Genomic DNA, 136064 nt, shown 5'->3' on the forward strand with positions numbered 1-136064 from the left:
TAGCTCAGGGCTACAGTCAGCAAGAAGGTATTGACTACGGTGAGACCTTTGCCCCAGTGGCAAGGCTGGAGGCTATTAGAATTTCATGTGCGTCTATATGAACTTTAAACTATTTCAAATGGATGTTAAGAGTGCATTCCTTAATGGAGTTATAAACGAGGAAGTTTATGTTAATCAGCCTCCAGGGTTTGAGGATCCTAAATTCCCAAACCACGTTTATAAGCTCAAAAAGGCTCTATATGGCCTCAAGCAAGCACCACGTGCTTGGTATGAGAGGCTAACCAGTTTCCTGCTGACTAGAAATTATGTTAGAGGTAAAGCTGATACAACCTTATTCATTAAGAGGAAGGGTAAAGATACCCTGCTGGCTCAAATATATGTTGATGACATTATTTTTGGTGCCACTAACGAGTCAATGTGCAAGGAATTTAGTAAGCAAATGCAGACTGAGTTTGAAATGTCAATGATGGGAGAACTCAATTTCTTCCTTGGACTTCAAATCAAACAAGGGAAAAATGGCATCTTCATCAGTCAAACTACGTATGCTAAGGAGATATTGAAGAAGTATGAACTTGAGAATTGTAAGTCAATATCTACCCCAATGGGCACTGACACTGTCCTCTGCGCTGATGAGAATGGTAAGTCAGTAGACATCAGATTGTACCGAGGTATGATTGGTTCTCTACTTTACTTAACTGCTAGTAGGCCGGACATTCAGTTCTCGGTATGTTATTACGCTAGATATCAATCTAACCCTAAGGAATCTCATTACATAGCTGTAAAAAGAATCCTTAGATATTTGCAAGGCTCAGTGAATGCAGGTTTGTGGTATCCCAATACTCATGACTTCACACTCATTGGATACACTGACGCTAACTACGGACGAGACAAGCTTGAACGAAAAAGCACCTCAGGAGGATGCCACTTCCTTGGGAGCTGTCTTGTGTCCTGGTTTAGCAAGAAGCAAGAGTCAGTAGCCCTGTCAACCGCTGAAGCTGAGTACGTTGCTGCTGGAAGCTGTGTTGCTCAAGTCCTATGGATTAAGCAATAGCTAGAAGATTTTGGCGTTCGGACTAAAACAATTGAAGTCAAATGTGACAACAAGAGTGCCATTGACTTATCAAAGAACCCGATCCAGCACAGCAGGATGAAGCATGTCAGCATAAGACATCACTTCATCAGAGATCACGTACTCAAGGGAGAGATCAAGCTGACCTATGTCCCAACGGATGAGCAGCTTGCTGATATATTCACAAAGCCACTGGCTCGTGAGCAATTCAACATACTTAGAGAAGCCATTGGTATGTTTAATCCTCTTCAATAAATTTCAAGTATAGTATGCATGCTGAGTGAATTACTATGCTGAATGATTTATGCTATTGCATGCTGTGTGTTTATCTTAAGCTGAGCAACTAAGCATAAGAATTATTCCTTTGCATAACACTGACTACTCAGAATTTTAAACGCTTGAAATTCTTAACACTGAGTGAAGAGCCGTTGCAAACTTTAATGCAAAGCACGTGAATTAAATAGCCACCTAGGATGACGTATAGGCTATAATTAGAAAATACACGCGCCGTATGTGTCATAAATGCCAGAATCTTTGTCGATTGAGAATCTCGAGGTAAAACGGACAACCCAACGCCTTGGATTAACTCAACATCTCTATAAATAGTGGATGAATTCCCACTTTTATTTCTTTACGCTTAGAAATCTTTGGCATTCATACTCTCTCTTTAAGAATTCCCAAACTTCCCAAAACTTCTCTGAGAATATGATGAACGTGTTGGGGTTTAGTGTCCTATAGACAATTGTTGCAGGATACAAACTTATTGTAAATGAATTGTTCTTTATATCATTTGTTTTAATAAGATATATGTTTTATAACTATATAAAGGCAATCCCTTTTAAAGCACTAAATAAAGTCTAATAAAAGGAAATCCGTAAGTTTGTTTAAAGTGATTATAAAGTGTTCATACAAGCATGAAGTGAGACAAAACTTTATAATAAACTAATAAACTTAAAACCACCCCAAGTCAAGTGATATGTTTAGGATTGATATATCACTGTTGAGACTTGTATGTAACAATGTCTTCTGTCCGACAGAAAGCTGATCTCACAAGCTTCACATATATAGATATCTGGACAGTTACATAGATCCGGTGAAACGTTGTTCATTAGGATTGGGGATCCGACTTGAGATAACAGGATGGGTAGATTCATCCTTGTCACCTGTTCATCTCATTGGTATTAATAGGTATAACTAATCCTCAGACTCAAAGGAATGTTAATTGGTCATCCTGAATTACTGAATGTGAGACTTTGATCGCGTGGTCCCACGATCCTTAACAGAGATGACTCTGGGGTGTGAACTGCAAAGGTTGGGTGTCACAGGAGGTAATGTCAGGGTAGTTATACATTGGATTGAGCATTTATCACTCCTGATGAATGGGAGATACATCCAAAGATCGCTTGTGGAAGACTCGACTCTAAACCCTTGCAAGGTGATAGCTTAAGAGTAGAAATTCGGATTTCAATTAACCTATCTTTTGAGTTGACTCGGCCAATAACAAGTAAAATGAACGTCTCGCTATATGTGACTTGACATTACCCATAGTCATAAGATTCAGTTCAAGGATGTAGTTGATAAAGGATCGTATTATACCGTAACTAATACGGAAGGGTTAACGACAGAATCAACCTGTCTTCTTAACGGACTCTGGGGGAATGATTATGGACTTGCCAATAACATACTCTGTACATCATTCCATTATGCAAGGGATTAAATATAATTCTTGAAGAAATTAATTTAATAGGTTGCATACGGCCAGAAGTAGTAAGGACCTAATGGATCACACATAAGACTTAGAACCAAAAGGAGAGATGGATATGATTAATAGATGGAAGCCCAAAATTAAGCCCAGTAAGGCCCAATTACATGGAGGGGCCGAAATTTATATGTATTTGAGTAAGGAATTAATTTATTCCATTCATCCTAATTTGATTAGGATTGTGAAATTAAATTAATTAAGAGATAATCAAGTTAGGAGTTTTAATTAGATTAAAATACTCCTATTATTGTCTAACTAGGTTATTTATTATTATCCTAATTATATTAGATATATAGTAAGATAATAATTAGAAATCCTATTCCGAATTGGATTCCTATTAAGTATCCTATTCCTATCTAACTAGGGTTTAGATACAAGCAAATATATATACCCCTCCTACATGTGAATTTCGACCTAAGCCTCTACCCTCCCCTAAAGTGATTTTCGAAATCGCTTAGTTAGAGAGAGAAAAGAATTCCCATCCCCAAGTTCGTGGACAAGAATTCATTCGACATTCCATCGATTGATTAATCTAATTCATCCCTCTTTCTCCTTGATCTTGTGTTGGTTAATTAGAGGTAATCTATTTTGGTTACATCTCATAAGGGTTGATTCTAATTTAACCTCACCGTGTTCACGAAAGAAGAAAAACAATCAAAAGGGAGAAATTCGTTTTTCTTCGCCTACATCAGGTCAGTTCACTATTTCGAGGATTCCCGGAGATTGAACCGTCGGATCGTCGCGATTTTTGGACAGTAGCTTCTAGACATATTCTTCCACGTTTTCACCGAAGGGATTGTCGTTCGGAGGTCTGGAAGGTCTGTTTCGAATAGGGGCAGATTGGTAAACAGTTTACCTCTCCTTTGAAGTTGTGGGCACTTCGTTTGCAACGGTAGATTGATCAACGAAAGGTATTTCTTCTTATTCCTCTTTATATGAAATAACGATTAACGGATCCTATGGTTAAAAGGAAGTAGGCTAAAATTTTTATATTTCCGCTGCTATACCTTAGCCCTATTTCCAACGAATTTATGCTATTTATAACTGTTTAGGAAGCTTTTACTCTCGAATATGTTTCTTTCTTGTAATGTACATAAATATTTGGTAAAATCCAAATAGGAGTAAAAAGAGCTCAAAAATAGAAGAAAAGCCCTACAAAAGGAGTCGAAGACGACGAAAATTAATAACGCCAAGTCAAGGACACGAACGAGAGCCGAAGAGGTAAAAAACGATCCGTGCCACGACCGCGACCCCAATATTCATGGTCGCGACACGCGTCCCTCAGCCCTCCTTCCCTTCGTGCGAAGTACAAATTGATGCTCCCCCATTCTCGGTACGAGCAGGAGATTTTAGAAGCTTAGTTACACACTTTCGTTTTCGACGAAACGCGATCGTTCGGGTGGATAAAGACGTCCTTTCGCAACAGATACGATCTTTCGCAGCGGACACGATCCTTCACAACGGACACGACACTTCAATCAAGACTCTTCAACATCTATAAATAAAGAGTTGATGGAGAGTTGATAGATAATGTTATATGTGTAGAAGAAAGAGATTAATGTAGAATTTATGCAGAAATTCCGAGTCAAGTGATTCAGAAGTTAGATTTAGATTCTGTTCAAAGCAATATGATGTACACACATTGTTTACTAAATAATAACAAACTCAGTAACGTTTAGACATTGTTCCAATTTAGTTTTCATTTTGGTAGTAGACCGACCCAGTCTCTATTACGAAGATTCAACAAGAAGATTGAGTAGAGGATTCTCCCCTGAGCCTGACAAACTCTAACGAAACCCAAGGAAAGGATTGACAACCCGTTCACTTGCACGCCGTCGAAGAATTCAATGCTCCATGTTCTCTGTAAACTTGTATCAATTTATATTTGATCTAATAAAGTCCGTTCTATTCGATAGATTTTTATGCAGCACTTATGGTAACCAATCCACTAAAGTGATTGCTGGTGTTTTCATTAAAACGTATTTAATTCAAAATCTTTACAAGGAAACTTTGTTGAACACTTAGGCAAATTATTATCTCGAAAGAGTTTTAATTTGATTAAGGGCAACTATCCCGAAAGGGTTTTGTCGCGTTCAAAGCCAATTAATTAGAGGTTCCGTCATTTATTTCATTTTTATAATTCGTACAAAGTTTAAATTTGTTTTCTTTGCTTAATGCAAACAAATATACTTGTTTACTTTTCTAAAGTACTAAAACGTTCCTGTTTTGCAAATTCATTTTTAATCAGATACTTTCTAACATCTTCATATTCTAATCTAATTCTTATTCTAGCAAATTCAAAACCAAAACCGATTAAACGATTTTCCATATTATAAACCTTAAAGTAAATTTAACCGATTATAAATAAGTTTTGTTCGAAAAACGTTCCATGTGGGATCGATATCTTTTATTACTACAAGCGTATACCGTGCACTTGCGGAAATCGCTCAACATGACCCTACTCCTCCAAAGCTAAAGAGACTGAGGAAGAAGAAGGCCTTTCGAGCACCCGTCATTGACCTCATGGGTGACTCACCGCTAAGGGATGAGATCTCTAACCTTACAGATGTACATCTTCGGTACTTCTCAAACCCTCCTGAGTCTCAACAAGAGCAACAAGAAAATCAAGCCTCTGTTTCTCAGCCAAAGGAACATGCCGACTTAGCCGCTTCTCCAAACCAAAGTAATGCCGAGAAGGTGCTTGAAGATTCCGCTCCTCAACACGTTGAGCAAGCTAAGGAATTACCTGCTCAGGTGAACACTGAACTTCCTCAGCTTCCACAATCTAGTCAGCTTCAGCCTGACCCTAAGCAAGCAACACTTTCTGCCGATCCTCCACTTCCACAACTCAATGTGCAGAATCAAATCCAATCAGTTTCTACTGACAATCCAAATTCCAAGCCAGCCGCTGACAATGTTGGGCCTTCTAATGATGAGCAGAACCAAACACCGCCTTTATTCGGTTCTACTCCTCCTCCGGCATCTGGGTCAACAAATGATGGATCCTTAAGCTATTTGAATGCCTCTGAGTCTGGTCGAAGAATCGTTGACTCAACTCAAGCTCTTATCCAGGACCTCCATCAAACTAGTACCAATACCGCTGGGTCTACTAATGTTGAGACAGCTCCACTTTCGTCTGTCACTCAGCTTCTAACTGAGATCAAAGGTCTGAAGGATCTTCTGAGTGTCATGACTTCATTGCAATCTCAACAGCCCAGGCAGGACTCTATAACAAAGCTGGCCGAACTCCAGCTGACCATGGTAAACCACATGAACTCACTACAAGGGCAGATTCATCACTTATCAGCTGCGAACTCAGCATATGCCACTTCTGCCGAAGTACATCATCTCTTCAGCCAGCTTCATACTGAGCAGGAGAAAACAAATCACCAACTTTCCACCTCCTCCCAATGCTCCATTGAGCAAATTAGCGAGGCTGTGCGTCTGCTGAACTTAAACAAACAAGAGATGGACACTGACCAGCTCAAAACAAACGAGATACTGAAGTACTCTCGCGTAACTTTCAACCATGTGCGCCAAATCAACGCTCAGCGTGAGTATTTTGATTCATCTTTGCTAAAGATGTTTCATCAAGCTTTTGCAATGCTCACTGAAACCATACACTGGGTTGGAAAGTCTCAAGCCTATGTTTTGAGTATGCTGAGTGCTGCATCTATCGGTATTCCTCGAGCTATTGTGGATGAGGGTGTCCCAATCTTTGACGGAATGAATGAAATCACAAAAAGGCTAAAGGCATTTTCTAGACGCCTAACTCAAGCTGCCATTGAAGAAACCTTCATTGCCCAAAACGATGCTGGCAAAACGGGGGAGAAAGAACAAGCCCCAAGAACTCAGCGATCTGAAGAAGCTTCAGTTAGTCAGCAGACAGTCAAGAGTAAAGGCAAAGCTACTACAGAACATGCTGCTCAAATTAGTTACAAGAAGAAATAGCTTCACTCGTAATGACTAGAATAGCTAGCTTTTTGAACCTTCATATCTGTATTCTTTTTGTGAACTTTGTTGTGCTGACTTTAAAATTAAAACAAAGTATATGCATCTCTTTCATACTGTCTACTCTTATGCGATGCCTACTTAAGTGATTGTTATAACTTGTAAAACGCATCTTCATTAAATCAACTGTGCTACACTGTCTATATTGATTAATGATATGTCTGCTGTGTTGATCAAATATGCTGACCACTTCTTATATGTCCACTTATGAAAAACTCATTGAACAAAGCTTACTCAGCGCTCTCTGATATTCAAACCTTCCGCGTAAAACTGAGTTAAATAGAATATGTTCCATGAGCTGAACTATTTCTGAAAACTGACCTTAGACTTACTCGATTAAACCTTAAAATGTTTAGAGTAAAACTAAGTCAGCCGCTCAACCCTTACGGGGGAGTTATTTTATAAAATTAGGTCAACTATCATGGGGGAGCTCAACACTGAGTTCTTCAACTGAATATTTTTGCCAACATCAAAATGGGGGAGTTTGTTGAAACACCTTTCCACATGATTTTGATTTGACAAAATTATTTAAGTGATGATAAAAATATTCTAACACATTAAATTTAAATGCTTTGATTTATTACACTAAAATGTTTGTTCAATGTTGAGTTTAATTGTTTATAAGACATTGAGATTAAAAAGCCCAAAGGCCCATAAAGTGGAAGTCAAGCCCAAATCAACACATCAAGACCATTCGGCCCAAGAGTTCAAAACGAAGCCGTATCAAGCAAAACGACGACTCAGCAAGAGAAGGATCCAGAAGCCTTCCAGGCAAAAGCTTCAAGTGGAAGCTGCTGAGTTGGACGACAATACAGTCTGGACAGCGGTAGACAATGTTCAACTTCTAGACAAAGTATTTCTACTTTAGTAAAAGTTCAGAAGGCGCAGGAAGCTGTCTCGTGGACTTTTCCTTAAATGTCGAAACATTCTGCTGAAGACTGATGAAGACAGAAGATGCAAGAATCATATTGGCCAACGACGCTGAGCACGCCCAGAGTGACAACGACATGAAGCCGTTTCCCTCCAACGGTTATTTCGAAATTCGAAATAACCAGGTGCCTCAAGTGTCACTATATAAAGGCCATCCATTTGCTTCAATCGATGCAGATCTTCAATTAGTCGAAACGCTGACCAAATTCATACTTGAAGTTTCTGTGAGAAAAGCAAAGCAAATACCTTACACCAATTCTTAATCTTTGTGTAAAAGTCTAGAGTGATTTTCAATCATCTAAAGTGTCTTAGCAATCGTTGTTTAGGACAAACACTTTATCATTTCTAGAAGAATAGAAAGGAGAGGCTGAGTACTCGGTTATAGTACTCAGCGTAGATATAGGAGTGAGTAGAGGTATAGAGGAAGGTACTCTTATTATACTCAGCTTCTATCTGTAAAAGGTTTCATGCTCTATCTTTAAAGAGCTCAGTAGAGAATTAAAAAAGCTCGGAACGAGTTCCGGGGACTGGACGTAGGCGGAGAGGCCGAACCAGGATAAGTCTGCTGAGTAACATCTTTCTAACCCTTAAACTCCTTTAATATATATTGCTTGCTATAAAACTGACTAAGTAAAGAACTCACGCTGAGTTAAGTTTACTAAGAAGCTGAGTTCAGGAATAGACTCTAAGTGCTATTTCCTGACTCAAGTAAAGAAGCAGACTTAGTCACAAGTTGACTAAGCTTGTGTCTTGAATCTACTTAGTGACGCTGTGTAAACCTTTTCATAAGAAAAGAAGTCAGCCTCAACGGACAAATTTTTAAATAGTTCCTATCCCCCCCTTGGAACTAACTTGTCACGTTATAAGGGACCAACAATAACTATCTTGAGCTGATCCCGATAAATGGCTGAGAACATCACTCGTTTCCTTCCAGGAAATCAAACAACACAGATACTCCCTGAGGGATTATCAATTAGTCGGCCACCCTTGTTTTTCGGATCAAATTATACATTTTGGAAAAATAGGATGAAGAACTTTATTCAAGCTACAAACATGAGTGCGTGGCTTGCAATAGTTCAAGGCCCATATATGCCTTACAAAACTGTTGACAACGAAAAGGTTGTCAAGAGTGAAACTGAGTGGTCAGAAGACGACCTTAAAAAATTACAAAATAATGCTTCGGCTATCAATATGCTTCACTGTGCGCTAGATGCTGCAGAATACAATAAGATTTCAGGTTGCGAGTCAGCATAGGAAATATGGAAGAAGCTCGAAGTGACCTGTGAAGGCACAAGCAAGGTCAATGAGTCCAAAGTGAACCAACATATGAGATTATACGAACTGTTCGAGATGAATGAAAATGAAGACATCTCGGAGATGAACTCAAGGTTCACCAATATTATAAATGAGCTTAAGAGACTTGGAAAGAACTTCACAAAGGAGGAGCAGGTGAAGAAAATCCTAAGAAGTCTTCCTAAGAGCTGGCAAGCTAAGAAGACAGCCGTGGAGGAAGCTCAGGACTTGACCACGTACAAATATGACGAGCTGATCGGATCTCTGCTGATCCATGAGATCTTTATGAAAAACTTTGAAGCTAAAGAAAAGTCAGAGGACAAGAAGCAGAAATCACTTGTCATGAAAGCTGACTCAACCGAAGCTGACTCATCAGATGATGAGGAGATGGCCATGTTCATAAGAAAGATGAAGAAGCTGTTCAGAAAGAATGACAAGAACAGCAAGAGGCCATACAAAAGAGGTGATAGGTACAAAGCTGAGTCCAGTGACAAATACAAAAAGGACAGCTCCAAGCCTGTCACGTGCTTTGAATGCCACCAAACTGGGCACATTAAATCAAGCTGTCCAAATCTGAAGAAAGAAAAGAAAGGAAGCAGGAAAGCCATGGTGGCCACATGGAGTGATAGTGATGAGTCAACGTCATCTGAAGCTGATGCAAATAAAACAGCAAATATATGCTTCATGGCCGATAACGCTGCTGACCACTGCCGATCTGAGCAAGCTGACCTCTCGGATGATAATGACCAAGAAGATCACTCAAATGAGGTAACATCTTTACTCGTGCTTAGAAATGAAATGGTTAACGCTCTGAGTGGCTTATACACACTGACTAAAAAGTGTAACAAGAAAATAAAGGCACTCATCAGGCGATGTGATGAGATTGAAGAGGTCAAACTGAGTGACCTTCGATATCTTCTCCAAGACAACACCAGGCAAGATGAAAATCTAAAAGTCATGCATGGTTTTGTCTCGGAAGTCCAAACTGAGTCAAAGAAGCTTAGAAAAGACATCACAACCATACAGAACCAGTTGAGAAAATCGGCTAAGAAAAGGTTCTATCCCAATGCTGAGTATCAAGGTACTGGTCAGCATAAATGGTTCACTCAGTGTGACTGTTGTGGGAAAAGAGGACACACCATTGATGTGTGTTGGTATACTCGGCGGAATGTCCAGTGTGACTTATGCGGAAAGAAAGGCCATACCACTAAGGTATGCTGGCATGCTCAGCACAATCGTGCTGACTAGAAACAAAATCACTCTCAAAGGGTGACCTATTGTGACTTCTGTGGTAAAGCTAGACACACAATAAATATATGTCGTCACAAATTAAAACATGATGTAGCACCTCTCTATGCTAACCAACGAGGACCAAAAAAGAAGTGGGTACCTAAAGATGAATGATTCAAAATGCAGGTGAGCCTGAGGTGCGTGGATAATTCAAAGCTTTGGTATATTGACAGCGCATGCTCGAGGCACATGATGGGTGATGAAACTCAATTCATCACACTTGAGCGTAAACGAGGTGGAAGTGTAAGCTTCGAAGACAATAAAAAGGGTAAGATAGTCGGTTCAGGTACTATCGGAGGTAACCCTACTATTGAGTCAGTCTCCTTAGTTAGGGGTCTCAAATATAATCTATTGAGCGTAGCTCAGCTGTGTGACAGCGGTAGAAAGGTTGTATTTGATGCCACTGAGTGTCGGATACTCGAGGAAAAAACTAACAATTTGATTTTAACTGCCCCTCGTGTTGACAACGTATACATGTTGAGTTTAGAAAAGAATTTTTCAAAAAATATATGCTTAGTGTCAAAGGAAGACAACTCCTGGCTATGGCATAGGAGACTTGGTCATGTAAGCATGGACCTCCTTGCCAAACTAGCAAGAAAGCAATTAGTTGAGGGATTTCCCAAACTTAGATTTGAGAAAGATCAGTTATGTAACGCTTGTCAGCAATGTAAACAAACTAAAAAGTCTTTTCAAAGCAAAAATGTTGTCTCAACCAAGCGCCCATTGGAATTACTACATTTGGACCTTTTCGGACCTGTCCAGCCACTCAGCTTGGGCGGTAAGAAATTTTCCTTAGTCATTGTAGACGATTTCTCTAGGTATACTTGGATCATCTTGCTGAGTAGCAAGGATGAAACATTTGAGATGTTTTCCACATTAGTCAAAAGACTTGAAACTGATAAAGACCTAAAAGTAGCTCATATTAGAAGTGATAATGGCGGAGAATTCAAAAACCAACAGTTTGACGAATTCTGTGAAGTTAGTGGCATTGACCATAATTTTTCTGCTCCTAGGACTCCTCAACAAAATGGGGTTGTTAAAAGGAAGAACAGAACAATAGTCGAAATAGCTAGGACAATGCTGAGTGAAAATAGGCTTCCAAAGTATTTCTGGGGTGAAGCTGTCCACACAGCATGCTATATACTAAATAGGGCTTTAGTTAGACCTATACTCAAGAAAACTCCTTATGAACTTTGGAAAGGACGAAAGCCCAACATTGGCTACTTTCGTGCCTTTGGGTGTAAATGTTTTATACTCAATACAAAAGAAAACCATGCTAAATTCGATGCTAAAGCTGACGAAACGATCTTTCTAGGGTACTCAACTAACAGTAAAGGATATAGGGTATATAATAAACGAACTCAGGTTGTAGAAGAGTCTGTACATGTTGAGTTCGATGAAACTGACCCTGCAGGAAAGATAACTCAGTCTGCCGAAGATGACCCAAGCTCAGCTTCCGCTGACCAAAATGGAGCCGCTGAGTCGTCACCACAAGGGCTGACCAAAGGTAAACACGAACCTGAAATTACCTTTGCTGACCAATCTACTCCTGCAGATATTGTAGAAACACCTATTCCAGAGAACTCAACATTACCTAAAGAAGTCAAAATTCTAAGAGGACACTCAGAAAAGTCCATTCTTGATGCTGCTAAAAACAAGCTGATGACGAGAGATCAGCTTAGAAAATATCTCAACAATGTTGCGTTCGTCTCAGTCTATGAACCAAAAAACTTCACCGATGCTGAGCACGAAAAATTCTGGATCAATGCTACGCAAGAAGAGCTTGATCAATTCAAAAGAAATGAGGTATGAGATTTAGTACCAAAAGCTAGGAATCAAAAGACCATAGGAACTAAGTGGGTCTTTAGAAACAAATTAGATGAGCAAGGCAATGTAGTCAGAAACAAAGCCCGACTTGTAGCCCAAGGCTATAGTCAGCAAGAGGGCATTGACTATGGTGAAACCTTTGCTCCCGTTGCTAGGTTAGAGGCTATACGTATATTATGTGCATATGCTAGTTTCATGAACTTCAAACTATATCAAATGGATGTCAAAAGTGCTTTTCTTAATGGATTTATAAACGAAGAGGTATATGTTAGTCAGCCTCCAGGGTTTGAAGATCCGAAATTTCCAAACCACGTTTATAAACTCAAGAAGGCCCTGTACGGCCTAAAACAAGCACCACGTGCTTGGTATGAGAGGTTGACCAATTTCCTGATGACCAGGAACTATGTCAGAGGCAAAGCTGACACAACCTTGTTCATTAAGAAAAAGGGTAAAAATATCCTGCTCGCACAAATTTACGTAGATGATATAATCTTTGGTGCTACTAACGAATCTATGTGCAAAGAATTTAGTAAACAGATGCAAACTGACTTCGAGATGTTAATGATGGGAGAACTCAACTTCTTCCTTGGAGTACAAATAAAGCAAGGGAAGAACGTCATCTTCATCAGTCAGTCCAAGTACGCCAAAGAAATGCTAAAGAAATTCGATATGGAAGAATGCAAGCCCATATCTACCCCAATGAGTACTGACACTGTCCTGTGTGCTGATGAGAAAGGTAAGTCAGTAGATAATAAATTATATCGAGGTATGATTGGCTCTCTACTCTATCTTACTACTAGTAGACCTGATATTCAGTACTCAGTATGTTATTGCGCAAGATATCAAGCTGACCCCAGGGAATCTCACCTTATAGCTGTAAAAAGAATTTTCAGATATTTGCAGAGCTCAGTTAATGCAGGTTTATGGTATCCAAATACAAATGACTTTACACTTATTGGATATACTGATGCTGACTATGGACGAGATAAGCTAGAGCGTAAGAGTACTTCAGGAGGGTATCACTTCCTTGGAAGCTGTCTAGTATCTTGGTTCAGCAAGAAGCAATCATCAGTGGCCTTGTCAACAACTGAAGCTGAGTATATTGCTGTTGGAAGCTGTGTGGCTCAAGTCCTATGGATAAAGCAACAGCTTGAGGATTATGGTGTAAAAACAGAAACAATAGAAGTCAAATGTGACAATAAGAGTGCCATTGACTTATCCAAAAATCCAATCTAACACAGCAGGATGAAGTATGTCAGCATAAGGCATCACTTCATAAGGGATCATGTACTCAAGGGTGAGATCAAGCTGACCTACGTTCCTACAGATGAACAGCTTGCGGATATTTTCACAAAGCCTCTGGCTCGTGAGCAATTTAACATACTAAGGGAAGCTATCGGTATATCTAATCCTCTTCACTAAAATTCTATGTTTAAATTGAATGTTGAGTGATTACCATGCTGAGTGATTTGTGGAAAATTAGTAACCATTGCATGCTGAGCTAAATATGAAGTATATCACCCTATGCTGAATAGATAAACATACTAACATAAGCTACTAAGCATAACGGAATTCTTCTACGTAAAACTGACTACTCAGAATATCAAACGTTTAGAATTCTAGATACTGAGTAAATCCGTTGCACAATTAATGCTAGCACGCGTATTAAATAGCCACCTAGGATGACGTAAGCGCCATAATTAGAAAACACATGCGCAGATTGTGTCATAAATGCCAGAATAATTATCGATTGGTCATCTCGAGGTCCAACCGCCACTTCAACATATCAGATCAACTTGGCATTCTTATAAATAGTGGACGAATTCCCATTCATACCTCTTTACATTCAAAATTTCTGGCATTCAATCTCTCTCTCTCTTATCCCAAAATCTCTCTAAAATCTTTGAGAAAATCATGTCTGATTCTCAAAACATCTCCGGTGGCGATTACGACCAAAATCGCTCCGATGAAAATCCTCCGTTTCCTGCTCAGCAGGAATACGTAGAGACTTCTAGTGAGTCTCAAGGTCATGGTCAGCATAACCAATCTAAAGTCAGCATCTCCGGTAAAGACCCTCAAGCTGACCAAGAAACTCCATATAAGAAACAGAAGAAGGAGAAGGGCAAGAAACCACAGGAAAGGAATTATTCTCCGGTTTACAACAGTGTTAGGGGATACAAGATCGACCATTCCCGCTGGTTCTCTAAGGGATTTGTAGAAGCTGAAAAACCCTTTTGCGAATGGATTTCGAAAAATGGCTGGACCGAGCTATTTTCTATCTGTGAAGCCACCTATCCAGAATTGGTAAGGGAATTCTACGCCAATTTAAGAGCTACTGATGATGACAGTGACTACATGATCACCAAGGTCAAGGGGAAGAAAATCTTCATCAATCCCCCTTATCTCGCCAAACTGCTTAAACTGAAGAATGAAGGAACCGAACTTAGGTGCACAAACGACTCCGGAAAAATCAAATACCCTGTCGAGTTCTGTAAACCCTCTGGTCACAAAGGAGAAATTGCCAGCATGTGTATGGGTCAGAATCAGAAAATGGCTCATTACATACGGACCAACTTTATATTCCCTAAGGTCAACTCCCAATCCTCCGCATCTAACTTTGAACAGTGCTTTATCTGGCACATGCTGACCTACCACCCCCTCAACATGCCCGTCTTTCTTATCGGTGCATTTCAACATATTACCGGCACACTCAGGTTGGGATCCCTTATCACCAAAATTCTCAAAGACTACAGAATGGGCTTGGTAGAGGAAATTAATGTCTGGGGTACGAAAATTTCTGCTGGCATACTATTTGGTTTGGTCTACGATCAACCCATCGTACCCAAGAAAGGAAAGGGGGCCGCTGTTGAAGAAGCACAGGATGTGCCGACCAAGAAGGGGAAGAAAGTGTTGATGAAACCAACTGACCGCACTCTGCAGGACAAAAAGCGGAAAGCTGACCAGTCAGCCAAGGATGTGAACACAGCCCCTAAAAAGCTAAGAATAGTATCACGTGGAAAGAAAGTTGATACTGAGCAAGGTCAGGAGGAACCTAAGTTAGCAGAGAAACGAAACAGGGATGTTGAGCCTGAGGAAGAAAGTGAGGAAACCCCCGAACAACCCTTGCAGAAGAAGAAGAAAACTTTTGGGATAAAACCGATCGATGCACTGCCTCTTGACTGTGTAATTTCTGAAGACTCACACTTTGTGAGAATTCAAGATATCGATCTTGAGAAACCTCCTGCTGACTAAGAAGAAGAACTGGGTAATAATGAAGGTCAGTTTGAAAAGACAGATAATGTTGAGCCCTGTAAGGAAGTTGATGCTGAGCAAAACCAAACAGTTGATACTGAGCAGGTTGACAATCCAACTGTGCCAAGTAAGACAGTTGATGCTGAGTCCATAGAGAAAGACAAAGCTGTGCGAGATCTCAATACTAACCTTGGGCTGAACTCCTCTTTTGTGTCTCTTGACTCTATTCCAACTGATCCCTCACCTCCAAACAAAAAGGACTGCACTGGCAAACGACTTAAGCGAAAGGCTCAAAAAACTCCAGTTATTGATATTCTAGACGATTCTCCGCTAAGGCAACCAATCTCTGACCTTACCACACTCCAGTTCCAGTTCTTCAACACCATCATTGAACCAACCTTGGACCAAATCAAGCAAAAGCAAGCCTCTGTTTCTCACGTTGAGGAACAAGCCGACCCAAATACTCCAAAAGGTCCTGTTTCTGCCGAGCAAGTGCTCGAAGTTCCTACTACTCAAAACAATAAGTTAGCAAAGGAAAATCCTGCTCAGGTCAGCACTACATTCCCTCAATCTTCTGCAACTACTCAGCTTCAAGCTGACTCTGAATAGGTCCATGTCTCTGCCGATCCACCTCTTCCAAATCCTTCAACGCAGAATGAAAACTAGTCAGTTCCTGCTGGTGATCTGAATAAAAGCCCAGCTGCTGATCATGCTGGCACATCCAAGTCCGGACAGCATAATACTCCTCCTCCATCCGGTCCTATTCCATTTCCGGCCTGTGAACCACAACATGATGAATCTTATGCTTACCTGCATGCTACTGAGTCTGGACGAAGAATCATTGACTCAGCTCAAGCATTACTTCAGGAAATTCATCACTCTAATGCCGATGCTTCTAGGTCTATCAATGTTGAGCCAACTCAACTCTCTTCTGTCACTCAGCTCCTAACTGAAATCAAGGGTCTCAAGGACTTGCTAAGTGTCATGACATCTTTTCAATCTCAACAACCCAAGCAAGAATCTATCGTGAAGCTGGCTGAACTCCAGCTGACAATGGTCCATCATATGAATGCTATCCAGGGCCAACTCAACACCTTGTCAGCTGCGAACTCAATCTATGCAACCTCTGCTGAGGTTAATCAGCTTTTCACCCAGCTAAGTTCTGAGCTGACCGGGACTCGTGAATTAGTCTCCTCCTCCTCCCAGTGTTCCATTGAGCAAATCAGCGAAGCTGTTCGCCTACTCAACTTGAGTAAAAAAGAAATGGATACTGACCAAGTAAAAACAAATGAGATTCTGCAGTATTCTCAAGCCACACTTAAACATGTCCGGCATACAAACGCTCAACGTCAGTTCTACGATTCTGTGTTGCTCAAAATGTACCATCAATCATATGCCAAGCTGACAGAATCCATTACTTAGATCGGGAAATCACAGGAGTATCTCTTGAGCATGCTAAGTGCTAACATTAGGATCCCTACTGCCACGCTGGATGATGGCATGGCTGTCTTCGACGGTCTTCGGGAGAGTACGAGTCAACTCCGAGCATACTCCGCAAAACTCACTCATGCTGTTCTTCGCGAGACATTTATTCCCCCTTCATCTGATGCTGGCAAAATGGGGGAGAAGGAAATGCAAGCTGCTAGAACTCAGCAGAAAATGGGAGAAGCATCTGGTTCAGGAACCGCCAAAGGGAAAGGCAAAGTTAATCCTGCTCACCAAGCTCAAGTCAATAGGAAGAAGTAGATTGGCTAGTTTTAGTTCTTGACTTCTTGACTTGTAATTTTATCTAGCGTGTTCTTTTCTGTTTAAGCTGACCATCTATATATTTATGCATCTTTCATTCAAAACTGATAAATCTTATGTGATGCTTACTTACTTGTTGTGCTATATGTTGATCTGTCTTAAATGAACAAACAAACAAAATTAAAATGGAACATACTCAGTACACATTTGCTCTGTACATCCGTCCATAACTCTGATACCTAAAACTGACTATGTATCAAACTGAGTAAATATATGTTTCAAGAATTGAACTCTTCTGAAAGCTGACCTAGGTTCATCTGAATTAGATCTTGGAAGGTCTAGAATTGAACTAAGTCAGTATAGGCATGTCTTAATTTTACTCGATTAAATCTTAGAAGGTTTAGAGTTAATTTAAGTCAATAGATGCAACCCTTACGGGGGAGTAACTTCAGAAGTATAAAAAGAATTTCAATCATGGGGAATCTCAATGCTAAGTTCCATAATTCAATATTTTGCCAACATCAAAATAGGGGAGTTTGTTGAAACACCTTTCCACATGATTTTGATTTGACAAAATGATTTAAATTAAACCATGATTAAGAGGCAATTAAATTTAAGTGCTTTGATTTAATTGTACTAATATGTTTGTTCAATGTTGAGTATAAATATAAATGCAAACAGAAATAAAAAGTAAGATAGGATGAAGTCAGCATAAGAACATAGCACAAGCTGAGTGGAGTGCAACTCAGCATAACAGAAGGAAAGACGTCTTCAGAACAAACGCTTAAAGATAAAGCTAACCAAAGAAGCTGAGTGGAACGCAACTCAGAAAAGTCTTCCTTCAAACTAAAGCTTGCAGACGAAGCTGACCACGGAAGCTGGGTAAGAATATGACTTAGACACAAAGAACAAAAACAACGTCAATAAAGTCAAGCTGAGTATTTGTCAGGACAGCATGATTGATCCGTTTGCTAAAAGACAAGATCCGACATCTGTCTGCACCAATAACAGAAGCCTTGGAATTACGCACAGAGTCAATTTCGAGATGCATGGGTCAACTGTCCGTTAGCTAAAAGACAAACTGGGACTAGAAGACGCACCTGCGGGAATAAGACAAGCCTGTTGCCTACTAATTTCAGACGACAGGATTGGCCTGCAAATCTGAAGCTGACCTGAACAATGACGCAATAGATCCGTTTGAATCCAACGGATAATTCCAGATTCAAATCATTAGAAGCTTCAGACTTCAACTATAAAAGGACAAGTTCATTCTTGGATCCTTGGCCGATTGCTGAAACAAAAAGAGAAAAAGAGAAACATACAAAAGCACATTCAAACAAGAAAAAGATCTTACACCAAATTTCCAATTCTGTGTAAAAGCTAGATTGATTTTTGTAATCATCTAAAGTGTTCTTCATCTAGAAAAGAACAAGTTTGTACCAATTGTAATATTGAGAGAGTGGTGCTGAGTACTCGGTTTTAAGTACTCAGTGGTAGAGAAATCTAGGTGTTTGGTCATAGCACTTAGTAGGAGTTGAGTAGACGAATAGAGGAAGGTACTCTTGCATATTCAACTGCCTTGTAAACGGTTTGTGCTCTACCTTTAAAGAGCTCAGTATTGGATTGAAAAAGCCCGGAGGGACTCTGGGGACTGGACGTAGGCGTAGAGGCCGAACCAGGATAATTCGTGCTGAGTAATTTCTAACTCTCTCTCAATATATCTATTTATGTGTTGCTTGATTAAATTGCTCAGAATATAAATTGTAAAAGCTGACACTGAGTAATCTTGGTGCTGAGTTGGAAGCTGACCTCAAGTGTTAATTCCCAACTCACAAGTAAAACAGTTCTAGTCAGCATCTGACTAAAGTTGTCTTACATCTCTCGGCAGTGCTGACCTGAACCAAATGAAGTAAATTAAGGAATTGATTAAGTCAGCATAATTAAAAAGAAAAAAGTTACATTAGTTCCTAACCCCCCTGGAACTAATCACACGGGACCAACAGAGGCAACTCAGAACTGTCTTGAGCAGGAGTTTCCTTTGCCAGCTCGTTTGGGTGAGCAGCATGGACTTCGAGCACTTGCTCAGTGGATGGTTGAGCAGAAGTGTCGGCAGAAATTGGACCCTTAGGAGCTTGTTCCGCAGTTTGAGAAACAGAGGCTTGTTTTTCCTTGATTTGATTCGGAGTTGGTTCAACGACGTTGGTGAAGAACTGGAACTGAAGTCCGGTCAAGTCTGTGATTGGATCTCTGAGTGGGGAGTCATCCAACAAATCGATGAGGTTGGGTTTTTGAGCTTTGCGTTTGAAACGCTTGTCCGTACTGTCCTTAGGAGTTTTGGTTGGTGGGGAAGGATCAGCATGCATAGACTCAAGAGACTCAGAGGAGGAGTTAAGGTCAGTATCAAGGCCTTCCACAACCTTGTCCTTCACTGGTGACTTAGCGAGGTGCTCAGCTTGCTCAGCATCAACTGGTCTACTTTGCTCAGCATGACCCATCACGTTAGCTTGAGGCTGTCCTTCAGTATCACCCAGTTCTTCCTCTTGACCAGAGGGAATTTTCTCCAGATCAATCTCTTGACTCTGTGCGAAGTGTGATTCCTTTGTAATCACGAAGTCAAGTGGGTCAGCTTCAATTGGCTTCAACCCAGAGGTTTTCTTCCTCTTCAGGGGCTGATCAAGTGTCTCCTCACTTTCTTCCTCTGGCTCAACTTGCCTTTTCTGTTTATCCGCTGACTTAGGTTCCCCTGGAGCTTGCTCAGTAGAAGCTTTCTTCGCACTAGAGATTATCCGAAGCTTCCTCGGAGCTGTGTTAATGTCTTTTGCGGATTGGTCAGCTTTCCGCTTTTTGTCCTGCCTAGTGCGGTCAGCGGGTTCTTTGTCGCCCATCACTTTCTTCCCTTTCTTGGTCAGCGCATTATGTGCTGCTTCAACCATATTATCCCCTTCCAGATCTTCATCAGCAGGTTCTCCTTCAAGCATAGCCCCCTTTCCTTTCTTAGGTTTTATCGGTTGGTTGTATGCTAAGCCGAATAACACTGCGGCGATGATTTCCGTACCCGAAATCTCAATCTCCTCTACCATGCTGACCTTGTGATCTTGCAGTATCTTTATGATGAGAGAACCCATCATGAGTGTCCCGGTATTGCGTTGGAAGGCGCCGATGAGAAATACGGGCATATTGAGCGACTGGTAGGTCAGCATGTGCCAGATGAAGCACTACTCAAAGTTCGACGCTGAGGAGGAGGAGTTGACCTTGGGGAAGAGGAAGTTGGTCAGGATATAGTGAGCCATCTTTTAAGGCTGGCCCATGCAGGTACTGGCTATTTCTCCTTTGTGGTTCTTTAGTTTACAGAACTCAACAAGGTAATCAACGCGCAGATAATCGTTCGTGGTCCTGAGTTCTGATCCCCTAGCTGTCAGCTTTAACAGTTTAGCTAGATAGGACGGAGTGATGGTGATGTCCTTGCTTTTGACCTTGGTCACTAAGTGGTCAATATCATCTTCGGCAACCCTTAGATTTGCGTAAAATTCTCTTACCAACTGCGGGTAAGTGGTACCAGGGAGAGAGAATAGCTCGGTCCAGCCATTCTTAGAAATCCACTCGCAAAAGGGTTTCTCAACTTCTACGAACCCTTTTGAAAACCAACAGGAATGGAAGACTTTACAATTCTTTACGCTTTTGTATACTGGGAGGAATACCTTCTCCTTAGGCTGCTTGTTCTTTTTCTCCTTCTTCTTTCTTGACGGAGTTGCTTGGTCAGCTTGGGGGTTTTTCCTAGGAGTGATGACCTTGGATTGGTCATGCTGACCTTGTCCTTGAGACTCAGTGGAAGTCTCTTTATAGTCCTGCTCAGCAGGAGATGGAGGGTTTATATCAGAGCGATTGTCATCGTATTGCTCGACGGAATGGTTCTGGGAATCGTCAGACATGATGTTCTTGAGGATTCTTGAGAGAGTTTAGAGGATTTGGGATTTAAGAGAGAGAAATCGAATGCCAAAGATTTCAAGTGTAAAGAGAGTTTAGTGGGAAATCATCCACTATTTATAGTCGTTTTGAGTTGATCTGATAGGTCAGAATGGCGGTTTCACCTCGAGTTGATCAATCGACCGTTATCTCTGGCATTTATGACACATTCGGCGCATGTGTTTTCTATTTATTACGCTTACGTCATCCTAGGTGGATACTTAATGCGCGTGCTAGCATTTATTATGCAAGTGGCTTTACTCAGTATCTAGAATACAAAACGTTTTGAGGTTCTGAGTGCTCAGCTTTACGTAGAAGGGATTTTAGCATGCTTAGTAACTCACCTCATAGTAATCACTCAGTATGTATGTCTACTCAGCATAAGGTGATTTTATGTTATTCATATTAGCTCAGCATATAATAATTACTCATTAAGCACTAATCACTCAGCATGTAAAAATCACTCAGCATTCATTTAAGCTCAGAAATCTATTGAAGAGGATTAGATATACCGATAGCTTCCCTTAGTATGTTAAATTGCTCACGAGCCAAGGGCTTTGTAAAGATATCCGCAAGTTGTTCATCTGTTGGAACATAGGTCAGCTTGATCTCACCCTTGAGTACATGGTCTCTGATGAAGTGATGCCTAATGCTGACATGCTTCATCCTGCTGTGTTGGATTGGATTTTTGGATAAGTCAATGGCACTCTTGTCGTCGCATTTGACTTCGATTGTTTCTGTTTGTACTCCGTAATCCTCCAGCTGTTGCTTAATCCATAGGACTTATGCCACACAGCTTCCAGCAACAAAGTACTCAGATTCAGTTGTTGACAGGGCCACTGACGATTGCTTCTTACTGAACCAAGACACTAGACAGCTTCCAAGGAAGTGACATCCTCCTGAGGTGCTCTTACGCTCCAGCTTGTCTCGTCCATGGTCAGCGTCAGTGTATCCAATGAGTGTGAAGTCATTTATGTTTGGATACCATAAACCTGCATTAACTGAGCTCTGCAAATATCTAAAAATTCTTTTGACAGCTATATAGTGAGATTCCCTGGGGTCAGCTTGATATCTCGCACAATAACATATTGAGTACTGAATGTCTGGCCTACTAGCGGTTAGATAAAGTAGAGAGCCAATCATACCTCGATATAACTTACTGTCTACTGACTTACCTTTCTCGTCAGCACAAAGCACAGTGTCAGTACCCATTGGGGTAGATATGGACTTACACTCTTCCATATCAAATTTCTTCAATATTTCTTTGGCATACTTAGACTGACTAATGAAGATGCCATTCTTCCCTTGCTTAATTTGAAGTCTAAGGAAGAAGTTGAGTTCGCCCATCATTGACATCTCGAACTCAGTTTGCATCTATTTACTAAATTCCTTGCACATAGATTCATTAGTAGCACCAAAGATAATATCATCTACGTATATTTGTGCAAGCAGGGTATCTTTACCCTTTTTCTTAATGAATAAGGTTGTGTCAGCTTTACCTCTGACATAGTTCCTGGTCAGCAGGAAACTGGTCAACCTTTCGTACCAAGCACGTGGTGCTTGTTTCAGGCCGTACAAGGCCTTCTTGAGTTTATAAACGTGGTTTGGAAATTTTGGATCTTCAAACCCTGGAGGCTGACTAACATATACCTCTTCATTTATAACTCCATTAAGAAATGCACTCTTGACATCCATTTAGAACAGTTTAAAGTTCATAAAACTAGCATATGCACACAATATTCTTATAGCCTCTAACCTAGCTATGGGTGCAAAGGTCTCACCATAGTCAATGCCTTCTTGCTGACTGTAGCCCTGAGCTACGAGTCTGGCTTTGTTCCTGACTACATTGCCTTGTTCATCTAGCTTATTTCGAAAGACCCATTTAGTTCCTATGGTCTTTTGATTCCTAGGTTTTGGCACTAAATCTCATACCTCATTTCTCTTGAATTGATCAAGCTCTTCTTGCATAGCATTGATCCAGAATTCGTCGTGCTCAGCTTCAGTGAAGTTCTTTGGTTCATGAACTGAGACGAAAGCAACATTACTGAGATATCTCCTGAGCTGATTTCTTGTCATCAGGTTGTTCTCAGCAACATCAAGAATGGACTTCTCCGAGTGTCCTCTTGGAATCTTGATCTCTTTGGGTAATGTTGAGTTTTCAAGAGCAGGTGTTTCAACAATTTCTGCAGTTTTGGATTTGTCAGCAAAGGTAATTTCAGGTTCGTTTTTACCTTTGGTCAGCCCATGTGGTAATGACTCAACGGCTCCAGTTTGGTCAGCGCAAGCTGAGCATGGGTCATCTTCGGCAGACTGACTTAACTTTCCTGCAGGGTCAGTTTCATCGAACTCAACATGTACAAACTCTTCTACGACCTGAGTTCATTTATTGAACACCCTATATGCTTTACTGTTAGTTGAGTACCCTAGAAAGATCGCTTCGTCAGCTTTAGAGTCAAACTTGGCAAGGTTGTCTTTCGTATTGAGTATAAAACATTTACAACCAAAGGCACGAAAATATCCAATGTTGGGTTTTCGTCCTTTCCAAAGTTCGTAGGGGGTTTTCTTAAGTATAGGTCTAACTAAGGCCCTATTGAGTATATAGCATGCTGTGTTGACAGCTTCACCCCAGAAATATTTTGGAAGCCTATTCTCACTCAGCATTGTCCTAGCTATTTCAACTAAGGTTCTGTTCTTCCTCTCAACTACCCCATTTTGTTGAGGAGTTCTAGGAGCAGAAAAATTATGGTCAATGCCGCTGACTTCACAGAATTCATCAAACTGTTGGTTTTTGAATTCTCCGCCATTATCACTTCGGATGTGAGCTAATTTTAAGTCTTTGTCATTTTCAAGTTTTCTTATCAGTGTTGAAAAAATCTCAAAGGCTTCATCCTTGCTACTCAGCAAGATGACCCAAGTATACCGAGAGAAATCATCCACAATGACCAAGGAAAATCTCTTACCGCCCAAGCTGAGTGGCTGGACAGGTCCGAAAAGATCCAAGTGTAGTAATTCCAATGGACGCTTGGTTGAGACAATATTTTTACTTTGAAAAGACTTTTTGGTTTGTTTACCTTGCTGACAAGCATTGCATAATTGATCTTTCTCAATTCTAAGTTTGGGCAAACCCTCAACTAATTGCTTTCTTGCTAATTTGGCAAGGAGGTCCATGCTTACATGACCAAGTCTCCTATGCCATAGCCAGGAATTATCTTCCTTTGACACTAAGCATATATTTTTTGAAAAATTCTTTTCTAAACTCAACATGTATACGTTGTCAACACGAGGGGCAGTTAAAATTAAATCATTTGTTTTTCCCTCGAGTATCCGACACTCAGCGGCATCAAATACAACCTTTCTACCGCTATTACACAGCTGAGCCACGCTCAATAGGTTATATTTGAGACCCCTGACTAAGGAGACTGACTCAATAGTAGGATTTCCTCCGATAGTACCTGATCCTACTATCTTACCCTTTTTATTGTCTCCAAAGCTTACATTTCCACCTTGTTTATGCACAAGTGTGATGAACTGAGTTTCATCACCAGTCATATGCCTCGAGCATGCGCTGTCAATGTACCATAGCTTTGACTTCTCCGCGCACCTCAGGCTCACCTGCAATTTAAACTATTCATCTTTAGGTACCCAATTCTTTTTAGGTCCTCATTGGTTAGCATAAACAGGTGAAGCATCATATTTTATTTTGTGACGGAATACATTTATGGTGCGGCCATATTTACCACAATAGTAAAAAAAGATTACCCTTTGAGGGTATTTCCTCTTTTGGTCAGCACGATGGTGCTGAGCATACCAACACACATTTATAGTGTGTCCTCTTTTTCCACAACAGTCACACTGACTGTTCTGCTGAGTGTACTGTCTATGCTGACCAGTACCTTGATACTCAGCATTTGGATAGAACCTTTTCTTAGCCGATGTACTCAGCTGGTTCTGTATAGATGTGATGTCCTTTCTCAGCTTCTTAGAGTCTGATTGGACTTCCGAGACAAACCGATGCATCATTTTTAGATTTTCATCTTGCCTGGTGTTGTCTTGGAGTAGATGTCGGAGGTCACTCAGTTTAACCTCTTCAATCTCATCACATCGCCTGCTGAGTGCTCTTATTTTCTTATTACACTTTTTGGTCAGTGTATAGAGATCACTCAGGGCATTAACCATTTCATTTCTGAGCAGAAGAAGGATGTTACCTCATTGGAGTGTTCCTCTTGGTCAGATCCATCTGAGAGGTCAGCTTGCTCAGAGTTGCAGTGGTCAGCAGATTTGTCAGCCATGAAACATATGTTTGCTGACTCAGTGGCATCAGCTTTTGATGAGGTTGACTCATCACTGTCACTCCATGTTGCCACCATTGCTTTTCTGCTGCCTTTCTTTTCTTTCTTCAGAGTGGGACAACTTGATTTAATGTGCCCAATTTGATGGCATTCAAAGCAAGTGATAGGCTTCGAGATGTCCTTCTTGTATCTGCTGTCGCTGGACTCATCTTTGTATTTATCACTTCTTCTGAATGGCCTTTTGCTATTCTTGTCATTCTTTCTGAACAGCTTCTTCATCTTTCTGGTGAACATGGCCATCTCCTCATCATCTGATGAGTCAACTTCTGTTGAGTCAGCTTTCATGAGAAGAGATTTTTGCTTCTTGTCCTCTAACTTTTCTTTAGCTTCAAAGTTTTTCATGGAGATCTCGTGGGTCAGCAGAGATCCTATGAGCTCATCGTACTTGTATATGGTCAGGTCCTGAGCTTCTTCCACATCTGTCTTCTTAGCTTGCCAGCTCTTGGGAAGACTCCTTAAGATTTTCTTCACATGTTCTTCTTCTGTGAAGTTCTTGCCGAGTCTCTTAAGCTCATTTATGATATTAGTGAACCTTGAGTTCATCTCTGAGATGTCTTTATTTTCGTTCATCTCAAACAGCTCGTATAGTCTCATGTGTTGATTCACCTTAGACTCATTGACCTTGCTTGTACCTTCATAGGTTACCTCCAGCTTCTTCCAGATTTCATGTGCTGACTCACAACCTGAAATTTTGTTGTACTCTGCAGCATCTAAAGCACAGTGAAGCATATTGATAGCTGAAGCGTTATTCTGTAATTTCTTAAGGTCATCTTCTGAGCACTCAGTTTCACTTTTAACAACTTTCTCGTTGTTTACAATTTTGTAAGGAACAAACGGGCCTTGGACTATTGCAAGCCATGCACTCATGTTTGTTGCCTGAATAAAATTTTTCATTCTGTCCTTCCAAAATGTATAATTTGACTCGAAGAACAAGGGAGGCCGACTAATAGATAATCCCTCAGGGAGTATCTGTGTTGTTTGATTTCCTGGAAGGAAACGAGTGTTGTTCTCAGCCATTTACAGGGATCAGCTCAAGATAGTTTTATCTTTGAGTAGTGAGCTACTGAGCTCTGATACCACTTGTTGGTCCCGTGTAATGTAATAGGATTAGTTCCAAGGTGGGGTTAGGAACTAATGTAACTTTTTCGCTTAATTATGCTGACTTAATTTAATTTTTTAAATAACTTCACTCAGTTTTGGTCAGCAAGGCTGAGCGTGATGTAAGACAGCTTTAGTCAGAGGCTAACTAGAATTGTTTTACTTGTTGGTTAGGAAATAACACTTAAGGTCAGATTCCAACTCAACACTCTGATTACTCAGCGTCGGCTTATACAAATTATATACTGAGTAATTTAAGCAAGCAACACATACATATATATATCAAGAGAAAGGTTAGAGATTACTCAGCAGTCTTATCCTGGTTCGGCCTCACCGCCTACGTCTAGTCCCCAGAATCCTTCCGGGCTTTTTCAATCAACTACTGAGCTCTTTAAAGGTAGAGCACAAACCGTTTACAAAGCAATTGAGTATGCAAGAGTACCGTCCTCTATTCGTCTACTCAATCCTACTGAGCGCTATGACCGAATACTCAGATTTTCTCTACCGCTGAGTACTAAAACCGAGTACTCAGCACCACTCTCTCAATCTTTACAATTAATACAAATTTGTTCTTTCTAGATGAAGAACACTTTAGATGAATACAAATTCACTCTAGACTTTTACACAGAGATTGGATTTGGGTGTAAGAACTTGCTTTTCCTAATTGGACAACTTCTTTTTTGGATTTTCACTCTTGTGGAGATTTTGCTTGTCTCTTTCTTTTTGTAATTCGGCAAAGGATCCAAGTGATGAACTTGTCCTTTTATAGCAAACTCTGAAGCTTCAATGATTTGAATTTGGACATATCCGTTGAATTCAAACGGTCTTCTTGCATCATTCATTTGGTCAGCATTCAGATTTGCAGCCCAATCCTGTCGTCTGAATTTAGCAGGCGTCAGGCTTGCCAGTTTTGTCTTCTAGCGTCAGGATTCGTCTTCTAGCGCCAGGTTTGTCTTCTTGCAAAACGCCAGTTGATCCATGCATCTCGAAAAGGTCTCTTGGCGTAATTCCAAGGCTTCTGAATTGGAGCAGACCTTTGTCGGGCTTTGTCTTCTAGTTAACGGATCATTGGTGCTGTCCTGACGAACACTCAGCTTGACTTAATTGATGTTGCCTTTAAGATCTCTTTTGACGAGGCTGAGTTATGTTCTACTCAGCTTCTTTGGTCAGCTTCGTCTTCAAGCGTTTGTTCTGAAGAAGACTTTTCTTCTATGATGCTGAGTTGTGTTCCACTCAGCTTCTGTGGCTCATGCTGACTTCATTCTGTCTTATTTTTTATTTCTGTTCTCATTTATTAATATTACTCAACATTGAACAAACACATTAGTACAATTAAATCAAAACACTTAAATTTAATTGTCTTAATCATGGGATTAACTTAAATAATTTTGTCAAATCAAAATCATGTGGAAAGGTGTTTCAACAAGAGATGTGCCTCAAAACTTGTCCCTTTAAAGAATCCCAGAGATCCTTTGTTTTCTCTTTAGTTCGATACTCCTTTGAGAGATCATCATCCACCGCACTGAGCAAGATGAGTCTGGCTTGAGAGTTTTTCTTCTTTCAAGCCACATAAAGATCTATGTCCCTCCTATGCTGAGCAGTAGTTCCTTCCTCAGGTTCGGCCATAATCGTCACTAAGGTACTGAGAACATAATTGTCCTCCAGCAAATACTCATTTTTTATGCTCCACGCATCATAGTTCTCTCCATTAAGTTTGAAGTTTTTGCACAGTTCAGCCACTATTGATTTGGTAGCTGAAGTCATTGTGATACAGTCTAAATAAAGTGAAAAGTCTTACAAAGTGTAAAGTTTATCGCCTAATATATGAAATATTTAGTTCTAACGTTTTAAAGTAATATCAATTTTATTCTTATCTAATATTTTTTTTGAATAGATTGATTTAACCGTTTTTTTACCCCCGAATTAGATTTTCCAAATGATTAAAATTGTTTTGTACATTTTAACACATTATATTATTGTGATAATAAAATTATAAATATTTTAGGTAGTTACTTGGGATTTACATATATGTGGAAAAACATTTTAAGATACGTCTTAATAACACAATAAATATTTTAGATATAATTAATGTTTGGAACATCTAATGTAATAGTTAAATAACAAATCAAAATACCACTAAACCAATTTTTTTTTTCTAATTAGTAGAGATAAAATTAATCTTACAGGAAAATATTTGAAATTTCTTTAACTATTTCATATGGTTAAAACTAAATTTGTACTTTCCACAAAAATGATAGTATAAATTTAATCCCATAAAATTTTATTTGATTATGATTTTTTTTTAAAATTTGCGCACAATGCGTTTACATTATTAAAACAAGAAAGAAAAATTCTCGTCCCACCAAATGTGATTCGAACCCATGACCTCCCTAGTCATAGGTAAGCTCTCAACTACTAGGCTAATAGCTTCATCACTTATTTGATTATGATTTAAAACCCAATCGATCCATGTATTTTAAAATTAAATTAATCCAACTAAAAAATTCTTAAAACGTAATCATTTATTAGTAATATTACATGCCGTTTGTTTGTTCTCATTTTTCGAAATTGCTTTTTATCTTTTAAATCTAAAACGAAAACAAAAAATGTGGTAAAAATTTAAAGCAATTACTTTTAACAGAAAATCAATTAATAATAAAAACTGAAAAAACAAACGGATTCGTATTTATTTAATATTTATTTGCTAATAATCCTCAAGCTATATATTTGTTGAATATGATTGGTGCTTTCTATACTTACTTTGTTTTTTACAAAGTAAGTTTTATTTTGTTTTTTCTACAATTGGATAAGATTACTTTGATAAAGTTCATCACCATCCAATGGTAGAAAAAACAAAATAAAGTTTACTTTGTAAAAAATAAAGTAAGCATAACCTAACCCGGATTCTAGATTTATAAATCCGAAAAAATAAAAATGATTTATTATTAGAAATAAAAGCAGAAGATGAAAAACAAAGCACCAGCAAAGGAGGCTGTGGAGTGACAGCTCAACCCTCTAGCCGACTTTCTTAAATAACAAAAGAGCAAATAGTAGTTGAATTTTTGGGGTTAGGTTTTTCTTAAAATTTCAAAAAAGTAAATTTAATATTTAGTGGAGCACCTATTTATTTGGAACATTGTCTCTTCTAAGTTTCACATCATTTTATTCATCATATTTCATGTCTGTATGGATATTTTATTATTATTATTATTATTATTAATATGAGGCTCAATACATCCGACTCTCAATTTTCAAAATATTCCGATATCCTTCAAACTTGTTTAAAATATATCAATAATCGCTTTAATTTATTTAAAATGTAATTAATTAATTTTTCAATTATAAAATAAACTGTATATAAAAAGTACATTGCATGCATTTTGGAAAATTTAAACGAAGTGACACGTAAGTGACACATTTGACTTAAAGTAGCACGTCGCAAAAAAAATAAAGTGGTTGATTTTTTTTCAACCTTGAAATCCAATATCGAACAATTTTTTTCCATTTGAGCATGAATTTTGATGTTCCTTGCTCCAGCTAAAACAACTCTTTCTCTCCCGGTCAGTATAGAGGAGCCAGACCAGGACTCTTGGGCTTCACCCCCTCTACCTTGCCGTTGACTCCACTTTTGAGTAACATAGTGTCGCCTCTTTATAGCCCTCTAATATTTTAGTATGTCAAAATAATTCAATTGGTTCGAGTTGTATGATTTAATACCAGAGGTCGTGAGTTCTAATTCTATAAACCTCATTTTTTTTATACAACTTTTATTTGTTTGTATTGTATTTTTTAATAACTATATTAGCTATTATTAATTACTCAATTAACATGTTATCTTTATAACATTTTTAACTCAATTTTTTAAAACATTTTTTTTATTTTTGAAACTAAAAACACATAATTTTTTAATTAAATTTTAATTTATAAAAATTATAAAATATTTAAAACTTAAAATAAATTTGAGTGATAAGAAAAATTTAACCTGTTTCGTCTTCTTCATCCAGGTTTTGAGTTTTTCTTTCGACTTTTAGCCGGAAGATAAGTCTATTTTTTACTTTCTTTTTCTTTATTGAAATTTGTTATTTGATCTACTATGGTATTGCGAGCACCTGAGCCCTTTTGAAGGCTCGTTTAGTGCAATGGACACCATCACTTAATGTTGTCTTAGGACGCCGCTTAACGGATCCCTTCCGATGCATGTCATATTAGCCTTTTTATCATGTTTTTGGGATAATTTGATATGTCAAAGTCGCCACCAGGATTAGTGTAACATAAAAATTAAATGATATATGGGCTCACATTATGTCATCTCTTCAAAGATAGTTTCGTGAATTATACATTACGAGGATTTGATTAATAAAATCGTAAACTTGACTTCTGTTAGAATACCAAATATTTGTAATCCAATTTACAATTATTCACCACACAGATTGCGGAAAGCGATAAATAAATTCGAAATTATAAATTACATCCAAATTTAATATCAAAATCATATACATTTCATCTAGCCCTAAACAAGTATATTAAACTCATAAAATAAATAAACGTTATTTACGGGACATTGGGACCCGTCTTTCAGATTTATTTTACAATGCCAGACTCGGTCATATAAGTCTTAATCAAACCCTAGAAATATAGCACATTATTGTTCAAAAAAAAAGAAATATAGCACATCATCATAGCAATTCGATCTGTGAATTGCGTCTATTTATTTTAACAAATCAAGTTAATTATTCCAAAAATACCCCTTTGACCCGCAATTAACAGAAGTTTACACGTTGTGCATTTATATGCCTAAATATGCATACTGAATTTTAAATTTACCGAAGATAGAAACTACAGACTGAACCCGGATAAAACAGACCAAAGTAGAGTTTCGAACTTGCTGGAACTGTAGCCGATCGCCTACAGTAGGTGTCCGATCGGCTACATTCATCAGATTCCTGGAATTCCTCTTCCAAAAGTCTGAAAACAGCAGCCACGCATAGGAAATTAAAAGCAATTTAGCATATTAAGAAAGACTTTTAAACCTTTCAGATTGTTACCTTCTGAGTTTTTATCTAGTTTTGCGTAGTGGTAGACTCACAAACATAGACGTACAGGATTACAACCGAAACTCAGAAACAGAGTCTGGAATCGACTGAATTGGACACAAATAGATAGGAATGGTACATATGTGCGTACAACTTTTGAAATGAGAAATATAATAAATTGGATAAATTATATTTATGACCCCTGAACTTTACATTTACTTTTGTTATGATTATAAACTTCAAAATGGAATATTATGGTTCTTGAATTTTTGAACAAGTCAAAATGATTATTGAAATCACTATTTTTATAAATTTCTCTCTAAACAACACGTTCTTTCTTCTAACCAAAGATAATCTAAATGATCTCAAAACCACCCACAGGGGCGTGCTGAGACGGTAAATAGGTGCTTCGCCTATTTGTTTGTTTCCAAGTTCAAACCTGGGGAGGGAGTTGGTGATGATCTCAAAACCGCCCCCAAAGGCGAGCTCAAACGATAAATAGATGCTTTACCTATCTGTTTGTTTCCGAGTTCAAACTTGGAGGAGTGGTGGTTGGTGGTTTTCCTTTGAGAATATTGCCAATGTAATAAATAATAACAAAATGACTTCAGAATTAAAGTTGTGTAGTATATTATTATCATCAAACCTAAAATAGAGTGTTCCATGTTATTGAAATTGGCATCTTGATTAACATTAAAATAGTCGATTATATTAGTAAAGTATAAAATTCAAGATTGAAATTTATTTGGTAATTGCAAAGTTCACTAACCATAAGTGCAATTTATTCATAAGAAATTTGTGGTAGCATCATAGAAACTAAATGTTTATGCGCTTATGTTATTGGACCTATCAATGTTTAATTTAAATGTTTGCTTTTTCATACTTTGTGATATATATTTGGCTTTGTAACTTTTCACAAGGTTACAAAACAACTTAAAGCTTTAATTTTTTTTTTTTGAAAGAACTCAAAGCTTTAATTATTACCATAAAAAAACTTTAATTATAAAGTTTAGAACTACTAAAATTATTATAATTACAAATTAATATTATAAAGATTGATGTGAGACAAGTTACAAATAAGAGGAGGATAACAATTTGTTTTGGGATTTAGAAAGATACTTGTCATCAATAGATTAAGACCTATTACCCCAAAAGTTGATTTTCTTCATCTTTTCCTCATCCAAATTAAATTGAACTTTTGTTTAATTTTAGCTACAATTTAAACACTCAATACCAAATTGGAATTTAAATCATTTTCATTTAATATTTTTTAAATCATTAAAAAAAATTAATACTGAAGTGTCCAAATCAGTGGTTAATTAAACAATTTGTTAACCATATATAAAAATCCAAATGTTCTGATAACCCAAGATTATTATTATTAGTACCTAATCAAAAATTTCTTCTGATATACCAAGATAATATTATTAGTATTATTAGCATACCAAACCAAAGTATCTTAATTAGGCCTTAATTATCCCAAAAACAAATCCCAAGAAATGGAATAAAAAGAAGCAAAAAGTAATGAAATTTGGCAGCTTTATCTGATCTCTCTCTTTCTTCCTCTTCTTCTAACCCTTTTATGTTAATGATTCAATTTTCTCTCTCTAAGTTCTAACCCTTTAAATTTCAATCTTTCTCTCTCCTCTTTTCTTCTGTTTCATGCTTCCTACTGTAATATATCAGCATTGGTACAGATTGTTTTTTTGTGTGTCCCAAATCCCAATAAATTTTCTCTTCTTCTTCTTCCTATCTCTTTCTTTCTTACACAAATAACAGGAAATTACTGTTCTTTCATTCTGAAATAACACAAAGGTCTTTCCTTTGTGGTCCTAAAAGCTTTTCTTTATATACCCTTTTGTTTTTTATACACAATTTAAAATGCAAGAAGCAAACTTGGGGATGATAGGAAGTGGAAGTGGAAGTGGACTTGGTGGATTAAGCAGTGGAGGTGGAGGAGGAGGAGAAGTATCTATGTCGGTGACCGGAGATGGGCAGAGCCGGCAACTCAAGGCGGAGATAGCTACTCATCCATTATATGAACAGCTATTATCAGCCCATGTGTCTTGTCTCCGAGTTGCTACACCAATTGATCAATTACCTCTTATTGATGCGCAGTTATCACAGTCTCACCATATTCTTAGGTCTTATGCTTCTCAACATACCCATTCTCTCTCTCACCATGAGAGACAAGAGCTTGACAACTTTTTGGTGGGTTTTCTATTCTGTGCAAAACCCATAATTTATTTTTCTTAAATTTTCCATTTTTATGGTGAAAATTTGTGGCTTTTTGTGTTTTGCAGTCTCAATATTTGATAGTACTGTGTAGTTTCAAGGACCAACTTCAGCAACATGTTAGAGTTCACGCCGTTGAAGCAGTCATGGGCTGCCGTGATATTGAAAATACCTTACAGGCTCTCACTGGTTTGTCTCTTCTTCCCTAATCTGAAATACATGTTTTTTGTAGGATCTTTTAGGAAATTGGATTTGAAGGCATGATTAGTTGGGTAAGCAGATAGATAAGAAGTGGGTTTGTAAAGTGATATGTGAACAAAAGTGGGTGCAAAATTAAAAAAAAATAGGATTAGGGTAGGGACCTACCAAATAGAAAGATTTTATTAGTAATTTATGGTTGGAGGGTTGTTAGTTAGTTCGGTGGTGGCCATCTCCCTCCACCACCGCCAGTGGTAGCCCCAACAACCTAGATTTGGATTCAAATTATTATTATTATCCCTTAAGAGTTCAAATTAGGGATAAGATTAGATGATAATATTACATTAAATGAGGAATTGAAAGATGCTTAACTTAATATGATATTTGAATATAGGCCTGAGAAACTAGATGGTTTAGGAGATAGCATAGCAGTGTCTGCTGCTGCATTGCAGTAAATAATAAGGCTTGGTGTTTTCTCAAATTCTGAGCAGTTTTGTTTTGTCTCTGTGGTAGTATTAAATTATCATTCCTTGCTGTTGAAGAGAAACTGTATTCTTCTCTAGCCAGTTTTTGTGTTGATGTTGACCAACAAGGTATAATGTGATTGTGATATGGGATACATACATGTCACCTGACTACTATAGGATTGTATGCCATTTCATAAAAAAATATGTTAGTAATACTTAACTTGAAAAAGGAAATGTAAAAAAATACTTAACTGGTTTTTTATTTTTGACAATTAAAAATGAAATACGATATGGGTTTTTTTAGATTGTGTTACGATTGCGACACATGTTGGAAAATCTGATGTGACGACACTTGATTCTTTAAAAAAAATTATATATGTTATGATAAAATAACATTAGTGGTGTTCGATGTTAAAAAAGAAAAAAAAAATTAGTAACATCGTTTAGTAAGGGGAAATGTTAATATCACGTTTGAAGTTGATGATGTGGCGGAGAGATTTTTCTTATCAATATTCTCTCTCTCAAGTAATTCATTAAGAAAAAAAAGATGTAGAGTACAAGGAGAAAAATTTAAAAATAATAATTAAGATAAAATACATTGTAACGGTGACTTGAAATGATTTGGATTATATGTAAAAATAGCAAAAAGAAATATATTGTCTCGCTTAATATAAAACTACATATCTAAACTTGTCATTTTTCCATTTGACGCTTAATTGGAAGTTTGACTTTGAGATGTTATGTGATCTTTAAAATCCGACAATTCAACAAATAAGATGTCAAATACAAAACAAGAGTTTAGGTATATAATTATGTGTTAAACCAAAATGTCTCTTTTTACCAAAAATTTCTTGTTCTAACATAGAAAATTACATATATCATGCAACTGTAATAACATAAAAATGGAATTTTAGGCATGATACATATAACTTTTTTTTTCTTCAGATGCGGCCTAATTAAAATGAATTCTTATGATAATGATACCACTTTTTTTAGAGAACTTATGGTAACACTTAGTCTTATACTTATTGGGTTAAACAATAGCTTTGCAATAATGAATTATTATAATTATTTTTATTATATGTATTAATTTTGGTTGTTATTTGTTAAACATGATTCTGTGTTTTCAGAAAGAAGTTTTGTCCTATTGTGCAAATATTTTAAAAAGGTTGACAACAATATTAATCTGGAGGTAATATATTGAGTATGCCATTCAATTATTAGATTTTTGAGAAAATCTAACAAGGAACATGACTTAATAATAATAATAATAATAATAATAATAATAATAATTGCTTTCATTTCTTTTTATTTTTACCAAGTAGAGTTTAGGTATGTATTCATGCCATATAATACTAGTAACTGCTTTCATTTCTTTATATTTTTTTGCCATGAAGGAGATCATATCAATAATTAATGAGGCTGATTATTTGAATCCTTTATTGAAATCGCAACCCAACAACTATATCTATTTTCCATGTGAATTTGTCCCTTTATATTTTTTGGATTTTTTCGTAGATTTTTTGAGAAATAATCCTCCTTATGTTTGTTTGGGAGTTGTAACCTTATTAGGTGAAAGTTAGAGGAGATAATGGATAGAAGTGATGGAAATAAATGTTAAAATTTAATATTGTTTGGGAGCAGATGGAATGATAAATGAAAGTTAAAAGGTTAGTTTTTATTAAAAAAGTTTATATTATTCTCATTGACCCTCATTTTGGAGGTTAAGATATTGAGTTAACCGGAGTAAAATGGCACCCTCAACCAAAAAAAAAAAAAACTTCCAAACAATGTTAATTTAAAATTTTACATTCCATTATTTTCATTAACCTCCTCCAAAATAAGAGCTAAGTTAGAGCTAATATAAAATTTATGATTGGACCTTAACTATCAGTTTGAGCTTTTAGTTAAAAGGGTTCCATGATATGGTATCAGAGCCTCTAGGGCCAAACGGTTGACTGTTTTGCACATGTGTTTGAAACACGTGTGACATGTGACACTGAATTTGATAATTTTAAATACGGGTTTTATACACTTCAGCGTATTTTAATGCAAATTCTTTTAACTAAACTTTACCTTTGGACAAATCCTAGGAATAAACATGATTATGCAATTATTAGGATTGAAGCAATCATATACATAATAATGCAAAAGAAGTTGTCTGATTCTTTAGCTATATGTTGTTCATACTGGAATCTTTTTGGATGGATATCATTTTGGAGTTCCTACTTGATAAAAGATTGCACCTTTTGGTGGATTAGTCTTCAGTTATTTTATGATTAGCTTTCTTACTACCAATAGGACTCTTTTCTGAATAATAGTACCGAATTACTATAATGAAATTAAAAGTAAAATGGATATAGTAAAAATATTAAAAAAGAAAACAGAATAGTTGGAGTTGAAAATGAGACACATGTATAAAGCTCCTTGATTTCAGGCTCAAACTTAGCCCAATCTATAGTAGACATGATATGACTTCACCTGTCCTCTCTAACTTTTGGGTGAACTGCCCTACATCTCAAATAGTTTTATAAGGAAATCCTAGTACTACTAGACTTGTCTTTTTTCACTATCTGAAACTGACTTTACAATTCCTAAAGTTATTATTTTTGCATAAATTAAATAAAGGGAAAAGTTTAAAAATATGTATAGAGTGATTTTGTGTAATGACAAAAAGAAAAAGTATGATAAAATATGGCATTATTCTACTTGTAGATAAGCAAAATCACATGTATTTGTTTTGTGATTTTCCCTAATAGAAAGTTAGAAATCATTGTAATTTGCAAAACTATATGAGATGAACTGTTTTTACTTTGAGATTTTGAGTTAAGGTGTGAATATTGAAGTTAGTCAATTTTGTTAATTTTGTTCAGGAGTAAGTCTAGGGGAGGGAACAGGTGCAACCATGTCAGATGATGAAGATGAGCTTCAAATGGATTACTCTTTAGATCAATCAAGTGGTGATGGACATGACCTCATGGGATTTGGTCCTCTGCTTCCAACTGAGTCTGAAAGGTCCTTAATGGAAAGAGTTAGACAGGAATTGAAGATTGAATTAAAACAGGTTCTTTTCTGCCTACTTCCTAAACTTTTATCAACATTAGAATTAGACTTTTCTGCCATCCAACCGTTTGAACTAAAAGCTCAAACTGTAGTTAAGGTCCAGTCATAGATTTTATACTAATATCTGACATTTTCCTCGTAATAATGCTTATTCGAACAGAAACCGGTCACTTAATCATCAGGTTGTTTACATTTGAAACTAGTGTTTTAAAATTAGAACCGTGTTAATTTTGCAGGGTTTCAAATCAAGAATTGAAGATGTGAGGGAGGAAATATTAAGAAAAAGAAGGGCTGGAAAACTTCCTGGTGACACTACCACTGTGCTCAAAAATTGGTGGCAGCAACACTCTAAGTGGCCATATCCAACTGTAAGCACCATACTTATAATTACACATCTAAATTTATCTATTCGTTTTGCCATCTAAATTAATTATACTTGAACTTATCACACATCTAAAGCATCAAGTTTGGACCTCCGCGTCCTTATTTCTGATTTAGAAAGACTTCAAAGTTGATTTGGCACCGCCATGTCATACTTTCATCTAAACATAGTCCATGTCATATCATCAATCAAATAAAGGTGTTAGAGTTGTAAAATTGACAAGTTTAGGTCCAAGTATAAGTTTAGGATGCCAAACGGGTAAAAAATGACAAATTTAGATATGTAATTGCGTATTAAACTTAAACTATAGCAACTGCTAACTAAAGTTGAATTGACATGTTGGAATTGAATGTTGTATCAAGAAAAGAACTTTCATGGATAATTGAAGCTAAAAATGACATATAATTATATTTTGTGGATTATGAATTGGTTTTTACAGGAAGATGATAAGGCGAAACTAGTAGAGGAGACAGGATTGCAGCTAAAGCAGATAAACAACTGGTTCATCAATCAAAGGAAGAGAAATTGGCATAGCAATTCTCAATCTGTTACATCTTTGAAATCAAAGCGCAAAAGGTAGAAGCAATGCCAATTGGATGGGGGATACTCAAGAAGAACAAGGAAGAGAACTTAGTTTTTGTTGTTGTGTTGATATAGAAGTCTCTGTCTGTGATTTGATGTTTTGGGGTGGGTATATAGTTCTCTGCTAACACCAGTAATGCAACAGATTGATCATGAACTTTATATAGTTTCATTTTCATACATAATTGTGTAGATTGATTCATGTCCTTAACAGGATGTCACCCAAAAACAAATCTCTATCTAATCTCTCTTTTTATCTATAGAGTCTTCCACCTTACTAATAATACGGCTCATTCCATATACGGGTGGATAAATATTTGATACATATCGAATATTTCCTACATCACTCACTCGTATGTAATGAAACATATACTTAATCTTGTCTCATTTTCATTCGTACTTGCAAATAGTTCGTGCTATTGACATCACTTGAGAACTGTAATGATATACACTTATTGGAGATATATAACGTCTCGATGGACATCTATCGGATCTGGTACTGTACACTCGTTGGAGATACATAACCTTTTGATTTGACATATTCCGTAACAAGTTTTATGCTTTATTCTAAATTCCACATCATATCCACCGTAATTCCATTCATTGCTATAGTTTTCTATTTTTACAATTATGCACATGTGCACAAGTGTACGAGCAGTGAAATAAAAAAAAATTAAGATGCGAAAACATGACAATCTTTCCTTTTTACTATATTTATTCCATCATAATTGTCTAGTTGGTCCTTTACATGGTGAATTATTTGTGACATTTTATAGCATCATTCCAAGGTAGTCCGTCACAATTATAGATAGGGATTATCTAGGTATTATTAGGTGGTTAATTGTTTTTACATTAAGTGGTATTTAGCCTTAATAGATGTTACAGTAAAACCTCAATAAATGCATATCCTTGGGACCGGAAAAAAATATTCATTAAACGAAATTATTTATTTATCGATAAATGAATAAATTATTCATTTATCAATAAATCAATATTTATTATTTTATAGATAATTTTTCATTGTAAAATGTATACATTGTATGTGGTAAGAAAAATCAAAAGACATCAATTAAAGTATTACTTGAATCTCTAGACGTTTATTTTTATTTTTATTTTTTTTTGTGAAACTTAATGCATTTAAAACTAAGTTGTTGTACATAGCAAATGAAAAGGTATGGTATTTAGCTATAAAAGGTAGAAGATATATTCCAAGTACACATTATTTTCTCTTCCAATGACTTCTCATCATTTGAAATGAGTAAAAAAATCAACTTTAAATGGTTCGGGTTTGCTGTGATTATCAGAGATGCCAGCATAGCTGAGATGTCTGTTTTTTGCGCTTTCTCATTAACCAGCCTTTAATAAAAAAAACTGACAAATTGAGAGGTTGTGCATATATTTTGTATGTAATTCAATAATTATTAATTTATATTTTTATTGGACCCTTGAGGATTTAAATATTTTTATTACTTAATGCATTTAGCGAGGTTATTACTTTAGTCCATTAGCCCAAGTCAGGACCGAAAGAATTTATTATATAAACGAGGTTATTACTTTATCGAACATTCATTTATCGAGATTTAATTGTATTTAGGAATGTTTACAGCTGTGGCTGTTATTAGGCCTATTTAGAGTGAATTGCTATATTTCCTATTCTTATTTAAGATAGGTTATGTTTCCTATTATTATTTAAGGTAGGTTAAAATTAATATGGTGATTTAAGGTAGGTTAGAATTAATATATGGTGATTTAAGGTAAGTTAGAATAATTAGGGCCATGAATTTAGGAAGACTAGTATACTTTCCTTTTCCCATTTTTCCTATTTAAGAGAATTGTACTGTACCAATTCATTATGCAATTGATTAATGAAATCTTTATTTCTTTCATCTGAATTCTCTCTCTTTTCTATGTTTATCTCGATCTTTCTCTAACCTTCTAGCTTCTTTCTCTCTTCTTCTCTTATCCTAAAATCTTTTCTGCCCTAATCTTACTGTTAGAAATCCTAATCCTGACATAGTCACATTAGTTTATACTTTCAAAATAAGTTGAGGGTATTAAGGATAAAGAAATTCGAAAACCATAATTTTACGATGTGATCAGTCTCACACTAGAAAAATTTGAGACCTTTTCTTTTCCATCACATGGTCACTAAACACATATAGTATGAAATAATATGTTATGTCGTTCTATTCTTTCCTTTTGAAATAAACGCATGTCTCTCATTAACACCATGCTAAAGTATGGGTTCAGATGTGCCTAAACATCCAAACTTGGTTCACTCCCTTTAGGGACTACCTCTGACTATAAAAGCAGAAGGTTAAAGTTATCCTTAACTTGTCATTTAAATTGCATGAAATCTTTTATATGTATAAGTTGTTTCATGTATATGATCATCTTGCACTTTAACAAAATCATCTTCATAGTTCAGACAAGGTGGCTTCTATTTTATTGAATAAGCTCTCGCTTTGTTAAAAAAAATAGCCTTATACTTATCTTTGTCACCATGTGACAAAATAAAGGTACACTTGTGTGAGTGAGTTACTACAGCAAATGTCAACAAACAACATTCGCATTCATGTATTGGAAAATTTAACAACTTTATTGAATAATCATGTTGAGAAAATACATGAAATAAAATTATGTTTAAACCTGACCCGAAACCTCAAATCTAATATATTTTACATAAACATCTCCCATGATAGGTTTTAGTAAGAGGATGTGCTTCCATGTCATGAATAGATACATACTTTATAATGACTTCTTTGTGTGCAATTAAATATCTAATAAAATGATAATTAATCTCTATGTGTTTTGATTTGCTAAGGCATCTTTGAACTTTAACAAAAACAATAACAAATTGGCTATATGAAATCTTTGATCCTTAGTCAAAACAGTAACAGATTGACTATCACTATTTATTATTTGAGGTTGTAATGTTTAGATGATTCATGAATCTGTTCAGTCAAGCTGCCATTTGAACTGGAAACGAGTATGACACATACTCCATTTCTATAATGGACAATGTTATATAAGTTTATTTGTTTATACTCCATGATATGACACCATTCCATCAGCAAAATAAAACATAGATTGATGTGAATTTTCTCTCATCCAAGTGTTTCCCCTAATCAGAATCTATGTATCTCTTAGTTTGGAGACCTTTGCTTTGATAACATAGAGAATAATCCGCAAGTGCTTTAAGATACCTTGGTATCATTTTCATAATTGTCCAATGTGCTTGTCCATGCTTTGACTAGTATATACTCACCATTCCAATGGCAGATTGATTTCGAGTTTAGTGCATAACAGGGAGTACATTACACTATCAACGATACTAGCATATGGAACATTTTTCAAATGTTCTTTCTATTTCTTTGTTAAGGGTTATATCTTTTGACAGCTCCTATGTCGAGGCAAGGCTGGACGAGAAAGGATTAGTACATGAACTAAGAGTAATTCTCTTAAATGAGAGATAGAGACGGGCAACACATGAGTTAAAGGAGTGGGAGAAATTTTTTGTCCCTCCCTCTATCAGAGTCTTGCTTTTGAATTTGTATATCTGTAAATTGTACAATATAGAAAAATTCAATTTGATCAACAACCAGCATTCAGAGTTATCTCTTTCCAGAGTTATCTCTTTCCAAAGAAGACTTAATACATCAGTTGAGAGGCGGAAGTGGAGCACCGGAGAAAATATGGCCCAAACTTTTTATTTCATTCAACAGAAATTGATATCTGTTAAATGAATCCATATTTTGTTGAATCATTTGTGTTTCAAACCGTGTCTCCATATCCCGCAGGAGTCTCCTAATCTCCACAACCGATATAGGAGCATCAGACATCGCTCCACGGGCCTGTCCCCCCATATGAGGGTGTGGCTCACCGCCTATCTCCTCAGGTCCCCCGTTTACCACAAACTGACCAGTATCACCAGCAAATGGTGCTACACTAGGCACGCCACCTCCCCCAATATCACCTGCAAGCGCTGCTTGAAATCCCATGACTGGTGGCACAGGTGGTGCTACCCCAGGCAGTAGAGGCAAACCAATACCGCCTGGGGTAGCACCACATATGCCACGAGTCATGGGATTTCAAGCAGCACTAGCGGGTGATATTGGGGGAGATGGCGTGCCTAGTGTAGCACCGCTTGCTGGTGATATTGGTCAGTTTGTGGTAAACGGGGGACCTGAGGAGATAGGCGGTGAGCCACACCCTCATATGGGGGGACAGGCCCGTGGAGCGACGTCTGATGCTCCTATATCGGTTGTGGATATTAGGAGACTCCTGCGGGATATGGAGACACGGTTTGAAACACAAATGATTCAACAAAATATGGATTCATTTAACAGATATCAATTTCTGTTGAATGAAATAAAAAGTTTGGGCCATATTTTCTCCGGTGCTCCACCTCCGCCTCCGCCTCTCAACTGATGTATTAATTATTCTTTGGAAAGAGATAACTCTGAAAAGAGATATTTGTGTAAAAGGATCGATTTCTATTAAATACCGTGACTAAACTTCAAATATAATGATCTCCTCTTAAATATTGTGACTAAACTCCAAACATAATTATCTCGATAAATATACACGTGATATAGACAATAAAAAAATGTTAATTTTCTGTGGAAAATTAGCATTGGGTGTTGTTAAACATAGCCTCAATTTCCCACCTCTAGCCCTGTGAAAGGACGAAAATACCCTTTGAGGCTTTGAGGTGAGAAATGGGGGAATATTTTCTCTCCCGGCACGCGGGTGTGAGGTAATCACGCCTCACCACAGGGTGAGGCGTGAGGTAATCACGCCTCACCACAAGGTGAGACGTGAGGCTATCACGTCCGCACCTACGGTGAGGCGTGATAGCCTAACGCCTCACCCTATGGTGAGGCGTGATTCCCTCACGCCCGCGTGAATACCTCCCCGAAAAAATTGGTTGTTCATGATTGTCATTAACTCGAATTAACCTTCTAGAAATAAAAATTACGACATTTTAACTCGGATTACCCTTTAACAAATAAAATATAACAATATAAATATTAAAATAAATTAATAAACATAAAAGAGTACATATATAATATCAAAAGTGTTAAAATGTATAAAGTTCTACTAAAATAATTTAGTTCGCCCGACGCCACGCGTCCATAAACTCATCCATCTCCCTCTTAATGAGTGGAGCATCCTCATCAGATTGGTGGATAGCCGCTAGTTGGGTGACACACCACAACCAACTAACCCACATCAAAAAGAATAAAAAAATATTAAAAAATAAACACATATAAACTAATACTAAATAATAATATTAAATAATAATAAACTTACAAATTCGCTGTTGGCGCGAGCATACTGGACCAGTCCATCCTGTGGTGCATGAAGGAGATGAGGATGCGAATATCGCATATACCAGTCCATGTAAGCAGCATCACAGGCAGTGGGATCGTATCCAACTGGCCGGCATTTTCTCCGATCAATGCACCGAGCCGATGGAAATCTCCACCGAGTATCCTCAACTGTGACAGAGGAATGCGTGAGCCTGCACGATAAAGACCTTTATGGCCGTACTGCTTTATCAGGTCTAATACGCTCAGCTGGGATAGGCTAAGTATATCCGACCTGTCGCAACGCTCGATCCGGCATATATGGCTCGACAATGTCTCTACACCGTATCCAACCGGCGTAGGACACTCGAAGCTGATCATCATCGGCTACAGGATCATAAGGCAACCACGTCACCTGTAATAAAATAATACTCAATAATAAATAATAATATACTATAAAATAAAATATTATAATACTATAATTAATTCTAAAATTTTATAAAATATCTCTGTTGCCGTCATACGGTCCAGCTGCCCACGTATGGTATCTAGTCGGGCAGTCGTCTTGCCTGGTACCCCGACCTCCCATCTGCATGCACGAGGACGGTCAGTTGGGATCTTGTAAGCTTGTCTATGCGGCCGGAACACCGGAAAATACTCGTATATCCACGCCTGTAGTAGGGTCAAACATCCGCATATATCAGAACAGTCTACTCTGCTCGCTATCCCCAGTTGCCGATACGTGGCAAGTGTAGCAGACCCCAATGAAAGTCCAACTGCCCCTTTGACACCGCCGTGAACCTCAGTAAGATGGGCCAGCTTAATCCTATCTCCACTCTTGTCAACAAACAAAGTGGATCCGAGCAAAAGCCACATCCACGATGTGGCCCGAGTAGCGTCATCCCTACCCTCGATGACAAGCTTGTGTATAACATCAACAAATACACCTCCACCACTCTAGTAATGTCGGGTCGGCGACAGAAGCTGCTCCCGATCCACCCCGAACATCATCATGCACACGACATGCAACCGCTAAGTACTGGTAGACTCGGACACCATCGCACCGTCGATCGGGATACGAAGAATCTGCCATACATCATACAGTAGGATAGTCATCTCCCCAAATGGCATATGGAAGGAGTTCGTATCGGGCTGCCACCGCTCCACGAACGCAGTTAACAGCGGAGTGTCGAGGTTCCTAAACATGATAGATGGAAGGTGAGCCAACCCAGTCTTCTCGATCATATCCTTCAGCTGTAAAATGACACATATACAATTACTGAATGTTTTTTAGGTTTATAGTTAAAAATACAAATTAAAATAAATGTTAACAAACTAAATTATTGTTACCTCGGGTGACGCACCAGAAAACCATACCCACAAATTCTGACATGCTGATGCTCTGTTGTAGCATGTCAGAAACGACCGAAGCTCTCCTCCCAGCATCCATGAGGCAACATGTCCTAGAAAACTAGGAATCACGGAACCATCAACGGGGCCACCATCCACCGGTCTACTAACAATCCAGCTCTCGTCCTCGCTAGCTTTGCGACGTTTGCTGGTCCCTGAAATATAAAATTATACTAAAACTATAAAATTATACTAAAATTATAAAATTATACTAAAACTATAAAAGTATACTAAAATTATACTAAAACTATAAAATTATACTAAAACTATAAAACTAAAATTATACTAAAACTTAAAAATACATGTACTCGCAAAGCGACCACCTCTGCGCTAGGTCGGCTGTCTGCCCTGGATCGGCTGCTCATCGACATCATCACCCTCGCCATCACCACCAGCTGCAGACTGTCGGTAGTACCTGGGCTACCACCTCTAAGTAGTCCTCCACAGAATCGCTATCAGGTTCTCGGTCATCAAAATCCGTCGCCCCCTCTGATCCACGAATATCGGGCTGATCCACGATCGGACCCCTCCGCACCTGCTCCGTCGCAGCCCCTCTCTGCCTACGACCAGATATATCAATACCACGCAGTCTCGTATGCCGTGGTGTATCCTCCTCATCATCCATATCTAGACAACGAGCAGATGACGGGATGGATTTCCCCCGATAGTAGGCCGCTTCGTCTACAAAAATTACACTAAATTAATCTAAAAATTTAACATATAAATTATAATCAAATTAATAACAAAATTTCACATATAAATTATACTAAACATTTAACAATTTAATTTAAATGTACTTTTTGAAAAAAAAAAAAAATACCCATCGAGCGTATGAACATCACTTCGGCCAATGGTTCGGGCATTTGAACATCACGCCCGACCTATGGTTCGGGCGTTTGGCTATCACGCCCGCACCACTGGTCGGGCGTGATGTTCATACGCCGGAACCACCGGTCGGGCGTGATGTTCATACGTCCGACTGCGATTCCGGCGTGATTTTAGAAACGCCCACAGATTCGAAAACGGAGCTTAAATCAAAAAAAAAACCCATAAATCTTACCATTTTCTCTTTCCCTTTACGGCCTCTGTCACGATCCATGTTTTGGTTCAAAAACTAGTCCGGATTAGATCGAAGAGTGTATAGGGTTTTTGAGAGGTTTTTTGTTTTTCCAATTTTTGAGTAAAGGGTAGTTCGGTCTATTCCCGAGGCTAGAGGTAGGAATAAGTGGCTAGGTATAGTAATTCACTTAGCATTACATATAAGCTAAAAGAGATCTTGGCTCCCCTGAAAGCGATCATCCTTCAGTATCAGAAACGAAAGATCCGTTTGAGTTTGGATCCACGAAGGGAACATTGAACCCAAATTACAAGCAGAGATTTCCATGTAGTCAAGACTAAAAGGAGGAATCCAATCATGACTTATGTTAACAGCTAAAGACATCCTCAGAGATGACACATCAAAAGTCTTTAACTTTGTTAGCCTAAGAAGTTGAGTTTCAGACAGAACACATTTCCAAGAATTTCTAGAAAGATCTATTAAGACTAAATTTGATAGCTGCCCAATGGTATCAGGAATAGTCCCATCCATTGCATTGGCAGGCAGATAAAATGACTCCAAAAATGATAATTTTCCAATAGATGATGGAATTGAACATGAAATTGAGTTCTCCCCTAACCATAGGATTTTCAAATTCTTAAACCCTCCTATTGACTTGGGTATCTCTCCATTTAGTTGGTTATCCCAGAAATCTAGCTCCTCCAAGCTTGAATTGCTACATTCTGACAAACTTCAAAAAAACTCATCTATTCGACCACTAAGTTCGTTATAAGGCAGATCTAAAGATACCAGGTTGCATAATTTTCCCCAACCATCAGCGGGCAAAGACCCTATAATTTGACAACCCATGAATTGAAGTTTCACAAGGGTGCTAATATTGAACAACCATTGAGGAAATGAAGTGTTGAGGAGATTGTTCTCTAGATTGAGGATTTTAAGGTTGCTAAAATTTGATTGTGGTATATAATCAGGAAAGTTTTGTAATTCGGAACGAGGCAAATGGAGTTGTTCAAGAGATGGAAGCATGTTAACAGAATGCAGCCAAGTGGTTGATGCTAAACTAAGATCCACATCTCCTAGATTTAAATATTGCAAATGAGAGAATCTAGTGATCCAATTCAAATCAGAAACCCACATCTTGTTATTTGCATTGAGATTAAGATAAAGCAAGTTTGATAAGTTTCCGAGATGAGGAGGAACCGATCCGGAAAATGATGAATTAGAGAGATCAAGATAACTCAATTCACTAAAAGAAGCGATGAATTTGGGTATTGGGGCTCCTTCGAAATCGTTTGAACTTAGACTAAGGTTGTTCAAATGCTTCAAGTCAAACAAAGAAGGATTTATCTTACCACTTAAGTTTGACAGTTGAAGCCTGAGTACATTTCCTGTCTGCTTGTTGCACCACACTCCAGACCATTTACAGCAATCTTCACCAACCCAAGTTGAAAGCTAACCTGAAGAATCATTAAGACCCTTCTTGAAGTTAAGAAGTGCTTTCCTCTCTATCTCAATGCAACCCACTTCAGAATTTGTGGAATTGGTAATAGATTTATTAGCTTCAAGAGGAAAAAGTTTCCAGAATAGGAAAAGGGTGAACAAAAGCTGTAAGCAGACTCTCTTAATCGCCATAGAAACACAATTCAGAATTTTCTAACAGTTAAATGTTTTGGAAATAGCCAAATATAAATAAATTTTCAGACAATTATCTTCAAATAATAAATTCACCCCCAGTGGCAGTTTTCAGAAAGCTGGTCAGCACGGCAAATGGAAATTGACAATGAAAACTACCTCTAACAAGTTCCCAAATGTTCAAGTAGCTTTCATTTTCCAATTGAAAATGAAAATATGAACTTTTTATGCATTTCTTGTAGTGAGAAGTCAAAGATAGCAGTAGAATAATTCCACAAAAATCCCATCACAATCTAAGGTTCCAACTTTTCTGGCTTCATAAAATAATGGCTGGACATGACCTACCTAACTAATAAACTGTTTCCACATGTCCTAAAGATGGCACATAAGTTAAACTGCTATGCTTACAGTGTGGATAATTGCCCGAGTTGACACCTGAATCCATCAGCAACAAAATGAAAGTCACGAGCAGGAGTTTATTATTTAAGTACATATTCATTTAAGCCTTTGACAAGGTCTTGATTTAAATTTCCATTCAGAGTTCATATCTCACAAGTTATCTTGTTATTACTGTATACGAGTTTGAGAAGTAATAAAAAACCATCTTTAGTTTAATTTTCTAATTTGTGGTCAAATCAGATCAATATATATCTTATGCAAACATTACTTTCTAGCTTCAACCTCCATAGTTTCAAAGATATTGATAGAGAAATGTTGAATGTTTCAACCATAACCCTAACATGAGACAAAAGCCTTTTTTTATGATGAAATAAAATAAAGTGACAAAAACTGATGGCTATTGAAAAACTCAGATAACTATAACCATAATCATGAAATTGAATTTCAAATAGTCAAAAGTATCATCAATATAACTCATATTCACGCCCGACAATTGTGTTTAAAAAGAAACAGGGAATACAGAGGGCAAAGTCCAAAATAACCCCTAAAATGAGCATCATGAACAAAAAAAAACCAGTTAAGGAGAGTAGGTGTATAAAGAGAAGTGAATTCTACATACTGAAACAAAGCTACCGATCTCTGCTTCATTCTGGAAATCTGCATTCCATCGCTGCATCTGAAGTTCAATACTATGATGTGGAACGGGAGAGTCTAACCCGATAATTTACACCTCTACTCATAATGATTTTGCCCTTGAATTGAACCAAATCTGAGTGAATGGCCTATAATTTTTGGTGCTTGAGCTCAGCTGTAATAATTTTAGGACGAGTTTGGTGAAATCGGAGCAGCAGTTAAGAGAATCAAAGAGTGATACTTATCCCACATCGCTCATATAGGACTGAAGCAGGGACCTGTGAGAATATAAATAGGGTAGCGCCACAGAGTTGAAAAGCATCTTTGCGCTTGGGGCAATGACGCAGCTAGTGAGGTTCTAACCGAGGCGCGTCAATTGCTGGTTGAAAACTATTTCCAAACCCTCTCTGCGGCCTTGGCTTGACCTGGGTCCTAGAGAATTTCTGGAAGGGCTCCCTTCCGGGTAAATCCCTACAATATAAGTTTTAATTTTTTTTATTTTATTTTTATTAATGAAAATGTTTTATACACTCATCAGATGAAAATTTGAAAAAAAGTACGATATGAAAATTCTAAAGAATAAATCCTAATATAAAAGCATATTTACATGCTAAGTCATACAAAATAACGATGAAATAGATTCTAAAGGCATGAAAAAAAGTATAATGAAATCATAAAAGCATGATTTCAGCATGAAATAAAAGCATGATTTTGAAAAATATTTACAAATCTTAAAACGATGAAATAAGATATGAATTGTTGGATTTGGGAGGCTAATTTTAGCAGTATGAAATCATAAAAAATATTTACCAATCAAGATATGTATTGGATTTGATGAAATAAGATATGAATTAGATTTGGAAGGCTAATTTTAGCCGGACGGTTGAGAGTAAATTTTCAAAACCAATCCCGTTAGGGTTTGACAAATTTTTTTAGTCTCCAACACATTAAAACAGACGTTTTTGTGATGTGTTCACTAAAATATTAAAAATGTCCAACGTGAAAAGAGTAAACTTATTTAATTTTTTATTAATTCGATGGTAGTTTCTAAAACATTATAACATTTTTACATTTTTGTTGTTTTAAAATTTTTATATTTTTCATAAATTAAAATTTAATTTAGAAATTAAATTATATGAATCTAAAAAATAAGAAATCATTTTTTTAATGAAAAAGACATAATAAGAATGAGTTCAAAAGTGTTATGAAAAAAAAACTCATTTTAATTAATTAATTAATAATCATAATACATTTTTATAATTATTGAAAAATAATGTTAAAATAAATAAAAACATTCTAAAAATATAATAAGGTTGGTGGGAGTATAACTTAGAACCTCTTAAGAGGGGGCATGCATTTTTAACCATCTTGTCTATCTTTAAACATTTTAATAATATACATAGAGTTTATATACACGAATATTAGGGGAGTACAAGGGACAAAACGATCCGTACTCAATGGTGGAGCTGGTGGCGGAAAATACCATCTTTTACAGAAAAGAAACTATGGAGACACCTTCTTAGCTAAGAGTATTACTCGGCTCTTAGGCAATATGCACCATTTTGAGGACTTCGGTCCGAGTTACGCTAGTATGTTGAATCCTCCATAAACTGTGGTGAACTAAGAGTCAATGATGTTTATATATATTATGTTTCCTTTTTGATTTAGGATTTATATTTTATTAATGAAACATTGCATTTTCTCGGAATTACAAAAACTACAACAGTTGCTTTGATTGTAAAACGACACCGTCTTTTGATGAAACGGCATTACTAAATGAATCTCAATTCACAGAGGCAAGGCAACCACTAGACTAAAAGGATTGAAACGACATAACTTATTGTAACAATTAATCATGATCATGTCAATGGGTTTTTTTTTTTATATAATAGTGCATACATCATTTTATAGATAACAAAACATCAAAGTACAACAAGAAAAGTAAGGAATAAAACCTTACATAAGTACAAGTTATGCCTATTACAAAATCCATAAAGATAAAAAAAAACGACTACAAAGAGCAATATATACTTCATCAAACACCAAATTTGCAGAAAAACACTTGTAATCTCATCTTCAGTATTTAAACTCTTCTGAATCTTCGGATCTAAGTCATTTCTTTTACAATCACGTACCAAATTTGCAGAAAAACTCATGTAATCCCATCTTCAGCATTTAAACTCTTCTGAATCTTCGGATCTAAGTCCTTTCTTTTGCAATCATGTAGATGTAATGACCTACGTATAAGATCTATCATTTCTGCTCTTGCTAAAACAGAAAAAAGTTACCAATGAAAAGATAACAAACAACAGATGCAATTCAAGCGGAATAAGAGATTTGGTGAAATATATGCAATTCAACTATAATTTATTGAATAATTTATAATTATATTATTTATTTATTATTATCATTATTATTATTATTATTATAAGCTTATTTCATGGATAATTGAAGCTAAAAATGACATAGAATTATATTTTGTGGATTATGAATTGCTTTTTCAGGAAGATGATAAGGCGAAACTAGTAGATGAGACAGGATTGCAGCTAAAGCAGATAAACAACTGGTTCATCAATCAAAGGAAGAGAAATTGGCATAGCAATTCTCAATCTGTTACATCTTTGAAATCAAAGCGTAAAAGGTAGAAGCAATGCCAATTGGATGGGGGATACTCAACAAGAAGAAGGAAGAGAACTTTAGTTTTTGTTACTGTGTTGATATAGATGTGTCTGTGATTTGATGTTTTGGGGTGGGTAAATAGTTCTCTGCTAACACCAGTAATGCAACAGATTGATGATGAACTTTATATAGTTTCATTTTCATACATAATTGTGTAGATTGATTCATGTCCTTAACAAGATGTCACCCAAAAACAAATCTCTATCTAATCTCTCTTTTTAGCTATAGAGTCTTCCACCTTACTAATAATACGGCTCATTCCATATACGGGTGGATAAATATTTGATACATATCGAATATTTCCTACATCTCTCACTCGTATGTAATGAAACATATTCTTAATCTTGTCTCATTCTCATTCATACTTGCAAATAGTTCGTGCTATTGACATCACGTGAGAGCTATAATGACTTACACTCGTTGGAGATATATAACGTCTCGATGGACATGTATCAAATCTGGTACTATACACTCGCCGGAGATACATAACCTTTTGATTTGACATGTTTCGTAACAAGTTTCATGCTTTATTCTAAATTCCACATCACATCCACCGTAATTTCATTCATCTCGATAATTTTTTATTTTCACAACTATGCATATGTGTACAAGTGTATGGCCGATGAAATATAAAAACTTTAAGATGTGAACACATAATGATCTTTCCCTTTTACTATATTCATTACATCATAACCTAACCCGCTTGTTTAGTCGGTCCTTTACATGTCGAATTATTCATGGCCCTCCTAAGAATAAAGGAAATTCAAAAAACCACAATCCCTACATCTCTCACTGTAATGAAACATATTCTTAATCTCATTTCATTCTCATTTGTACTTGCAAATAGTTCCTGTTATTGATACCACTCGAGAGCTATAATGATATACACTCGTTGGAGATATATAACGTCTCGATGGACATGTATCATATCTTTCCCTTTTACTATATTAATTCCATCATAATATAACCCGCTTGTCTAGTCGTTCCTTTACATGTTAAATTATTCATGGCACTGACCCTTTAGAGCATCCTTCCAAGATAGTCACATTAGCTTATACTTTCAGAATAAGTTAAGGGTACTAAGGATCATTGTTTTCAAAACCGGACCAAACCGGTCAGTCTGATCGGTTCAACCACAAACCAAACATGTATCCAGTCTGGTTATATGATTTTTGGGTCAATATTATTGACCCCTAATGAACTGAATTTAACCGATAAACCGATATCGAACTGTATAAGACTATAAGTGATAGCATTAGTAACTTTATTATTAACAAAGCGCGCGCATATATATATATATATATATATATATATATACACACACATGTGTAGTAGGGTTTGGTTGAACCCTTAATTTCCAGGAAAGGAGTAATTCTATTCAGACTATATCTCTAATTAGGATAACTATCCTATTTATACTGTAATTCTAATATATTTACAATACAATTTATACTTATCACCCTCCTCAAGCTATACTGGTCGCGCTTGAACAGTCAGCTTGTCATATAAGAACTGAAACCGTCCCCTAGACAAGGGTTTAGTAAAAATGTCCGTAGTTTTTATCAACGTTGGAGATATAGCGTACAACAAGAGCCTTTGATCGCACTCAATCCCTGAAAAAATAAAAATCAATCTCCAAATGCTTGCTTGAATTATGAAAAACTGGATTCTCTGTTAAATAGACAGAACTAAGATTGTCACACCATAACACAAGAGGACAAGGCAACAGAAAACCAATCTCCTTTAGTAATATTTGTAACCAGCCAATTTCTGAGGTAGCAGTGGCAATGGAGCGGTATTCGGCCTCGATGGAGGAACTTGAAACCGTCTTCTATTTCCGAGAGGACCATGAAGACAATGAGGAGCATAAAAAATTACATATCCACTCATGGATTTTCTATCATCCTGACAATCCTCCCACCCCCCCCCCCCCCCGTCAGCATTCGAAAAACAAAACAATCGAGTCACATACCCCTTATGCATACCTAAACTATGGGAATGTGTACCATTTAGATATCGAAGAATTCGTTTAACAACGACCCGATGATCATCTGCAGGAGCATGCATGAACTGAGAGACCTTGTTGATAGCAAATATGATATCAGGACGATTAAAAGCCAAGTATCGCAAACTACCCATGATGCTCTTATACAAAGTTTGATCAAGGAATGACTACCCAACATTAAGTTTCAGATTTTCACTGGGATTCATGGGATTGGCAACAGGTCTAGACTCAAGCATATTGGCTTTAAACAGAACTGGTACACATAATTGGTTTGATGCAAAAGCGAGTCTTATCCGACCAATCCAATTCAATAAAAAGAAAGTAATGCGCACGTCCTAAATTGCGAATAACAAAGTTGTTTTCAAGGAATGTAACAAACTGCTTCATAAGAGATGAATCGTTGTTAGTGATCAATAAATCATCAGCATAGATTAAACAATAGACATGTCCCTCACCCTTGATATATAAGTACAAATAAGTATCAATTTTGGAGCCACGGAACCCACAGAACCCAAACAGAACCAATGTTGATGTGAGTTTCTCATGCCACATCCTTAGAGATTATTTAAGCCCATACAAGAACTTATTTAATTTGCACACATAGTGAAAGCGGTTCGGATCAGAAAAATCTGGTGATTGAACCATATACATATTACTAAAAAATCTGACCGAGTCTCCCTTGCCTTTCTAAGCTTGCAATCTCTCTCTCTTTCTCTTGGGGTCGATCCCCTAGCTATGGTGTTGATGACCCCTTTTAGTGCTCACCCTCCAGCTTTCTTCTCTTTAATGAAACCGCCTCTATACTTCTTGAGGAAGCGGTCCAACTTGCCACTTTCTAACTCTGATATCAACTGCATACAGTCCTCAGTATCGTGACCTTCGCTCTTATAGAAGTCACATAATTTACCATTACTTCTTCCTGAGGTTTTCTTTGAGCTTTGGCGGGTACTGGATGGATAACTTGTTGTCCTCCACCTACTACAACACCTCCTTCTTGGGAGCGTTGAAGAGGACAAAGGACTTGCCCTTTTTCTCCTGATGCTTCTATTGCTCTTTTCCTTTATGCTCTCTCTCCTTCTTCCCTCTTAAAGGCTTTTGGTCATCAGTCGGATCGAGTCGATCCTCCAACATAGGTTCAATTTATGCTCATCCCAACGAGTGTAACTCCTGGCTCTCTTTATTAAGTCGTAGAAGTCTTAAGGTCTTGAGGTGACAATAATTTTCTATAAGGCTCCGCTTTGGTAATCAATTGTCATGGAATCTATTGCACCGTCGATGTTAAATTCCTTAATATGGATGGCAAGAGCTTGGAACCTCTTGATGAATCGAGCCAACATTTCTCCTTCCATTTAGACCATTTGGTAAAGTTCTTGCATCATTTTCCCTCGAGGATAGATGTCACAAAGTGATGAATGAATGAATGAATGAATGAATGAATGAATGAATTAGCCATCATGTTGAAGCTCTGAATGGATATTGGGAGGATATGCTCGTATTAGAAGGCTGCTAAATCCATAAGAGAAGTTGGGAAGAGGCAGCATAGAACGACATTGGTGGCTATTGTGGCTTCCATCGTTTTCCTAAAGTTCTTTACGTGGGTTGTTAGGTCCCCCACACCATTGAATTCTTTTAAAGTATGGATACAGAATCCCCTAGGCATCATTTGACACCTAATCTCTGTAGAGAGTGGAGTGCACATGTTAGTTAACTCCGGAGGTCCCATATTTTCCTCTGTTTGATCTCTAGCCTCCCACAGCTCCCTTGGTATGATCTCACACTTGCTAATAGGTCTCTCATCTTCTTCATCCTTTAGGTCAACGCCTTTGAGGCTCGTTAGTGTCCTCAACAGCTCTTTCTCGAGAATGATGTCTAGGCTCCTACCTTCGCACTCTCTCTAGATCTTCTCTCCGTTGAGGAATATATGGTGACAAGTCCCTATAATGGTCACTTTGGAGCCTGAGTATAGACTCGTTGCGTGCACCATTACCAGTCCTTCAGACTGATGGACTGTGTGTCTTGGACCACTGTCTCTAAGGTGATGGACTCCTTTCATACTACACCGCCGGTGTGAGGGGATGTTGAATTGTGGCACAAGTGTTTTCAAGGTTGGCACGATGTATAGCCTCCTCTGCCACTCTTAGCTTTTCCCTCATCTCCGCCATTTTTCATCGCGTGCTCAGCTCTGAAGCCATCCATTTCTCGATGGACTTGGTTGAGATTTTGGCTAAACTGCATGCTTATCTTATCGAGGAGCCACTGGTGCTGAGGATCCATAAGCTCCTTATGACGTTGGCCGTGAGAGCCTAGTCGAGAATCCGGCTGGGATTTTTCCACGCCTTCTTCTTGAATGATTGGCCCATGAAGTCTGCTAGATGACGATTTTTGAGTTAACTTTGAAGGGAGAAACATTGCTCTTAAAATGGATAAATAAGTCCATGCTCACCGCGCCAATGATATCGTGGTATCTCAATAGTGTCCTTGAACCTTCTTCATTAGCCTAAGATAAGAACAACAGCTAGCCAGAGAGGGGTCGGCGTCTGGCGGACCCGTTCCGATGCCTAAGTTAGCAAATGTTGAAGGTTAAATATAATCAAAGTATTGATAATACCTGTGTTTATATAACTCATATGGGTCATATACCTTTTCTATTTATAGTGGCTACCAAATGTAATCTTTGTGATTCTGAGAATGCGCCTTAATGAGTCATCGAACACATGTCAGCCATTGATTGGCTTTGCCAAGTTCATACTATGACGTTGTTAAGTGGTGCATCTCGTCATCTAGCAAGTGTAATGCCAGGACAAGTGTCCTGGTTTCATTAGGCCCATAGCCTTCGGACTTTTGAAGTGTTAGGCGGAGAGCTCTATATTTTGTCCTTTGTGTATCCGTTTATCTCAATACAACAATTCCTCCTTCCTATCTGTACGGTTACTGCGACGGACGATGGGAATCCCTCCACATGGTGTCTTTCGCATCTTCAGGGAATATTTCTTTCTCCGGATTAGACGGTTCTTGTAAATCTTCAAGATCCGAATAGTAACCTTCATCCACGTATATAAAATGTAAGTCATAATTAGTTGACAAGTAAATCCACAATACGATCCATTTATTTTGTGGATTGCTAGTATTTGATGGAAGCTTCTTTATGCACTCTTATTTTCTTCCTAGCAATTCTCTGTATTTCTCAATTGAAGAAATAAAATTCTAGAAATAGGTATGATTTTCCCTATTGAGAAATTATCAGTTTATATCTCTGCGCTATATATAACTCCATGGCAATACATATCTCAATAAATATATATATGTGATATAGACAACCAAAGGAAATTGTTAATTTTCTGTGGAAAATTAGCATTATATATGAGCTAAATAATTAGATGTATCTTCTTCATTGATTGTGGTCCAGCCCATAAGGCCCATTTTTTGGGTAGCCCAGACTATCATAGGAGCCTGCAGAAGTACCACATCTAATGCTACCATAAATCACAATTTATGACTCCTCAATTTTTTATTCACTTTCTTATGGTTTATGATCATAAACGAACATTAAAGTCATCTAATAGCATTTATTAAGATGATGAAAATTTTTATTGCTTAAAGTTTTTGATTTTAAAATCATCTTAAATGACTATTAAGTCCCTAATCCATAAGAAAAAAGTTTGCATGTGTGTGTTTTCTACTAACCTTTTATTTTGCGAAATTAACCTCCCGAACGTGTAAAAAATTAATCGCATAGTAAATTAATTTTAGTACTGATGTACAAGTTTTTTTTTCGAGCTTTTTCTCACTAAATAATCATTTTCTCTCTTCTAATTAAACAACATTTAAGTTTCTTCAAAATCAAAAATTTCAAGAATTAAATGACTTTTATGTTAGCAAAAACACTTTTTTATTAGAGGAAAAGGTTTAGAAATTTTTATGTTGGGAAAAAGCAAAATGACTTAAGAGCATAGAGATATAAACTGAAGTAGAGAGACAAAGCATGTATAATATACATGCTAGGTAGCTCATTATACTCATAATTTGCTGATCAGCATTATTGAGTCAAAAGGAATGCGTGCATTTGAGATCCTAGTGGTCCAACATGATCGGTATGGTTTAGGGTATTAATCCCAGGAATGAAGAAGGGAAACATAGGAAGAAAATGAAGTTGGTAAGAGCATTTAGTGCAACCTTTCTTCTGCAAAATTAGAAGTAACCAACCATTATGGAGTATGTCACTTAAATTAGTTTGTTATTTTTTTTTACAAACTTTCTCTTTATGAAAAACAAAAGTGTAGAAAGTAGACACGTAGACGCCAGACGTTGTTGCGTGTAAAACATGCGGCAGAACTAGCACGTCTGGCACTTGTCATCTGTCTAAGAAAGTGACATAAGTCACAATTCCAGATGCTCACTTTTTAAACCAAATTTCTTTGGATCAAGGTGTCCGCGGAAGTTTCCCAACGGATTGGGAAGACCCGGATAAGGTTAGGGTGAAAGTCGAAAGGACTAATAGTAGAACAATCAAAAGCAACGACAGTGACAGTTGCAAGGATAAATAAAAAAAAAACCGTGAAAGGGGTCTGCCAAATGAACGCACCCCAAAGGTGCACTACTTAATCTTGAAGACATGCTTAAATCTATCATATGTGGTGAGAGCACCTCTAGTGGTGCTCTTTAAGGACGATCTACAAATATTTTAAGGTGTCTAACCATTATTTAACTTAGAGATTGTTGTATCCGGAAATAGACACCCACTAAATTTGGATACTAACTATTTTGGAAAAGGAAAAGAGAAAGAAGAGTCCATAGCTAGGGAAGAGAAGAGGCGCTCCAAACAAATAGAATAAAAGTTTGACAGTGATATATAATCGTGAGGAATGGCGCGTAGGAAGAGAAAATGGACAAAAAAAACTTATTTTATTGTGGGTCCCAGAAAAAGCTATGCAAAGCCATCTTATTTTTTTTGAATTTATTCCTACATCTTTTATACTAGTTTATCTTTTATACTAATTTTCTATGTAAAATAATTAAAGAAAAACTGATGCACACAATTTGTTTTTTTTTTCATTTGTTTACCTATTTCAAAATATAAATTATTGAAGTGCAACGGTAATAAATAAACGTAAAAAAATTCTATGTATATATAAATGATAGTTTGGTTTAAAATTCTACAAAAACAATTCACAACCTTTAATTATTTTCTATAAAATGTCTTCCGATAATAGTGAAAAAATTTTGGCACAAGGCCAACAGATGGTGGAAATGATAGAAGAGGATGATCTGGAGGATCTCATTATAACTGAACAACATGTCCAGCAATCAGAACCTCGATAAAGGAAATATGTGAGACGTGATCGTGAAGAAGCTGCGGAACGACTTTTCAGTGACTACTTTTCTCCTAATCCAGTTTATTCGGGGGACCGGTTTCGCAGAAGGTTTCGAATGAATAAAAATTTGTTTCTACGTATAGTGACAGACCTGGGAAATCACACAACATATTTCCAACAAAGGGTTGATGCCGCAAAAAGGAAGGGACTTACTCCGCTACAGAAATGCATTGCGGCTCTGCGTATACTTGCATATGGCTCTCCCGTCGATACCCTCGATGAGTATATCAAAACTAGTGAGTGTACGGCTTTAGAATGTATAGAAAATTTTTGTCATGCTATTATCGAAGTGTATGGACATGTGTATATGAGGAGGCCAAATAATGCAGACATTCAGCGTTTGATTCAGATGCACGAGGAACACCATGGATTTGCTGGGATGCTTGGAAGTCTTGATTGCATGCACTAGGAATGGAAAAATTGTCCAGTTGCATGGAAAGGGAAATACACTCGTGGAGATCATGGGTGTCTAACAATCATGCTTGAAGGAGTCGCTTCTGTGGATTTGTGGATATGACATGTATATTTCGGTGTTGCCGGGGCGAATAATGACCTCAATGTTTTGAACAGATCAACTTTGTTCAAGGAGACACTAGCTGGAAGAGCTCCATCAATACAATTCAATGTTAACAATCACACATACAAATTGGGATACTACCTAACAGATGGTATATATCCCGAATGGGCTGCTTTGGTAAAAAGCTTTCCGCATGCCCATGAACCTAAGCGACTATACTATAAAGTAAGACATGAGAGTGCAAGGAAAGATGTTGAACAAGCTTTCGGGGTACTTCAAACCAGTTTTGCAATAGTGCATGGACCAACACGAAGTTGGAGTAAAAGAAAAATTCATGACATTATGGATGCTTGTATCATACTACAAAATATAATTGTTGAAAATGAGCGTGTCAAGTACTCAAGAGATTTTCCTGAAAAAATTTGTCCAGAAATACTTCCTGAAAACATTCAAAGTGGACATATTCAGGATTTCGCGCAATATCTTGCAAGAGATACAGAGATCCGCGATAAAGCAATGCACGGTCAGCTTAAATTGGATTTAGTATAGTACATTTGGCAACGTTTCGGAATCATCGACCTAACTGTTTAATTATCATCTTAATTTAACACATTATGTTTGTTTTTTTATATTTATAATTTTTATTCAACTGTGAATTTAATTTTTTTAAATCAATTAAATAGATTAATCAAATTATTAATATTTATTCAAATAACATTCAATACTATTAAATAAACAAATATTAATAAACATTAATAATATAAAAAAAATTGGATTAAAGTAAAAAAATAATATGTTATGACGCGTAGTGTTGGTCCCTTATAACGTTACAAGTATAGTTCCAAGTGGGGGTTAGGAACTATTTAAACTTTTTATAGTTTAGGGCAGACTTCTTTTCTTAAGAGAAAAGGTTTTAACAGCGGCGCTGAGTAAACAGTAAGATACTGGCTTAGTCAACTGGTGACTAGGTCAGTTTCTTAACTTGAGTCAGGATATAGCACTTAGAGTCTATTCCTGAGCTCAGATGTTCGATGCGCACAACTCAGCTTGACCTCTTTACTTGGTCAGTTTTTGGTTATTTAAGCAAGCAATATATATATAAGGAGTTTAAGGTAAGAAATGCGTTACTCAGCAGATTTATCCAGGTTCGGCTTCTAAGCCTACGTCCTATCCCCGGAACACGTTCCGAGCTTTCGAATCCTCTACTGAGCTCTTTAAAGGTAGAGCCTCAAACCTTTTACAATCTTAGCAACTGAATATAACAAGAGTACCTTCCTCTATACCTCTACTCAATCCTAATCTCTCACTGAGTACTATAACCGAGTACTCAGCCTCTCCTTTCTAATCTCTAGAAATGATAAGTGTTTGTCCTAAAGAATGATTGCTAAGACACCTTAGATGATTGAATAATCACTCTAGACTTTTACACAAAAGATATGAAATTTAGTGTAAGATTGCTTTGCTTTTTGCTTGCAGAACTTGCGTAGAAATTTGGTCAGCGTAATGGCTTGATCAAGTTCTGTTTTGAATGAAGCTTCTGATGGCACTATTTATAGAGACGTCTTGAGGCATCGGTCATTTCGAATTTCGAAATAACCGTTGGAGGGAAACGGCTTCCTGTCGTTGTCATCCTGACTTGCTCAGAGCTCTCGGCCAATCAGATTTGAGTATCTTCTGTCCTCGGTCAGCTTTTGGTCAGCTCGGCAGAATGTCTCTCCTTTTATGGTAAAGTGAACTGGACAGCATACTGTGTCGTCTGAACTTTACCCAAAGTGGAAACACTTTGTCTGAAAGTTTTCCTTAGCCAGCTGTTGTCTTGTACGCTTTGTCGAATCAACTCAGCAGCTTCGTTCCGAAGTTGTTCCCTGAAGGTCTTCTAGATCCTTCTTCCGCTGAGTTACGTTTTGTCCATAACGACAACGTTTTGACATACGCGGGCTGAGTTGCTTTAAACTGTTTGACTTGGGCTTTGACTTCCGTATTGGGCTTGGGCCTTTTAATCCTTGTGTCTTATAAACAATTTAACTCAATATTGAACAAACACATTAGTAGAATAAATCAAAGCATTTAAACTTAGTGTGTTTAGAATATTATACTTAAACAATTTTGTCAAATCAAAATTATGTGGAAAGGTGTTTCAACAAACTCTCCCATTTTGATGTTGGCAAAACTATTCAGCGAAGAACTCAGTGTTGAGCTCCCCCATGATAGTTGACCTAATATAACTTAGTGAACTCCCCCGTCAGGGTTGAGCTACTGACTTAGTTTTACTCTAAACATTTAAATGTTTAATTGAGTAAGTCTAAGGTCAGTCTTCGGATATAGGTCAGCTCATGGAACATATTCTATTTTACTCAGTATTAAGCGGAAGGTTTTAACATTCAGAGAGCGTTGAGTAATTTGTTGTTCAATGAGTTTTATAAGACAATGTTACAAGTCAATGTCAAACATGTTATCAGTATTGGGTTCAATCAATAAATTTTATAAGCATTAAACATGGCTGATTCAATTGAAGATACATAATGACATAATACACAGCATCGTATAAAAATAATTCATAACTCAGGGTTTGAACAGAAGATGCAAGTATTGATATTTAATATAGGTAGTCAGCGTTTACAAACAAAAGTTGAAAGACAGGCATAGAGACTACATACTTAGCCTATACTGAGCTAGCCTATATCTATTTCTTTCTCTTCTGTTTGGACTGACTAGACTCATGCTGTGTTCTCGCTTGTTCTTTCTCCCCCGTTTTGTCAGCATCGGGAGGAGGAATCCTAAAGGCGTCGGTTAAGACGGCTCTGGTCAGTTCTGTGGACAGCGCTTTAAATCTATCGGCGCTTTCATTGACACCATCAAAGATAGCCACTCCATTATCTGAGACCTCGGAGGGTATATTAAGCTCAGCAGCGCTGATCATGCTGACTATGAAAGCTTGAGATTTACCTACCCAAGTAAGTGCATCAGTCAGACCAGCAATGACTTGATGGAATGTTTTGAGTAAGGAGGTGTCATAGTATTGACGCTGAATATTGCTGTGACGTATGTGGTTGAAGGTTTGTCTGGTGATAGACAGCATTTCATTTTGCTTCATAGCGTCAGTATCCATCTCTTGCTTGTTCAGATTCAGCAATCGAACGGCCTCACCAATTTGCTCCACTGAGCACTGAGAATAGGAGACCATTTGCTCGTTGGTTTTGATTTGCTCGGTGTGAAGCTGAGCAAAGAGCATTTTAACTTCATTAGAAGTAGCATAGCGTGTGTTTGTAGCTGACAAAGTCTGAACTTGTTCTTGAAGAGCGTTGAGATGTTGAACTGTTGTCAGCTGGATCTCAGCCAGCTTTGCGATGGAATCCTGCTTAGCTTGCTGTGCTTGAAAGGTAATGATGATACTCAGCAAGTCCTTGAATCCCTTAACTTCATTGAGAAGCTGAGTGACATGGGAGAGCTGAGATGTCTCAACAGAAAAAGACCCAGCAGCAGGAGGAGTAGTTTGTTGAAGGTCTTTGATCAATGTCTGTACTAAGTTGATGATTCGTTTACCAGACTCAGTGGCATTCATGTAGCTTTGAGAGCCTTCATTAAGTTGTCCAGTGACATCAGTATGACCGGTTGGAAGAGGATTAAGTGGGATGACCTGGTCAGTGACTGGAGTTGTGTTTTCAATCTGCACTTGGTTAGATTGGGAAAGAGTTTGATCGGCAGAGATGTTGAGTGGAGAGGAAGTAATCCGTATGCTTTCGGTGCTAACTGAGACAGGAATGTTCTGAGTCAGCACAATGCTTGGATTGACAGCATCGACGGGAATTGATTCCACTTGACTCGTAGAATTTGCGGAAGCATTCAAGTCGGCATGTTCCTTTAGTGAAGAAACAGAGGCTTGCTTTTCTAGAGAAGCCGGTGGAGTAGAGGATGGTTGCTTTCTGAAGAATTTTAGCTTGAGTTTAGAAGGATCTTGGGTCGGCTTTTGAATGACAAAGTCAGGAACAGTTGGTGGATGAACAGGAATGTCAATTACTGACTTCTGACTTGCCTTAACCAATCTTCTTCTGCGAGGAGGAGGGTCAGCTTGAATAGACTCTCCTGAGTGAGATGGAGAAGTTTCTTCTTGATCAGCTTCTTGATCAGCATTAAGCTGGTCAGCTTGTTTTTGTACTTGATCAACATTGTGTTGGTCATGTTCTTGTTCTTCTCCAGCAGCCAACTCAGTATTGGCTTGCTCAGCTTCAATCTCACTAGCTGTCTCCTCGGAGTCAGAATCATCACTGTTTTCTTCTCCCTGTTCCTCATCTTCTTCATCCTCCCCATCCAATTCTTCCTCAACTTGTGCAATGAACTGATCGTCCAGATGCACTTCATCTTTTTGATGCTCAGCTACAGTTCCTAGACACTGTGTGTAGTGAGAATCACCAGGCACAACAACGTCAGTAGGGATAGCATCAATGGGAGTCATTGTAGAAGACTTCTGCTTCTTTTGTGGCTGCACATCAGCATCTGTTCTTTCCTCAGTTTCAGGCTCATCTTGCCTGCTCCTTTTCTCAGCTGACTTAGGTCTCTCCTGACCTGGTTCAGCAGCTGACTTAGGCTTCTTGGCCTGAGGCTCAGCCTTCTTTGAAGGAGTTCCAACAGCTTTCCTCTTACGGGCAGCTGGAGCCTTTGTCCTTTTCCTTTGCTTTGGAGCTGTTTCCTCAGCTTGTTGTTCACCAGCAGCAGCAGCTTTTGCTTTCTTTAGGGGCTGATTGAACTTCAAAGCCCTCAGCGAAGCAGCTGTGATTTCAGATCCTCTAGCTTTAACTTCATCAGTTAGGTCTATTTGATGATCAATGAGGATCCTGGTGATGAGCGAGCCCAGCCTGAGAGTTCCAGTGCTCCTCTGGAACCCAGCAATTAGGAATATTGGCATGTTGATCGGCTTGTATGTCAGCATATGCCATATGAAGCATTGCTCAAAATTTGTTGCTGAGGTGGTGCAGTTGATCTTGGGATAAATGAAGTAGGTCAGCAGATAGTGAGCCATCTTTTGGTGCTGACCCATAGAGGAACTGGAGACTTCTCCTGAGTGGCCTTCAGGTTTACAGAAGGTGACTTCGTACCCAGTACCGTCATGATCTCTAGATCTTCTCAGCTTTGCTCCTTCATTTTTCAACTTCAGCAAATTCGCCAAATAGGTGGGATTGATGAAAATCGTTTTCCCCCTTACTACTGTTGCCAGATAGTCCTGGTTATCATCAGCGACTTGGAGGTTCTTGTAGAATTCCCTTACTAGGTCAGGATAGGTGTGATCCCTAATAGAGAATAGCTCGGTCCATCCATTTTGCGATATCCATTCGCAGAAGGGTTGCTCGGAAGTCACGAAGGACTCAGAGACCCATCGAGAGAAGTCCACTTTACATTCGCTAATATTATCAAAAACCTTGGTATAGGTTCTGATTTTGGTCGGTTTTCCTTTGGAGGAGGTAGCTTGCCCAGTTTTTCCTTTACTCGGCGTAGTGACTTTGGTAGTTTCAGGCACAGAAGTTTGCCTGGAGGGTTCATCGGAGCTGGTCTTAGGGTGACCGGCACCGGAGATGTTGACGGAAACTTTAGTCATAGTTTCAGAACAAGTTTGGGAAGCTTTGAGAGTTTTTAGAGAGAAAGCTTTGCCTTAGAATTCGGTAGGTGTAAAGAAAATAAAGAATGGGGATTTACCCATTATTTATAGCGGTGAAGAGTGGATCTTATCGAATCCATGTGTCAGTTTTGCCTTGGGATTGTCAACCGACAAAGATCCTGGCTTTTATGACACATTCGGCGCATACGTCATCCTAGGTGGCTATACGCGTGCTTTTGCATTTAATGCAACTGATCTAACACTCAGCGTTTAGAATACTAAGCGTTTTGGATTCTGAGTGGTCAGTAGCATATGAAAGGATGATTTCTCAGTTTAAGATTACTACTCGGTGTGCATATTGACTCAGTATTGATGTGTATTTTGTGTTAAGTACTCAGCATAACAATCACTCAGCATGCATTTGCATAAATCATTCAGCATAGTAATTCACTCAGCATAAATTTACATTTTAGAACAGGAATTTACTGAAGAGGATTAAACATACCAATGGCTTCTCTCAGTATGCTGAACTGTTCACGAGCCAGTGGCTTTGTGAAGATATCCGGAAGCTGCTCATCCGTTGGGACGTAGGTCAACTTTATCTCACCTTTGAGTACATGGTCTCTAATGAAGTGATGCCTTATGCTGACATGCTTCATTCTGCTGTGTTGAATGGGGTTCTTTGATGGATCAATTGCACTTTTGTTGTCGCATTTGACCTCAATTGTCTTTGTTTGAACACCATAGTCTTCAAGTTGTTGCTTAATCCATAGGACTTGAGCAACACAATGACCAGCAGCAATGTACTCAGCTTCAGTGGTAGACAAGGCTACTGACGCCTGCTTCTTGCTGAACCAAGATACAAGACAGCTTCCTAAGAAATGACATCCTCTAGAGGTACTTTTTTATTCTAGCTTGTCTCGACCATAGTCAGCGTCAGTGTATCCAACGAGTGTAAAGCCATGAGTGTTGGGATACCATAAACCTGCGTTCACTGAGCTTTGCAAATATCTAAGGATTCTTTTTACAGCTATGTAATGAGATTCCTTAGGGTTAGATTGATATCTAGCACAGTAGCATACTGAGAACTGAATGTCCGGTCTACTGGCTGTTAAGTAAAGTAGAGAGCCTATCATACCTCGATATAATTTTCTGTCTACTGACTTACCATTCTCGTCAGCGCAGAGGACAGTGTCAGTGCCTATAGGAGTGGATATTGGCTTGCAATTTTCCAAGTCATATTTCTTTAATATCTCCTTGGCATATTTAGCTTGACTGATGAAGATGCCATTCTTTCCTTGTTTTATTTGAAGTCCGAGGAAGAAGTTGAGTTCTCCCATCATCGACATTTCAAACTCAGTCTGCATTTGTTTGCTAAATTCCTTGCACATTGATTCGTTAGTTGCACCAAATATTATATCATCAACATAAATTTGAGCCAGCAGAGTATCTTTACCCTTTCTCTTAATGAATAAGGTTGTATCAGCTTTGCCCCTGACATAGTTTCTAGTCAGCAAGAAACTGGTCAGCCTCTCATACCAAGCACGTGGTGCTTGCTTGAGGCCGTACAGAGCCTTTTTGAGCTTATAAACGTGGTTTGGGAATTTAGGATCCTCAAACCCAGGAGGTTGATTAACATAAACTTCCTCGTTTATAACTCTATTTAGAAATGCACTCTTGACATCCATTTGGAATAATTTAAAGTTCATGTAAGACGCATATGCACATAAAATTCTAATTGCCTCTAGCCTTGCCACTAGGGAAAAGGTCTCACCGTAGTCAATACCTTCTCGCTGACTGTAGCCCTGAGCTACAAGTCTTGCTTTGTTTCTGACTACATTTCCTTGCTCATCCAGTTTGTTGCGGAAGACCCATCTTGTTCCAATGGTCTTCTGACTCTTTGGATGTGGCACTAACTCCCATACATCGTTTCTTCTGAATTGATCGAGTTCCTCTTGCATTGCGCTCATCCAGAATTCATCTTCCTCAGCATCAGCGAAGTTCTTAGGTTCCTGAACTGAGATGAAGGCTACATTGCTGAGGTACCTCCTGAGTTGATTCCTTGTCATTAGGGTATTCCCAGCAGAATCAAGGATTGCACTCTCTGAGTGCCCTCTTGGAATCCTTATCTCTTTAGGTAGATTGATGTCTTGTGCTGTCTGTGTTTCAACAATCTCTGCAGAAGTAGACTGGTCAGTGAAAACAATCTTAGGTTCACTCTTACTCTTGGTCAGCCTTTTAGTGAATGACTCAGCAGCTGGTTCTTGGTCAGCGGTTGCTGAGTGTGGATCATCCTCGGTCAGTGGCTGGTATCTACCTGTAGGGTTAGTCTCGTCGAACTCAACATGTACTGACTCTTCTAAAACTTGAGTTCGTTTATTAAAAACTCTGTATGCTTTGCTGTTTGTTGAGTAGCCTAAAAAGATAGCCTCATCAGCTTTTGAGTCAAACTTTGCTAAGCTATCTTTGGTATTCAAAATAAAACATTTACAGCCAAAGGCACGAAAGTATCCAATGTTAGGCTTTCGTCCTTTCCAAAGTTCATAGGGGGTTTTCTTTAATATAGGTCTAACTAGAGCCCTATTAAGAATATAGCACGCTGTGTTAACAGCCTCTCCCCAAAAATACTTTGGAAGCCTATGCTCATCCAGCATTGTCCTGGCTATTTCAACCAGAGTTCTGTTCTTCCTTTCAACAACCCCATTTTGTTGAGGTGTTCTAGGAGTAGAGAAATTGTGGTCAATGCCGCTGGCTTCATAGAATTCAACAAACTTTTGGTTTTTGAATTCTCCACCATTATCACTTCGGATGTGAGCCAATTTTAGGTCTTTATCATTTTCAATTTTTCTAACCAAATTTGAAAATGTCTCAAAGGTCTCATCCTTGCTACTCAGCAAGATGACCCAAGTGTACCGAGAGAAGTCATCTACAATGACCAAGGAAAATCTTCTTCCACCCAGACTCAGCGGCTGGACTGGACCGAAGAGATCCAAATGTAGTAACTCTAACGGACGCTTAGTTGAGACAATGTTTTTGCTGTGAAAAGATTGTTTGGTTTGTTTTCCAGCTTGGCAAGTGTGGCATAATTGATCTTTTTCATTTAAGTTCAGGCAGTCCCTCAACCAATTGCTTTCTTGCTAATTCGGCCAGGAGGTCCATGCTTACATGACCAAGTCTCCTGTGCCATAGCCAGGAATTTTCTTCCTTTGATACCAAGCATACAGTTTTTGAAAACTTTTTCTCTAAGTCTAGCATAAAGACATTATCTATGCGAGGGGCAGTTAAAATTAACTCATTTGATTTACCCTCGTATATTTTACATCCAGTAGCATCAAATATAACTTTTCTCCCATTGTCACATAGCTGAGCTACGCTGAGTAAGTTATATTTGAGTCCGCTGACTAGGGAGACAGATTCAATAGTAGGATTACCTCCAATGGTTCCTAAGCCTACTATCTTACCCTTCTTGTTGTCTCCAAAACTTACGCTTCCTCTTCGTTTACGCTCAAACGTGATGAATTGAGTTTCATCACCAGTCATATGCCTCGAGCATGCGCTGTCAATATACCACATCTTTGACTTCTCAGCACACCTCAGGCTTACCTGCATTGTAACTAGTTGCTTTTAGGTACCCAATTCTTTTTGGGTCATGGCTTGTTAGGTTTAATAGGTAAAACATCATATTTTATTTTATGGCGGCATACTTTGACAGTATGGCCATTCTTTCCACAGAAGTCACAGCTGACCTTCTGTTTAGGTTGTCTCACTGACTGGTCAGCACCCCAGTGCTGAGCATGCCAGCACACCTTTGTGGTGTGACCTTTCTTCCCACAGAAGTCACACTGGACATTCCGCTGGGGATTCCATCTCTGCTGAGTACCTTGGTACTGAGTTCTCAGATGAATGTTTCTTTTATTTGGAACCTTTAATTGGTTCTGGATAGTTGTGACGTCCTTTCTCAGTTTCTTTGAAACTGATTGGACTTCAGAGACAGACTCATGTATGATCTTCATGTTATCATGCAAAGTTGAGTTGTCCTGAAGAAGGTATCTGAGGTCACTCAGCTTGACCTCTTCAACCTCGTCATAGCGCCTGCTGAGTGCTCTAATTTTCTTATTACACTTTTTGACAAGTGTATAGAAATCACTCAGGGCATTACCCATTTCGTTTCTGAGCTGGGAAAGTGATATTACCTCATTTGATTGCTCCTCATCGTCAGATGCAACGGAGGGGTCAGCATGCTCAGAGACGCACGGCTCAGCAAGTTCGTCAGCCATGAAGCATATCTTCACTGACTCGGTGGCCTCAGCTTCTGTTGATGAAGACTCATCACTGTCGCTCCATGTAGCCACCATTGCCTTTTTTCCGTTCTTCTTATCTTTCCTCAGCGTGGGGCAGCTTGACTTTATATGGCCAGTTTGATGACATTCAAAGCATGTAATGGGCTTTGAGTTGTCTTTCTTGTATTTGCTGTCGCTGGACTCAGCTTTATACTTATCAAACTTTCTGTAAGGCTTCTCAGAATATTTGTCATTTTTCCTGAACAGCCTTTTCATCTTCCTTGTGAACATAGCCATCTCTTCATCATCTGTTGAGCTCCCATCAGTGGAGTCAGCTTTCATGACAAGAGATTTCTGCTTCTTGTCTTCAGACTTTTCCTTCACCTCGAAGTTTTTCATTGATATCTCATGGGTCAGCAACGAGCCGATGAGTTCGTCATATTTGTAGGTGGTTAAGTCCTGAGCTTCCTCAACAGCGGTCTTCTTTGCTTGCCAGTCTTTAGGAAGACTCCTGAGTATCTTTTTGACTTGTTCTTCCTCAGTGAAGATCTTCCCAAGTCTCTTGAGCTCATTTATGATGTTGGTAAACCTTGCATTCATGTCAGATATACCCTCATCATTGTTCATTTCGAACAGCTCATACAGTCTCATCTGCCGGTTCACCTTGGACTCCTTTACTTTATTGGTTCCCTCGTAGGTGACCTCCAGCTTCTTCCAGATCTCTTACGCCAACTCACAACCTGAGATTTTATTATATTCTGCAGCATCGAGCGCACAGTGAAGCATATTTATAGCCGAAGCATGATTTTGTAGCTTCTTGAGATCATCCTCTGTCCATTTGGCCTCAGCTTTAACAACTGTTTGGCCAGCCACAACTTCGACAGGTACAAATGGGTCTTGGACTATGGATAGCCAGGCACTCATGTTTGTAGCCTGAATGAAACTTTTCATCCTATTCTTCCAGAAGGTATAGTTAGACCCGAAGAATAGGGGAGGCCGAGTAATGGACAGCCCCTCAGGTAAGATCTGAGTTGTTTGGTTTCCTGGGAGAAACCGAGTGCTGTTTTCGCCCATAGTGGGGATCAGCTCAAGGTGGTTAAACCTTTTACAGTGAGCTTTTAAGCTCTGATACCACTTGTTGGTCCCTTATAACGTTACAAGTATAGTTCCAAAGGGGGGTTAGGAACTATTTAAACTTTTTATAGTTTAGGGCAGACTTCTTTTCTTAAGAGAAAAGGTTTTAACAGCGGCGCTGAGTAAACAGTAAGATACTGGCTTAGTCAACTGGTGACTAGGTCAGTTTCTTAACTTGAGTCAAGATATAGCACTTAGAGTCTATTCCTGAGCTCAGATGTTCGATGCGCACAACTCAGCTTGACCTCTTTACTTGGTCAGTTTTTGGTTATTTAAGCAAGCAATATATATATAAGGAGTTTAAGGTAAGAAATGCGTTACTCAGCAGATTTATCCAGGTTCGGCTTCTAAGCCTACGTCTTATCCTCGGAACACGTTCCGAGCTTTCGAATCCTCTACTGAGCTCTTTAAAGGTAGAGCCTCAAACCTTTTACAATCTTAGCAACTGAGTATAACAAGAGCACCTTCCTCTATACCTCTACTCAATCCTAATCTCTCACTGAGTACTATAACCGAGTACTCAGCCTCTCCTTTCTAATCTCTAGAAATGATAAGTTTTTATCCTAAACAATGATTGCTAAGACACCTTAGATGATTGAATAATCACTCTAGACTTTTACACAAAAGATATGAAATTTAGTGTAAAATTGCTTTGCTTTTTGGTTGCAGAACTTGCGTAGAAATTTGGTCAGCGTAATGGCTTGATCAAGTTCTGTTTTGAATGAAGCTTCTGATGGCACTATTTATAGAGACGTCTTGAGGCATCGGTCATTTCGAATTTCGAAATAACCGTTAGAGGGAAACGGCTTCCTGTCGTTGTCATCCTGACTTGCTCAGAGCTCTCGGCCAATCAGATTTGAGTATCTTCTGTCATCGGTCAGCTTTTGGTCAGCTCGGCAGAATGTCTCTCCTTTTATGGTAAAGTGAACTGGACAGCATACTGTGTCGTCTGAACTTTATCCAAAGTGGAAACACTTTGTCTGGAAGTTTTCCTTAGCCAGCTGCTGTCTTGTACGCTTTGTCGAATCAACTCAGCAGCTTCGTTCCGAAGTTGTTCCCTGAAGGTCTTCTAGATCCTTCTTCCGCTGAGTTGCGTTTTGTCCATAACGACAACGTTTTGACATACGCGGGCCGAGTTGCTTTAAACTGTTTGACTTGGGCTTTGACTTCCGTATTGGGCTTGGGCCTTTTAATCCTTGTGTCTTATAAACAATTTAACTCAACATTGAACAAACACATTAGTAGAATAAATCAAAGCATTTAAACTTAGTGTGTTTAGAATATTATACTTAAACAATTTTGTCAAATCAAAATTATGTGGAAAGGTGTTTCAACACGTAGGACCCATTGAAGTAAGAGAAAATGTCTAACCACTAGAATAGGTTTTGTAAAGAGAGTGTTTTAATATAGAGGGTGTTTTGTAATAGTGTTATTTGATGATGTGGATGGTGTATGAGTACCCAGCTATTAGAGGTGCTCTGATCGTCGTGTTAATTTTAATATTAAATTTCTTGTATGATTTTGATGCTTTCGCTTCAAATTAATGCAATGGAATCTGAATTTGGTTACTTGTGTGACTTATCCAATAATGGGACCGTACATTTAAATCATTAAAGTGGACATATTTAACATTGTTAGCATTGCAAGACATCATATTATTCTTGAAATACAACAGGAACTTGAAAATCAAAGAAGCTACATATTCACTTTAGTTATAATTTTATTCACTTCAGTTATGTTAGCGAGTCGATCAAATGGAACAACTGCATCCACCCTTCTTGAAGCCACCAATACCAAGCAAGCCATTGACAAAATAAAAGGCAGTTCACAACAGCACCCATCTTAAAACTATCAAGGCCAGGCAAGCCCTGACCTTATATATAGCCATAAAAGGAAGCTTAGTCAGGCAATACTAGTGTTGTCATATGACGATTGGGTCGATTATCCTATGTACTATCTAAGGAAGAATTTGCTACCCTATCAAACAAACTATGATCTCCCAAACAAAACTTGCGTGGCCATGATATGGATCACAATGAAATTGCACCACTACTTTCAATCCTACGAGGTCTGGGTTGTATCTAATGAAGCGCCAAGATAACTTTAATTTTTAAATTTTTCCATTTTAAAATCTACAACAATCATTTTGTCTTGCCTAAAAATAAAATTAACTATTGTACTGGTAAAATGTAAAATTCACAATGAAAGTAAGTACAAAGTTCGTAGAGTATGGTGTAATTTGGATATGTTGCTTCATTGCACAAAATTCCCGAGACCTAAACAAAAGACCAATTTTTCTTAGTCATAACAAGAATTTACACAAATCTTTTAATGACTATTCAGTTTGCAGAAGGTTCATTTGTTAATCTACTTATATCAAAGCCGGAAATTTTCAAGCTAGAAAATAAGGCAAAAACCAAGGTGTTCAAGTTTAAGTCTTTGTTTGGGTTTAATGAAAGTGAAAGTTAAAGTAGGTAATGGAAAGAAAAGTTAAAAATTAACTTTGTTTGAGAGTTTATAGAATGTAAATAAGGTTAAATGTTTAAGTTTGTTTAAGAATTTAAATATGGAGGGAAAAAAAGTTAAATTTACTTTGCAGAGACAAAAATTTTTAATAAAACTTTATATTATTTGGAAGTTAGAGTTTGAAGGTTAAACGAAGTAAATATTTAACTTCCATTAACCTTCATTTACTCTAAAAAAACAACCGCAGACAATGTTAACTTGGTATTTAACATTCCTTTACTTCTATTTATTTCCATTAACGTTAATGGAAGAAAATATAAGTAAATGAAGGTTAAATACCAAATTAACCTTGTTTGCGGTTGTTTTTTTAGAGTAAATGAAGGTTAATGGAAGTTGAATATTTACGGAATCAGATATTTCATTCTAAAAAACCGGAATCAGAAATTGTTTTGTATGTTTAACCAAAAACTACCATCTCTGTTAGGAGTGAAACAACAAAAGAGATCTATCTTCAACAAACTTAAGGGCAGGTTCTGGAAATTGTTCACAACCGGAAATTGTTCTGACCAAATGAGAATACTCAGAGTAGCAGAACCTATAAAAAAAAATCAAATAAAAGCTCGCATATATGGAGGGGCACTAGACTATCCTTCTCTACGATCTCGACCAAAAACAAGTAAATCGAAATGTTATGCTTAACATTCACTATTCAAATAGAGAAATAGAGAAAAAACTGAAATCTAAATTCCAATTCGATAACAAATGAAGTTTTATAAACCCTAGCTTTTAAGGTCTTCATTCCAAGATTCAGCAGGGCAACATTTGGGGGAAAACTGAGGTATGAGAAATTAACATTCCAGCAAAGAAGGATAATAATTGGCCAAACGAGAACTAAATTCCAAAAATCCAATTTTATATTCAGATCTGTTACTACATTTACAACTGAATGATCCAACCTTAGACGGCCACCCCTTCTTCAACAATACAGAAACTGAAATCTAATACCATTCAAGAAAAAGTAATTAGAACAGATTTGACTAACAAGATCAACCGCCGAAGCCGTAGAGAGTACGACCCTGCCTCTTGAGAGCATAAACAACATCCATAGCTGTAACAGTCTTTCTTCGAGCATGTTTAGTGTAAGCAACAGCATCACGGATCACATTCTCAAGGAAGATCTTGAGAACACCTCTTGTCTCTTTATAAATGAGACCGCTAATACGCTTCACGCCTCCTCTTCGAGCAAGCCTACGAATAGCAGGCTTGGTGATACCTTGAATATTATCCCTCAACACTTTCCTGTGCCTCTTAGCTCCTCCCTTTCCCAACCCTTTCCCTCCCTTTCCTCTTCCTGACATTCTTTCTGGATCTAATTTCCTCTTAGCATTTATATTACCCGAGATAATCCTTGTGATCTATCAAGATAATATAAAAGAGTGATTGAACCGATTGTGAGGTACTTCTTTTACTTTCTTTTTCTTCTTTTCTTACTTTAGACTAGATTTCACTTCTCTTTCATTCTTTATATATTTTGTTATGTCTAACGGACCTAAAGAGGACAACGTTAACGACGTTGATTCTAAAGAATGACAACAAGATATTGTAGGTGAGATGAAGAGGTTAGGGGCTATTGTGGCTGATTTGGTTTCAAACCAAAAGAAATCAAGCCAAAAGAAAGGAGGGTGGGGGAGATTGAATTTTGATGATGAACTATCCGAGTCTGCAAAGGAGGAGCAGTTTGGATATCGAAAAAGAGGTAACGATCGAAAAGATAGTAATCTTAATGCTATCAAACTTAAAATGCCTACTTTTCGAGGAGCTAGTGACCCAGAGGCGTATCTTGATTGGGTACGAAAGGTTGAAACAATCTTTGACATACATGAGTATTCCGAGGAGAAGAAGGTGAAACTTGTAGTATCCGAACTAACTGAATATGCGGCTGTTTGGTGGGACCAATTAAAGCGCACAAGAAAAAGAGATGGTGATGAACCCATAAGAACATGGGGTGAATTGAAGAAGGTCATAAAAAAGAGATTTGTGCCGGCTCACTATTATAAGGAGCTGTTGAAAGAACTCCAATCCATGTCTCAAAGTAACCAATCTGTTGAAGATTATCATAAACAATTGGAGATGGCAGTAATCCGAGCTGATATACAAGAAGATGAGGAAGCTACCATGGTTAGATTTCTCATGGGAATGAAGATGGAGATTCGCAACCCTCTTGAGTTACAAACGTATTTCCACATAGAGGAGATGCTCCATAAAGCGATAAAAATTGAGAGACAACTTCAAGAGGTTGAGAAAGGGAGATCAAAGTTCAAAGGCACTACTTCCACTCCATGGAAGTCAGATCCAAGAGGTAATTTCAAAACTAAATCCGAATTTAGCTCTAAAAGTGACCAAAAGCCTCAAGTTGATTCAAAAGCATTTGGGAAGTTGCAAATTAGTGGAACTACCCCAAAATACAAAACTACTGAAAACCCCACAAGAACTCGTGAAATTGTGTGTTTTAAGTGCCAATGGAGATGGCACTATGCAAAAGAGTGTTCGAATCAAAAGGTGATGGTTATGAAGCATGGTGAGTTAGTATCCGAAAGTGAGTCCGAACATGAATCAGATGATATGCCCACCTTAGAAGATTGTAGTCATATAGAAGAGGTGGATAGCAAAGGAGGACATGGAGTTAACTTAGTCACTCGTAAAACATTGAAGATGGGAGTGAGTGGTGACATTGAGTAACGAGAGCACATCTTTCATGCTCATTGCAAGGTACTTGGAAAAACATGCTTACTAATTATTGATGGAGGAAGTTGTTGCAACGTGGTGAGCAATGTGTTAGCAAGCCGATTGGGGATATCAACAATTCCGCATCCCAATCCTTATAGGTTACATGGTTGAATGATAGTAACGAACTCAAAGTTACTAAACAGGTGCTTCTGAACTTTTCTATTGGTTCTTTTTCTGATGAAGTATTATGTGATGTAGTACCCATGCAAGCATGTCATGTGTTATTGGGGAGGCCTTGGCAATTCGATCGATCAGCACTACATCATGGCCGAACAAATAAATTTACTATTGCTAAGGATGGGAAGAAGTATATTTTGCCACCTTTGTCACCTGCTGAAGTGTTTGAAGATCAGCTCTATATGCAAAGAACGTTACAAGAACAATATGTGAGAAGGGAAACAGTTAAGGCGAGAGAAAATAAGAGTGATAAAATCAGTGAGGGTGTGAAAAGAGAAGAGGTGAGTGAAAAGGCATTAGTGAGGTGGAGAAATGAGGGTGAGAGGAGAGAAAAAGAGAGAAGCATTAACAAAAGCCAAAATCTATCTTTATATGCTAAATTGAGGGGGTGTAAAGCAAGCTGATTTTGAAAACAAAAGTTTATTATTATTTTATTGTAAGAGTTTTTGTTTATCTTCTGTAAGTCAGTCTAACATTCCTTTTAGTATTTCCCCTCTTTTACAGGAGTTAAAGGATTTATTCCCCGAACAGATGCCTGATAAGTTGCCCCGATTCGAGGAATTAAACACCAAATTGACTTTGTTCCCGGAGCACAAATTCCAAATCGACTAGCCTATAAAAGTAACCCTGATAAAGTCAAAGAACTTCAAAGGCAAGTGGAGGAGCTAATTATAAAAAAGTTGATTCGTGAATCTATGAGTCCATTTGATGTACTAGTCATCCTAGTACTAAAAAAAGATGGAACTTGGCGGATGTGCATCAATTATAGAGCCGTCAACAAAATCATGGTAAAGTATCGTCATCTTATCCTTAGGTTAGATGATATGTTGGATGAACTAAATAGGGCTATGAATTCATCTACTAACTTTTCACCATTTGAAATTGTTTATGATTTTAATCCTTTGACACCATTAGACTTGATCCCTTTACCTGTTGATGAAAGGAAAAGTTTAGATGGAAAGAAGAAGGCAAAAATGGTGCTTAAGTTATATGAACAAGTGAAACAACGACTGGAGAAGAAGAATGATCAGTATGCAAAGCAAGCTAACAAGGGTCAACAACGTGTGCTATTTGAACCTGATGATTGGGTGTGGTTGCATATGCGCAAGGAGAGATTCACCGCTCAGTGACAATCAAAGCTACATCCTAAAGGCGATGGTCCATTTCAAGTAGTCGCACAAATTAGAGATAATCCATACAAGCTGGACTTGTCAGGTGAGTATAGTGTGCATACAACTTTTAATGTCGCTGATTTATCTTTGTTTGATGTAGGAGATGAAGATTTGAGGACAAATCCTTTTCGAGAGGGAGGGAATGATGTGATATCAAAAGCACAAAAGCATGGAACGAAGGAGCTTGGAGTTAAGGAGCCCAGTAGAAGCATGGGGGATCCATTGGAGCTGTCAATTGGACCAATGACGAAGAATCGTGCAAAGAAAGACCAACAAATGCTTAATAGACTCATCTTGAGCTTCTTTAAGCAAGGAATGGATTCTAGCGAAGTCATTAAAGATGGTGTGTTTTTGTGTTGTATCCAAACTCAAGTCCATAATAGTGATATGTAAAAAGGTTGATCGTGTTTTAAGAGAAGCTTTAGACTTGCATGTGTTTGGCATGTGCAAAACCCATTGGGACTCATTAAAATTAATGCTATAACCTTATAGGTTTAATTGGGCTTATTTCTAACTAATTAAAAGGCCCAAATAATGTTAATTAATGGGCTGAAATTGGGCTCTAAAGGACAAAAACGAATTTAATGTTTTTCCTTGTCTAATTAGGATTTCTTTTACCTTGATGCACTAGGATTCAACTTCCTTTTTAGCTTGAGAGACCAGGTCATCATTCTTGCAATATTATCTTGATCGTGAACAAGTATTTTGGTAAGGTACTTGTAAATCGTCAAACACTTAGATTCCAATTTAATTATTCGAAGGTGTAAGGTTAGATCTCCTTTCATTGTCTTTAATTTTTTGGGATTGGTTTGTTATCACCAATTTATGCTTGTTATTTGATAATATTAATTCCTTAAGATAGATCGGGAAAACTTGTTGATTTGGTTATTATTTCTCTTTTAATAATTGGAATATCATTTGAACAATGAGATGGAATCATATCAATTCGAATTACAGTTATGTGTTACAAATTTTGGAGATTAAGACAATGCAGAAGCTTTAACAAGTTTTTGGATTTGTGCTCAGCTAACTCGCTACGCACAAAATAAAGATGTATCTCGTAACTGCACCCATCTTGAAGCCACCAATGTCAAGCAAGCCATTGACAAAATAAAAAGCAGTTCACAACTGCACCCATCTTAAAACTATCAAGGCCATGGTAGCCCCATTGACCTTATATATAGCCATAAAAGGAAACTTAGCAAGGCAATACTAGTGTTGTCATGAGGACCGGGTCAATTATCCTATCTACTCTCTAAGGAAGAAGTTGCTACCCTATCAAACAAACTATGATCTCCCAAACAGAACTTGTGTGGCCATGAAATTGCACAACTACTTTCAATCCTACGAGGTCTAAGTGGTATTTAAAGTGGATCTAATGAAGGGTCAAGATAGAGAAAATTTTGGAAGTTGAAAGTAAGTACAAAGTTCATAGGCTATGGTCTAATTTGGGTATATTGCTTCATTACACAAAATTCCCGGGACCTAAACAAAAGACCAATTTTTCTTAGTCATAACAAGAATTTATACAACCCTTTTAATGAACATTCAGTTTGCAGAAGGTTCATTTGTTAATCTTCTTATATCAAAGCTGGAAATTTTCAAGCTAGAAAATAAGGCGAAAACCAAGGTGTTCAAGTTTAAGTCTTTGTTTGGTTAATGGAAGTAAGAGTTAAAGTAAATATTGGAAAGGAAATGAAAGAAAAGTTAAAAATTAACTTTGTTTTTTTTTTTTATAGAAAAAATTAACTTTGTTTGAAAGTTTATAAAATGTAAATAAAGTTAAATGTTTAAGTCCATTTGAGAATTTAAACATGAAGTGAAAGAAAAGTTTACATTATTCCCATTAACCCCTAATTTAGAGATTAAACGAAGTAAACATTTAACTTCCATTAACCTTCATCTACTCTAAAGAAACAACTCTCAAACAAGGTTAACTCGATATTTAACATTCATTTACTTCTATTTACTTACATTAACGTTAATGGAAGAAAATATAAATAAAGGAATGTTAAATACCGAGTTAACCTTGTTTGGGGTTGTTTTTTTAGAGTAAATGAAGGTTAATGGAAGTTAAATGTTTACTTCGTTTAATCTTCAAATTCTCACCTCCAAATAACATAAAGTTTTCGTTTTCCATTACCTCATTTAACTCTCTACTCCATTAACCTCCAAACTCTAAAACAAAGACTAAATATCTAATAGAAAAAGCACTAGTTTGTTGCTGATAAAAACAACATATTTCATTCTTAAAAACCAGAATCAGAAATTGTTTTGTATTTTTAACCAAAAACTGGCATCTCTGTTAGGAGTGAAACAACAGAAGGGATCTATCTTCAACAAACTTAAGGGCAGGCCTACGCATTCTTAAGTTTCAGGCAAGGGATTACTATTTTGACAAATGAGGTTAGATGTTTTAATATGAATTCACTGACTAACCAGATCGTAATGAACAATACAATTTGGAAACTAAGAAATGTATATACATTAGATCCTACATAGAAGTAGGACAAAATCCATGGAAAAATGAATAAAACTAATGTGTATAGAAGAATAAAACAAAACTCAGATAGTGAGATTTGCTTGAATGGCCTTAAATGTACCTAAAATATGTTATCACCAACATCTGGAAATGATTCACAACCGGAAATTGTTCTGACCAAATGAGAATACTTAGCAGAGCCTATAAAAAAAAATCAAATAAAAGCTCGCATATATGGAGGGGCACTAGACTATCCTTCTCTACGATCTCGACCATAAACAAGTAAATCGAAATGTTATGCTTAATATTCACTATTCAAATAGAAAAATAGAGAAAAAAACTGAAATCTAAATTCCAAATCGATAACAAATGAAGTTTTATAAACCCTAGCTTCTAAGGTCTTCATTCCAAGATTCAGCAGGGCAACATTTGGGGGAAAACTGAGGTATGAGAAATTAACAATCCAATAAAGAAGGGTAATAATTGGCCAAACGAGAACTAAATTCCAGAAATCTAATTTTATATTCAGATCCGTTACTACATTTACAACTGAATGATCCAACCTTAGACGGCCACCCCTTCTTCAACAATACAGAAACAGAAATCTAAAATCATTCAAAAAACAAAGTAATTATAACAGATTTGACTAACACGATCAGCCGCCGAAGCCGTAGAGAGTGCGACCCTGCCTCTTGAGAGCATAGACAACATCCATGGCTGTAACAGTCTTTCTACGAGCATGCTCAGTGTAAGTAACAGCATCACGGATCACATTCTCAAGGAAGATCTTGAGAACACCTCTTGTCTCTTCATAAATGAGACCGCTGATACGCTTCACGCCTCCTCTTCGAGCCACCCTGCGAATAGCAGGTTTGGTGATACCTTGAATATTATCCCTCAACACTTTCCTGTGCCTCTTTGCTCCTCCCTTTCCCAACCCTTTCCCTCCCTTTCCTCTTCCTGACATTCTTTCGGGATCTAAGTTACTAGCTGAAGATAGGAGAAGAACACCTTGATTTCAGAACTATGCCGGGTTGGGGTTTTTATACAGAAGTGAAGTGGTTCTTCAAATTTCGATTTTCAAAATAATTCAACTTTTGAGCGCTTGAATTGAACCAATCGGCGCCCGTATCTTTTGCATCTTCTTTTAGTGTCCGTTGGATTTAATATAATCGACGGTGTGGAGCTCGATCCGTGTCACTGGAATTTGTTTCAACCATTGAATGAAGATCCTCCAGGCGGATTGCCAGCGTGGACTATAAAATTTTCGAGTTTTTAATTTGACGTATTTGACGCTCAAATCAATTTTTTCTTTCATATATATGTTGTAGATATTTTTATTTTTTTTAATGAAAAATATATGTTGTAAATATAAACAAGATAAAGAACTTTTGTTGTAAAAAAAAAAAAAGTAATTGGTTAGCATTCGAATATATAATTATAATTGATAATAATAATAATAAAATTTATGGATATTTTTTTTTTAATTTTTTAAAATTAAATAATGTGGTTTGCTCTTAACTATTAAGCTACCTTTATCTAAACTTTTCCCTACCAAAAAAATAAATTAACTTAAAATATAAACACATTACAATTATTCTGAAAACATGAAATATTAGAATCTATAATTTTGAAGTTCCTTCATTGAACACAATTAGATGCTATCCTCTCTTTACATAATTTAATGTCAGTGCTCTGAGAATTTCTACGATGGACCGGGTCAGTGGCGGATCCAGGATTTGAGAGAGGGGGCAAAACTCTATGTAAAAAAATTTTAGACTAATGTTTGTAGTCAAGAGCAAAAATACCCCTAATGTTTTGGGTCAGAAGCAATTTTATCCCTAATGTTTGTAGCCAAGAGCAATTTTACCCATAACGTTGATAAATTGGATCAATTTCAGACACTATTATAATATACAGTCATTTTTTTCTTTAATTTGCACCAATTGTATATCAATTTGTTCTAAAAAATGATATAATGTTTTTGTAATTTAATAATAAAATTGGAGATTAATATTTATAAATTTGGTGAATTTTTTGAATTTTTTTTGTCTAATTCGTATAAAAGACGGTATATTTTTAATATTTTTTCTTTTTTTTCACATCCCAACATATGTTTGTGATTTGTTACTGATAAAATAATGCATGTGTGAAGTCTAGATGACGAGATTCATGACCAAGAATACAGTTTGATGAATTATTTCTCAAATAAACCCAATTTATCAAACGTTAGGGGTAAAACTGCTTTTAGCTTCCAACATTAGGGATAAAATTGTACCATTTTAGACGTTAGGGGTAAAATTGCTCCTCACCCAAAATAGAGGTATTTTTGCATCTTAATCTTTTCTTTTGGACTAAAAAAAAAATTCCTTTTTTGTTTTTTTAGGGATGAAGGGGGGCAAATGCCCCCTTTGACCCCAACATCCGCCACTGGACCAGGTGTAAGGGACCCGACCAATGAAAAGAGAGAAGCATGCTATTTGATTGGAAGATGATTAGTGTAAAGAAAGAAAGTGTACAATTGTCATGTTTCTATTGGCAATGTTCAATGGACTGGGACCATAGTAGAATTTCTCGTCCTGTTCCAGTTAGATTATTTTCATCTTCAAAATCAGCAATTTTGCATAGGTGAACAATTGGTTTGCCAAGAACTTCAACGGTGGACCGGGTGCAATGAACTCAACCAATGAAAAAAAGAGAATCATACAATCCGATGATTGGTGTAAAGAAAAAAAAAAGTGAACAATTAACATGTTTCTATTGGCAAAGTCCAATGGACCAGGACTATAGTAGAATTTTCTCATAAAACGACATGACGCTCATATACTGGAGTTGGAGGCAGCTTTTTCCATTTATTTATTGAAGAATTTCAGCACAATATCGCGTTGTGTGTAAATGTAACAAGTAAGCAATGTTTTTACAAAAAGATTCTCTGTCTAACCAGATTGTAGTCTAAGCAATACAATTTGGAATCTAACAAATAGGTTCATTAGATCCTATTCTATATTACAGAACAAACACGAAACAATAAAAGAAACGCTACTGAAGATGAGTTTTCGTGTGACATAAATCCTACATAAAAGCATCAAGCAATTTGTACAGTCCAAGACTCAGATAGTGAGGTTTTCCTGAATGGCTGTAAATGTGCCTAATATGTTACCACCAACATCTGGGAACGTTTCGGAGCCAGGAAGAGCTCTGACCTTCCCTGTTCGATCAACTTCAACCGGATACTTGAGAAGATGACCCCTCATTTCTGTTATATTTTCTGCTGCAAATTGTCTCCAGTTCGCCTCGCCAGCTGATCTTACTCTTCTTACACATTCAAGAGACTCCGGTCGCTCGAAACACTCCTCAACTCCTCCTATGTGCTCTGCCCATAATGACATCCTATATCCATGTACCTGCATTCCATTACACTCATTTAGCATGATCACTCGCGAGCTATAGCTAGCTCGAGTTCATACACGAAAGGGAGAGATACTTACTTGTCCATGTGGATAAGAGCCTTTTCTTGCTAAGGTATGCCGCGGCTGATATGCACCCATTGCTATTTCAGTGTCTCTTGTTCCATCCATGGATCGCTGGTTAATGTTTGCAGATCCCAATATGACAAACTCGTCGTCCACTATCATTCCTTTCGAATGAATATAAATCATGAAGCGTCGACTCTTCTGGCTCTTCTGACCAGATGCCTGTTTTATCAAAAGAACCCAATGTTAGTTTTTTTAGACTAGGAACTGAATGGGAATAGGCAATAGATATTGATACCTGAGGAGTCTTTGCTGCATTGGTACTAGGGCCATTCAAACTGCTCTCCCTGTCTAATGCCTCGCGGTTGCCTAGGCAGAAGAAATTTAAATAGTCTTGTGGTTCGTATGTATTTTCGAGTCCTGCCTCTACCAAAGCCTTGTATATTGTTTCATACATCATTTGCATTGTTTTTTGCTGCAGAAAATAACAAAGATTCTGGTCAAGGAATGCGGTAATAAACTCTGTACAGTGCCTAAGTAGTTGCAGTATCAAATGAGCACTAATTGTCTTGGAAACCTTTCTGATGCAGCATCAGTTTTGTGTATGAATATGAAGAAGAAATCCTTATCAGAGACTCAAACAATTTCTCATAATTTCAGAATACAAATCCCAATGACGACGAGAATCAAAGACCTAGTGGATTTGCATTCAATAACAGCTAAAGGAAATAAAAGATCAAGGAGATAACCAATTGTCTGCAGCACTAGATTCTTTTTCATAGCAATTGTCATGGAACCAATTGAACTAAAAGCTCAAGCTGATAGTTAAAGGTCTACTACATATTAATAGCTGACACACTCCCACACGCGAAAGCTCACTTGGGCTTGAAGCGTGACAACACATGCCCATATTACCATGTCCTGCAATTTAATCAACAAATAGGGCTGCCAGGAATCGAACCCTGGACCACTTGGTCCAGGTGGCTTTGACACCATGTCATAGAACCAATTGAACTAAAAGCTCAAGCTGATAGTTAAAAGTCCACTACATATTAATAGCTGACAACAATGAAACATGGTGTTGCTAAATGGAGACGGCTTTATCAGACGCTCTAGATTTCGAGAAAGTAATTGGTTCCTACCTGCCAAAAGAGAATCCTCTGAGTAGGAGTGCCTGTAGGTACACCTTCTGGCCACATTGGAACAAGAATATATGCAGAAAACCTCTGCCTTGCTCTGATTTTGTTGGCAATTTTAAGAGCAATTTCCATAGGTATTAAGTTGTTTGCACCTGCAGGAAATTTCAGTTCTTAGAACTTTGCATTTGACAAGATAACTTTTAAGTTTGAAACATAAAAACAAAAGAAAATTAGAGTTATTTTTCCACCATACATACATGTTTACAGTGAGCTAAATCAAGTTTCTACAATGGCAAAGTCTTTATCTTAAAGCTTAAATTTTCTTACCCAAGTCCTTGTAAGAGTCCCAGTTATATGATGATCCAAGAAAGTATTGGTTTTCAATGTAGATGAAATGCTGTGCAGAACGGATTGCCTTCACATATGCTGTATGTATACTCATATCAATGACCATATTCTTCCCACATAACAGGTTCTGTTACAATTTCATAGAAAAAAATATATTATTTATCAACTAGATTCATGTTTTAGAAAGAAAACATTGATGGTTGTTGAAGAAATGAGAAGGAAAAGGACCTTCAAACTACTGTTTTCTTACCATGCTTGTTGCGTCTTTTGGGTCGTCTGGAAAGCCTTTGACAGAAGTGGAATCAATTGAACGGAAAACCTATGGTTGTTGGGAAATCTAGTCAACAGAAGGATACATATATATTGAATTGGAGAGCTGAAGTGAAGCTGGTTAACATGACAATACCTGAGTATGCCAAGTCTCGGGGTCGTGTTCAGCTTGTGAAGAAGCTTCAGCAATCCCAACAATTTCAGGAATCCTTTCAAGCCTGAGTAATGAATCGTCATATGATGCCTTCAACTTTTGAATGCCATGAGGTTTTGATGCCTTTGCCCAGCGTTCCTCAAAATTTGTTAGGATGTCATATGCTGCTGGACCATCAATTTTAGAGTGCAAATCATGCCAAGGTTCTCTTGGACAACCTGAAACAGGCTCCTGATATGACCAAAACAAACAGGTTCAGACGAAAAATGACCTTAACATGTGGTTAAAAAAGGGATCGATAACAAATTACTTTACCAGAAATGTAGGGTTATGGTAGTCATCTTTGTGTACTGTTTCCAGTGTCCTAAACAAAGGATGCTGCGGAGTATCGTATCGGCCTAAACAAAGATCAAGACCACCAACAAAAGCTACAATCTTTCTTCTATAATTATCTGCATCAGCATCCACTATAACTGTTTTCTGGTGATGGGTATATATTGTTCCAACTTCCTGAAAAATAAAATCATCAGAACTAGGTTCAGAGCAAGTAGTATCATGAGTTTACATATTATCATAGACATTACATAATATGATAGAGAAAGTTCTTGTCAAAATCTCAAATGAATACCAATATCTACATTTAGCAGACCTGCTTTTTTATAAAGCTGTGTCCTTTTCCGCCAGATCGGGGACAAAGTAGCACTTGTACTGAAGAATGCTTGAAAAAACGGCGAGTTTCCTCATCATTTGTGTTCATGATTCCCTCCTACATATCATAGAAATTAATCAATTCCAAGTAAAAGAAGATACAGAAGTAGTTCTATTTTGAGTTAGAAATAGCCTGTGATAAATGGAAAATCTGTAAATGTTCTCAAAAGTTATGAAACTAGAAATATTTTAGTGACTGCTTCATATAAATCCAATAAATCTGGGAATGTAAAAGGTCATAGTATATCCAAGCAACCATAGAAAATAAAAGTTGGTCCATATGATAGATACAATGAGTATATTCTGGAATATCCAACGAGTAATCTATTCTGCCACATCATGAAAACAGAACCTGCAAAAAGTAGTTGCTCTAGGCTCTATAACATTGAGCCGAACCTTCAATTTTTGAACATCAATGCTGCATAAAAAGTCCCCAAATGAGCAATCATACTCCCAGTATATATAAAGTTCATGTCAAAATTTACAAAACAGAAGCAGCAAACACCTAGTTCAAACAATGTAAGATACCAAAATCACCAGCATCAGATCATATATATAAAGAAGTTGATGATTCTTACCGTCTTATATCCCAAAATACTCCTGGAAGTAGGATCATCCCATACAAGGAGAAGCACCCTGACACCTTCCTGAGATTTGATTTTCAGAAGATCACCTAATGTGCAGTCTTTTCCATCGTGCGCATTCCTAACCAATTTGACACTGTGGTAAACAGACCAGCCAGTAATGTAAACCAAACGGCGAGCCTGACTAATAGCATTAGCTATGTCTAACCAGCAACTACTATGCTCATACTCAACATGACCATCAAGCATCACATTAGGAAGGCAACCATCATGAACGTGAGCATCTTGATAAAGAGTAACTTTACCTCCTTTTCTAATTGGAAAATATGTACCTGGAACTCCATTATAACCTGGATCTGAACCAACTCCATTCTGATAAATTGAAATGTGATCCACATGTGTGAACTGAATTGATAAAGTCAATTCAGCTCCAGCCTTGCAGGGCTTCCCATTGTTACCGAGAATCGGAAACCTGCCCTCAATTTTTGCTCCGGAGTACAATTGCTGAGCAGGGATTCCCACAGCACCTATGAGCTGTGAGCCCACAACATCATTATCTTTGACAACAAAGTGAATTTCTGAAGCATAATGAGCAACAGGAACATTGAAGTGCTGCATCCAAACCGGATTCTCGCTGTTTTCAATCACAAAAGTCCTTCCAATTACAGCACCACATACTGAAACAGTGACATATGGATCACTGGTTATCTTATTACTCACATGCCCTTCAATTTTGCGGCTAACCTTCACAGGCAACTTGGAAAACATATCCCCCAAGGTTTTATGAAACATATCCATGTTAGGAAGGTGTTTAGCTTCCTTAACCCATATGTCTAAATTACCATGTAAAAGCACAAATTTCAAAGACCCTTTATTGGTTGGAAATGGCACTTGTTCTTGACCCTGCCCATGATTCGAGCCACCAAAGGAGAACTTGTGATCAATAACAGTTTGAGCCATAATAGATAAAAACCAGAGATGAAAGAGCTGCAGATATCAAATGACCAAAGATGAATCAAAAATTGACAAATATCAGTTCATAGGAGCATTTAATCAAGCTAGTTGTGGCCGCCAAAATGTATAAATGTGGGTAGCTCTAGTCTCTAGATAAAGATGGGACCTTTCTATCTATGAACTTAGGATTGGGTTTATAGAACAAGAAATAATGAATCAAGAAAGAATTGAATGAGTAAATGAAAGTAGCTTCGAGGAAAAACAATGGTGGTTGAAGGATGCAAGCATTTGGATCGCAGAATGAAGATTAAGCATGTGAATGGAGACAAATCTACAAGACGACGCGGAAAGTTCAAAGCTTGTATTAATAAAATCCATTTTAATGGTGCTAAAACGGATTCAATTGGACAGAGAACAAAAAAGTTGACCGGATGCAGGCCAGTGAAAGAAGAGAAGAGAACTAACAGTCTAGTTGTTGTTTTCGTCAAATAAAGATCAATTTCTTGGTTCCGTTGGAAATACTTTTTTTTTTAATCTGCCGTTGGAAATACTCTAATCATAATTTGTATTTTTATTGTCTAATATAATCATAACTAGTCGAAAATCTGTTCGATGAACAGGATATGAAATTTTTATATAATTTAAATAAATAAATAAATTGACATATTTATTTTATAAGTCATTTTATATCATGTTATGAAAAAAATTTATATTATGTATATTTAAAATTAATATATATTTATTGATAATTCAAATTAAATTAATTTTGAAAATAATTGATTAATTTTTTTATAAAATTTTAATTAAAGGTGAATGATTTATTTACTTTTTCAAATTTAAATAATTTGTAATTTTTAGTAATTTTAATACATTTTTATATTTTTTTTATAATTAGAATTCTGTAAAACAATAATAATAATATAGAAGATTAATTAAGAAATATATTAGAATATAATAAAAAATCAAAAATTAAATTAAACTACAATAAAAATTAAATATTATATTTACGATACAAAAGAATTACAATCTATGTTAAACAAAAATTGAATTAAACTACAACTAATAAATATTATATCTACGATACAAAAGAATTGTAATCTATATTAAAAATGAAGCAAAATCAATATATTATGCTATCAACTATTAGCATCAATACTTTTCTAATGTTACACATTAAGAAATTTTATCAATTCAATATATTATATATAAAAAAAATAAAATTTGTAATAAACTGTTACAAATTCATCTTGATGATAATTATTTTACTTGATGGAATTTCATGATAACCAAGTATGCGAATTCAATTATTTATTTTGCTATAATAACTCAATATATCCAATTGAATCAGCTTAAAGTAATTATTTCTCCTATTTTCATCTCGTAATATCTCATCAAGACATTCAATCAATGTGTTCTTCATTCTTTCACTGTATAGAATATCAGCCACGCTAACAGATATCACTTATTTGATTTTATTAATATTTTATAATAATTATATATTCTTGAATTTCGTAAGCAAGAAAAACAAACAAACATAAAGGTAAAAAGATAGTTAGGAGAGAACTATCTTCCTCTCGTTTTTTTTTCGAAAATAAGAGAGAATGTTAAGATATAAGCATATAAAGAAGAGGGTGAAATATTTTTTACCTACTAATTAAATTTTTTATTTTTTTTAATGAAGTAAGAAGTTCATAAATTAATTTTAGTTAAATAGAATTAAATCATAATTGTAATCAGTAAAATTGTATTTGAATGTGATTCCTTGACCACTGTGAAAGCTATTACTTCAGAAAGTTTGGATCAGTCTGAGTTTGGTGATATTATTGGATAATGTCGCACGGTTTTATCATCTCAAAACGGTTACACTATCCGTTTCATTAGAAGACAAGCAAACGGTTTAGCTCATGCTTTTGCTAGAGCGACCTCTCAATTTGCTAGTCAGAGTTACTTTGATATTATCCCTAGTGGGTTTCCTCATTCTGTGTTAAACTTTTGCCGGTTTTTGGCTCATTAATGATATTTAGCTTCAAAAAAAATCACAATTGTAACCGCTCAGTACAAAACAAAACGTTTATAATTAATATATGAAATTAATTCTATTAATTAGAATCATTATGCTCAACATTTGAGAATTTGAAGAGATTCAAATAATAATATTTTTTAATTAATATTTTTCAACAACTTGTCCTATGATCATGTTTCATTTTCATATATTAAAAACTCTTGAAATACTAACAATTTTGTACAAACCACAATATAATAGTTAAAAACTATATAAGTCAATGTTGCAGAAGCAATTATCTTAATATACCATAGTTAATGCACATTTTTAGGATTTTAAGCATCAAAATTTATTTTTATTTACCTTCATTTTGAATTCGTATCTAGCATAATCCAAATTCTTCAAGAATAAACATCTTATCAAGTGTATTAGACGCTTACAATCTCTTTGTCTAGAGAACTGGGAAAAAATAAATTCTTAATAATAATAATATAACATATTTTATAATTGAAATAAACTTCATTGTAAGTATAATATTTCAATACCTCTTTAATATTTTATTTAATATGTATCAAACTTCAATGAACAATTATTGTGTGAAACTTATATCTATTTATACCAAATGCATAAAAATAAAAAAAATACAATCCATATCAGTTAGATAAACTCAAACTAAAAAAAATTAGTAAATTTCAACAGGTTTCAAATTAGAAAAATTAATTTAACTTCAATTAAAGCTAAAAATTGAGTTCATATAAAGCCGAAAATCCAAATTTTAGTTAGAGTTAACAATCAAAATGATAACACCTAGCAACATATACTAAAAAAGAATACAAATATACAAAATCTTTATTTTAGTCATTTTGAAAAAAAGAAGACAAATAAAAAAGAAAACATGGATAAGGTAGCGAGAGGTATGGAACCTGAGTAACGATAAAAATGAAATTTCATATCTGAAATATGAAACTATAACAACTATTGTTTAATGAAAATAAAACAACAACACAATCGAGAACAAAAATAACAAAAATAACCACAACATATGAAAAAATCGAATAATTACCTTGAGAAACATAAGAATTTCTTGTAATTTTTGACACTTTTGTCTTTCCCGATTTTAGTTGTCCATGCATCTTCTATTTTTATCGGATTTCTTCAATTGGAGATATTAGTTTGAAAAAAAATAAATAACTTCAATATATGAAAAAAAATCGAATAATTACCTTGAGAAACATAAGAATTTCTTGTAATTTTAGCACTTTTGTGTTTCCCGATTTTAGTTGTCCATGTATCTTCTATTTCTATCGGATTTCTTCAATTGGAGATATCAATTTGAAAAAAAACAAATAAAAAATAAAACACATGGATAAGGTAGCGAGGGGTATAAAACCTGGGTAACGGCAGAAATGGATCTGAAAGATGAAACTATAACCACTATTGTTTAATAAAAATAAAACAACACAATTGAGAACAAAATAACTACAACATATGAAAAAAAATCGAACAATTACCTTCAGAATTATAATACTATCTATCATGGCCAATGAATATAATGGTGGAGTACTATCTATCATGCTTTATATAGAAGTTTATTTGTGACTTTTGAATTTCCTTTGCTTTGTGTTTTTTCATCTTCCTGTAACTCTTACTTTATTTTATTATTTTAATTAATGGGGTGGTAATTGTTTAATATATTATAAATATAAATATGTTATTTTTAATTAATTAAATCTTTTTAATTTTGATTTTATTATACTACGTTGACAACTCATCAAAAATGCCTCTAAAACACTTCTCCTCATTTCTCTCTGCTTCCGCTATTATATATAGTATAGATTAGTTAAACAACTTCGTGATTTTTTTGTTTTTTATTATCAAAATTAGTTAAACAATTTATTAGTGTGTCTCTATTGTTACATATAATGATCTAGGTCCGTATTTCAATTAAAAACAAAAATTAAGTGATTCAAAAAAAAAGAATTATTTATTAAGAAAAATATATAATAACCAATTAAAGTTGACAATAATTAGATCTTGAGTTCGAATTCTAACATATACAAAAAGCTTTAATTGAGAGATGATCTACTTAATGAGTGTCTAACCAGTTTCAAACCGAAAAATCGGATAAACTATAAAAAAAATAAGTTGGCTTTAATGGTTTAAGAGTTTCAAGTCGTTTAACCTATATCTCGAATTTGAAACCAAACGGCTAAACGATTTAAATAATATATAATAATGATAATATTATTACGAACAGAGTAAAGAGTAATTATATTATTTAAAAATTTATTTACTTAACATCATTAAAGTAACGATATTTTTCTTCAATTACTTTTCTCTTTCTTTTTTTTTTTTGGTAGAAACAGGAAAAGAAAGACAACACGAAGACAAAAACTAGCCTGGGATCAGCCTAGGAAAGCTAACCCCAACCCTATCCTCTAAAAGGAGAGAAGAAAGAAAGATAGGAGGATCAGAAAGGGTGGTAACACCTAACATCCACTCATGCCCAGCCGCCGCCAAGCGATCCGCAATCCGGTTTTGTTCCCTGAAGATGTGGCTGAACTCTAAGAACTCAAAGGAGGAGCCAAACCTTCTAATAGCTTTGATAAGGTTCTGGCTATTAAGACAAATAACATGATTATTAGAGATCATACTAATGGTCTCCTTATTATCAGACTCCACAGAAAGCCTCTTAATACCCAGATTTCTGGCAAGCTTGACACCAGAAAGAATACCTCACAGCTCCTCAGAAAATGACGAGCCCAATCCCAGGTTATGGGTGAATCCCGACATCCAGGCACCCCCCGCGTCTCTGAGAACACCTCCAGCCGCGACTCTTCCATTGTTGAGGCAGGAGCCATCCGTATTCAGCTTAACCACCCCATCCTTCGGTCTGCTCCAACCAACAAGGTGAACCTCATTCTTCTGGGTAGACCTGGCAAGGGGGTCCCCTTTGAAGCTCTCAGTAATAGTGAGGAGCTTATTTGAGAAGAACTCAGGAAAGTTCTGAATAAAAACAGTCTTCTCACCAAAGATCTCCTCGTTCCTCCATTTCCAGAGTTGGTGGCAAATAATGGCAAAGAAAATGTCACCATTCTCCATGTTAGCCAGTAACTTCCCATTAACCCCACTAGAGAACCAGTCATTCTCAGAGTTGGCAAAGAAGGAGGGGAGAATGTGGTGCGGGAGAACTTTCTTCCAAACATCCTTACTTCTATAGCAATCCCTAAGGGTATGGCACAAAGTTTCAACATGGCCTCTGCATCTACTGCAAGCACCTGAATCCGCCAAATGTCGTCTATGTCTCTCCGAATTAGTAAGCAACCTGTTCTTAACTCCCAGCCACAGGAAGCTCCTCATTCGGTAAGGGATTTTCAGAGCCCAAATGGATTTCCAAGTATCCGAGAGAGGGTCGGATCTGTCAAGCGTAAAGGCTTCAAAGGCAAATTTGCAAGAGTAAGCTCCATTGTTAGTCAGGGCCCAGCAATGCCTATCCTTGTCCTCCTCAAGATTACTAATTTTAACTCTCTTGATTCTGAGGAGAGTATCCAGGCTCAAGAAGGTATCAAACTTAGACCAAATCCAGTCCCCATCAGAGTCCACCACATCAGCAATCCTCCAATTGCGGCTATTGCTAGGCGGGGGGAGCTACAAATATCTATAAGCGGTTTATCCCCAATCCAGGTGTCATACCAGAAACTAATGGACTTACCATTACCCACCTCCAGGCCAACCCCCGAGCAGAATTCAGCAAACACAGCACTGAGCCCTTTCCAAAGGAAAGAACAATTGACAACTCTCTCCTTAGGGCCCCCAAAGATTTTGTCCTTTCGATACTTGCCACAGAGCAGACGAACCCAAAGAGATGAAGGGTTTTGCCACATTCTCCAAAGGAGCTTCATTAATAAAACTTTGTTGTTGTCCTTAGCTTGTCTAATGCCAAGACCCCCCTGCTTTTAGGCTGGCAGATCTCCTTCCAAGGGACAAGGTGAATCTTCCTTCCCTCTCCCGACTCTCCCCAAAGGAAACGACGGTTGATTTTGTCTAGCTCATTGAGAACCGGCTCAGGCAATTTACAGGCTTGCATGATATGATTGGGAGCCGCGCAGTTGACAGACTGAATTAAGGTTAGACGGCCAGCCATGGAAAGAGAATTGGCCTTCCAACTAGCACACAACCCATTAGTTTTATCCAGAGTCTCTTTAAAGGAGGCTTTGGAAACTCTGTCGCTGTGGAGGGGAACCCCAAGATACTTACCCAAAGAGTGAGTAAGAGGAATGCCAGAAAGATCGCTAAGATTTTTACACAAGCTTCTATCCATATTCTTAGAGCAAAGCATCCGAGACTTATGGACATTGATCTTCTGGCCAGAAGCGGTGCAAAAGCAATTAAGGATATTCATGACCACACCCATTTGCTCCTCATTTCCTTCCACAAAGATCATCACATCGTCGGCGAAAAACAAATGGGAAATAGGAGGGCAAAACTTGTTAATGGTCACAGGATGGAGAATCCCCTTACTCACAGCCTCTTGAATTAGGTGAGCCAGTCTTTCCATAGCAATCACAAAAAGGAAGGGGCTCATAGGATCTCCTTGACGAATACCCCTGGAGGGAGAGAATTCATCAGACATATCTCCATTGATCAAAACCTGGAAGACAGGCGAAGAAACGCAACCCTCAATCAATCTCCTCCAGTTCTCGGGAATACCAGCTCTATTTAAGCTATCCATAAGAAAACTTCAGTTTAAACGGTCATAAGCTTTCTCCAGATCAAGTTTGAGAGCCACGATCCCTTTCTTGCCTTTCTTCACTTTCATGGAATGAACCATCTCCTGGGCAATAACCACATTGTCCATTATTTGCCTACCAGGAACAAAACTACCTTGATTTTGGCTAATAATCTTAGGAAGGATACGCCGGAGCCTATTAGCCACAATCTTAGTGACAGCTTTGTATAACACATTACACAGACTGATCGGCCTCATTTGAAGAAAGGAGGAGGGTTTTTCAACCTTAGGGATAAGGACCAGGAGGGTTTTGTTCACCAGACCAATATCGATGTAACCGCCGAAAACTCCTAAAATAAAGCTGTAAACGCCTTCCTTCACCGTGTCCCAGTGTTTATGGTAGAAACTCGCTGGAATACCATCGATCCCTAGAGCCTTAGTAGCTCCAATACTGGTGAAGGTAAGATCAATTTCTTTCAGGTCGATAGGATGAAAAGCTTCATCAATAGCAGCCTCCTCCAGCCTAGGAAAGGAGATCCCATATTGGGCTTTGTCCAGATCCACATCTTCCTCTTTAAAGAGGTCTTTATAGAACTCAAGAGCAAGGCGACGAATATCTTCCTCCTCAAAAATCCAATCCCCATTGGAGTCTTTAATAGCATCGATCTGGTTCCTCTGCCTCCTAATAATCGTAGAAAGGTGGAAGAATCTGGTGTTACGGTCACCGTCCTTAATCCAAGTCTTCCTAGATTTCTGGAATCAAAGGAGCTCTTCCTGTCTAAGCACCGCTTCCAACTCGTTCTGGAGAGATCTAAGCTGACAATTCAGACTGTGGTCAAAACGGATCTCCAAACAGCGTTGAATGCCTTCCATTCTCCTTAAAAGTTTATTTTTCCTTCGGATAATATGGCCAAAGATGTTTTTATTCCATCCCACCACATTCTTTCTAAACTCCTCAGCCGCAAGGAGAACATTAGAATGAGGTTGCCAATTATTTTTAACAAAATTCCTGAAATCAGGATGGGTATCCCAAGCAACAAGGTACCTAAAAGGTCTATTCCCTTTAAGTCGATGACCTTTAACCAGCTTACCGAGGATAGGACAATGGTCAGAATGACGAAAAGGGAGATTCAGCACGTTCACCTCGGGAAATCTATAGATCGCAGCCACATTCGCATAAACTTTATCCAACCTAACAAACACGTTGTTCCTTTTCCAAGTAAACTTGTGGCCAGCCGCACCCAGGTCCGACAGTCCGCAAAGATCCATATTCTGCTTATGGTTAAGGCACCGGTTGATATAATGATTACCCCCCCCCCCCGCTTCTGATCACTCATCAGGGCAATATCATTAAAGTCACCAGCAACCAACCAAGCATCCACCATGTTTGTACTCATAGAGAACAGGATCTCCCAAAGCCTCTTCCGGTTAGTTAAGACCGGATCGGCATAGACAAAGGACACAAAGAAAGGTTTGTTTCCAGGATAGCACACCTTGCTATGAATGAATTGGTTATCAATAGTAATAATATCAATACTCACTCGACCTGGCTTCCAAAAAATCCAAATCCCCCCTGCTCGACCAGTCGCCTCCGACCTGACACACTTCCAATTCTTAAACTTTTTAACCACCTCATCTGCTTTAGAACCACTAACCTTGGTTTCAAGAAGAGCAAAATAAGAAGGATTAAATTGCTTAATAAGATCATTAACATGGATGCGGGTTGCCTTGCTAGCCGCACCTCTAACATTCCAAACAAAAAAGTCCATCAGAAGGAAGACAACTGATCACAGGCCCACACTCTAGAGCAATTATTTATTCGGGGCTCCTGAGAGCCTAGAAGAGGTGCCAGTCGGCCCTCTTTTATCCTAAGAATCCAAATAACCAAGGTTCTTTTTAAGGTTAGCCTTAGGTTTCTTCAAATGAGACTTATTAACTCCTATAGACTTTCCAATTAGGGGGTCTACAAGGGGATTCAGGACACTAACCTCATTAAGCTTTGCTTTCCCTGTCGAGCCAGTGATCTGGGATTTCCCCTTAGCATAAGCTTTGGGATCGAAGAGAGGATTAATAGAGTCACCAAGGATGGTAGCTGGCTCAGAAGACTCAAGGCTTGGTATACTTAACTCCATATGTTCAATAGGTAAATCCGAATCCTGACCATCCACAATATACAGGGCTCCGAATCTAGATCCTGAACCGGAAGCTGAGTCAACACCAGCACCACTCTTAGTATCAGGAGGCCTAGCCTTTATCTCAGGAGAAATTCGGAGGGAGGTCATCTCCTTACTGATATCTGGAACTTGATTCCAAGTAGGATTAGCACGTGGCTTTCTTCGGACCGACCTTTTGGCCAGCATCCATGGCCCAAAGTTCTTCTCTTCACCTTGGCTAACTTCATCTCTGCCTATGATAGGCACCACCACCTCCTCAACTACTTTCCTTCTTTTGGGGCAGCCATCATAGGTATGGCCAAACATACCGCATTCATAGCAGATATTGTGGATACCTTCATATTCTATATGAAAGACCTTATTTTTAACGGAGAATTTAGACAGAAGAGGCTTAGCAAGATCAATATCAATACACACCCTGGCAAACTTGCCTCTTACTGCCCCAACGGTGGTTTTGTCAACATGGTGAACTTTCCCAACCAGGCCACCAATTTTATTCAGAAATCTTTCGTTATAGTATTCAATGGGTAAACCTGGGAATCTAACCCAAGTAAGGATCCTATTAACAGAGCAATCATGAGGATTAAAATTTGGGACCCCAGGCCTCAGCGCTAAAACATGATTGGAGATGATATAAGGTCCACCATTAATCACTGTATTATAATCTTCTGCCCTTGTAAATTTTATGACATAATAGTCATTCTCTAGATCTGTGATGGTAACCTTCCCTTTCTTTGCCCATTGTGCCTGGATTCTCCGAGCAAAGTAATTAAAGCTAATTCTTTTCCCAAGCACAGTGAAAATTAAGGCTAATTTCCATTTTGCTCTGAGGATACGTTTATCTTCAGAGGACAAACGAATTACAGGACACAACGGGTCCTCTTGATCCCCATCCTCAACATCAGAGTCGGAAAAGAATTCCTCAAACTCCTCAATACTGTCATTTTCAATCATGGGTTCTTCCTCAACCACCCCTAACACCTTATCTCTCCATGAAAATTTTCCCAAACCAATACCAGGGTTGACAAAATCAACAAGATTAGCCCTAGGACTAGCGACAAACTGACCCGCAACCCCCTGGACCAACTTCCTGTCCAACTGGGGTAACTCAAATTCCTTACTTGACCTAGTATCAATGGGCACCGTCGGGATCCTCACCTGGGCATCCTCCCTAACTGCCGGCTTCCCCGCGACTCCGCTGCCAACAACTACACTTGCGCCATGCGCCATATTACTACACTCCCCAGCCGGGGCATATCCTGCCGCAGCGCAGGCCACCTCCACACCAGGGCCAGGGCGCTTTGCCGCAAACGTCCCCAAGCCGGAGCCCCGCTCCTGCCCATCCACATCCACTGCCAGCATCCCACACAAACCAGCAGCCATATCACCGCCTCCCTTTAAACCGTGTGCCGCAGAAGACAATATCCGCTCCCGGCCCCGATCCAAAACACGCAACGTTTCACCATCACCAGCCGCTGCCGGATCAATTCCCTCACCTCCGTCCGCCCAAGCCGATCCCGCTCCCTCGACCTATCACGAATCCTCTCGCTGCTCATCCTTCTACCCCGCGGAGAGCCATCCGATTTCCTTTCTCCTTCCGCCATCCTTCCATCCGGCCCTGGATCCATAACCAGCCCCCTCCCCGCCGCTTGATCCGCCGCCTCCTTCGCCGATCGGCCGCCCAAATTCGAACTCGCCCTAGAAATCGCCTTCTCTCGCTCCTTTGCACGCTCCTTCGCCATCAAATCCTTTGATTTAATTACTTTTCTCTTTCTAAATATATTCTATTTCGCTATTTTTAGTATGATCCAAACCATTTTAAATCGTCAATTTTATCGATTGAGAGCCGACAAAAAGTTTTATCTTGCTTATTATTTTAAAATTTCTCTTCTCTTACACAATTTTTTCTTTTATTTATAAATAAATTACATAAATATTAATTCATTAACTCAATAATAATGCTAAAAGTATTTTCGACCGTTAACAATATCACTAAAAAATTATTTTTTGTGCTAACATCAAATATTACAAGTTTTTTTTTAAAAAAATTGCCAGTATTATTTTATAAAAAAAAAAAAAAATCATAGTCCTCAAAATGTTAAAGTATAAAACTATAAGGTTTTCTTTTTAACTTTTCCCTTTTCCCTTGAATAAATGAAGGTTAGTTTTTAAGTAGCCGCCATATTCAATTCATCTAGATACCAAGTCGTGGATAATAGTATTAAATATTATAAATATAAATTATAATAAAATCAACATTATCAAGTGCATTTTCACCTGATTTTTTTTTTTTATTTTTTTTTAATCATTAAGATCTGGAAAGAACGAAGAGATCCTAATATCACAAAAATAACCTATTCATTTACAACGTGAACACGTGTTTTGATTTCTTAGCTTCTTACAAAAGAAAATTTTGTTTTCTTCAAGAAAAAATATACTACTTTTTTTAATAAGTTTCAAACTTTTTTTCATATCATTTTCGGAAAAAAAAAATGGAACATAGGAAGTGTAAATTTAATATATCAGTGCCATAAACTCTGAATTGTAAAAATATCTTATTAGACCCTGAACTTATTAATACTATAATTAATACATCTTTAAAGTTGATGTGTCAACACGCGTGAGTATCTATCCGATTCATGCGCCTGAAGTCTAAATAATTTTCCAGTAATAAGCAACAAAAATTCCAACAGCCAGACGCCCTTGCTTCTTCCGGCGACTTTCTCGGTCTTTAGGTACTCAAGGAAAGCTTAATCAAACCAATTTTGTACTTCGGATGATTTCTTTTGATTGATCTTAAAAAGGATCTTATTTCTGACATTATTGGGAAAAAAAGATATGGAAGCTTGCTTTTTTTTTATAATAATTTGATTTTGCTCTTGGTGGATGTATAATCAGGTTGAGAAATTTATAAAACCTAGTTGATTTACTAACTAACAGTTTGAGGGGTTGAGGAGCCAATGAGTTATTTTGGATAGTATTATTTTATCAAAATAAAAATAGTTAATTGAACTAGCACTGCGGAAATCCAATTATCCTTTTAAACGAATGTTTTCAGTAAATGGGTTTCGTTTTTACATTACATTATCATTTAACGTTTTTAAGGACAACGTTTAATGCGTCCCTTTCGATGTATGCATTTTGTAACCCTTTTTTATCATGTTTTGAGGCTAAGTGATATATGTCAGAATCGCCACCCGGAATTAATGTCTGGGAATATATAAAAAACAGATGAGATATAGGCTTACAACATGTTATCTCTTTAGAGTTAGGTTCGTGACTTAAACAATTTAAGGGTCTGATTAATGAAGACTTTTCCTTTTATTAAAATATCATTTATAATCTAAGTCAAATTTCATTTTAATTATCGATTTACCAAAAAAAAAGCGATAAATAAATACGGAAAGATAAAATAAATTACATCACAATCAAATGACACAAATAGCCCTAATACATCATTTCTCTATATAAACTATTAAACCTGCAAAACCGATAAACATTAGCCGCGAGACATTTTGACTCCTCTTTCGGATTTAACTACAACGCCGGACTCGATCAAATAGGATTCATTCAAACCCTAATTAATCTAGCATTCATCATGCAATTACGTCCCTAACCTAATTTACAATTCTATCCAGTTTAATACTTTCAAAAAGACCAAAATACCCCTATAACCCGAGATTGATTTTTATTCCGTGCAATTACATACTAAAACATATAAATATAAAACCACTATAAATTTACCGAAAACGAAACATTCCTACTCGGACCAAAACAAGATTTTGTCGTTCTGACGCTGTCGCCGATCGGCCACGTGGATAGTCGATCAGCTTACTGTCACAGACAGCAGAATTCTGCTTCAGTGAAGACGAACAATGGCAGGAAGAAAACCTGAAACAAAAGCAAAACGAAATAAGCAAGTTGCAAATTAAAAAGGAAATGCTTTTAAAATCCTTCAAAATTTAGCTTTAGAGCTATTATCCAGTTTGAAGTATAGTAGACTCACGAACATGAAACTTTAGAGATCCGATCAGCAAACCGAACTCATGTATTAACGATCAGAATCAAAAAATTTAGAAAATGATTTTAAACGTGTTTAGAATCAATTTGTAGTTGAAATGATTGAATTTGGAACCTGAAAATAGTATTTGGTGATTTACTTTAACTTCAGAAAATCAAGCAACGGAGAACGAAATGTAGCAAATTCAATTACGCTGTAATTTACTCGTGTTTATATTCGATTTTGTATATAAATCACTTATAAAGATTAATTAAAGCAATGGGTTCTTCTCCTTCTCTTTTTTCTTTTTTCCTTTCCGTAAAAATCTAATCCTCTCTCAATTGGCAATTCTTCCCCTTTTTGTTTTGAAATTAGACGGAAAATTGCCACAATTTCGAATTGACAACTATTAGAAACAGCCCCTCGTAGTTAATCTATTAATCTATTTATTACTCACAAATCATTCCATATAAAGATGAGTTTAGTGTGAGTATTTTGAAAACCCCACTACACTCTCTCTCTCCTCCTTATCTCACGGGCGCACACACATTAATTGGTCTTTGTTTTCCTCACGATGTTTTTGTTCTTCTCACTTACACATATGACACACCTACCCACTTATTTATACTAATCTTAAATTAATAATAGTCATAAATTATATCTGTTGATATATCTCACTTCAACTACATAATTCTTTTTCATATGTAAATATCTAATACTTAATTCTAAATCATTCAATTTATTTGTTAAAAAGTCTAGAAAAATCTGCATTAGTCGGTGATGAATTTTTATTTTATTTTTTTTATTATTAATATATTAATAATCTTAAAGCTTAAAAGCTAAAAATAAGTCATAAAAGCAAAATAAAATTAGTTCTCGTTTTCCTTAATTGCTTTCTCTTCTCCTTCTATATTGTTTTAAACTGAAACATTAAATGAAGGACATTGTCTCATCCTCTTTTCTGTCGTTTCATATTTCTTCTTTCAAATTAATTAGAAACTCACTCATTAAGAACAAAATTCACAAAATCGATTATCTTACGTTTATCAATCATTCACATTTCAACTATCACATATGGAATATTAAAGGTTTGGCAAAAAAACACCAAGCTCCGTTGCAAATCATCAAATTAGCAATTCATGTACCCTCAGCTAACCTTAAAACTAACCAAATTATGATTAAAAATCTTTCCTAAATTCCTTTGCCGAAAATGATGACTGCACCACCGCGGTGAAGAATTGCATCGAAGTGCTCGACAATTTGCAGTATCGTCTATGATTGACGAAAAATGCTTTGATGCTCAAAAGAACAATGATGCTCGATCTTGGATGAGCGTCTGATTGCTCGAATTCTTTGGAGTACTCAACACGTCGACTCGAATACTTTAAATTATTTATTATATTTAATTATATTAATTTAATATAAATATCGTATAATATTTGTATTTTTTCAATTAATAATTTTTACAAATAGATATATTAGTAAAAAAAATGAAAAAAAAAGTATGTGCATTGCACGGGTCTAAAGTTAGTATCTCATAAATGAGCTTATTATTTTGGAGCTTATGTGCATTGCACGAATCTATTTTGGCATTTTACTTTTTCAATATTGTGGATCAGCCTAATCCAATCTCAATTGAGTTTAATGATAGAAAAATTAATTTGAAAATAAAAATATTTATTAATTTATTAAACTTATGTAATCAAAAGGTCTAGAAAAATTTGCATTAGTCGGTGATGACTTTTTATTTATTATTATTGTTTTCTTTATTTATTTTTAATATATCAAATAATCTTAAAATCTTAAAAGCTAAAAATAAATCATAAAAGCAAAATAAAATTAGTTTTCATTTTCCTTAATTGCTTTCTCTTCTCCTCCTATATTGTTTTAAACTGAAACATTAAATGGAGGAAATTGTCTCTCCCTCTTCTCTATCGTTTCATATTTCTTTTTTCAAATTAGAAACCCCCTGATTAAAAACAAAATTCACAAAACCAATTATCTTACCTTATTAATCATTCACATTTCAACTATCACATATGGAATGTTAAGGGTTTGGCAAAAAAAAAAAAAAAACGCACTCCTCTATTGCAAATCGTCAAATTAGCAATTCATGTACCCTCAGCTAACCTTAAAACTGACCAATTTATGATTAAATCTTTCCTAAATTCCTATGCCGAAAACGATGACCACACAACCGCAGCGAAGAATTGCATCGAAGTGCTCGATAATTTGCAGTATCCTCTATTTCTGACGAAAAATGCTTTGATGCTCGAAAGAATAATGATGCTCGATCTTGGATGAGAGTATGATTGCTCGAATTCTTTGAAGTACTCAACACATTGACTCGAATTCTTTAAATTCTTTCTAATTTTTAATTATATTAATTTAATATAAATATCGCATAATATTTGTATTCTTTCAATTAATAATTTTTACAAATAGATATATTAGTAAAAAAACGAAAAAAAATTATGTGCATTGCATGGGTCTAAAGCTAGTATCTCATAAATGAGCTTATTATTTTGGAACTATGGATTATGAGTTCTATTTTGACATTTTAGTTTTTCACTACTGTGGATTAACCTAATCTGATCTCAATTGAGTTTGATGATAGAAAAATTAATTTGAAAATAAATTTTTTTATTAATTTATTAAACTTATGTAATCAACGATACATGATTTAGAATTTTTTGCAAACAATTCGACATGTACAATGTCGATGATATAAATAATATCCTGCTTCGGGTTTTTTGGATACAGTTTGGCAAATACAATTCTTTGGCTTAATACTTGCTCTGAACTCTTTGATAAATTCTTTTACACATGTTTGAGATGCACCTTCACATTCACCAACGAATGAGTCTTGCTTCATGCACCATTTCAAATTCTTTTCTATACAAATTCAACACAAGTATGTAAATTATATATACATATACTGAATTTATCAAAAAAAAATTACCTTGAGCAAAGGTAGACACACACAGAGACGAATCTAGGATTTGTAGATAGTGGGGCAAACTACATGTTCGGTATAAAAAAAATCAATAACAACATTTAAAAGGTTACAATTCCATCAGTATATCATTATATCAGCAAGATTAACATTTAACAAATCAGTATATCAGTAAGAACAAGGTACTTCAGGCATTATACGTGGATTTCAAGTGTTAATTTGGAATGCTAAATTGGAATTCTCAAGTGCCAAATTGGAGTGGGACAAAAACAACTCAAGTGTTAAATTGGAATTCTCAAGTGCTAAATTGGAATGGTAAATTTACAAAAACAACTCAAGTGCTAAATTAGAATTCTCAAGTGCTAAATTGGAATTCTCTAAGTGCTAAAAAAAACAACTAAAGTGCTAGATTAAAACAAAAACAAACAACTAAAAAACAACTAAAGTGCTAGATTAGAACAAAACAACTAAAAGTGCTAGATTAGAACAGAAGAAAGGACTAAAAACAACTTAATCCATAATTGGAATTTGGAATGCTAAGCAAACAACTCAACCCACAATTCAAAGCAAATAACTCAAATAAGCAAAGCAGAAGAACAACGTCCTGGAATTCAAAGAAGAAGAGCAACAAATTAAGGGTTTTTGCTTTCCAGGCTTGAATTCAAAGAAGAGTAGCAAGCAGAAAACTAGGGGGTTTTGAGACAACAAAACACAACTCAAAGAAGAGCAGCAACCAGTAAATTAGGAGTTTTCGAGACTTCAATTCAACCTTCGGTTCGAGTTGAACGAGGGAGACAGAATGGCCGGAGAGTGACGGGAAAGAGAAGAGCAACAGCAGGCTAAGGCAGCAAATTTCCTATTCGCGTTTGAGGAGAGTTTAGGGTTCAGATTAATTATTTATGGATTTTTTGCTTTGATCGATAGAATTAGAGAGGGTGAGTTGAGGGTAAAATTGTAAATTTCATTTATTTATTTTAAAGGAAACGATGCCGTTTTGTTTAAAAGAAATTATAAAAATTACAATTTTACCCTATCATCTTCTTCCTCTCTATCTCGACATGTTCCAACTTTCTTCCCCTGCAACAATGAGGGCAAAGCTCTCAAGTCTGTAAAATTTATACAGGGGTATTATTTATTTATAGATCTTAGTGGGGACAAGTGCCCCCATTGCCCATGGACGCACATAGTATAACCATGCAAAAATTGAGTCTAAATGATTTCACTATTAGTTTCACCATTTTGACTGCAATTGTATTTAAGTTTTATAAGTTCTTAAGGTAGCTAGCACAATTTATAGGAGGCCAAATAACTAATATTAGCATAAATCCTATTAGATTTTCTATATCTTTAAGGAAGATTTTTTTTTTCTTAATATATAAGTTAATAAACTAAATAAGGTGGGATTCAAGGTGTACATAAGATTTTATTCCTTTTTATAGAACTATCATAATAAGGAGGAAATCAGATTGTGTGAATACTTCTGATCAAATTAGTTACTTTCGGTAAATGAAATGCATTGAATGGCTCATGAACTTTTAGGTAACAACTCAAGTGGCCTAGTTGGAAGCAATTTACGAATTTGGCTACAGAAATTCAACAACTGGACCACCTCTTCTAGGTAGTTGCTGCTACCGCCTTTAATGCAATGGAAGCATGGAAGTATTCTGACTTCCTTTGCCGTAATTATATTTTAAACGGCTTGCCTGATGCACTTTATAGTGTTTACCAAGTTAAGCGAACGACAAATGAATTATGGGAATCTCTGGACCATAAAAATATAAATCAGAGGATGTCAGGGCTAAGAAATTCTTTGTTGGGCAATTTTTGAATTATAAAATGGTAGATTCTAAGAAAGTTGTAAATCAAGTGCAAGATTTACATCTAATTATCTATGAAATCCATGTCGAACGTATGTCAATTTCTGAATCGTTCCAAGTTGCAGCAATAATGGAAAAAATGTTGCCTGGATGGAAGGATTTCAAAAATTACCTTAAGCATAAGGAAAAGGAAATGACAGTTAAGGAACTTATTGTCCGACTTCGAATTGAGGAGGACAATAGAGGCAGAGAGAAGAAAGTCTCCAATATGGCTAGTCAGTCTGTGGCTAAGGCCAACATGGTGGAGACTAATGAGAACTCCAAGAAAGGCAAAGGCAAAGGCAAAGGCAAGAAGTCGAAATGGGATCCTAAAGGTGGCATATCCAAGTAGTGGCGGAGCCAGGACTCAAACCTTGGGGGCCTCCATATACTTAGAATTTTTTTTCATACGACGATTTAAGATTTTGATTCTATAAAAGTGTATATATATATATATAAGTTGTTTTGGATTTTTTATATTGTTCACAAGCAATTGATTGGGCTAAAATATAAAAATACCTAAATATCACCAATTCAATTCGTCAATTGAATCCAATTCAATTCGATTCACCAATTCAATAGATTTCAAAATCAAAACCCCTAATTTCTCATCAATTCAATAGAGACCCTAACTATCACGTATTATCAATTCAATTTAACCAAAAATCCTAAAATTAAAACTCTAAAATCAAAACCCCTAAAAATATCACATTCAATTCAATTTAACCCTAAAGATATAATATTCAATTCAATCAATTCAATAAATCTCAAAATCAAAACCCCTAATTTATCATCAATTCAATAGAAACCATAACTATCACATATTATCAATTCAATTTAACCAAAAACCCTAAGATTAAAACCCTAAAATCAAAATCCCTAAAATCACAAACTTAAAATCAGAACATTAAATTAAAAACTAACCTTTATATGTCTCTTCCCCCAACTTCCAGCGGCGACGAAAGGCGGCGATGGCAACAGCAAACAAACGGCGAAGACTACAGCAGTAGACGAACGGCGGCCGACCGGTTGCAGCAAGATGAAGGCAGCAGGCATGCGCAACTCTCCTTTCCCAGAAGCAGAGGTGGACGATTTGGAAATTGGAGGAGTGGTTTGGAGTAAACAGAATGATAAACAAAAACACATGTTTAATTGTTAAATGAATGGCATAAATGGTATTTCCATGATTTCTTTTTAAAACTAATAACATTGAGATATTATCCCAAGGACCAAAAGGGATATTCACCTTGAGAGCACCGCAAGGAGAACCGGATGGCGAATCTCCACGGTCCAATTCAGTGAGATCCGCTGGCGAACCTACGAGGCGAATCTCCTCCTTCACCTGATTCACCACAGTAACGGCTAACCGCCGACTCGGCCATAAAGACCATTAATGAGCTATCAATTAGCTAATCGCCAGGTTAAAGGTAACCTGTAACCGCCATTAATGGAGCATTAATGGAGACCTTCTAGTTGCTGAAGGTTACGACTTCCTAGCTATATATAGCCTACATCCCTAGGCTATTGAGGTACACATTCTTACATCCTTTGTCAATTCGGTTTGTTCCCTTGATTCATCTTACTGACTTTAGCATCGGAGCTTCCACAGGGACGGAAGTTGATCAGAATTACTCTGCTTGTTATCAATTGGTGCGGTGATCGTGGAATCCTTGATCGAACAAAGGGTTTTCCGTTCACATTAAAAAACTATGACAACTGGAGATCAGAATCCCTCTTCAGGGATTGAAACACCATTAGTTACACCATCTAGTGCTGGTCGTACAGATTCAACTACTCCTGCAACACACGTCAAAAGTAGTATGAACCCAGATGTTTTCATCAACATGTGTGCGCAAGCAATCGGAGAACGGTTTGGGCCCGAGATAGGAAATCGCCTGCGGTCATTTATGACCCTTCCTCCGCATTGGAGCATGGCGTCCACATCGACTGTATCATCTTGGCCCTTATTAAACTTTGGACCGGGCGCCCAAAGTTCTTCATTTCTCCAAGCTCACAACACGGATTCTATGGTAACTACCACGGCAGCAGGTGGAGAACGTCACATCAATCGAGAGTTATTCCCTAATGGCGCAGAAGGAAGTCAAAGAAACGATTCAACCCTTCCGGGCGGATCTACGGATCCTGGGTTAAATCTCGGTGGGTCCAAAATCCCGAGGAGTCCACGGACGAATCTCTCCCTTGACGGATCCGAAGGGCGAACACACAAAAAACATAGAAAGGAGAAAGGTAGGCGGTCTAAATCACCTTCACCTCGACGACCGAAATCCTTCCGTCGTGGCCGATCGCCCCCATCTACTGGTCGTAGACGGAGTAAAAGGCCAAGAGAGACACCCCATTTGAGTGGACCACCACCGCCACCACCCCCAGGAACTGTTGGTCACATCCCATCAGGAAGCCATGGAGGGGGTAGTGGACAAGCTCCCCCAGGTGGGGGGCGGAGGAGGTAGTAGCGGAGGAGGAGGCGGACGCGGAGGAGGGCGTTCGCCATCATATCCATCATCTGGGTCAAGTTCTTCTTCCTCTCCAAGCAGATCTCCACGAAGGGGTCGCCCAAGGGCGGATCCGGAGAATTTTGATGATAGAGTTAGAGCTCTGGTACTCCATATGAATGAGGAAAATGCCAGGCATAATCCGTTCGCCAATAGGGATTCGCCTTTTGCAGCTTGGATTGAGGCGGAGGAAACAGATAGAGCTTTTAAAATACCTAATCTCGCTATATACACAGGTGTTGACAATCCGGAAGCTCACGTTAGAAAATACCGAATACTGCTTAAACTCAATCGTGCCACCGAGCCGGTGCTCTGCAAGATGTTTGTCACCACGCTAGGTGGTCCGGCCTATGGGTGGTTTCAATCTCTACCTCCAGGCTCGATAAACAGTTTTGATCAATTGAGCAGGGAATTTTGCGCTAAATTCGCCGGCTGTATTACTCCAGTGGTTAAATCAGGGAAGCTTTTTGAGTTAAAGCAGAAGGCGAACGAATCCCTTCGGGAGTATGTAGACACTTTTAACCAATTGTGCATACAAATCGTTGATGTGGATATCTCCGTAGCAGTGGAATGTTTTGTGAGAAACACCACTTGTAAGAGCTTGCAGGAAGATCTAATTCGAAAGAAACCCACCAGTATGGCCGAATTGATGGAACGTTGTAAAGACTTTATCGAGGTGGATGACATTCGCCGAGGATCACTGTCATCGCCTAAAAGGGATAAGGGCGAATCTCGCCATCGAGATAAAGACAAAGACAAGCATCAGGATTCTTCCTCTAGAAGCAGGCAAAGGGGGTTTAAGAACAAATCAACGTTTGTCACCTCTTTCACACCTCTCAACGCTTCTAAAAGTGAAGTCCTTATGTGGATCGAGAATAGTCAACACAAACAGAGCATTTCATACCCCGAACCGAAAGGGGGGGAGTACACCAATACTGGTACAAATCCTAAAAATTATTGTAAATATCACAGGAAAAATGGCCATGACACCGATGCATGTTGGGAGTTAGCTCGGGAAATCGAGCGTCTCATTGAGAGAGGTAAATTGGATCGGTTCATCCAAAATGATGGCAAGAAAGGAGATGTCGATAGATCCAAAGAGGACCCAAAGAAGAAGGGAAAGGGTACTATTAATGTCATAGCAGGCGGACCTGGATATCAACCAATGCTGAAAAAGGCAAAGACCACCGCTCTTGACAGGGCATCGTTAAATCGCCCCTTTGCCGATGCAGGTCCTGAAATCTCTCCCCACGCGGACGCATTGGTCGTCACTATGATGGTGGAAGGCTGGGAGATGAAAAGAGTGATGATTGATACAGGGAGTTCGTGCAATGTCATCACTAGAGGAGCTTTCACCAAACTCATGATTGATCCAGTCCAAGTAGAGCCAACTGTGGTTGACATCCTAGGAGTGACGGGACACACTGTCCAAACAAAAGGCCAAGTCACTTTGGATTGCGAGCTTACAGACGATGATCAGGTCTGGAAAGGTGATTTGGAATTCTCTATCTTGGATGGTCAGTTAGCTTACAATATCATCCTTGGACGGCCCTTTATGTCCGAAGTAGCAGCCCTTATCTCCATACGCCACTTAACGCTTTACATCCCCACAGCCAAGGGAGGTGTAATGGTCAGAGGTAGCCAAAAGGTGGCCCAGGAGACATATTCGGCATCACTAATGATTCGCCCCCAATCTAAAGAAGAGGATGAGGAGGAGCTCGTCACAATGGCCTTGGGCGAGACAGAAATGTACCTTATGGCGGATGAAAAACATGTGCGAATGGCTAAAGGACTCAAAGGCGAAATTAAAGACGCAATCACCAAGGTACTCCGTGAGGCGGAAGATGTCTTCGCATGGAAGGATGAGATTCTCCCCGGGATCAGTCCAGACATAATCACTCACAAGCTCAATATTGACAAAGATGCAATTCCCGTAGCTCAGAAGCGAAGGAACCATGGGCTTGAAAGACAAAAGGTGATAGAGGAAGAGATCACCAAACTTCAACGGGCGGACGCCATTGAGGAGGTACTTTACACTCAATGGCTGGCGAACGTCGTTCTGGTGAAGAAAGCAGGCGGATCTTACCGCATGTGTATCGACTTCACAGATCTTAACAAAGCTTGTCCCAAAGACAACTACCCTTTGCCATGTATTGACATACTCGTGGATGGAACTGCTGGACATGCGATGTACTCCTTTACAGACGTGAAGTCAAGTTATCATCAAATTCCCATGGAGCCTTCAGATAGAATCAAAACCTCGTTCGTGACTCACCAAGCCACTTATTGCTTCAAAGTCATGCCCTTCGGGCTTAAGAACGCAGGGGCCACCTATCAGCGGATGATGAACAAAATATTCACAGAAAGCAAAGGTGATAACTACTCAGTCTATGTGGATGATATGATCATTAAAATCACAACCATCGAAAGGCATGCAGACGATGTAAAGGAGGTACTGGACGTACTCCGACGCTACAATATTAAACTAAACCCAGAGAAGTGTACTTTTGGTGCGACGTATGGGAAATTCCTAGGGTTCATGATCAGGGAAAAAGGAGTCAGCCCAAATCCTGACAAGGTTAAAGCTGTCCTAGAAATGCAAGCACCACGGAACATCAGAGAAGTGCAACGCCTTAACGGGCGGATCATAGCCTTGGGCAGGTTTATCTCATGTTCAGCGCGCAGATGTCAACCCTTTTACGAGGTTATCAAGAAGCAAAAGGCGTTCGAATGGGACGAAGATTGTAAAAAGGCCTTTGAAGGGATCAAACGGTTTCTCACGGAGCCGCCCATGATGAGTCGGCCGATGAAAGGAGAGGACCTCTACATGTACGTATCGGTTACCAATAAAGCCGTGTGCACGGTCATGATACGAGAGGAAGATGGCCAGCAGTTTCCGATTTATTATGGGAGCAAAGTTCTGAAAGATGCCGAAACCAGATATTCTAAGCTTGATAAAATGGCGCTGGCTGTTGTCACCACAGCAATCCGCCTTAGGCCATATTTTCAGGCTCATACTGTGGTGGTTCGAACGAATATACCGATGAGAAAGGTGTTACAGAAGCCGGACACTTCTGGAAGATTGATGGAATGGGCAATCCGCCTTGGTGAATTCGATGTGAGATATGAAAGCAGGCCGGCTTTGAAAAGTCAGGTCTTGGCAGACTTTGTGAATGAATTCACTGAAGAAGGGGTAGATCATCCCAAGCCTCCAACGGAAGAATGGACAATGTACACAGACGGCGCTTCCTCGGCGAATGGAGCGGGCATAGGCGTTGTGATCAAGGGTCCCCAATACATAAAGTTACGGTACGCAGCGAAATTGAATTTTCATGCAACTAATAATGCTTCTGAATATGAAGCTCTGGTATTGGGATTACGCCTACTCAAAGAAATCACTCCCGAGCGGATTGTGATCTATAGTGACTCCAAACTAATGGTCAATCAAGTAATCAAGAATTACGAGGTGAAAGATGATGTTTTGGCCAAATACGTAGCAGAAGTCAAAAAATTGCTAGATCACCTTGAGGCAAAAGAAACCAAATGGGAACTAATTCATGTACCTCGGGGGTCCAACACTGAGGCGGGTCATTTAGCCAAAATGGCCTCTAGTGAGGAGAACTGGACAGATCCACAATGTCCCTTCGAAGTTAAAATAGCTCCAGCCTTCGCCTCAGAGGAAGTATCCCTACTCACAACAGTAGAAGATGACTGGAGATCGGCCATTCGCCAATATCTGCTATGCGGAACTTTACCTGAGGATAAGGAAGAGGCACGGCGGATAGTTAGAAGAGCAGCTTATTTCTCCATGATCAACGATGGCCTTTATAGAAAATCTTTTAGCCACCCTTGGTTAAAGTGCATTTTGCCAGAAGAGGGACAACAAGTCCTTAAGGAGCTACATGAGGGGTCATGTGGGGCCCATGAAGCATCCGCCATAATTTTGAAGAAATCCAGGTTAGCAGGTTTCTACTGGCCTACGGCTGAACTGGATGCACAAAAATTGGTGGAATCTTGTCATAATTGCCAGATTCATGCGAATGAATCACATATTGCCAAACATCTCCAGAGGCCCATCATAGAAGGACGGCCATTCGCCCTCTGGGGAATAGACATCGTCAGGCCATTCCCTCCAACTCGCCGATAGAGGGGGTACATGGTAGTGGCAGTGGATCATTTCACCAAGTGGGTAGAGGCCGAAGCTGTCTCCTCCATCACTGCGGAACGAATGGTGGAATTCGTCAAAGACAACATCGTGGGAAGATACGGTATTCCGCATACCATCATCACTGATAATGGAGTGCAATTTAACTGTAGCGAGTTCAAAACTTTATGTGAAGGGTTGGGCATTCTGAACAGATTTACCTCCGTTTATTATCCCCAGTCCAACGGAATGACCGAAGTCACAAATCGGACGATCGTAAAAGGGATAAAGAAGAGATTGGTAGAGCATGATAAGAAGTGGGCGGATCAGCTAACGAGCGTTTTATGGGCTTATCGCACCACTCCTAGGACGGCCACAGGAGAAACACCGTTCGCCCTCTCTCATGGTGTAGAGGCTGTGATCCTAGTCAAAATACAGGTTCCAAGCGATAGAATGGCCTTTTATTGTGAGGAGGACAACGGCAAAAGGCTAAGGGAAAGTCTGGATCAGGTAGGAGATCGAAGAGACCAAGCCTATGTACGCATGGCGGCGTATAAACAACGGATCGCCGCTTACCATGACAAAAATGCCAAGCTTGTGGATCTAAATGTAGGCGATCTTGTGCTCCGAAAGGCCGACAAAATCCAGTCTCGAGAAGGCAAGGGCAAGTTAGGGCTCAACTGGACGGGTCCGTATCAGATAGTGGAAAAGATTGGATTCGCCACATTTAAAATTCAGGACATGGAGGGCAACACATTGCCGCGCACATGGAACCTCCAAAATCTCCGCAAATATTTTGTCAGAAAATAAAGTGTACACACGGTCTTGAGTACTCTTTTTCCTTTAGTAAGTTTTCTCCCGTGTGGTTTTTCTTACTAAAGGTTTTAACGAGGCTCACCTATAAGACCTGCTTGCTGTAATAAAGCATTTCTCCCATTAATAAACATCATTTGTTCTATTATCTGTGTTCTTTTTAAAGTTTATTGCAGCAATATCAATATTCCAGTCTTAAAAAGAAGGGGGGCATCCAACGCTCTCCGTATTAACAAAGTATCGCTATCTCATAGCTACTTTTTCTCCTTAGATATAAGAGAATCTATCTTATAGGCGGATCCATCTCTGAGAGGATCCCAATCTCCGATAGAGTTAAAACGATCCTTGGACGCAAGGTCTTACACTCTCTTACATATCCTTCCCGAAAAAGGATTCACAAGTCCTACGGGCGGATCACTTCACCTCAAAGACAGGTAGCAAGTTGATCCCCTAGGCAGCTTTACTTCCTTCAAATGGAATAAAACAGCTACTAACCTTCACAAAGGTCCATGCAATGGAGTATGGCTGGCCACCTACTCTAAAATAAATCCTATATGCCTATATATTTACTTATGCAAACGTAATAGTAAAATAAATAGCTGCCATACAGGATTAAACAAATTGTACTTAAAGGATTTTTACAAATCACAAGTAAACAACTAAGTAATAATAGAAGCATCCTCCTCTACACTATCCTTGCTTATGGCACTAGCCTGGGAAACCTCCTTCTCCAAAGCCTCGGATACGCCAACCAAAGGTACCTCCTTCTCCACGAAAGATGCGGGACCAAGAGGAAGGGCGTTATCAGTGATCGGTTCTTCACCCGCATTGGGGGGCACTTCCTCAAGCTCCACTAGCGTGGCATTAGGGGAAGGTTTGCTTTCTTCCATGGGTCCCTTCATCCATCTCCGGATATATTCGCGGAGGTATTCCTTTGCGTCTGACATTTTGTCATATTTGGCTACGTCCTCTAGGTCGGGGACGGCGAACTGCGGATCTATAAAGTTAATCTCGGGATGCGCCAAGGAAAAGTACGCCATGAGCAGTTCGCCATAATAGAAGGCTTGTTCGCTCGCCATATATTCAGCTTCTCCTAGGGCGTCCTCATGGTTCTTGGCGTCTGCCACAATCTTTCCCTTTAGCTTCTCAATCTCCGCATCTCTAAGGACTAAGGCGGCTGTGGTAGAGGCAAGGTTCGCATTAGCAGAAGCGATGTTCGCATTGGCTTCCGCAACCTCTTTCTCCAACTTTTCAATGGTTGCCTTATCCGCCACGCCTTGAAGGAGCTCGGCCTCCATAACACGTATGCGAGTATACATCTGTAAAAAACAAACAGTTTCGTTAAAAAGAAAAGAGCAAAGGAACAACTTTTTCTACAAAAAGAAATCTTTTCTAGGGGACTCACCATAAGAAGATCAGTTTTCCCCTTTTGCGCATGAATAGAACTAGGAATTTGGTTATGAGTCCTTTGCACTTCGCCCACCTGACCCAGGGCCTCATCCAAGTCGTTTATGATGGATTCATTCTCAAAAGATCCTTGAGCGCCATATTTAGCGGACCAGTATCCGCCCATATCAGGCTTCGCCATCTGCACAAACATTCAAGGGTCAAAATTCAAGTTAAAAACTTGATGAACAGATAAAAATAAAAGGCAACTTACTTGTTCCATCTCCCCAACGGGCATGGCGGACTTTATGGCATCCGCCATAAGCTTAAAACCTCCAGAAGCTGCAGATTTCCTCCTTTTTAGTGGCGGCTCAACCACTGTTTCTACTGGGCGTTTTCCAGTATCCTTTGGAGGTTTTACTGCTTGATCTTTCCTACGCGCTTCAGCCTCTAGGAACTTCCTACGTTTCTCTGCAATAGCGTGATTGGCCTTAGATAAACCCCTGCCAAAGAAAACAGTAAAGTAATCAAGGTTCAAGACGAAATAAAGGTTACCTTGATCAAATTGCATAATCTTCGAGTAAATGAACTGTTTCCCCTCTCGGTGAATCAACGGAATATCGCTCATCATGAAGGCTAAAGCGTCTGCGTATGTCCATGCATCCGCCTTGATCTTCTTCATGAGCTCCGCCAGCTCTTCATCACTATCGGTCAATATTCGCATATCGCCCGCCATGTGCAAAGGCTTGGGATTCCAAAACGAGGGAAAACCCAGCGATTCGCCCTCTTTTATCTTCACATAGAAGAATTTCTCATCCCAGCAATGGACATTGGACATTTTGTCACTAAATGGCGAATATACTCCGAATTTGGCGAAAGTGAGATAGGATTCGTACTTTCGTTTCGAGGGCTTATGGAAAGCTCTAAAGATACGGCCCGTATATACCACTCCTAAATTTGAAGCGAGGTAGCAGTCTAAAGCAATATCCAACCAACCGTTGGGATGCAGTTGGCTGGCCGTAATATCAAACTAGGAGAGGATGTCCGCCATCATCTTTGGGAGGGGAAGTCGGAACCCTCTCTCCACATGACTGCAATATACAGTTATAAAACCGCTAGGCGGACAGGAGGGTCGTTGATGGGCTGCGGCTAATTGAGTCTCATAATTATTGATCAAGGGGAAGCGATTCGCCAGATCCACTAGATCCGCGGCACTCATACGAGACGGAGTAGACTCCGCTCGAGGGTTCTTTTTCCTACGTTGGATTGAAGAAGAGGCCATTGTCCCCGAAAAATACCTAGACTTAACGGCCGGAGCGGTACCGGAGACAGAGGTAGAAAGAACTTGATTCCTAGTAGAACGAGTTTGGTAGTGATTACGAGCCGAGTTACAAAACCCAGCTAACTCAGAACTAATGGGGTCCTCGGAGGAAGATGAGTTCTCCGATGACGAAGTGGTCCAACTAAAATCAACTACTATTTTAGGGGAAGGGGTCAAATTAAAAAGCTCCGAAGTTGATCTAGAAGATGAAGAAGAACTCCTAAACATTCAGAACAAATCAAGTAAGAAAAGGTGAACTTACATGAAATCGAAAAGCTTTGAACTCTGAAATTCCCAGGAAAAGCTTCGAGCAGTAAAGAAGAAAGTGAAGACGAAATGGAGAAGAAAGAGAAAGCAAGGGAGAAAGAAGGACGTCTTCTCTTTCCTAGGGCAGTGCGCCCGTTACACGTGTCACACTTCGATTGGCATCGAACGGAGTGCGCATTAATGCAGGTATTCCTGACGGCGCGAAGAAGCTCAAAAGCCCTAAAGGACTTTAAGGGACTTTTGGAGGGGCTTCTGATAACATTGAGATATTATCCAAAGGACCAAAAGGGATATTCACCTTGAGAGCGCCGCAAGGAGAACCGGATGGCGGATCTCCACGGTCCAATTCAGTGAGATCCGCTGGCGAACCTACGAGGTGAATCTCCTCCTTCACCTGATTCACCACAGTAACGGCTAACCACCGACTCGGCCATAAAGACCATTAATGAGCTATCAATTAGCTAACCGCCAGGTTAAAGGTAACCTGTAACCGCCATTAATGGAGCATTAATGGAGACCTTCTAGTTGCTGAAGGTTACGACTTCCTAGCTATATATAGCCTACATCCCTAGGCTATTGAGGTACACATTCTTACATCCTTTGTCAATTCGGTTTGTTCCCTTGATTCATCTTACTGACTTTGGCATCGGAGCTTCCCCCGTCGAACCCAACAACGCCCCCCACAGGGACGAAAGTTGATCAGAATTACTCTGCTTGTTATCAAAAACCCTAATATCACTAAAACGATGTCGTTTTAGTGGTAAAAACTAAAAAGAAAAAAATTAACAATTAGAGAGATGGGGCTCCAGCTTCTCCTTCGCTATGGCTGGGGGGTTCCCAGCCATGACTGCCTCTAATTTTTTACAGGGGCGAAGCACCCTACTATGGGGTTTTCTGGAGGGTTGTAGGGTCGACCGACCCTCTGTGACCCTCCCTAGCTCCGCCCCTGTATCCAATAATACTAAATTTAGTAGAAAATGCTACAATTGTGATAGAATCAGTCACATGTCATCTGATTGCAAGCAATCGAAGAGGGTTAGGCCAAATGAAGCATATATAATGGAAACCATTGAACAAGATGTATCAGACATTGATCTATATATTATGGTGTCGGAAGTCAACATGATTGATTCCAACCCAAAGCAATGGTGGCTAGCTAGTTCCACATGTCATGTTTGTTGTGATAAGGATTCCTTTGTTAAAATGACTCCTCAAATTGGAGAAAAGCTCTTTATGGGAAATTCTGCTACCTCTAAGTTCAAGATGTTCGGGACTGTAATTCTGAAGATGACTTCTAGGAAGGAAATGAAGCTACATAATGTCTTGTATATTCTAGAGATTTGGAAGAACTTGGTTTTAGGAAGCATCTTTAATACACACGGCTTTAGGATGGTATTCGAAGCCGAAAAGTTTACTTTGACTAAAAAGGAAATGTATGTGGGAAAAGGATATGTATCCAATGGGATGTCGAAATTTAATGCAATTTCTTGTAATCTAAGTTCAATGAATATTAATAAGAATGATGTTTGTTCCGTTTATATTATTGAGTCATTTAATTTATGGCATGGTAGACTTGGACATGTTAATTCTAATATGATGCGTAGATTAATTTATTTAGATCACATCCCTTCATTCCAAATTGATTATAAACATAAATGTGAAATTTGTGTTGAGTCAAAATTAACAAAATATTTGTTCCATTCAGTGGAAAGAAAAACAGAACCGTTTGATCTAATACATAGTGATATTTGTGACTTAAAGTTTATTCAAACTAGAGGAGGTAATAAATACTTTATTACTTTCATTGATGACAGTACCAAATATTGCTATGTATATTTGCTTAAAAGCAAAGACGGACCATAGAGAAATTTATTCTCTATAAATAAAAGGTGGAAAACCAACTCAATAAAAAGATTAAAGTGGTTAGAAGCGATCGTGGTGGTGAATATGTTGAACCATTTGGCGAATTTTGCTCCCAACATGGAATTATTCATGAGGTAACAACACCGTACTCTCCTCGGTCTAATGGAGTGGCAGAGCGTAAAAATTGTACCTTAAAAAAATGATTAATGCAATACTAAACAGTTCTGGGTTGTCACAGAACATGTGGATGGAAGTTATTTTATCTGCAGATCACATTTTAAATAGAGTGCCCCGCAAGAAATTAGACAATACCCCATATGAATTATGGAAAGGAAGAAAACCTTCCTATAATTACTTCAAAGTGTGGGGGTGTCTTGCTAAAGTAATGGCTCTATTGCCAAAAAGAATGAAAATAGGTCCAAAGACGATGGATTATATTTTCATTGGTTATGCGCTTCACAGTAATGCATACATATTTCTTGTGCATGAATCTAAAAATCTTGAGATTCATAACAATACCATCATGGAATCATAGAATGCATCATTCTTTGAAAATATATTTCCTTGTAAGGAAAAAAGAGGATGGTTCGTGATAGGGGTATTTTACCCATATCTTTTAGCGTGATTTACGGGTTGATTTTGGATAAAATAAATAAGTTTAATTACAAAAATAAGGTGTTTTGATAAAATAAAGAAATAAAAATAAATCTCGTACTTTCAGTTAATTTTTCTCGTTTTTTATTAGTTTAGGAAATAAAAACGTCAAGCTAACTCGGCTCTCAAGATTTGTATTTCAGGTACGAGAAAGGAGAAAAAAAATCCACTCCATACGCGGGGCATATAATCCTCTACGTGGGGCGTGAAACATGGTGTCGGTAATGATTGCCTTATCCGCAGAAGCCATGTGGAACTGACTCAGCATACGTGGGGCGTATGACACATGTCGGCAATAATTGGCCTAATCCTGAAAGTCAGACTGCATTGTCTCCCAGAGTCAACTCTCCATACGCGGGGCGTATCACCACATACGCGAGGCGTAAAAGGCAGTTCTTCAACGTAAAAAGATCAGAGACTCTTTTACGTGGGGCGTACTTCAGCTACGCGCGGCGTAAAAGCACCAATTCAAGCAATAAAACTTCAGAGACTCAAACACGCGGGGCGTACAATCCTTTACGCAGAGCGTGCTTGAGACAACAAGACAACGAATTGGTCCACATGCAGGAGATTTCTGACGGAATGGGCATTTACGCGGGGCGTAGACCAATCTACGCGGGGCGTATCATGGGATTTCTGCACCAAATGATGTTGCTCCATACTTGTGCTTTGTGAAATTACAAGCTTGCCCTTTGCTTGATGTCTATAAATCGAAAGCTCTTGAACTTCATTTGATACCAAGAAATAATTACACACTAGAGAGCAAACTATACTTGTTTTGTTACTTGTTGTAGTATAGATTCAGTTTTTGTAGCTAAACTCTCCACCTCGAGAGCTTGTTCGATTGTTCCGGCATTCCATCGAAGTTCCGCTCCACCATTCGTCACCAAGCTCGAGAGTTCCACCTCGACGACCTAGGAGACGACTTTGAGTCCGGTTAGCTAGTTTCAAGGGTGGATTCTCCCCTTTTACGTGCTAATTAGCTTGTACTCTTCCTATGTACTAGGCTTGGTTGTATCCCATTTATATACATTTCATATTTATAATTTCATGATTTATGATCTCTACTTCCCTTTACGTGTTAGTATTTTCTACTTGTTTTGATATTGATAATTGACTATTGTGTAGGAGAACGCGATTTCCGACGCCATTCGGGTTATCTTTAGGGAGTTATATAGGTGTTGCCCTACCGGAAGTGACAAACCGGAAACCGTAGGAATTGACAAGCCACGGAACTTACGGGCCCTAGTTTTTAATTCCCCCGCATTAGACACGCCGTGACTAGGAATTACGTAGTCTAAGTGCTTCACGGGTCGGTCCTACTATACTTAGTCGTCTTTGCAAGAGTAAATTATCATCCGTATATATTTAGAGTCATTATTTATCGTGGTTATAACTTATCAATATTCATCCCACTTCATAGGGTTTTAGCTACACAAATCTGAGTCGCCAATAGTTAGGATAGTGTGTAGTTGTGTCTTACTTCACCCCCAAAGTAATCGCCGCTTAAATAACATACGAAACCGAGTCGTCTAATACTTGTAATTATAAATCCCGTGGATTCGATACCCGATCTTAACCGGATTATTACTTGATACGACGGGGTACACTTGCCCCTAAGTAGCCGTAGCATCTAGTAGAGTTAAGAACATTTGAAAGATCACATCCATATTCATAGCACATTCACCGTAATACACATTTAATCGTCATTAGAAAACTCTACCTAGGCGCCGCGCTATCAAGTTTTTGGCGCCGTTGCCGGGGATTTATAATCTCCTACAATATTAGACAAAAACGTTTCATTGTTAGTTTAAGCATTCTTTTTGTATAAATTGTTTATATATACCTTGACTAACATTATTTTTTCTTGTGGATAATTCTTTTATACTTGTTTTACTTTATGCACACCCGATCAAAAAGTGATTCTCTTATTCCTAATGATCTCGAAATTGAACGTACTCTTTGTAGGATTCGAAAAGAGAAAATGGCAAACCCCAACGCCGAGGTCAACCAACCCGACGGAAACCAAAGGCCACACGTGAACAACGTCCGCGGGGGAAATGATACGCGTTCGATGATGGAAATCCTCGCTCCGCATTGCCCCCAGAATCGTAATGGCATTGTCGCTCCCACGATCCCGGCCAACACATACGAGATCAAGACCGGAATGATCCAATTGATACAACAATGTGGTCAATTCGGAGGGGGACTCCATGAGAACCCCAACGAACATTTGGATAAATTTCTTATGTGTGCCGATACCTCTCGGCAAAATGGTGTTCCCGTTGAGGCTGTGAGACTGAAATTGTTTCCTTTTTCATTGACAGGACAGTCGTTGGAATGGCTACACTCATTGGAGGCGGGATCCATCACGTATTGGGAAGAGCTCGAAAAGGAGTTCCTTTCCTACTATTTTCCGCCGTCCAAAACAGTCAAGTTACGGACCGATATCACATCCTTCAGGCAGTTGGAATGCGAGGCCCTTCACGTAGCTTGGGCTAGGTTCCGGAAGTTGCTCCGAAACTGCCCCCACCATGACATCCCAAAGCCCGACTTGGTAAGCACTTTTTACCACGGGTTAACTCCCACTAATCGCGTGACTGTTAATTTCGCTGCAGGTGGGGATCTATTTCGGAAGTCAGCTAGTGAGGCCTACGAGCTCATTCATGAGCTCGTAAGGAAAAGTGTGCAATGGCAAGAGGATCGGCTTGCCGGCCCGTCACGACACCAGACATTCGCTGTGGAGAAAGAGGCTCCGAAAAGCTCCATAGCTGAAATGAACAAGAAGCTTGACTCGTTGATCGCCCAATTAAGCCTCAATAAAAGTGTGCAGGTCCTGATGTGCACTCACTGTGGTGGAGACCATGATGCGTTTAATTGCCAAATCGGTAGCCCCTTCGCCGGCGATGCTGAAAACGTAAGTTATATAGGAGGTAACCAAAGGTATAATTCCCATCCGAACTCCTATTCTCACCATAATAATAATAATAATAACGGCGGATGGAGGCCTCGGTACCAACACCCGAACTTATCATATGGAAATAATAATAACGTGTTGAGGCCCCCATCCGGCTTTGAGCAAGAATTTTAGGAAAACGGGCTCGGGCAATCATAAGCCGCGCCCGGTAATCGAAACGCTCCACCTTCCAACAATGTACACGACCAATCGGTCAAGTCCTTGTTGAAGGACATATTAACCCGTCTTTCTGATAGTGAAGTGTTTTGTAGGGATCTTAGCCGCCAGGTGGCCCACCTAAACCGTCAACAACAAGAAAGGCCACTAGGAACCCTCCCGGCGAACACTGAACAAAATCCACGGGGTAAGAATAGGGAATCCGGACAAGTGATAACGCTCCTCAACAATAGGAGTTCGGACCCGTCAAGCTCCAACGCGGACGTCTTGCAATAAGCCGCCATATAAGAAAGTCAAGCTACTTCGACTCAAAACGTAGCATCGGTTTGAATTCCTCGAACCACTTGTCTATATGTATTATAAACGTTATCTCCTTTCTTTATTTTGCATTATTGTCTTCATTTTTACTTTATTTTATTTTCTTCCTTTTTCTTTTATTTTCATAAAACCAAAAGAAAAACAAATCCCACATTAATCCAAAACTTTTAAAATACGCGGGGCGTACAACCCCTTGCACCCCGCGTAGTTGTGTGTCTGCTCCTTTTTACTTAATAAAGAACACACTACGCGCGGCGTATCTGAATTTACGCCCCGCGTACGTTTTTCCTAAAACAAGCTCTTGTTTAATAAATGCCACGTAGAGGACACGCGGGGCGTACCCTAGGGTACGTCGCGCGTATCCTCGGGAAGTTGTGAATCACAACTCCCCATGGCAACTCCCTCTCTCTCCAACTTCCCATCACTCCTCTTCCCTATACAACTTTCCCACTTCCACACTCCACCTCCTCTTCCACCCAATCAATTTCCATCCTTTCAAATTCAAATTTCCAACTTCCCTCCATAATAAATTTTCATTAACTACCCCCTTAATTACAAATTAATAAAAATTAAAAAAGAGTCATAAATAAAACATAAAAATCATAAAACATCATTAAACACTGATAAATCCAGAAATCAAAAAAATCAGAAAAGTACCAAAAACCACAAAAATCCTTCATCTCCCGTCCTCTTACGCGGGGCGTAACCCCATTTACGCCCCGCGTCTCCGCCCTTTTTGTCATAAAAAAGGAGCAGGAGGTCCGATACGCGTGGCGTAATCCTGTTTACGCCGCGCGTATCTCACCGATTTTGCGTAAAATAACATCAGAGGGAGGGATACGCGTGGCGTAGCCCCCTTTACGCCCCGCGTACCCCTCTGGGAATCCGAGCCCTGCTTGGATTCCCCACTTCTCCCTTATATATATCTTCCCTTTTTCCCCTTTCCTTCCTCACAACTACCCCAACTCTTCACAACACTCATTCCTTCTCCCTTCTTCCTTATACAATCATGACCCGAAGCAAACGAGTAGCCGTTAACACTCCCCTCGACCAACAAATGCAAGCTCGTCGAGCTCGCACCACTCGCGCCTCCCGCTCCACCCAAAATCAGCAACATCCACCTCCCGAACGGGAGGAAACTCCACCACTCACCTTTTGGTCCCTTATAATTTAGGGCAGACTTCTTTTCTTAAGAGAAAAGGTTTTAACAGCGGCGCTGAGTAAACAACAAGATACTGGCTTAGTCAACTGGTGACTAGGTCAGTTTCTTAAATTGAGTCAGGAGATAGCACTTAGAGTCTATTCCTGAGCTCAGATGTTTGATGCGCACAACTCAGCTTGACCTCTTTACTTGGTCAGTTTTTGGTTATTTAAGCAAGCAATATATATAAGGAGTTTAAGGTAAGAAATGCGTTACTCAGCAGATTTATCCAGGTTCGGCTTCTAAGCCTACATCCTATCCCCGGAACACGTTCCGAGCTTTCGAATCCTCTACTGAGCTCTTTAAAGGTAGAGCCTCAAACCTTTTACAATCTTAGCAACTGAGTATAACAAGAGTACCTTCCTCTATACCTCTACTCAATCCTAATCTCTCACTGAGTACTATAACCGAGTACTCAGCCTCTCCTTTCTAATCTCTAGAAATGATAAGTGTTTGTCCTAAACAATGATTGCTAAGACACCTTAGATGATTGAATAATCACTCTAGACTTTTACACAAAAGATATGAAATTTAGTGTAAGATTGCTTTGCTTTTTGCTTGCAGAACTTGCGTAGAAATTTGGTCAGCGTAATGGCTTGATCAAGTTCTGTGTGGAATGAAGCTTCTGATGGCACTATTTATAGAGACGTCTTGAGGCATCGGTCATTTCGAATTTCGAAATAACCGTTGGAGGGAAACGGATTCTTGTCGTTGTCATCCTGACTTGCTCAGAGCTCTCGGCCAATCAGATTTGAGTATCTTCTGTCCTCGGTCAGCTTTTGGTCAGCTCGGCAGAATGTCTCTCCTTTTATGGTAAAGTCAACTGGACAGCATATTGTGTCGTCTGAACTTTACCCAAAGTGGAAACACTTTGTCTGGAAGTTTTCCTTAGCCAGCTGCTGTCTTGTACGCTTTGTCGAATCAACTCAGCAGCTTCGTTCCGAAGTTGTTCCCTGAAGGTCTTCTAGATCCTTCTTCCGCTGAGTTGCGTTTTGTCCATAACGACAACGTTTTGACATATGCGGGCCGAGTTGTCTTGAACCGTTTTACTTGGGCTTTGACTCTTGTATTGGGCTTGGGCCTTTTATGTCTTATAAACAATTTAACTCAACATTGAACAAACACATTAGTAGAATAAATCAAAGCATTTAAACTTAGTGTGTTTTAGAATATGTTTTTAATTATACTTAAACAATTTTGTCAAATCAAAATTATGTGGAAAGGTGTTTCAACAAACTCCCCCATTTTGATGTTGGCAAAACTATTCAGCGAGGAACTCAGTGTTGAGCTCCCCCATGATAGTTGACCTAATATAACTTAGCAAACTCCCCCGTAAGGGTTGAGCTACTGACTTAGTTTTACTCTAAACATTTAAAGGTTTTAATCGAGTAAGTCTAAGGTCAGTTTTCAGATATAGGTCAGCTCATGGATCATATTCTATCTTACTCAGTGTTTAAGCGGAAATTATAGCATTCAGAGAGCGCTGAGTAATATGTTGTTCAATGAGTTTTATAAGACGATGTTTTATAAACATTCAAGTCAATGTCAAACATGTTATCAGCATTGGCTTCAATCAATAAATTTTATAAGCCTTTAAACATAGCTGATTTAATTGAAGATACATAAATGTTATCAGCATTGGCTTCAATCAATAAATTTTATAAGCCTTTAAACATAGCTGATTTAATTGAAGATACATAATGACATAATACACAGCATCGTATAAAAATAATTCATAACTCAGAGTTTGAACAGAAGATGCAAGTATTGATATTTAATATAGGTAGTCTGCGTTTACAAACAAAAGTTCAAGACAGGCATAGAGACTACTTACTTAGCCTATACTGAGCTAGCCTATATCTATTTCTTTCTCTTCTGTTTGGACTGACTAGACTCATGCTGTGTTCTCGCTTGTTCTTTCTCCCCCGTTTTGTCAGCATCGGGAGGAGGAATCCTAAAGGTGTCGGTTAAGATGGCTCTGGTCAGTTTTGTGGATAGCGCTTTAAGTCTATCGGCGCTTTCATTGACACCATCAAAAATAGCCACTCCATTATCTGAGACCTCAGTGGGTATATTAAGCTCAGCAGCGCTGATCATGCTGACTGTGAAGGCTTGAGATTTTCCTATCCATGTAAGTGCATCGGTCAGACCAGCAATGACTTGATGGAATGTTTTGAGTAAGTAGGTGTCATAGTATTGACACTGAACATTGCTGTGACGTATGTGGTTGAAGGTTTGTCTGGTGATAGACAGCATTTCATTTTGTTTCATAGCGTCAGTATCCATCTTTTGCTTGTTCAGATTCAGCAATCGAACGGCCTCACCAATTTGCTCCACTGATCACTGAGAATAGGAGACCATTTGCTCGTTGGTTTTGATTTGCTCGGTGTGAAGCTGAGCAAAGAGCATTTTAACTTCATCAGAAGTAGCATAGCGTGTGTTTGCAGCTGACAAAGTCTGAACTTGTTCTTGAAGAGCGTTGAGATGTTGAACTGTTGTCAGCTGGATCTCAGCCAGCTTTGCAATGGAATCCTACTTAGCTTGTTGTGCTTGAAAGGTAATGATGACATTCAGCAAATCCTTGAATCCCTTAACTTCGTTGAGAAGCTGAGTGACTTGGGAAAGCTGAGTTGTCTCAATAGTGGAAGACCCAGCAGCAGGAGGAGTAGTTTGTTGAAGGTCTTTGATCAATGCTTGCACTGAGTCGATTATTCTTTTGCCAGACTCAGTGGCATTTATGTAACTTTGAGAGCCTTCATTAAGTTGTCCAGTGACATCAGTATGACCGGTTGGAAGAGGAGTCAAGGGAATGACGTGGTCAGTGACTAGAAGTGAGTTTCCAATCTGCACTTGTGTTTCAGGTAGAACTGATTGATCGGCAGAGGTGTTGATTAGAGAAGAAGTAATCCGGATGCTGTCGGTGCTAACTGAGGCAGGAATGTTCTGAGTCAGCACAAGACTTGGATTGACAGCATCGACGGGAATTGATTCCACTTGACTCGTAGAATTTGCGGAAGCATTCAAGTCGGCATGTTCCTTTAGTGAAGAAACAGAGGCTTGCTTTTCTAGAGAAGCCGGTGGAGTAGAGGATGGTTGTTTTCTGAAAAATTTCAGCTTAAGTGCACAGGGGTCCTTGGTTGGCTTCTGAATAACAAAGTCAGGAAGGGTTGGTTGTTGAACAGGAATGTTACTGACTGTCGTCTGACCTGCCTTAACCAATCTTCTTCTGTGAGGAGGAGTGTCAGCTTGGATAGACTCTCCTGAGTGAGATGGAGAAGTTTCTTCTTAATCAGCTTCTTGATCAGCTTCTTGATCAGCATTAAGCTGGTCAGCTTGTTCTTGTACTTTATCAACATTGTGTTGGTCATGTTCTTGTTCTTCTCCAGCAGCCAACTCAGTATTGGCTTGCTCAGCTTCAACCTCACTGGTTGTTTCCTCATTGTCCTCAGCGTCATCCTGACCGCTGGCCTCTTCTTCTTCGTCATCTTCTGAACTGTCACCATCTAGCTCTTCCTCAACTTGTGCAATGAACTGATCGTCCAAATGCACCTCATCTTCTTGATGCTCAGCTATAGTTCCTAGACACTGTGTGTAGTGAGAGTCACCAGGAACAATGACGTCAGTAGGGATAGCATCAATTGGAGTCAGTGAAGAAGACTTCTGCTTCTTTAGAGGTTGCTCATCAGCATCTTGTCTTTCCTCAATTTTAGGCTCATCTTGCCTGCTCTTTTTCTCAGCTGACTTAGGTCTCTCCTGACCTGGTTCAGCAACTGACTTAGGCTTCTTTGCCTTAGGCTCAACCTTCTTTGAAGGGGTCTCAACAGCTTTCCTCTTGCGGGCAGCTGGAGCCTTAGTTCTTCTCCCTTTTTTCGGACAGCTGTTTCCTCAGCTTGTTGTTCACCAGCAGCAGCAGTTTTTCCTTTCTTCAGAGGCTGATTGAACTTCAAAGCCCTCAGCGAAGCTGCTGTGATTTCAGATCCTCTAGCTTTAACTTCATCAGTTAGGTTTATTTGATGATCAATGAGGATCCTGGTGATGAGCGAGCCCAGCCTTAGAGTTCCAGTGCTTCGTAGGAACCCAGCAATCAGGAATACTGGCATGTTGATCGGTTTGTATGTCAGCATATGCCATATGAAGCATTGCTCAAAGTTCGTTGCTAAGGTGGTCCAGTTGATCTTAGGATAAATGAAGTAGGACAGCAGATAGTGAGCCATCTTTTAGTGCTGTCCCATAGAGGAACTGGAGACTTCTCCTGAGTGGCCTTCAGGTTTACAGAAGGTGACTTCGTACCCAGTACCGTCATGATCTCCAGATCTTCTCAGCTTTGCTCCTTCATTTTTCAACTTCAGCAAGTTTGCCAGATAGTTAGGGTTTATGAAAATGGTCTTTTCTCTTACCACAGTTGCCAGATAGTCCTGGTTGTCATCAGCAACACGGAGTTTGTGTTAGAACTCCCTTACTAGGTCAGGATAAGTGTGATCCCTAATAGAGAACAGCTAGGTCCATCCATTTTGTGATATCCATTCGCAGAAGGGTTGCTTGGAAGTCACGAAGGACTCAGAGACCCATCGTGAGAAGTCCACTTTCCATTCGCTAATGTTACCAAAGACCTTGGTATAGGTTCTGGTTTTGGTCGGTTTTTCTTTGGAGGAGGTAGCTTGCCCAGTTTTTCCTTTACTCGGCGTAGTGACCTTGGTAGTTTTAGGCACAGAGGTTTGCCTGGAGGGTTCATCGGAGCTGGTCTTAGGGTGACCGGCACCGGAGATGTTGACGAAAACTTTAGTCATAGTTTCAGAACAAGTTTGGGAAGCTTTAAGAGTTTTTAGAGAGAAAGCTTTGCCTTAGAATTCGGTGGGTGTAAAGAAAATAAAGAATGAGGATTTACCCATTATTTATAGCGGTGAAGAATGGATCTTATCGAATCCATGTGTCAGTTTTGCCTTGGGATTGTCAACCGACAAGGATCCTGGCATTTATGACACATTCGGCGCGTACGTCATCCTAGGTGGCTGTTCGCGTGCTTAGGCATTAAGTGCAACGGATCTAACACTCAGTAGTATATGAAAGGATGATTTCTCAGTTTAAGATTACTACTCGGTGTGCATATTGACTCAGCATTGATGTGTATTTTGTGTTAAGTACTCAGCATAACAATCACTCAGCATGCATTTGCATAAATCATTCAGCATAGTAATTCACTCAGCATAAATTTACATTTTAGAACAAGAATTTACTGAAGAGGATTAAACATACCAATGGCTTCTCTCAGTATGCTGAACTGTCACGAGCCAGTGGCTTTATGAAGATATCCGCAAGCTGCTCATCCGTTGGGACGTAGGTCAGCTTTATCTCACCTTTGAGTACATGGTCTCTAATGAAGTGATGCCTTATGCTGACATGCTTCATTCTGCTGTGTTGAATTGGATTCTTTGATAGATTAATTGCACTTTTATTGTCGCATTTGACCTCAATTGTCTTTGTTTGAACACCATAGTCTTCAAGCTGTTGCTTAATCCATAGGACTTGAGCAACACAGTGACCAGCAGCAATGTACTCAGCTTTAGTGGTAGACAAGGCTACTGACGCCTGCTTCTTACTGAACCAAGATACAAGACAGCTTCCTAAGAAATGACATCCTCTAGAGGTGCTTTTCCGTTCTAGCTTATCTCGACCATAGTCAGCGTTAGTGTATCCAACGAGTGTAAAGCCATGAGTGTTGGGATACCATAAACCTGCATTCACTGAGTTTTGCAAGTATCTAAGGATTCTTTTTACAGCTATGTAATGAGATTCCTTAGGGTTAGATTGATATCTAGCATAGTAGCATACTGAGAACTGAATGTCCAGTCTACTGGCTGTTAAGTAAAGTAGAGAGCCTATCATACCTCGATACAATTTGCTGTCTACTGACTTACCATTCTCGTCAGCGCAGAGGACAGTGTCAGTGCCCATAGGAGTGGATATTGGCTTGCAATTTTCCAAGTCATATTTCTTTAATATCTCCTTGGCATATTTAACTTGACTGATGAAGATGCCATTCTTTCCTTGTTTTATTTGAAGTCCGAGGAAGAAGTTGAGTTCTCCCATCATCGACATTTCAAACTCAGTCTGCATTTGTTTGCTAAATTCCTTGCACATTGATTCGTTAGTTGCACCAAATATTATATCATCAACATAAATTTGAGCCAGCAGGGTATCTTTACCCTTTCTCTTAATGAATAAGGTTGTATCAGCTTTGCCCCTGACATAATTTCTAGTCAGCAGGAAACTGGTCAGCCTCTCATACCAAGCACGTGGTGCTTGCTTGAGGCCGTACAGAGCCTTTTTGAGTTTATAAACATGGTTTGGGAATTTTGGATCCTCAAACCCTGGAGGTTGATTAACATAAACTTCCTCGTTTATAACTCCATTAAGAAATGCACTCTTAACATCCATTTGGAATAATTTAAAGTTCATGTAAGATGCATATGCACATAAGATCCTAATAGCTTCTAGCCTTGCCACTGGGGCAAAGGTCTCACCGTAGTCAATACCTTCTTGCTGAATGTAGCCCTGAGCTACAAGCCTTGCTTTTTTCCTGACTACATTTCATTGCTCATCCAGTTTGTTGCGGAAGACCCATCTTGTTCCAATGGTCTTCTGACTCCTTGGATGTGGCACTAGCTCCCATACATCGTTTCTTCTGAATTGGTCGAGTTCCTCTTGCATTGCGCTCATCCAGAATTCATCTTCCTCAGCATCAGCGAAGTTCTTAGGTTCCTGAACTGAGACGAAGGCTACGTTGCTGAGGTACCTCCTGAGTTGATTCCTCGTCATCAGGGTATTCCCAGCAGAATCAAGGATTGCACTCTCTGAGTGCCCTCTTGGAATCCTTATCTCTTTAGGTAGATTTATGTCTTGTGCTGTCTGTGTTTCAACAATCTCTGCAGAAGTAGACTGGTCAGTGAAAGTAATCTTAGGTTCACTCTTACTCTTGGTCAGCCTTTTAGTGAATGACTCAGCAGATGGTTCTTGGTCAGCGGTTACTGAGTGTGGATCATCCTCGGTCAGTGGATGGTATCTACCTGCAGGGTTAGTCTCGTCGAACTCAACATGTACTGACTCTTCTAAAACTTGAGTTCGTTTATTGAAAACTCTGTATGCTTTGCTGTTTGTTGAGTAGCCTAAAAAGATAGCCTCATCAGCTTTTGAGTCAAACTTTGCTAAGCTATCTTTGGTATTCAAAATAAAACATTTACAGCCAAAGGCACGAAAGTATCCAATGTTGGGCTTTCCTCCTTTCCAAAGTTCATAGGGGGTTTTCTTTAATATAGGTCTAACTAGAGCCCTATTAAGAATATAGCACGCTGTGTTAACAGCCTCTCCCTAAAAATACTTTGGAAGCCTATGCTCATCCAGCATTGTCCTGGCTATTTCAACCAGAGTTCTGTTCTTCCTTTCAACAACCCCATTTTGTTGAGGTGTTCTAGGAGCAGAAAAATTGTGGTCAATGCCGCTGGCTTCATAGAATTCAACAAACTTTTGGTTTTTGAATTCTCCACCATTATCACTTCGGATGTGAGCCAATTTTAGGTCTTTATCATTTTCAATTTTTCTAACCAAATTTGAAAATGTCTCAAAGGTCTCATCCTTGCTACTCAGCAAGATGACCCAAGTGTACCGAGAGAAGTCATCTACAATGACTAAGGAAAATCTTCTTCCACCCAGACTCAGTGGCTGGACTGGACCGAAGAGATCCAAGTGTAGTAACTCTAACGGACGCTTAGTTGAGACAATGTTTTTGCTGTGAAAAGATTGTTTGGTTTGTTTTCCAGCTTGGCAAGCGTGGCATAATTGATCTTTTTCAAATTTAAGTTCAGGCAGTCCCTCAACCAATTACTTTCTTGCTAATTCGGCCAGGAGGTCCATACTTACATGACCAAGTCTCCTGTGCCATAGCCAGGAATTTTCTTCCTTTGATACTAAGCATACAGTTTTTGAAAACTTTTTCTCTAAGTCTAGCATAAAGACATTATCTATGCGAGGGGTGATGCGAATTCCGGAGAATCCTCACTAAGGGATAAGTGTACCCCGTCGTTATCAAGTAATAAAATTCTGGTTTAAGTCCAGGTTATCGTCCACAGGATTTATTTCTGCAAGTATCAAGCTACTCGATCTCGGATGTTATCTAGGCTTAGGGGGTTTTGAGTTTGGTTTGTTTAATTAATCTACTCCTAGGTTGAATTATGCTAATCCTAGCTAAGTTATCTAATTCTAACTAAGTTATCTAATTCTAGCTAAGTTATTCTAAGCCTAACTAAGTTACTCTACCCCTAATTGATCTTTCATTAATGAAACTATTCGAAGGGACATGGTATGAACGATAATAATAAAGATAGATTATCAAGTCTATTGAATAAAAACCTAATCTGAGTCACTTATATTCAAGGCGATTAACCCTACTTACCCTCCTGAGGTTCCTAGCGCGTGATTCTCTAAGGCCGAAACTAGGTCTAAGGCTCAGTAAATTGGCGCTTAATCAACTAAGAGGTCGTCAATCTCCTAGGCTCTGACTAGATCAGATTCAGCTCGCAATATGTGCCTACTAGATTTTGGGGCTTTTGAATGAGTTAAACCAATTGAATAAAGCGTAAGACAAAGATTAGACAATAAACATAGAACAAAACAAGAGCTAAATTATTATTAAAGGCGAAGATAATTGTCACAAGATACAATAAGTCAAGTTCGGCAACTGTATCAAAGAGTACAAACATAGAAAGATGAAAGGAGATACAAAAATTCCTTTCAGGGAACCTGTTTACTCTGCAGCCGGCGACTTGATCTTAAGGACGAACCTTGATAATTCCTCGGTAGAAAGCTTTGAAGGAGCTTCAATGGAGGTTGAGGAAGATGGAGAGGAATTACAAGGGGAAAGCTAAAATAATTTACAAAAACGAAAGATATCTAATTTACAATGGAAAAATCCTATTTATAGACGCGTATCGGCCCTCTTTTTGACCTATTTTCGTGTCCTTATTGATGTAGGAAGTCGTGGGGTCCATCGTGGCTTCGTGGGGGCGGAATTGGTCTTTTTGACCAATTCCCGCAGGTCTGCTCGCCGAGCAGGGCGAGCTGCTCGGCGAGCAGGGCTACTCGCGATGAGCAGCGCCCTGCTCGGCGAGCAGGCACAGTGCCTGGGCAGTGCCTGGGCGGTGCCTGGGCAGTGCCTGGGCGGTGCCTGGGCGGTGCCTGGGCAGTGCCTGGGCGGTGCCTGGGCAGTGCCCGGGCTGCTCGCCGAGCAGCGTCCGGGCTGCGCGCCGATGCTCAATTCGCCGAGCGACTACCGGGGGTCCCCGAGACTCGATTTTTGTCTGAAATTGATCATGTTTTAACCTGCACACGCACATAAACTCCAAACAACATTAGTCCAAGGGCTAAATTGACCCGCCAATCGCTTATTTGAGCAAACGCTTCGTTTGGTGCGACTTTTGACGGATCAATTAGCTTCAAAAGATAACGGAATTATAATATTCATGCCATTTTGGCCGTATTTGCCTAAATTGATCATAAAACGAGCCTAAACAATGAAAAGTAAATAAAACGTTTCCAATTTCTAACTAACTCACACAAAAGCATTTAAATGCGAGAATTGCTCGCTTATTAACTAAATAACGCTAAAACCCGTCCTAAAACCGTACCCAAAGATAGGGGTTTTTGACCCCTATCAAGGGGCAGTTAAAATTAATTCATTTGTTTTCCCCTCGTATATTTTACATCCAGTAGCATCAAATATAACTTTTCTCCCATTGTCACATAGCTGAGCTACGCTGAGTAAGTTATATTTGAGTCCGCTGACTAGGGAGACTGACTCAATAGTAGGGTTACCTCCGATGGTTCCTGACCCTACTATCTTACCCTTTTTGTTGCCTCCAAAACTTACACTTCCTCCTCGTTTACGCTCAAACGTGATGAACTGAGTTTCATCACCAGTCATATGCCTTGAGCATGCACTGTCAATATACCACATCTTTGACTTCTCAGCACATCTCAGGCTTACCTGCATTGTAACTAGTTACTTTTAGGTACCCAATTCTTTTTGGGTCCTTGCTTGTTAGGTGCAACAGGTAAAGCATCATATTTTATTTTATGGCGACATACATGGACAGTATGGCCATTCTTTCCACAGAAGTCACAGCTGACCTTCTGTTTAGGTTGTCTCACTGACTGGTCAGCACCCCAGTGCTGAGCATGCCAGCACACCTTTGTGGTGTGACCTTTCTTCCCACAAAAGTCACACTGGACATTCCGCTGGGGATTCCATCTCTGCTGAGTACCTTGGTACTGAGTTCTCAGAGGAATGTTTCTTTTATTTGGAACCTTTAATTGGTTCTGGATAGTTGTGACGTCCTTTCTCAGTTTCTTCGAAACTGATTGGACTTCAGAGACAGACTCATGTATGATCTTCATTTTGTCATGCAAAGTTGAGTTGTCCTGAAGAAGGTATCCGAGGTCACTCAGCTTGACCTCTTCAACCTCGTCACAGCGCCTGCTGAGTGCTCTAATTTTCTTATTACACTTTTTGACAAGTGTATAGAGATCACTCAGGGCATTACCCATTTCGTTTCTGAGCTGGGAAAGTGGTATTACCTCATTTGATTGCTCCTCATCGTCAGATGCAATGGAGGGGTCGGTATGCTCAGAGACGCACGGCTCAGCAAGTTCGTCAGCCATGAAGCATATCTTCGCTGACTCGGTGGCCTCAGCTTCTGTTGATGAAGACTCATCACTGTAGCTCCATGTAGCCACCATTGCCTTTCTGCCGTTCTTCTTATCTTTCCTCAGCGTGGGGCAGCTTGACTTTATGTGGCTAGTTTGATGACATTCAAAGCATGTAATAGGCTTTGAGTTGTCTTTCTTGTATTTGCTGTCGCTGGACTTAGCTTTATACTTATCAAACTTTCTGTAAGGCTTCTTAGAATATTTGTCATTTTTCCTGAACAGCCTTTTCATCTTCCTTGTGAACATAGCCATCTCTTCATCATCTGTTGATCTCCCATCAGTGGAGTCAGCTTTCATGACAAGAGATTTCTGCTTCTTGTCTTCAGACTTTTCCTTCACCTCGAAGTTTTTCATTGATATCTCATGGGTCAGCAATGAGCGGATGAGTTCGTCATATTTGTAGGTGGTTACATCCTGAGCTTCCTCAACAGCGGTCTTCTTTGCTTGCCAGTCTTTAGGAAGACTCCTGAGTATCTTTTTGACTTGTTCTTCCTCGGTGAAAATCTTTCCAAGTCTCTTGAGCTCATTTATGATGTTGGTAAACCTTGCATTCATGTCAGATATGCCCTCATCATTGTTCATCTCGAACAGCTCGTACAGTCTCATCTGCTGGTTCACCTTGGACTTTTTTACTTTATTGGTTCCTTCGTAGGTGACCTCCAGCTTCTTCCAGATCTCTTGCGCCGACTCACAACCTGAAATTTTATTATATTCTGCAGCATTGAGCGCACAGTGAAGCATATTAATAGCCGAAGCGTGATTTTGAAGCTTCTTGAGATCATCCTCTGTCCATTTGGCCTCAGCTTTTACAACTGTTTGGCCAGCCACAACTTCGACAGGTACAAATGGGCCTTGCACTATAGATAGCCAGGCACTCATATTTGTAGCCTGAATGAAATTTTTTATCCTATTCTTCCAGAAGGTATAGTTAGACCCGAAGAATAGGGGAGGCCGAGTGATGGACAGCCCCTCAGGCAATATCTGAGTTGTTTGGTTTCCTGGGAGAAACCGAGTACTGTTTTTGCCCATAGTGGGGATCAGCTCAAGGTTGTTAAACCTTTTACAGTGAGCTTTTAGGCTCTGATACCACTTGTTGGTCCCTTATAACGTTACAAGTATAGTTCAAAGGGGGGGTTAGGAACTATTTAAACTTTTTCTAATTTAGGGCAGACTTCTTTTCTTAAGAGAAAAGGTTTTAACAGCGGCGCTGAGTAAACAGCAAGATACTGGCTTAGTCAACTGGTGACTAGGTCAGTTTCTTAAATTGAGTCAGGAGATAGCACTTAGAGTTTATTCCTGAGCTCAGATGTTTGATGCGCACAACTCATCTTGACCTCTTTACTTGGTCAGTTTTTGGTTATTTAAGCAAGCAATATATATAAGGAGTTTAAGGTAAGAAATGCGTTACTCAGCAGATTTATCCAGGTTCGGCTTCTAAGCCTACGTCCTGTCCCCGGAACACGTTCCGAGCTTTTGAATCCTCTACTGAGTTCTTTAAAGGTAGAGCCTCAAACCTTTTACAATCTTAGCAACTGAGTATAACAAGAGTACCTTCCTATATACCTCTACTCAATCCTAATCTCTCGCTGAGTACTATAACCGAGTACTCAGCCTCTCCTTTCTAATCGCTAGAAATGATAAGTGTTTGTCCTAAACAATGATTGCTAAGACACCTTAGATGATTGAATAATCACTCTAGACTTTTACACAAAAGATATGAAATTTAGTGTAAGATTGCTTTGCTTTTTGCTTGCAGAACTTGCGTAGAAATTTGGTCAGCGTAATGGCTTGATCAAGTTCTGTGTGGAATGAAGCTTCTGATGGCACTATTTATAGAGACGTCTTGAGGCATCGGTCATTTCGAATTTCAAAATAACCGTTGGAGGGAAACGGCTTCCTGTCGTTGTCATCCTGACTTGCTCAGAGCTCTCGGCCAATCAGATTTGAGTATCTTCTGTCCTCGGTCAGCTTTTGGTCAGCTCGGCAGAATGTCTCTCCTTTTATGGTAAAGTCAACTGGACAGCATACTGTGTCGTCTGAACTTTACCCAAAGTGGAAACACTTTGTCTGGAAGTTTTCCTTAGCCAGCTGCTGTCTTGTACGCTTTGTCGAATCAACTCAACAGCTTCGTTCCGAAGTTGTTCCCTGAAGGTCTTCTAGATCCTTCTTCCGCTGAGTTGCGTTTTGTCCATAACGACAACGTTTTGACATACGCGGGCCGAGTTGTCTTGAACCGTTTGACTTGGGCTTTGACTCTTGTATTGGGCTTGGGCCTTTTAATGCTTATGTCTTATAAGCAATTTAACTCAACATTGAACAAACACATTAGTAGAATAAATCAAAGCATTTAAACTTAGTGTGTTTTAGAATATGTTTTTAATTATACTTAAACAATTTTGTCAAATCAAAATTATGTGGAAAGGTGTTTCAATATCACCCGCCAATACCGGGCCCCTTTTCATCTCCTCACCGAGGAGGAGGCCCAAAGGTATGAAGACCTTTGTGCCGCCACTATCATGGAGCTGCCCTATATCCAACGAAGCGTGCTTGATCAATATGATTTAGGCATTCCCTTCGAAGCTCGCCTCCGTGCCCTCGGTTGGTACGACATCTACTCTACGCATCGGCGGGTGTACCCGTCCCTAGTGGTGGAATTCTACACCACCCTCACCTCCAATAACGTCCCCGGAGCTGC

The 136064-nt window shown here is 38.4% G+C and overlaps 4 protein-coding genes, 1 long non-coding RNA gene and 1 other non-coding gene across 12 annotated transcripts; 2 read left to right on the forward strand and 4 right to left on the reverse strand.

The window, feature by feature from the left end:
• The first annotated feature begins 33055 nt into the window (after positions 1 to 33055).
• On the forward strand, positions 33056 to 38913 carry LOC136210685 (homeobox protein HD1). Its single transcript, XM_066002059.1, has 5 exons — positions 33056 to 33834; positions 33927 to 34047; positions 37397 to 37587; positions 37823 to 37954; positions 38408 to 38913. Exons 1-5 carry the CDS (start codon positions 33505 to 33507, stop codon positions 38546 to 38548), a joined length of 915 nt encoding a protein of 304 aa, XP_065858131.1. The 5' UTR covers positions 33056 to 33504; the 3' UTR covers positions 38549 to 38913.
• A 3068-nt stretch (positions 38914 to 41981) lies between these two features.
• LOC136210686 (uncharacterized) lies at positions 41982 to 49589 on the reverse strand. Of its 6 annotated transcripts, none has more exons than XR_010678165.1 (6): positions 48980 to 49589; positions 46333 to 47786; positions 45596 to 45953; positions 45213 to 45427; positions 43867 to 45116; positions 43493 to 43775 (listed from the first exon to the last, which is right to left on the reverse strand). It is a non-coding gene; the product is annotated as an uncharacterized lncRNA (long non-coding RNA). The 6 variants fall into 6 exon arrangements; XR_010678167.1 differs by having other exon boundaries at positions 43502 to 43775; positions 47682 to 47786; positions 48980 to 49568; XR_010678166.1 differs by having other exon boundaries at positions 43502 to 43775; positions 43867 to 44277; positions 44387 to 45116; positions 46333 to 49567.
• LOC136215825 (U4 spliceosomal RNA) lies at positions 49314 to 49464 on the forward strand. The gene has a single exon (XR_010682828.1). It is a non-coding gene; the product is annotated as a U4 spliceosomal RNA (small nuclear RNA).
• A 24493-nt stretch (positions 49590 to 74082) lies between the features above and the next one.
• LOC136210691 (histone H4-like) lies at positions 74083 to 74409 on the reverse strand. 2 transcript variants are annotated; one of them, XM_066002064.1, is made up of 2 exons: positions 74350 to 74394; positions 74083 to 74298 (listed from the first exon to the last, which is right to left on the reverse strand). In XM_066002064.1, exons 1-2 carry the CDS (start codon positions 74392 to 74394, stop codon positions 74083 to 74085), a joined length of 261 nt encoding a protein of 86 aa, XP_065858136.1. The 2 variants fall into 2 exon arrangements, with proteins under 2 accessions (XP_065858136.1, XP_065858135.1); XM_066002063.1 differs by having other exon boundaries at positions 74083 to 74409.
• A 5748-nt stretch (positions 74410 to 80157) lies between these two features.
• On the reverse strand, positions 80158 to 80707 carry LOC136210689 (histone H4-like). Its single transcript, XM_066002062.1, has one exon. It carries the CDS (start codon positions 80619 to 80621, stop codon positions 80310 to 80312), a length of 312 nt encoding a protein of 103 aa, XP_065858134.1. The 5' UTR covers positions 80622 to 80707; the 3' UTR covers positions 80158 to 80309.
• Positions 80708 to 82481: 1774 nt separating this feature from the next.
• Positions 82482 to 87734, reverse strand: LOC136210687 (phospholipase D gamma 1-like). The gene is made up of 10 exons (XM_066002060.1): positions 86325 to 87734; positions 85688 to 85804; positions 85354 to 85548; positions 85021 to 85269; positions 84865 to 84933; positions 84594 to 84741; positions 84270 to 84418; positions 83426 to 83602; positions 83143 to 83349; positions 82482 to 83058 (listed from the first exon to the last, which is right to left on the reverse strand). Exons 1-10 carry the CDS (start codon positions 87288 to 87290, stop codon positions 82765 to 82767), a joined length of 2571 nt encoding a protein of 856 aa, XP_065858132.1. The 5' UTR covers positions 87291 to 87734; the 3' UTR covers positions 82482 to 82764.
• Between the last annotated feature and the right edge of the window lie 48330 nt (positions 87735 to 136064).

Source organism: Euphorbia lathyris, chromosome 1 (assembly GCF_963576675.1).
Source record: "Euphorbia lathyris chromosome 1, ddEupLath1.1, whole genome shotgun sequence".
Taxonomy (NCBI): Eukaryota; Viridiplantae; Streptophyta; class Magnoliopsida; order Malpighiales; family Euphorbiaceae; genus Euphorbia; species Euphorbia lathyris.

Bases quoted from the DNA above. Each gene is read 5' to 3' on its own strand.
- LOC136210689 (XM_066002062.1), bottom strand. From the start codon at position 80,621: ATGTCAGGAAGAGGAAAGGGAGGGAAAGGGTTGGGAAAGGGAGGAGCA.
- LOC136210691 (XM_066002063.1), bottom strand. From the start codon at position 74,394: ATGTCAGGAAGAGGAAAGGGAGGGAAAGGGTTGGGAAAGGGAGGAGCT.
- LOC136210685 (XM_066002059.1), top strand. From the start codon at position 33,505: ATGCAAGAAGCAAACTTGGGGATGATAGGAAGTGGAAGTGGAAGTGGA. The intron at 33,835-33,926 runs GTGGGTTTTCTA...TGTGTTTTGCAG, and splicing joins AAGAGCTTGACAACTTTTTG to TCTCAATATTTGATAGTACT. The intron at 37,955-38,407 runs GTAAGCACCATA...TGGTTTTTACAG, and splicing joins CTAAGTGGCCATATCCAACT to GAAGATGATAAGGCGAAACT.
- LOC136210687 (XM_066002060.1), bottom strand. From the start codon at position 87,290: ATGGCTCAAACTGTTATTGATCACAAGTTCTCCTTTGGTGGCTCGAAT. The intron at 85,270-85,353 runs GTAAAGTAATTT...TGGTCATATCAG, and splicing joins ACCATAACCCTACATTTCTG to GAGCCTGTTTCAGGTTGTCC. The intron at 83,059-83,142 runs GTAAGTATCTCT...AATGGAATGCAG, and splicing joins GCTCTTATCCACATGGACAA to GTACATGGATATAGGATGTC.